We start from the raw sequence: 119,896 nt of genomic DNA, 5'->3' as shown, positions 1-119,896 counted from the left end.
TCAGGCTGGGCAACACAATCCAGCATGAGGAATAGGTTCCCCCAAAGCACCAGGGACAGCTCCTGCTCCCATTGCCAGGAGTTCCACAAATAGACCAAGCTACTCAACTGTCACATACATGCCTAGGTGGGTCCCATGCAAGCTCCCTGGTTGTTGATTCAGACTCTGTGCATTCCCATGAACCAGGCTAGCCATTTCTGTCGGTTTTCTTGCGATGTCCCTAATCCCCCACTCCTTTCCTTGGCCTCCTATAATCTCTCCTCCCTCTCCTCAGCAGACTAAACCTTCCAAGTGAATTTTAGGGGCTGGAACTTTTGAAGATATACTGCTTTATATCGTGATACCAATATAGGCATGGCATCTTGTATGCAAATGAGAACGGGAAGGTTGCAGTTTAGATGTGTTTGCATGCCAAGTTGACAATGTGTGTGCCACTGACAATGTGTTTATGTGTCGAGCTGACAAGGGGTCAGTTGTACTGGCTGGTTGTGTTTGTCTCTTTGTTTTTCCAATATGGATACCAGCTGGAGTCATCCAAGAAAGGGGGATCTCAATCAAAAAATGCCTCCATAAGATGGGACTGGAGGCAAATCTGTAGGATGTCTTCTTGGTGACTGATGTGGAAAGGCCAAGCTTAGTGTGGGTGAGACCACCCCTGGGCAGGCGGTTCTGGATGCTATGAAAAAGCAGGCAGAGCAAGCCCTGAGGCGCAATCCAGTAAGCAGTGAGCCACAAAGTGTCCCTCTAAGGTCTCTCCTTCAGTTCTTGCCTGCAGGTTCCTGCCCTCAGTGACAGACTGTGACACAGATGTGTAAGATGAAATAAACCCTTTCCTCCCCAGGTTGCTTTGGGCCATCATGTTTTATCACACAATAGAAATCCTAAGAGACTCAGTTAACCAGCCAGTCTTGGTGCTGGAGGAGGCAAGGAAGATCATTTGTCTTTGTCACACTCACACCCTCAAACCAGAGGACTTAGATGACAATAGCGATCCCCAGGCAAGCAGTGTTGTAGAATTCTGCAGGAAAGAAACCATAGCTTTTCAATATATTCAGGTGACATGCTTCGTGAAAGCCACCAGAGGGCACTGTGGACTCACGCTGAGACCATCAGTCTGGGTAGACAAGGTTGATTTGGTTAAATGGATGATTACAGGGGAAGTGTCAGTCCTTAAAGTACTTGACTTCTAAGCACGGGGACCTGCGAGCCAGGTAGCCTCTCTTAATCGGTGAGTTCTAGGCCAGTGAGAGGACTGGTCAAAAAACAAATAAACAAACAAAGGTGGATAGAACTTGGGAAGCCATATGGGAGGTTGTCCTCTGGTCTCCAAATGTACACACACACACACACACACACACACACACACACACACACACTGCATACACATGCAGAGGGCTTTCCATGAAGGCCACCTCTCTAACTAGCCAGTTCTAGTTCATATTTTAAGAAACGAAAAGTCCTGAAAGTCCAGAAGACCCCTGAGAGGGGCTACAGTGTCACAGAAGCCAGCGTGTTCTAGAAATCTGTGGTACTGTAGAGCTTTGCCGTGTTGGGCTTGCCCAGGGGAGGCACACCTTGACCTATCACTGAGAAACACCAGAGATGAACAGGTGGGTAGACCCCAGGGTTGCTTCCCATTGTTCTACAATGCACAGGAAAGCTTCAGTCCCCACAGGCCTGAAACAGCAAGGGCAACCTCTCAACTCCTGGGCTGGAGGTTTTTATTCGGAATGAGTCAGGGATGGCTCATATGCAAGGAGGCTGAGGCCCGGGGAGCAGGACAATGGAAGAGGGAAGGAGAAGGAAGGTCGGATGCTGCATCAGCCGATCCCTCAGTCAGAAGTTCTGAACCTCAGGCACCACTCGCAGGCACACTGGTGTCCCTGGGCAAGAGTGTGAAGCAGTGTGTTCATATGTGCCAGTGCTCATCTCAAATGCCCCAGTGGGTGCCAGTCACAGCCTCCTGGCTGCACGTGGGTCTGGGTCTGACATGAGAGACTCCATTTTTGGCATTAACAGGTTTCACACCCAAGCAAAGAGTGATTGCACCCAAATGTTGACAGTGATGATTGGGGATACCTGATGGTGAAAGAGATTGTCCCCTGAGTGGGAAAGACCTCTGACCTGTGGGGCAAGTGGGGCTGGTTTGGAAGCTTATGGAAGTCCTTCAAATACCTCTGGAGGAGCAGGTGATCTGGGGACCTCTCCTCAGGGGAGGGACTGCTGGCTGCTGGAAGATTTCCCCTCCGCAGTGAAGCCTGAGGGTAGAGATATCCTCCTATGTCCTCCATGCCCAAGGAGCAGATCTTGTGGTACGTGACCGGCATGTGTGGTCGCCAAGCTCCAAATAGTTCAGAACAGGCCTATGGAGTTCAAAGTCCATGGCTGTGCCAAGGACACTGGCTCTGAGACTCTGACATCTTTGAGTAACCAGGTCCCAGGACTCCTGAACCAAAAGATAGAAATACCAAGAGCAAAAGTTAGCTGGTCCTGGTTGGAACTCTGGCAGGACATGACTGTGGAGCAATGGGGGTGAAACAATGACTTTGGGCTCAGACAATACCAGCGATGCTGAGACCCTGGCAGGTAGGACTCAGTGGAGAGGCTGCAAACCAGGGGCCATTGGAAAGCACCAGGACACCGTGAGGCTGGAGGGCAGGAGTAGAGGAAGCAATCAGGAAAAGTGTACCAGGGTGGAAGCCGAGGTTCTCCAAGGCCTGTCTCCACCACTTCTAGTCAGGGAAAGTGCACCAGGGCGGAAGCCGAGTCTCTCCAAGGCCTGTCTCCACCACTTCTAGTCAGGGAAAGTGCACCAGGGCGGAAGCTGAGGTTCTCCAAGGCCTGTCTCCACCACCTCCAGTCATCCCAGGCACTTGGTTGTCTTGCCATTTCCACTTTCTAAGATAGGTGGCTTCCCGTCTCTCAAGATCTGCCTACAACTCGTGGCCCAGTCTGAACCATAAGGCTGCAGCCACAGAGGAAGCGAGGCAGGCAGTAGGTCCATCTCAGCAGGGTTCCAACTACAGATTGCTTCTTCTCTGCAGCATCTTTCTCGAGCTCTCTCCATCGCCAGCGTCGCTGTCCTGCTGACCCAGCCTTCTGCTGCTGTGGACACAGATGACACATGGATGCTGCCGTGTTAATGCAGGACCAGCCAGCGGAAGAAGACAAACTTCCGGGGGGTGGACGCCATGTGCAAAAACACGGCAGAAGCCACCCAGCACCAGAGGAGAATGGAGACACCGGCCCAGTTGACTCAGCAGCCCCAGAGCTGATTCACCAGCGACAGTTCCCAGTAATACAGACTACTCCTGTTATGGTCCCTCCCTGCCCATTATTCTCAATTTTATTACCAGCATTTCCTGAGCCTCATAGGAGTACCCCAAGAAGGGTCACTCACTCCCAGACTTCAGACAATTGACAGAGGTCAGGAGAAAGGCAGTGGGCTGGGATCCTTCTCACCTGAGTGGTCCTGTGGTGTGGTCCGCCAAGGTAGGGTGATCATTGTTGGGCGGCCCCAGGTCCTCTCTCTCCCGAGGTGGGGGCTTCTTTCTTCTGGTCCTTACCGGCTTCTCTATAGAAGACAGACAGGCCCAGGATGACTCCGTGACTTTAGGTGGTGTTTCTTGCCTCCACTATTTGTAAGCAACCTCGGTGGGCAGGTGGACTTCGTACCCACTGTGCCCACATCACTGCTAAGCAAGCTGAGCATCAGGAAGCTGAACTTTTCCCCACACCCTACAGCCTCCTCTCGACAGAGCTGGGATGGAACTGGGTGCACCAGGCTCTGTTTCTGCTTCACCCGCAGCATCCAGGATCCAGGAGACAGGAATGGGAGAGGGCAGAGTGCAGGTGCTGGCCAGAACTTGTGTGTGCAACACCCATGAACCACTTCCACCACCAGATGATATCAGCTTGGGATGCTGCTGATGTATCTCTGGCAGGGGAAGAGGTGTCAGCTCTCCATTTGACAGATGTGAAAATAGAGATGAGAATAAGATGAGGCCAGAGAGGAGTAGAGCCAAGAACTGGCATGGTGGGATGCTAGAGAACCAGGGCCTCTGTGATGTCCTGATGTACAGAGAGCAGGGAAGTCCGGAGAAGCTGTGCAAGGCACTCGAGGCTACACAGTTGATTAATGGTGGCTGTGGACTGGCACCCACATCTAAGCTCGATGGCTGCAGACTGGCATCCACTCTTCTAAGCTCAGAGCCCTTCCTGCTGCAGCATCACAGTGCAGAGACTTACCTGGCAGTCCTCGCTTGCTGGAGAATGGCTTGTTTTCAGTAAGGGGCACTCGGGCCAGTGCTGCCAGCTCTGAGATAAAGGTCTGTTCAGCTTCCTGACGGACAAATGGAAGATGATCAGGTTGCCTCTCGGCCCCTCAGCCGTGAGCTGAAGCCTTACGTGGTGGGGGACGGCTGGTGACGACACCCCATGTTCCAGTGTGGAAAAGGACTTTTCAAGCGGCCACACATGAGGACAGGATCAGGACAGAGGAAGGGTGCCCCTCTAGACACCTGGGTCTCCTCTCCTAGTCTCATAGCCCTGTCCACAAATGAGGACTCTGCTCCACTCCAGGGCATGGCTGCCAGAAGCCCAGAAGCCATGGTTTCCTAACCATAGTTTCCCTCTCTGTAGCTTCACTGCAGCTACCACCTCAGTGGCTCTTAGAGGGTGTGGAGAGCTCTCAGATCAGCTACCGTTTGCAATGGACCCCTGGGAACAAAGGCTCATCATTGACAGGGTTCTTAAGACCGCTGTCATTACTGCCACTCTTGCCCAGATGGACATGGAAAAGGCCAAATCACTGTCCTATGCCTTCATTCTGAAATTCTGATTTTTTAAAAATTTTATTTATATATTTGTTTGCAATAGTAGTAGCAGTAGCAACAGCAGCAGCAGTAGTAGTAATAGTAGTGTGTGTGTGTGCCACAGTGTACACATGATGGTCACAGGACAGCTTCTAAAGCCAGTTCTCTCCCTCCACCCATGTGTTCTGGTGATGGGGCGCAGGCCCAGGTCTGAGAAGCAAGTCATTTTTACCTGCAGAACCTGTCATGCTCTGATTTTGTTTTAAGGCATCCATCCTGTCATCCCCTGATGTTTTTAAGATAGATACTATGGGGTATAGTCACATCTCATAATCTTCCAGGTTGGGACTTTTTTTGTGTGTGGACTAAATGGCCTGAGAGCTAAGCCTCCCTAAATGCTCTGCCTGGAGTGTGAGCCTTAGTTACTGTCAGTACTGCCCAAGAGGCAGAGATGGCGGCTCTTACACCCTGCAGCCATCTTGGTGGCGTTCTACACACAGGGAAATGCTCACTCCTTTACTATGTCCAAAGCCATGGGCAGATGGGTTGCTCAGCATGTATGCCCTGCATACACCAGGGCCATGTGGGACCTGATGTCTCCAAGGGGCTCATGCTCTCTTCAGAAAATCATACTGTGTTGGCCAATGGAACTCAGAGAGTCAAAGATGTCACAGACAGAGGCACAGAGGTGAAGAGGTTTAGAACAGGGCACGGGGTTTTGTTCTGCTGTTTTACAGTGTCCCATGCAGCTGGGTGTAAGCCCAGGTGTGGCCTCTCCCTTGTACCCTAGGCCACCGCCTCTAGTGATAGATCCCCCAAACTACCTGTAGTTGGGTCTCAAGCTGGGCTTCTAGCTGGTCGAGCTCGCGTGCCTTCTGCTTTTGACAGTTCAGGCGGCCTTGCTGGTGCTGTGTGAACTGGCTCAGGAATTTCTTCTGCCGTGACAGCATCCTGGTGGCACGAAGGGATCGTCAACACTGTTGGAACCCTGGGCCAAGAGGTCCCTACAAACCCCTTCCAAAAGACACGCTGCACCACGGACTTGTGACCCTTTGTTGCACGTGTGTCCTGGAGCCTGGAGAGGAGCCAGGAAAACGTGTGTGACTTCCTGCGGTCACATTTTCCAAACAGTTCGGCTCTGACCCTCAGGCTGCATGGCTGCAAAGTATGGCTATAATTTAAGATATCCTGCATGCACACGGCACTTAGATTCCTAGGAACGTTTGGGGACATCAGCAGGACAGAAGCAAAGTCAGGACATTCCTAGGTGGGGACTTACGGCTGCACACTGGCATCTTCTCAGGGGCAGAAAATCTTACCTAAGGAGAGAAGTTCCCATGAAAGGCAGAGGCCTTTCAAGACCACCAAGGAAGCTCATTTTCTGGGGACAGTGTCTGAGAAAACCTTATTATGGCAGCCCATTCCCTCTGAGAAGTAGGAATGGAGGCTGGGCAGGGGCCAGGTCCCTCACACCGAGAGCATGCCTTCTCTCTTGGGCACAGACCCCTTCCCCCTCTCCATCTACAGCAGATTGTGCTCTGGCCCTCTGTAAACAGGGACATCTATTCCTAGCCTGTAGTCTGTGGCTGCTATTTTCCTCCTTTACATCTCTGGGGCAATTTCCAGAAAGGTTGACTAGTTCTGAAGGCGGAAGTCACCTTTAGCACCAATAGGCATGTCCTGGAGTACACAAGGTGTAAGAATGTCTCACTGCCTCGCCCTGCTGCTTGCTCTCTAGGCTGCTGCAATACCTTTCCTTGCTTCCTTGCATTTGGCTTGTAAATTTCTATTCATCCTGTAAGACCAAATCATCTATCCACCCATAATCTATCTCTCTATCCATCCATCCTTCCATTTATCCATCTCCACCCATCCATGTTCCATCAATCCATCTATGGTCTATCCATTCATTCTTCCATTTATCCATCTCCACCCATGCATGTTCCATTAATCCATCTATGACCCAGTTATCCATTATCCATGATCCACATATCCATTCATCTCCATCTACCCCTCACTATGTCCATGATCCATCCATTCATATACACCCATCTATAGTTTATCTAACCAGCCACAATCCATCAACCCATAAACGATCCTTTATCCATTTATTCATAATTTATCCATCCATCCATCCATCCATCCATCCACTCATGATCTCCCCATCCATGATCTACCTACTTGTCCCCCGTTTTTCTCATCAAAGTACTTCTGGCCAGACAGTCACTGTGACCTAACACTGCCACACATGTATATCATGTACTTTTATTATTGCACTTGCTCACTTCCACTTCTTATCTCCTGGCCCTCACCCCATACTGATCCCTTCCCCTCCCGTGACAGTTCCCTTCCAATTTCATGTTTTCTTAAAAAGCTAGATTCTGCCTAAGACAGAGTGTGTGCTTGTCATTTTGAGTCTGGTTTATCTCATTTGACACAGTTACCACCTGTTCCATCCTGTAAACGACATGCCACGGTTTGTAATGGGTCAACGACACTTTATCAAGTATATTTATCTCTACCTATTTATCACATTTGTGATATCACACACCCATTTATCCACTGATGGGCCTCTGGGCACTGTGGAAAGGGCTGCAGTAAGTGTGGGTGTGTGAGTCCCTCTGCCGCATGCTGACTGAGATGCTTAGTTTATTGTCACTGGCCACTAACAAGGTGGTCCCTTGGGAAGAAGGAACCTCAACTGAGAAAACGCCCCTAAAGATTGGCCTGTAGGCAAGCTTGTGGGGGCATTTTCTTGATTAGTGATGAGTATGGGAGGGTCTAGCCAGTCCCACCCCTGGGGAAGCGGCCCTGAGTTGCAGAAGAAACAAGCTGGGAAAGCTATGAAGAACAAGCCAGAGAATAACATTCATCCACGGCTTCTGTATCAGTTCCTGCCTTAAATTCCTGTCCTGACTTCTCTTCATTATGAACACAGAAGCCAAAAAAAATCCCTTCCTCCCCATGGTCATGGTGTCCATCACAGCCTCAGAGACCCAGCTAGAATGCTGACTCTGGTGCCTTTGGGCACAAACCCTAAATAAGTTGACCTACCGCCTCTTTACTGACCCCCAAAGCTCCTTCTTTCTATCCTGGGGATCCAGTCTTTTCTTTGTCACCCTGATTCTTCTCACCCATTAAATAACAAGGAGGAAACCTCTGGTTTGTCTGTTTACTCTGCAATGGCCTAGCTCTGTCTTCATGGAGCTCTCCTTAGGAATGGGCAGTGGCACATAATGTCTGTCACACAGCAATGTCTAGCTTTCCAGCATGTTCCCCCCTGACTCTCAAGGAAGCCGAGTCTACTATGGACTCAAGGAGAGACCATGAGTATCCTCTCTGTCAGGCTGGCTCTCCCCTCTCATAAACCATGTGGAGTTTGACCAGGGAGCCACTGAGACCTGTCTTGTTCTAGGTCAAAGAAATCCTGTCTCTAAAAACTAACAAAAATATTAAGGTAGATGGTGTCTAAGGGACAACAGTTGAGGTTATGCCTGGGCTGCTACATACACTTGTACTTACACACACACAAACACACACACACACACACACACACACACACACACACACACACACACACACACCAGTCTTCACACAAATTCTCACCTTGAGGCTGGTTCCTGGGGAGCCCAAGATAGAAATGAAAGAGTTCAGAGCTGGCTGTGAGGCAGCTCTGCCAGGGAAGCCATCAACAGGCAAACCATGCAGGATCCCAAGTCCACCATGTAGACAAGAGTACCCCATGCAGAGACCCCACAGACAACCCTGAGCCCCACCTCTGTTGTACCGCCTGGGTAGCTCCATGGGTGTCTGCTGTCTGGCTCCCCGACGGTGCTGTCTGGTTCCCTGACGGTGCTGTCTGGCTCCCCGATGGTGGGTCACTGAATTCTTGCTTCTTCCACACCTTGTAAGTGTTGATTCTCTCACCTGGACCCACAGATATAAGGCAGTCAAGCTGTCCCTTTGAAAGGTAGACTCTGCTAGGCCTGGGGTGAAGCTGGGGGCCTGGGAAAGGGGCGAACATGACACACCTGCTCTCCGAGCGCGTCAGAGGCACCAGTACGGGGAAGTGCAAGAGAATGTGATGGCCGCTGTGGCACAGCAAAGCACCCATGGCTCCCCTCTAGCTCTCTGTCAGGAGCAAGGAGAAGTGACAAGCAAGCTTCCACAGTAAGAGGCTGCCACAGAAACCTTCCAGAGGCAGAGGCAGCAGGGAGAAGGGTTGGGTGAGCTGAGCTGGGGCTATGTGGTCCTTGGGACGCCAAGTGTCAGCGCTGTTAGGAGAAGGCATCTGGCCTTGATCTCACACTCACTGCCTGCAATTCTTTATTATGTGCAGAGCTACCTATTCAGAAAAACTGTGACATTACTATTATTATTATTATTATTATTATTATTATTATTATTATTATTATTATTATTACGTGTTGCCCTGGCTGAGAGCACTGCCTGTTGCATAATTACTATAGTGCCACTTTAACCTAGGAATCCATGCTTGACCACAGATGACAGACAACCCTCCCGGAGATGCCCCTCTGTCAAATAACCTAATACCCAAGGAGTATTTTGGGGTGGGGGGAGATGTAGTTCTACACTTTGCTGGTAGTGAGGTTCCCAGCAGCTGCTGACCTGGCTGGGCCACCATGCACAGAGGGGGCTTCATCAGCAGAGTTATGAACAGGCTTCCTGGGCCCTGCTCCTTAGGGAAACAGTCCCTTCAAGAGAGGGGGCTTGCTACACTCTGTTAGGGAAGTCAATGACACACACCTGCAGCAAAGCTAGGGAGCAGGAGAATGGACTGTCAGAGCTCAGAGGACAGGAGGAGGGTGAGCCCAGCCCTAGTCCCACAGATGGCAAGTAGAGGCCTAATGTGAGGGAGAGTACAGGTTCTGGTACTGACTGCTTTGCGGATGTGCAGGTGTCTCTTGCTAAGCAAGCCCAAATCTCTGAAAAACTGGGGGGGAACTTGGAGTCACTGGTGGATTCCTGAGCGCACACCAGATCTCAACCGAACCCTCCTGAATGAGGGGAGGGTGAGGCAGGTGGCAACTGAGCCCAGCTGAGAGCAGTGACAGACACAAAGGGTACTCCAGAACCTTCTTCCTGTCCCTCCACCTGGGGCTCAATCCCAGCCTATCCCGGGGGAATGCAGCAAAGGGTGTGAGCTGCAGAGTCAGTGCCACTCTGAGGACCCTCATGCAGGAAGGCAGGAAGGCTAGGAAAAGCCTGAGGGAGCTCTGGGTGTTATTTAAGTGTTGTGGAAGGGGTGGCTGTCATCCAATGCTTCACAGGTATGGTGGTGGGAGGGGATTAGCTATAAAAGGCCTGGGTAGAAGATTCTCAGGGTCTCAGGAGCTCTGCTGGGCCCACTCTTACTCCTGGTTACTGCATCTCTTTGGCTACCAGGCAGCTCAAAGATGGAACGACTTCTGTTTCTCAGCAGGACCTACAAGCATTCATCCCAGATACTTCTCAGATACCATCTAGACTTACTGTATGGTATACACACACGATCTTTCGGCCCCCTTTACTCTTTGCAAAGGCTTCTGAGTCAAAACGGGAAACACACATGCATGCACGCACACATGCATGTGCGCAAACAAACTGGATTCCCCAGGTGGGCCACACCCGACTCCACTCTTGCAAAGCCGCTACTGGCCTCTAGCTCGGGAGACACCTACCCTGCAGGGTCTTCAGGTGCTGCAGCACTTGCTCCTCGTGGACCTGCAGGAGCTTCCCCATGCGCTGGTAATATGCCTGCACGAGGTGGCTGACACTGGTGCTGGTCACATACACGCTCTCCACCACCGTCTCCACCAGCGTCCTCTGTGGTAAGCAGGAGAGACAGGGACACCTGAAAGGTCACAGGTGGAGCCACCTGCCCTACACTGAATTTTCTACCCTCTCCCTAACCCAGACTGGCCAGGACTCAGGCAGGGTAAGCATGGTCACTTTCAGCCGGCCATAATCTTACTTCCCTTTGGCAAGGATGGTCAAGATAGTGGTTTTAATCTAGTTCTGGCCAATCAGATGTAACATTGAGAAGCCTGCTGGGGGTGGGCCATTTTCTTTCTGAGCATTAGTACAAAGCCTTACTGGGTAAGAGACTCCATCAGTTCCATCACCCTGCCAGGCTGTACATATCTGTGTTTGCTAGGCCACAGACACCACGGCCTTCGGCCTCGGTCAGACCTCTCACCTCATGGATCCAGCGGGTAACTAAGGAGATATAGGGTGGGCACTGGAGAAGAGCCCAGACCTGGCTCCAGCTTCATTTCTATTGCTCACTACCTGCCATGCTTTTAGGGTGTCTTTTGTACAGTGAGAAGCCTCACTTTCCCTATCTGTAAATTTGGAATGAGGATCCAACCCGGACTGTGAGGAATCTGAGGAAGCAGGGTGGAGAAGGCACCCAGATGTTGTACCACACTCATATGACTGCTGTCACTATTCTGACCACTGTCACTTAGCCCTGGCAACCAACAGAAACAGCGAGCCACTGCCCACTCATGCAAGCTGAGCTGTGGATCACGAGGCCATCAGGCTCTGTCTGCAAAGCCTCGGGGAAAGCCACACCACTCGGCTGGGATCCGGTTTTGCTGTGCAGTAGGCAGAGGAGAGGGAAGCCAGCCAGGGGTGCCTCTGCTGATACAGAACTAGAGTGGACAGGGCACAGCTCAGGGCTGCGTGATTCTTGGCTGGCAAGCCGGGCACGTGCCACAGGCTGGAAGCTCAAAGACAGGGAAAATGCCGTTCTTCCTGCCCCTTGGTGTCAAGGGACAGGACCTGGCTCTCACCTTGAAGTCTTCCTTGTCCCTTGTTCGGCCCTTACTGGCCACATTCCTTGCATGCACCAACAATACTTGTCCAATGGCCCTCTCTGAGTGCATCTGTAGCAGCTGCCCTGCCTCTTGCACCTCTGCAAGGAGCTGCTGCTGGAGCCGCAGGCCAGTCTGCTGTGCCTCATCTTCCAGTCTAGCCGCCTCCTCCAGGATCCGTGCTTCCTACAAGGGAAGACAAGCTATTCCCCAGCCAGAATGGCTGGACCCTGTGCTGGCCTGAAGGCTGGAGAAAGGAAAGAAAGGGTGGGCAGATTCTAAACTTGCAACACTAGCCCCAAAGATGAGCCCAGGTGTCTGCTGATAGTTCCCTCCCTCACCCAAAGGCATTTATTGAGCATCGGTTGTGGGCTTGGTGTGATCTATGGACCCTCACAAAATGAGGGCCTTGTTCATCCTTCTAGAACACCGTGAAGCCTGAATACTAGGACGGACAAAGTCTCAGAGGCTCAGAAAAGCTGGGTGACTTTCTAAAAGGCAAACAGCAGAGCCAGGTTGAAACCAGGTCCAACTTTGGGGATATCATAGAAGCTGTGGCGGGGCACGTGGCACCAGGAACAAAAGATGGGAACTAGAGCTGCTTCTGCTTAGGTTGGAAAGATGGGGGAACTGGGAACCGGAGCTAGAGAAGTAACCTGTTTGCTCCCTTTCAGGAGGAGCTAGTGACTGGGGTCCTGTGTCGCCAGCAGGACAGAAGCCATCACAGCTTCTGAGGCTTAGGGCTTAGAAGATCCACGCAGGAGACCTAGGGCAGCTGGTAGGGATTCAAAGCCCAGCTTTGAGACTCGCCTATGATGTCAATTTGTTCAAATGTTCACAGAGCAGGAAGGGCCTCTTTCAGTGCCGTCTATGTGCCCACTGTCCCTGAGACTTCACTGGTGGCATTCTCTCCATGCCACCCCCACTAGAATCCCTTGACCTGTGTGTCCCCTCAGAGTCACTTCTGCCGCCCCCCCCCCCTTTATGAGCTGGACCATGTTGCCTCAAATGCACTTGTTTAAATTCCAATCATAAGATTTCAGTGTTGAATAGCATGAACACAGAACACGGGAAATTAATCCAGAAGGGTTGTGAGCTTGGGGCTCCATTCACGGTACCTGAAGTTCTCCTAAGAGGTGGTGAGGATCTCAGTATACACAGAACACAAGAGTAGGTGTGTCTGTAGACCAAGAAACAAAGTCTGGGGAGAAACCTGCCCTGCCCTACCTAGACCCCGGCCCTCAGGCACCCCCTCCTGGGAGCCAGTGAGGCCCTGTGAATCAAGTCCCAACCTGTGCCTCTTGTCACACTGCCTGCAAACTCCTGGGGTATCAGGATTCAAAGGAGACAAACAGGACTGGAACTTGGGTCTAATGGAGCACTTACGGGCAGGGTTTTGAGGGAACCACACTGTGTTCTCACCAGGGCTCTGAGCAGCTGCCACTGATGCTCCTCCAGGCAGGGGGAGGCTCCCTGCTCCAGAGCCAGCTGCTCACGCAGCTCCTGCAGGAGCCTCTTCTTCCCGGAGAGCCTCATCTGAGCCAGGGCAGTGGTGGTGGTGCCTCGGAGGGCCAGTCTACGGAGAGCGGAGCAGAGCAGCAGCTCATGGTCCTGCAGGATGCCTCGTGTGGACCTGTGTGAGAGGGCAAGGTTGGTCAGAGCTCTAGGATGTCCTGGACAAGTAGGGGCCACGCCCATAGGAGGAACGGGAGTTAACCATTCCACCACCCACCTGGGGACATCCAGCCAGATCCTTCACAAGTTCAGAGGTACATGCTGTGGCTATGGTGCCTGCTCAGTTCCATTCCATACACAAATTCTAAACACGTTTATAGCCAGAACAAGCACTTGAGTTCTCATGCCCGATAGGTCAAGACAGCACAAGGCCAGGCCAGAAGGGGCCAGTTTTGTTTGTAATGTACAGTGCTTCAGAGAGGCTGAGAAACTGGACAGAGCTTTGGAAGTCAGTGAGTGACAAAAGGCAGATATGGGATACACTCAAGGTTTTCTGCTGTGGTCCTTATCCTGGAGATGTGAAATTACCTCCTCTTACAAAGTCCTGCCATGGAACCAGTCAGCCCCCAGGGATGGGGTTCATCTGTTGTAACTTAAAATCCCTAGTAGGAGAGAGACAAGTGTTCTGGGGAACTTGACACCATAAAATCTGGACCTCCTCTCTGCAGTCATTCAACAAGTATCCAGAGGTCAGTCAATAAAAATAACACAGTCATACAAACAGAAAAAAATGACCCCCCCCCCCAAAGTGGAAAGAAAACAGAAAAGCTATAAGGTAACATATGAACCAAAAGACTGGAACAGTACAGAATTATGTGTGGAAGGTGCTGGAGAGTCTAGTAAGTACAAAATTGAATCCTAAGAGACAGAAGACTGGTTTATATTAAATATAAATGGACCAACTATTAGTACAGCTCGGGACATAGGCTCCAAGCTATCTGAACATCTGTGAGCCGACAATGTTCAATGAGTCACCCTGGTCCATTCTGCTTATCTTTCTCCCTTCTGATGTGTCACTTACCCCATCCAATAAAACAGGCACACCTGCTGCCATCCCATCCACAAGAGCCACATGCCTGTTGCCATAACACCACTACCATAGCCACCCACTTCCTGTACCAAACACTCTACTGTGCCACACAAGTGACACCAACATAAACCAGGTTCTTGGGGGGGAAAAAATGGGTCATTAAAAAAAGAATATCTGTCATTTTTCTCCTAGAAAACGAGGAAAAAATATTTTCACCAAACTGAAAAAAAACATGCACCATGAACAGCAAAAATGTGGAAAGAGAACATACAGTTGGCTGATGAATGGAGAGTGACTGGAAATGCCCACAGAGGATCTCTGTGATGACAGATGTCTCCAACATCTGGGCCATGTGTGGTAACAGAAGAAAAATGCAAATTTACCAAACATCTGGGATCGTACTCAAACCCAATGTGCATAAATGCACCTCACAAGAGCTATTCCAAAAAGTCTCTACCAAGCAGAATGCTGTGACACAGGCTTCCTTAGCACTGCTCGCTAGCGAAGAACATGGAAACGGTGCATCTTTATTAGCGGGGGAAGCCAGGGCAGCGGATGTGCCCACACTGCAGGTTAGCACACACACATCGAGGTTAGTCTGGAGTCTCACACAGACAGAGTCCATCCTTCAGGGGTCATACTCACTCTTCAGAGAGGCCACTGAATCGGCTCAGGACCCTATGAATGGTGCTCTCCTGGTGCTCCCGCAGCTGCCTCTGCAGTACCGTGGACAGCGCACACTCCTCCAGCCACACCTGTGCTCAGAGGGACAGAGCTGCCTGAAGAAGCTGCAGGGGGTCCATTAGCCCATTTCTGTTTTAAAACAAGTCCCTTTCTTTCCTGATCCTCTTAACATCTTCCCTTGTGCCCACAGGCCCACAGTTCTCCTAGGTAATTTAATATGATCAGAAGGAAGGCTTTCATCTCACCCAGCAAGACCATATTGCAACAAGACTTCCATCATTAAGTGCCGGGTGGTGGTAGCACATGCCTTTAATCCCAGCACTCGGGAGGCAGAAGCAGGTGGAGCTCTGTGAGTTCAAGGACAGCCTGGTCTACAAGAGCTAGTTCTGGGATAGGCTCCAAAGCTACAAAGAAACCCTGTCTCAATAAGAAGAGAGAGAGAGAGAGAGAGAGAGAGAGAGAGAGAGAGAGAAAGAGGAGAGTTCTTTCTCAGTCTCCTGAGTTTTAACAGGCTGTCTCTACTAGCCTGGACTCTTCAGAGCCTGGCCACTGGATGGAGCACAGGTCTTAGCAGAAGCCCTGTAGCTCAGACTTCCATTCCCTGGCCTGCAATTCTTTGCCTACACTGTCTAGCATCCTTCTTTGACTCCAACCCTTATGCTTCTCTTTCAGCCCTCCTGTTTCTGCAGCCACAGCTCTGTGCTGTCTCCTCTGTCCTCTGGTTCACTGCCTTTCACTTCATGACTTCCTGGGTGAACTTTCAGGTGTATTCACATCCTGGTCCTTCTGGGACTGCTGGGGAAGCTTGGTAACCATGACTTTGTTTTCTTGGGGCACTGAACATTACCCCAGGGCCTTGAGCATGTTCAGCATCTACTCTGGCACTGAGCACCCCAGATATCTGTAGTGTCTTTAAGAGGCCCTTGGGAATGCCCAGCATCTGAAATCCCTCATCCTAAATCTCAAATCCACAGCCCAGCCCAGGTCCCAGGTGACACACCCGCCTGTCCTGTTCCAAGAGGTCACACAGGAGTTCCCACTGCCGTCTGCGAAATCGGTCCACCTGCCCCAGCTGTCTCGCTGCTTGCTCCTGGACCTGTTGCTTCAGGGCCTCGCATTCTGCCACAGGGAGACTGCTCACTTCTGGGAGCGTCTTCAGGAAGAGAGTGTCCACAAACTTTTGGAAGGTTTCCATGGTGCCACAGTACAGCTCCTAAAATGAAGACCACACTGGGGTTATGGGTCAGGTTCCACATCCCTGTCATGCTGAAGGTCTAAGGTTCCAAACTGAAACAGAGCACATGATAATAAGCAAGACAGACAACAGGAACAAAACACACATACACAGCTGTTATCACAAGCAAATGATATGCGTCCCAGAGTGGCTATAAGAAGCAGGCCTTAAGTAGTGGTGGTTGCTCTTGCTCACGCTTACACAAGATAAGCAAAGGGCTGCGATGATAAACAGTGTTGCTTAGCTTAAAAAGAGCCAACTAGATGTTTTAGGATTCAAAAGTTCTAAGAACTCAACGTACCATTTTAATTAAAGTCATCCAGAAGCAGGTGAAGAGCTACCCGGTGCATTAGAAGGCAAATCAGAGGAAACCGGGACAAAACAAGGAGGCTACAGGATGGTCACTGTGCAGGAGATGAAGGCCCCAGAGAGACCAGGAGGTCCAACAGGGGTCACTGCTGTCCCCAAGGAAGGGACACGAGAGTTGGAGTAGAAGTGGTATTTGGAGAAATAACCAAATTTCCCAAAACTAAGAAAAGAAGTTTACAGATGAGGGCACCGAGGCCACCTATTCAATCCTGGGCAGCATCGGTCAGAACAGCCGCGCTCCCTGCCTTTCTAATGTTCTTTCTAACTCTTGAATCTGGAATGCTGGCTCCTGCTTCAATCAGGGACACCTCCTTCAGACAGACAACTGTCTTTGGGCTCGCCTTCAACCTGCACCTCCACGGGTCACTCACTCTCCTCTCTGTGCTGATAAAGGTTTGGTAATAGAGTCAATATGGATTGGGATGCCACCAGTTCCAGGTGCTGTCCCAAGGTCTCCCAGGCACTGAATTGTCATAGTACCACTGTGAAGGAAGACTGAGGTCCATAGATGGCGAAGCAGGGCTAGAAGGCCCAGGTAGTTGAGGCACAGCTTGACACAGAGCTGGGCACCTGAGCCACCTCTCCCAACAGTGCTGCCGAGCCCTGAGGTGTGTTATATCCTTCCTTACCAGCATCCTTTATCCCTCTCCCATACCTCAGCCTGGGCTCTGCCTGTCTCACCAGCGTTCCCCAGGGCCCTGCACCTGGGGGTCTTCATGCACTTCTTCCTGTCTCCTCAAAGCCAGCTTTGAGGAGAAACGGGCAGCGCTAACTTGCCCGCGCACAGATTCAAAGCCATATTAACCTCCCAGCTTCCAACATGGATTCGAAGAACACATGACAGAGATGTGGGCTTGTGACTCCTCCAAGCAGCAAATAAAATGCCACTTGATCCTATCCTTAGTGTCCCAGCCCAGAGGATAGGAGAACCAAGAGATTCTCTCACACACACAGAGCGGAAGGTTGTTCTGTTGTCTGGCTAGATCACTGGAATCTTCACTGCTAACATGACAGACTTGGAGTTACCTGGGAGACACACCTACAAGTGAGTCTGTGGGGACATTTGTAGGTACATTTAACCAAGGAGGAGAATCATTCACCCTGATTGTTAGCAGTCCCATTCCGTGAAGAGAGATTCCAGGTTGAATAAAAGGAGGCAAGCTGAGTACCAGCATGCATGTTTCTCTGTGTCTTGATGGCAGATGCAATGTAACCAGATGCCTTATGCTTCAGACGCTGTGCCTTTCCCACCATGATGGACTGAGAGCCACAACTAACCCTTTCTTAACTCTTTTTTCTCAGGCACCTTGTTACAGCAGCAAGAAGAGCAGCACAATCACATACTTGGCAGAGTGCAGCCATGGCCTCCGTGATCCTGATATCCTCTTCCTCCTCCTGGTCACTCCGGGTCAGCCACTGCCTCTCCAGGACCTCATGAAAAACCTGTAGTTAAAACAGGAACCGAGTACAAACGAAAATGGCACTCTTTGGTTCTTCTGGAAAATCTCCCCCTATCCCCAATGACTGACTGACATCTCAAGTGGGAGGAATATTCACTCCAATATTTTCTGAGGAAACTGAGGAATGGAGCTGTCAGATGGCTTCAGTGGCTGCACTCCCATGGCCAAGGACAGTTCCGAGAAAGGCTTGGGTCTTACACACTCTGTACCATGAACCATCATTCGGGTATGCTTGCTATAGATTCCCCGCCTTCTCTCAGCAGCCCGGGTTGGGGATGCTAATCATTGGCACATGAAAGGAGTCAGGGACACGGAGACTGAGCCACTTGGCTATGGGCATGTGCCTGGCACAGGGAGGCCTGAGTTGAAGTCTGGTCTGATGGACCAAGCTCAGCTTGCAAGAGCAAGGAACTGGGGATAGAGTAGAGGCAGAGTCACCTTGAGGAACTCCCCCAGGTCTGAGGTCAGCTGGGAATCAGCCAGGAAACTTCTCTGCTCTTCTTCTTGGATTTGTGTGAGCTCTGCCATCACTTCTGCCTGGTGAGCCAGAGACGCCTGGACCAGGTCTTTGCCCCGCTGAATGAATTCTGGAGTTGTAAAGAACCACAGAACAGGAGGTGACCCTCTAGCAGGGTCACGGTGACCTACCAGGCAGTACCTTCTCTGCAGGTCAGACCTATTCTCTTGTGCAGGCCTCATTGATGATGACCCCAAGGATCTTGAGGCCGAGTCTACCTCCAGCTGGCCCTGTGAGCAGGAGCAGACACAGGGAATCTGTGTAGGAATCTGTGTAGCTTTCCTTCACCCATGCTGACCTGATTACCCTCACCAGCTAGTCCTTCAGCTGGGCAGGGCTGGGGTTGCATGTGCTTAGCATGGATCACCCCTGGGCATGTCTAGGTCCATTCTGGTTGACACCCTCTCCCTTACTCTGCTCCTCTGAATTCCAGGTGGTACTGCCTTGACACTAAGTGGTGGGGAAGAATTGTCTGTATTCTGTCAATCATGTTTTAAATAAACACTGACTGGCCAGGCAGGAAGTATAGGAAGGTCAACCAGTCAGGAAGTAGAGGCAGGGCAATGAGAACAGGAGAATGCTGGGAAGGAGGCAGCCCACTCCTCACCAGTCCTACCCAGACCACTGAAGAAGCAAGATGTGACCTGCCTTGCTGAAAAAGGTACCGAACTATGTGGTTTACATAGATAAAAATAATAGGTTAATATAAGCTATAAGAGCTAATAAGAAGCCTGATCTAATGGACCAATCAGTTCATAAGTTATAGAGACCTCTGTGTGATTTTCTTTGGGGCGAAACGGCTGCGGGAAGTGGGTAGGACAGAAACCCCGACAAGCAAGGCCCTCATGTTACAGAATGGCACCCATGTGATTAACTGCATTCACAGAAAGCCTGAGAAAGCTTGGGAAAGAATAGAGTAAAGCATGTTTTCTTGGTAGCAGCAATTTGTTACAACTGGAGTCTTGTCAAGATGAGCCACTGAGAATAGACTATGGCCCTGCTCTCACACAGGCTCTGATCTTTCTGCTCTGCAGGGGGGAGGCTGAGCCTGGCAGTGACAGCCCATCCCTAGGACTGGACAGGAAGGCAGCCCTGACAGTGTCACAGGCCATACTATCCCAGGTCTCCAACTCAGGCTCACTCGCTCACCCCTGCCAAAGCACTCTGCCTCCTCCCAGAAAGCCTTGTGCTGTTGGGTCAGAAGTTCCTCCTTTTGCCTCCCAGACAGCTGTCCCTGGGCTGTCAGCAGCTCCAGGCCATGGGAGATAGCAGCCAGCCGACATTTGGTCTCCTCCTGGATCTGGGTCCTCAGGAACTCTACCATTCTTGCCATGTGGGCCCGACCCAGTGATCTCTCCAGGGCATCCTACAGGGAGACACATGACAACGGCTGGGCATGAGGGCTCTGCCTTTGTGGAAGAGGTAGTTTCATTCCAAACACAGTGACCTCCCTCCCGCCCCATTTGCATCTTAGGCCAGGATGGAAGCCTCCCCATGCATTCAGAGTTTGGGATAAGCCATTGTACTTAACACCAGTATGTCTGGATCTCTAGGGGGCTACTTCAGAGCCCCATCCTGTCCTGGCCCCAACCCTTCAACCATTGTCCTCTAGTTAAGTCCAGATTCTGGGACTCTGTCTCCCACACCTCTCTGCTCCTGGCTGTCAGCCTAAGATGGACCACTGGATGGAGATCTGCCAGAGCCCAAGCATTAGAATCTTTAAAACTCCCCTGAAAATAATTATGTGCAGCCATCACTGAGAACCCTGATCTGATCAGCACCTCCACCATGGGATAGCAGGTGATGGATGGGTGAGTGGATGTGAAAATGGGCAGATGACTGGAGAGATGGCTCAGCCATTAAGAACATGTATAGCTCTCCCAGAGGACCAGAGTTTGATTCCCAGCACCCACATCTGGTGGCTCACAATGGCCTGAAATTCTGGCTTGAGGGGGACCTGACACCTCTGGCCTCTGTAGCCACCTACACTTACATGTTCTCTCTCTATCTCTCTCTCTCTCTCTCTCTCTCTCTCACACACACACACACACACACACACACACACACACACACGAGCGTGTACATATACATATAATTAACAAGGGGCTAGAGAGATGGCTCAGTGGTTAAGAGTGCTTGTTGCTCTTGCAAAGGACCTGGCTTTGGTTCTCCAAACCCACTTGGTGGTTCACAACCATCCATAACTGATGTGGGATTCCCCTCTGCATGCTGTGAATATGTTTTATTAACATTGGTTAATAAAGAAGCTGCTTTGGTCTATGACAGGACAGAATATAGCCAGGCGGGAAATCTGAGAGAGATACATAGAGAGAGTAGGTAGAGTCAAAAAGACGCCATGTAGCTGCTGAAGGAGAAGACACACCAGAACCTTGCAGGTAGGCCTCAGCCTCATGGTGATACACAGATTAATAGAAATGGGTTAACTTAAGAAAAGAACTAGCTAGTGATGCTGGATTCCCCTCTGTATGCTATGAGTATGTTTTATTACCATTGATTATTAAAGAAGCTGTTTCAGCCAAAGGCTTAGCAGAGTAAAGCCAGGCAGGAAGTCTGAACAGAGATATAGAGAAAAAGTAGGCAGAGTCACAGAGACACCATGTAGCTGCCGAAGGAAAAAGATGCCAGCTACTAGTCAGAACCTTACTGGTAAGCCACAGCCTCATGGTGACATTAACAAAAATGTGTTAATTTAAGATGTAAGAGTTAGCTAGAAATATGACTGAGCTATTGGTCAAACAGTGTTGTAATTAATATAGTTTCTGTGATTATTCAGGTCTGGTTAGCCAGGAAACAAAAAAGCAGTCTCCATTTACACATAACTCCATCTGGAACCTTCTTCTGACCTCCTTGGGCACCAGTCATGTACCCGGTATATATACATACACTCAGGCAAAACAGTTGTGCATGTAGAATAGATCTTTTTGTAAAGGGCAGATGGTAGACAGCTGTGTGACAGATGGATGATTGACAGTGGATAGATGAGGCAGATGAGGACAGAGGATGAATGCATAGAAGATGGATGGGTGGGTGATGGACAGATTGAGGATGGACGGATAGTAGGTAGATCCACTGCACTTTTATGGGGTGCTAATCACCCACTACAACATGAAGGTGTTTGACCTCTTGATCCCTAAGGTGCTGGAGTGTCTTCCCACCCATCTCATGCCCGGTGTTACCAGGGCATGCAGGTCCTGGGCATCACGCAGCAGCCCTTCAGCGGCAATCATTCTTCCTGTCAGAGTCATCATGAGTTGCCGTGCCTTTGAGCTGGAACATTTAAACTGGTCCACGAGAGTGGGCTGGATGCTTTCCATCTGCTTCCAGAAAGCTCCCATCTGTGAAATGAGCATGAGAAGCAGGCAATGGAGAAATCTCATTCAAGAAAGAGTTCTGGCTAGTGTTTGGGAGTCACAGCTCATCCTTTACTCCTACCAGAGATTCTCAGCCCTTCTGCACTTGAAGTGGGTTTATCTGAGCAGTGATTATGCCCTATGGTAGGCTCTCCACTTGGCCCCAGCTACTGTGGGCATATTACAGAGGTGTTTCCAGCAAACGCAGGGTACCATTGCCAATAAAAAGTTATGAGCACAGTTTAAGGTCCAGATAGGTCACCATTACTCCTTGGGAACATGAGAAGTGAGACAATGAGGCTCTGGGAGTTCCAGGGTCTCTCCAAGGAATTAAATATAGTCTAAAAATAGAAACCCAGGAGACCACTATTAGTCACTGTTTCAGAAATACAAAGGGGCCAAATGGCAGAGAAGATGCTGACCGTGAAATCATTCTGCTTTTGAAATCCAGCTTCCCACGCCTCATCAGGACAAGAGCCAGGAATAGTCAATTCATGGCTTGGGATGTTTGGGGCTTCAAAGTGTGACAACATGGCCTATCTAAGCTTCAGCATCAAGGATGCCAGGAAGTCTGGTGACGGTCCTTCCTGGCAAGCAGGCTTGTGTCAGCTGTGTGCCTTGCTTGCTTACTTCTCTTCCCTGAGGCAGAGCAATGGGACTAGGAAAAACCCAGACGTCACAGACAGTGAGCATCATTGGCTGTATTTAGTTCAGATCTATTTAGGTCCACACTGATCTTGAACACAGGTGCCACTATCCTGAGGGCTGATGTCTCAGAGGAAATCAAACGGAGGAAGCGAGGGGAACCCCAACATTAACTATTGATACGATGTGACCAGCTGCTTCACGCTCCTGCAGCCATGCGTTGCCCACTATGGATGACATCCCTCTGAATTGTAAGCTGAACAAACCATTCCTCCCTTAAGAATGCTTAAGATGCTTGGCATGTAATTTGGTCATAGAGATGAGAAAAGTAACTGTGCCCCTTGAATGAATGTCCCCCATAGACTTGGGCATTTGAATGTTTGGTTCCCAGTTGATGGCACTGTTTGGGGAGGTTTTGGAGGTGTGGCCTTATACTGGAGGAGGACATTAAGAGCTTAAAGCCTTGTGCCTTTTATCGTTCTCTATCTGTGCTCCACCTTGTGGTCCAGGCTGTGAGGCCTTCAGCTTCTGCTCCTGCAGCCTGGCCTTCACTCTGGCATCAAGGACTCAGACCCTCTGAGACCAGAAGCCCAAATAAACTCTTCCTTCTTTAAGTTGCCTTCCAGCCTCCCAGCTTTCCTCGACTGTGTCTGCTCACATATAGACCACCATCTCTTCTGATTGGCCTCTCTCTGGCCCTCCAAGGGGCCTTTTCAGATCCTGATGTCCCTCTCAGCTTCCCTAGCACCTTTCCACAGCAGCACGGGAGCCAGATGTCCTCTTTGCTCACTGTAGCTACCCCAAGTCTCTTGGGCAAGGCCATGCTCAAGCAAACCTGAAGCCCACTGCCTAGCACAGGAGGTGCCAAGGACACATCTGCTTCACACAGATCCACGGCCAGGAGGCCATGGAATCAACAAGAGAAAGGTGTGCTCCAAGGAAGCCTCTTCTGTGGCATGAGGTGAGAAGCATGTTCTGTGCAGCGGAGGTTTGGAGATGCTCCTAGAATCCACTCTCCTATGGAGTGGCAGTGACATTGAGGGTTTAAAGGAATCATTGCTTTCAGTGATAAAACAGCCACTGAAAAGTGAAAATGGATGAAAAGTTCCCTCGCAAATCTCCACTCTCTCACTATACCTTCTGGTCACCGAACATCCTAAACTGGGTCTCTGCCTCGGGACAGGACACGACAGTGTCCCCTCTTTAGTCTCAGCAATGTACTGTTACAGAAATCAAGGTCCCCATGGGAAGAGACGGTAGCACCCACATTGTCTATGAGTTGCTCCGAGAGCTCTCTCTCCTTCCTCTCCACATCTGCCAGGGAGACGTAGCTGGAGTCACTGGTGCCCATTGGAGTCACTGTGTTCACCAATCTGGCTTGAAGTCCCTTTTCTAACTCTTCCAAATCCTGCAGTGAAGGAGGAGAAAAAATAAACAAAGAGAAACTCATAAAATTCCATTTCTAGAATAAATATTCTTATATTTTTGGCAAATATTTTATAAAAATATAGTTAACGACAATGGGAAGTTTTGGGCACAGTCTTATGGTATACTCTTGGTCCAGAGAACTGGCTCTGTGAGGGGAAGAAATTGTTAGATAAGCCTAGCAATCTGAGCTGGATGTTCAGAATCCATGTAAGGATGGAAAGAGAGAGCCAACTCCACAGGGCTGCCCTCTGGCCTCCATATATGGGCTGTGGCATGCTCACCCCCACTCACATCGTGCATCCATACACATAAAGTGAAAACATATTTAAGGTACGAGGGTAAAAACTCTTTTACTTCATTCAACATTGGACCTCAAGAATGAAGACTGATTTTCTTCTACATCCTCCATCCTCCTGAAACTATATTTAGTATTTAGCAAACAATCAAGTTGTATCATGTCTTTCCATCATTACAAACACATAGAAAATGTTGTGTGTTCTAGGGACTGGACGGAAATCTTCCTTCTTCACTCAAAAGTCCTTCCTTGGGGAAGGATTATACACTACACCTCAAAGAGGAAGTGGTATGGTGGGTTCAAGAGCAGGAAGTGCAGTTTAGTTTGCCAAGGTTCTTTCTCTCTGGGACACCATCTTCAGGGGAGTCATTGGTCCAGTGTGGTCTCAGCACAGTAAAAAGGCAGCACGGGCCCCACTTCTGTGGGAGTCTGACGTGGTCGAGCCCTTCTTGTGATGAGGTGGGCAACTGTGTCAGTTCTTGGATTCAGTGCTAGAAAGCAACATCCAGGTTGACAGCATTTCTAGGTCTGCAAAGGATCATGGGGTACTCTGTGTGGCTCCTTCAAAGCCCAATGTGGAGGGGAGGAACGGTTCTAGCTTCTCTGGAACTGTGTTTTCAGGTAACCGAGGAGATGTGGGCCTAACTTCTTCAGGAGATAGACCAGATGCTGAGACTGCTCACCTACAGATACTGCCTCCTGAGACTACCAATCTTCCCCTCCTCGTCTGTACCTAATAAAGATGCTGAGGTGATGCGGTATCCCCTCTGTATGCTGTGAATATATTTTATTACCATTGGTTAATAAAGAAGCGCTTTGGCCCGTGGAAAGGCAGAATAGAACTAGGCAGGAAAACTAAACTGAATGCTGGGAGAAAGAAGGTGGAGTCAGAGAGATGCCATGTAGCTGCTGGAGACAGATGCCAGACAACCTTACTGGTAAACCATGAGCCTCGTGGTGATACATAGATTAGTAGAAATGGGTTAATTCAAGATGCAAGAGTTAGCTAGAAATATACATGAGATAATTGGCCAAGCAGTGTTGTAATTAATATAGTTTCTGTGTGATTATTTTGGGTCTCAGCAGCTGGGAACAAATGAGCAGCTTCCATCTACACTGAGGTTCCAGGGTGCCAGTGATAGCAGGTGCCCTCCATCGAAGTGAGCATGCTCCCATCTGGTCCCAGCTTTCTTGTATATGTGTCTGTTCTTTCTTCATTCCCTTGCTGGCACTAGTTAGGGCTCTAGGACCCAAGCTGTAGGTCACTGCAAGTATCCTTTTTACATATACATATTCACAGGAGATCACACTGCATTGAAATGTATATTATAAAAACCATATTATGCATTAAAGGAAAATACTTTTATGCATACATTGATATGATTTATTATTTTAACAATTTATTGAGTTACCTTGAGATACAGGCTAAAGACTTACATGCTCTTGTTTTGAAAGTATCTTCTGGTATAATTCATCTTCAGGCTTCTTTTTAGGAAAAACATCCAGGAGGCATGCTTTGAGAATCTGAATGAACACCTGTTGGCAGGAGGGAAGTGACGAGAGAAACATCTGAGAAGGGCCCCTTCCTCTGACATAGTTATTGCTGAAGGATTTATATATTTATATATATATATATATATATATATATATATATATATATATATATATATATATATATATTATCATGGCAACGGTCTGACCTGGACCAGGTTTTATGAAGTTTTTAAAGAATATTTCTCTCCTTCCTTTCTTTCCTCCCTTCTCCCCACCTTCCTACCTTCCTCTCTTTCTTCTCTCTCCACGAATCCTCCCATCCTTATACTATTTACTCAGGGCCTACACTGCAGTGCCCTTCCTGACCCCATTTCCACGTGGACACTTGTTTCCTCTTAAGAGAGCTAGAGACACCTCCAAAGAATTGGGAGGTGCAGAGTTTTCCCAGACTCCTGTCTCTACAGGAGGTGATGCTCCATAAGCCAAGAAAGGCTTTCCCAGAATCGGGGATTCACGGTAATCCTAGAGGGTACCATCTCCATTGTGTCTAGCCACACTACTGCAGGAGTCTTTTAGCCAGGTATCATGATGGACCCCACTGTGGTGAACATTCATACAGAAGACTATAGATAGTCTTCCAGGGAAGGGCCATCACATGCTTGGTTTTCTAAGAAGCGGCCATACAATTTTTTACTCCCTCAGCAATGTGTGCAGTGTCTGATCCCCTCACAGCCTCAGCTTGTGTGCTGCTAATGGTAGCTACCCACTTAGTGTCTTTCCCTCACACAGTGTTCTCCCTACTCTGTGTACTCGGCAGGTGCGGCATGAGCTCATTTCTAGGCCATTCCTGCCCCAGAGAAGTGGAAGGCCATGTCCTGTCAGCAGCAATGGATGCTTCACTACACCCAGGGTCCAGACCTCACCTCATCACTCTCCTGATTCCCCATCTGTTTTCACCCAGGTCTGTGCCCTTCACACATCTGGGTTCTGTGCACACAGGAGTCTCAGATCCCCATCTGGTTCCCAGGTCAGGGAGAGAAAGTAAATGACTCCACCTACCAGGTGCTTCTCCCGTCTCAGCGCTGTGTCTACCTGAAGCAGGTCTTTCAGGAGAAGGCTGCGAACACATAGGTCGATATCCGCACTGAACCACGGGAGAGAAGCAGACAGGGGTCCAAGGGTAAGAAGCCAGGATGAGGAAAGGATATTGGTCTCTACTTGGTCTTTGGGGTGGCCCTGTCCCCTAGTTCATGTTCCTCACATACACTCAGGATTAGAGAAGTCCAGACTGTGGCTAGAAGCCTCAGCTGAGGGGACAGTGAGTGTCAAGACACAGCTTCCAGGGACAATGGAGACAAATGCCTTCAGAGAGAGAGGAAGCCAGAGGAGCAGGCTCAGTATGTTCCTTCTAAAACCTGTCCCCTTTGTCACTACGGATCACCTTTCCTCAGCACGGACAGCCTCAGGCCTGTGTGATGAACAAGGAAGTGCCTCTGAGAGCAGAGGGATGAGCTATTACTCACAGACACAGGCTGCCTTGGGGACCCTTTTCTTCCTCACAGACAAATGCGTTTGGATAAAAACACCTATCCACATTCCTCTGAACTCTGTAAGTGCCAATGCGAGAACGTGGTCTAAGCTAGTCTCCCTCAGCCCAGGGACACCTCCCATGGCAACAGGCTCCAAACCCTCCATTCTTGGGCCAAGGCTGTCCCCCGTTGTGGTGGTTTGAATAAGAATGACTTTCATGGGCTCATATGTTTGAATACTTGGTCCCCAGTTGGTGGAACTGTTTGTGAAGGATTGGAAGGTGTGGCCTTGTTGGAGGAGGAGTGTCACCAGGAGCACATTTGGAGTTTTCTAAAGTTCACACCATTCCTACTTACTTCTGTCTTTGCCTCCTACCTGCAGATAAGGATGCAAGCTCCAGTTGTCATACTTGCCTGCCTGCTGTCGTGCTCCCAACCATGGTGGTCATGGACTCTAACCCTCTAGAACTATAAGCTCCAATGAACTCTTTCTTCTATAAGTTGCCTTAATCACACATCTTTTCATAACAACAAGACATCCAGGTATTCCTGGAACTTCAGGACACAGAGGCCTGAGGACAACTGCCAATCATAACCCTGTCAGCAGCCCACAACGTGAGTCTGGTGACATGGCAACCGAACCTTAGCCCTAAGGTGTCTTATAACTCAAACCTGGCATATTACTCTTTCAGTGTGGGGAACTTGGTGAGTTACTCGGCCTCTCTGTGTCTTTTTACAAAGTAGGGGAAATATTGCCTGATGTTTAAGGATCACCAAACCTGATCCAGGCTGTTTTGCCACGCAACAAAGGATTAGCAACGAGCACAGGAATCAGGGCCTCAATTTCCTGGGACAATTTTTTCAGGTGCTGCAGGCTTTGCCCAAACCCCCGGGTGTTTCCTGCACTATAGCTAATGGGACACACCAGTGTTTAAACACCACTCCCTTGTCACCTCTCTCCAGGACTCAGGCTTGACTCTGTAACCCCAGTCTTGACAAACGCCATGTGACCAAAAATGCATGTGGTAAAAGCATCTAGGTCCCCAGCTCTGACCCTGTGCTTCTGTGGGTCCATGTCTGAGTCATTTGATTTTTCCGGACCTGCTTCCTCCTCTGCACCACCCACTGCAGCTCCACTGCCCCGCGCTTGCCCCTTACCTCTCACAGGCCAGAACCTCAGGGAAGCTGCCCACCTGGAGGAAGGCACAGTGGAGGATCCTGTCGTCACTGTAGGCCGAGTGCATGCTGGAAGAGGAGCTGCCATCTTCCTTCCCAGCCTGGCTCAGGCTGCCAAGGCTGCTGGCCGGTGAGGCCTCTGCTGGCTGGTGGGGTAGGTGGGGCAGGATGGCTGCTGCCTGTGTCAGGTTTTCATGCAGCGACGGGTGGGAGGATCCATCAGCCAGAGGCTGGGAACAGAGGAGACCTGACTGAGCTGACCATTGGGTGAGTGCACACAGACCAAGCTTCTGCCCCAGGACCATGGTCGAGTCCACACCTGAGGGACGGAAGCATGGTTCCTCTGTTTCTGCACTTGTCTCCGTGGAACCAACCCTCTGTAATGGCGAATCAATCCCACACCAGTTAGGTTTTAAAGGGGATATTTATTTTGGGGGGTAAAACTTACATATACACAAACCGTCAGGAAAGGAGCCTAGTCACTGGAGCAGGAGCCGGAACCAAGCGCTGGTACCAAGAGGTCGAGCCGAGGCTTGCTGCTCTTCTTTTAAAGAGAAATATACCACACCCCAGTGGGCTGGTATTTCTGCGGCTATTGGCTGACGGAGCAGAAGGCCCTCCCGCAGCACTGTGGGCTTGTGCTTCAGCGACTATTGGCTGAAGCAGCAGAAGGTACTCCCGCAGCACCTCTGTACCAGGCTACTACTCCTGAGCCACTAGGATCTGTCCCTAAACATCTCTGTACTCAGCGCTCCCATCTGCCAAGCCCATGATGATCTCTGGAAAGCAGTCTACCCTGCCTTGTCTCTGCTGTGGCTGGCTCAGCCCCAGGAGCCCCTTTGACTATGTATGCTAAGTACCTGTCCTGATGATGGTCATGCTTGCCACAAGCTTCGATGGCTCCCACTGCCCACTGACAAACCCGTGTCTCCTAACTAAGCCCAGTGTGACACTAGTCACAATCTGGTCCCTGGAACAATTGGAAGTGCTCAGCTCTCTGTCTAGCCCTGTTGCATGCGGCTGAGCCTGCCTACACAGGCTGAGCTGGCCTCTGTTCCAGACCTCTGCATGTCCTGCTCCTGGGCCCTTCTAGACTGAGCTGCCCTGCTGGAATCTGCCTTTCCTGGGGCTTCCCTTCCTTGGGGTCTGCTGGGTTCCTGAGGTCCCTGTCCATTTTTCTATGTCCAGTTGCTGCACTGTGGGGGCAGGGGTCCAGAGAATCTATGATTACCCCAGGGTGAGGATAGGGTGTGTGAGTGTGTGTGTGCGTGTGTGTGCACGTGCGTGCATGCGTGCATGTGTGATTAGACTTCTTTATTTCTCTTCCCAGTGTGACCACATTAATTACATCTCCTTTCTGTTTTTCACTACTGTCGTCTCTTTAACTGGCTTCCTGGGGATGGGTAAGCTCAGTTGTCCAGGCTCTGACCCTAACAACTCCAGCATCACAGCCAGATGCTGTTCATCCCAAGGCTTCCACAGGGAGTAAAGCCTGGGAATACCCTCTGGTGCAGAAAGCCGCTGACTGAGCAAACCATGGTTCTGAGTCTTTCCACACAGTCTTGCCTGGAGTCCAAACAGCTGGTGAGGCAGAAGCACCCCAAGCCCCCATCTCATAGCACAGCAAGAAAGGGCCATGCAGGAAAGGCTGAGTCGGGAGTCAGAATGACACCCTAGAGACTCAGAGCATATCTTCCTGAGGGTCAGGATGCCAGTCCTTTCCCAAACACTCTTGGCCAGGACACTGTCCCCAGGACACCTCATGGGCTCAGCCCCTCCCTCTCTTAAGGTTGCTTTCTGCATAGAGCCTCCAGCTGATGATCTCTGGTCACAGACATGGGTGCAAGACCTGTTGCCAAGTGTGTAGGGTGGAGCTGGCCTCCTCCTGCAGGTGACCTTGAACAGCCCATTCATCTGCTGGAAATGCCACAAAGTGGAAATGCCAGCTGTGTGACAATCCTTCAGCCGGTATAAGTGTTTAGGAAGTATAGTGTCTGGCATTAGCCCTGAGCCATATGGATGAGAGAGAGCTGGGGCCTGAGGCACACAGAGGGAGGATAGCATCCCACTGTGGGGGTAGTTGCCTTGCAGATCAAGCAGCTGTAATTCCTGACCTTTTTGTGGCCCCTGTGTGCCCACATAGAATGGGTCAGATTTCATGATCTGATCCATTACATACCAAACTTGCAGATAGGATGGAAACCCATATCTGATCCCTGTCCTCCCATGGAGCCCGGCACATTATGGAGTAAATGTCACTGCTAAGATGGGACTAGGAATGCTCACCCGGAACTTCTGGTTGATGGGATAGACAACCCTGGCTTTCAGTGCAAACGCTGTGATGTTGCTGCTCAAGGGTGGGTCACATTCCTGCAAATGAGAAATAGAGAGTGAGTGGCAAAGTTAGCTTTCTGCCACCTTAAGGACAGATGGTCACAAGTCTCCAAAATGTCACATTCCACATGTATCAGTGAACACAGGAAAGAACCATGACAGGCCATTTTGAATCTTTGCAAGAAGGATGGATGAGTAGATGGGTGGATTGGTAAATGGTGGATGCAAGAATGAACAGGATTGAGGAATGTATGGGTGCATGAATGGATGAAGAAAACGGTGGATCTGCCAATGGGCAGAAAGAGAATAGGTGAGTGGACAGATGGGTGGAGGGATAGATAGGTGGGTGGATGAAGAATGGAAGTATGAATGTGTGTTTGTACATATATATGAATGTATTGATGAAGGGAGACATGAATATATATGTATGTGTTCTTTTACTGAGATAAATGCCATCACCAAAGCAACTTGGGGAGGAAAAGGTCAATTTCACCTCAAATATTATAGCACATCAGGGCAAGAACCTGGAGGCAAGAACTGATGCATAGGCTATGAAGGAACACTACTTACTGACTTACTTTACAAGGCTTGCTCATTCTATTTCTTATACACTAGGACCACCTGCCCTGGATTATCACCACCTACAATGGGTTTGGCCCTCCTGCATCAATTACCAATTAAAAACAAGTCCCACAGGCTTGCCCACTGGCCAATCTGGCAGGGGTGTTTTCTCAACAGAGCTTCCTGCTTCCCAAATAGCTCGAGTTTAGTGTTAGGCTGACATAAAACTAGCCAGCACAGAATGTATAGGTAGGTAGATAATTGGAGCATGGACTTATGCATAGATATGTGGAGTATGGATGGATGAATAGATGGAATAATTTAATGAATAGATGAGTGAGCAGATTTGTAGATGGGTAGATTCATGAAGAGATGAATGAATAGATGGGGTAGGTAGGTAATGGATGTCTGTATAGAGATGTATGGATGGGTGGGCGGATGGACAGATGGATAGATGTGTGGATGTATATATGTATGTATATATGTATGATGGGTGGATAGATGGACAAATAGATGGGTACATATTGTGAACTATTAGTGTAAGATGTGTCACATTCATTTATGCTGTGGAATATTTGTTTAATGGTGCAAAGATGTGTTTCATTCTTTTATGTTGCATTTGTTTAACTCTGTAAAGCTGTGTTACTTTGCCTGCCTAAAACACCTAATTGGTCCAAAAAAGAGCTGAACAGCCAATAGTGAGGCAGGAGAGAGAAACAGGCAGGGCTAGCAGGCAGAGAGAATAAACAGGAGGAGAAATCCAGGCTTAAAAAGAGAAGAGCAAGGAGCAAGAAAAGGAGAAGAGAGAGGACGACGCCACGGACCAGTCACCCAGCTACACTGCCAGTCACAGAATAAGAAGCAAATAAAGATACATAGAATAAAGATAGGTAAAAAGCCCAGAGGCAAAATGTAGTTAAAGAGAAGCAGGATAATTTAAGTTAGAAAAGCAGGCTAGAAACAAGCCAAGCTAAAGTCGGGCATTCCTAAGTAAGAATAAGTCTTCATGCACTTATTTGGGAGCTGGATGGCAGGTTCCCAAAGAACTAAAAAAAATTACAGGTACATAGAGAAAATCTGGACAGACAGACACAATCATTTAATTTTGATTCTTCAGTTTTGAAGTAATTAGGCTTTTAATACCTCGAGATGGATTAACAAGCATCTCCTGAAGGACTATGTACCATCTTCAAATGGGAGAAACAACCACATAAAGTAATGGACCTTGGAGGCATTAGTCCTTACATTCCACAGTGCCGCAGGGCCAGTGGAGATGATAACAATTCATATATTTCAACTGGATGAGTTGGAACTTTCCCGACTCATAGGTGACAGGATAGTACCCAAGTCACATGTTACATGTATATGATCACACTGCACTCCACTGATCAGATGATTATATGTGCCAATTGAAATGTAATAGTGGGACACTGTGGGTATAGACACACAGGCAACATTCACACGGGGTTCTGGAATAGAACCTTAAACAAGAAAGGTATGGCTGGGTCAGCCTCAGTCTGCCCATCTAATAAACAGAGAGAGGATCTAATATGCAAAGATAACAGGCGTGACGCTTCCAGCTGACTTCCTGGGGCTGAGAAGACACTAGGCCCTGGGCAGCTGTAACACTGATGCTCACCAGCCACAGACCTAGTGGGCATTGACTCCTGAGAAACCACCTCTGACAGTGGGAGGGATTAAAACATTGCTCACCCTGTTCCCTGGCATGCTCTGCACTTCTTCTGAGGACTTTACTAAGTTGTGCAGGCTCGCCTTGAACTTACGACCCACCTCAGCCTCCAAGCAGCTGGGATTACAGAGCGTACCAGATCTAGTGGTCCTCTGCCATTTAAAGCTTCATTTAACAGACATGGAAGGAAAGGAGAGGAAAGGGGTGAAATGGGAGGAAGGCATGTTTTCTCCACTCACCCAATAGGGGACAGTCACACACTGCAGAGATGTGAAAGGCAATGGAAGGGAGAGGCATTGACTGTGCAGGAGGCAGGTAGAGTTGGGGTGCCTGTGGAGGCAGGCACGATTGGAAAGTCTGGGTGGGACCCCTGGGAACAGTTCTGCTATGGGAAGCTCTACCTGTGAGGATGCCCGTGTGGCTACCTGTATCCTCCAGGACTGGAAGGGAGGCCTGGCCTGCTCTGCCTGCTTTGGCTGGGAGATGGAGGACACGAGAGCCTTAGGCATGCGGAGGCAAGGACAGGCAGCTCCTGCCACCCGGAGACCCCAGCTTTTCACAGTTCTCCTCATTGAATCTAAAAGCTCCAAATCGGATGGTTCACCCCAGGAGATACAGTGATCTAGGAAATGGGTTGCTGTGCAAATTTACAAGGTAGAACCTTAGCCAAAACCAGGCAGTTGTTCAGAAAATTGGTGGTGGTGTCACTGTGGAGAGAAAAGCTGTTTCCCCCGTCAGCCCTAAGGTGTTCTTTTTAGTCCTGCACAGCTGCCTCTAGAGGCCACACCCCTCCTCTTCATTAGCTAGGGCGAAAACAGAAGATGCTGGCTGTGGGGAAGCAGCCCTCAGAAACCTTCCGGAAGTTTCTGTGTGTTTTAATCAACAGGAGCTATTCATTAAACAGAGTTCATCTAAGTAGCAGCAGGACCTACCACAAGGCTGAGGTTCTCTGTGCACAGGAGAGGTGGCTGGCTGAGGTTCTCTGTGCACAGGAGAGGTGGCTGGACTCGCCAGGCAGAAACACAGCAGATATTTAACTCAGCTCTGGGCAATCATTAGCCTGGTAATGGGCACCTGCCAGGCACTGAGGGAGGCAGCAGACTAAACCTCACTAGGCTGAAGAGAAATGAGGTAATCTCCCACAGCTGCACTGATGGAGTATGTTCTGAGCCGGGGATGCTGGCAGGACCCTGGGGACCATGGGAGGGACTTCTGTGACTCTTGCAGTGAGGCACCTGAGGCTCAGACAGGTATATTTTCTGTCCAGTAGCACACAGCAAATGTATAGTGGAGCTGGGATTGGTCCACACTGTTTCAGTGGAATCCAAAGCTACCTTACATGTGAGTGAGGGTTTTTGTTTGTTGGTTTTTATTCTTTTTTTGTTTTTTTAGCAGTTTTATCAATACAGAATTCATGTCCTATACAAATCATGTAATATGTGACCAACCCTCTTCAATGTTTCCCTAACACAGGAAGCCCACAGGTGATTTCAGAATGGCTCATTGCAGTAGAGAAGCACTGTGCTCTCTATGGTTGCCCATCTGTCCCTTTCCTGGCAACCACTCAGCTACCTCATATCCACATAAATTCCCCATGCATGGATCCTTCTTGGTTCTGTGCATGGCTGGCTTCCGTCACTCTGGGTAACAATGTCCAAGTTTACAAGGCATATCAGTACTGCACTCGTTTTTATGGCCGATGTCACTTAGAGGGGATAGGTCACAATTCTCTGCTTTTGTTTAGTTTGAGTCTCGGTTTCAATAGGTAGCCCAGGCCAGGCTCACATTCACTATCCTCCTGCCTCAGCACTAGTGCTGAGATTATAGGTGCAGCCCGCTGTGCCTGGCTATCAAACAACATTCTGTCCATGTATTTCTTGGGTGATGGTCATTTGTGTTGTTTCCAATCTGGCTGTTGTGGACCAAGCTGGACATCTGTGTACAAGCATTTATGTGGACATAGCTTTCCTGTCTGTGAGTGGAATTTTAATGGTATGTAGGGAGGGGGCAAGGCAGTCAAGAGAGGTGAAGGAAAAGAGAAAGACAGAGAGATACCACACACCCACAGACTCTCACACACTTTGTCCCAGGGACCCAGAGTCTCCCAGGCAGACAAGGACGAAAAGCTCTCAATAGAGACACAAACCCGTATGCAGAGACAGAGAGACAGAAACATGAGAGCAAGGTTTAGAGATACCCAGTGTTGTGGAGGGAGTGCAGCTCCTGGGGCCACAGGTCCTTCAGGATCCTGGAATCCCAGCAAGGCTCTCTCTTCGCCTCCACAGCCTCCTTGAAGCTCAGGAGGTCCAGGCTAGGCCCTCCCCCAGAAGTATGGTCACTGGAATATTTGGGAGGCACAGGCCTCAAGCAATGTGAGACAGCAAGCTGATTCCTAACCTTCGGAGAAGCAAACTACCACTCTCTCTACATGGCCCGCAGAGGATCCCAAACAGGGAAAAAGCCAAACAGGGCAAGTAGAGTGGGGGAGGGCAGCAGGGCTTGCTCTACAGGTATCAGACAGACCTCGGAACATATCTGAACTTGGCCACTCTCTAGTGTTAGGACCCAGAAAGTGACCTGTCCTTGAGCCCCAGTTTTCTCATCAGACGTGAGAACAAAAAGGAAAGCTGAAGAGTTAGGAGGACACAAACCCACCAGCTCGATGACCCTGCCTCGACTTAAAGTATGCAGTATTTCCTGGGGCACCAGGGAATGTCAAGTGATGTCCTTCTGTCCCTACTGAGGGAGCTCACCCTGCTCATGCTCCATGGGTCAACTGAAGCTGGATGGAGAAGACCCTGGAAGGGGAGAATCCATCTTCTAGGATTGATGCCAGGTGCCCAGCTTTCCCTCGGCTGCCTGTTTACTTAGAGTAGTAAAATTCAGTAAGAGACTAGAACTGGACTGATAACAGCTGGACTCTGATAGCAGCCAGTCCATCAGCCAGACTCTCAGGAGCTGCTGAGTGGCTAGCAGTGCTGTGTGCATGATGACTCCCCCACTGCTAGGAAAGGGGGCTGGGTGTGGCTGTGCAAAAAAATGGGCAGATAATTGTTTTGGGGATTTTGTCTGTGTTGTCATTTGATGTCCAGTGGAGTGGAGCATTGGCTCAAGAGGAGGGGTTCACAGTCAGTCGGACAGAATGGATCATGGGGTTCCCTGGTGGGTTCAGGAGAAGGGAAAGAAAGGCCCTTGGAAGAGGAAGAGGCAGGGCGAAGAAGCCGCACAGTTTTCTGAACCTGGAGGTGGATGGCAGTGTGTGTCACTGTCGCCTGTGGTTCTCTCGGGGTTTTATCCTTGACATATATCCTTCAGTTTTATTTTTTAATAAATGATAAAAGAAATCTCAATAAATGTTGGTAGCACGGTGTTTTGGGAGCTGAAACAAAACGGGAACAGGGCACACTCCACACTAAACTCTAGTTATGCCATGGTCATGCGAACCCGACCTGGGGTGGCCAGAGACAAGCACTAGAGAACTTTCTGGGGGTATCAGGGCTTTAATGATGAGGGAGCATACCTTTATTAAAACTCATTCAGCTGTGGACTTACAATCTGTGCCTTTGACTATTCATACATGGAAATTTCTAGGGAAATAAATCAGCCAGTATCTTGGAGCATGACACCTTGGTTCCAGGAAGACAGTCCCACACCCAGCATGTGTCCATGGAAGCTCAGAGAGACCCAGACTAACCTCAGGAGCATCCTCATCCCGAGAAGTCATCATTTCTCTCTGGCGTCTCCTGACCCGGGAGCCAGTATCTGGCAGGCTCTGTGCAGTGGGCTCTGAACTCCTGAGCAGGCGTTGGGTGTCATCTTTCTGAAAACCCAAATGTGGTGGAGAGAAACCAGATAATGAAGTCAATCAGCCTTGCTAACCCCCTGAACTTTAGCCTCCGGATCCTCACTAAGCAGTCACCTCTGTTCACCATGTGCCCTTTCTGCCCCCTCACCCACCAGGCATCGACTAGAGTCCTTTAAAATGACCCTGGCCACTCTGGTCATCTTTCTAAGAAATCCCCTAAGGTGCATATCTCAGGTGTCCCCAAGGGGAGTCTTGTCCCAGCAGTGGCCACACTGGGAGTAAAGCTTGCAGTGTTTCTCAGTTTCTGTTCTGCATTTATTTCTGCAGTCATGATAAAATACTCCAACAGATGGAATGGCGCCGCGTGCACTCATTCCTCTCTGCTCTAGGCTGGGATATGACTCGCTGCTTCAAGTTCCTGCCTCGACTCCTGCACGGCGACGGACTGATCTGGAGTTGCAAGCTAAAATAAGCCCTCTTCTCCCTAAGCTGTTTGCTCTCAGGTTCATTTCATCACAGAAAGAGGCATGGAATCAGAACAGAAACTGTGTCCCCGAGGGCCACCCCTTTGGGGGAGACGTACAGGTAATACTTCCCCTGCTGTTCTCAGCAAAGGCACTGGGTGATTTTTTTTTTTTAAATAATGATCTTGGTTACCTTTAACAGAGAAGTGATTTCTACTGTGGACAACAATCAGTAGAAGTGGGATTTGCCACCACTTAGCAGGTGTCATCACTGACATTCACGGGTTTCATAGCTATTCGTGGACACGCGAGCAGTGGAGGGCAGCCAAGTGCTTATCTGAGTGGCTGTGAGAGCAGCAAGGCCCCCTTTACCTTTTCCATTCACTCTCCTTGTCAAGCAGACTTCCCTGTTGCAGCTGTGTGTCCAGCCTTCTGCCGTTGTGCTACCTGTCCCCTGAGGGGCGGTGGTCCTGAAGCCCTGTCTAACATTCTGAAGTACCTTAGGGCTATGGTGCACCCAACAGAGAAGAGCCTGTGAGAGAGCACCTGCCCCGGGCTGGAATTCTGCAGCTCTTTGCTGTGGGGTCCACAGAGAGAATTAACAAGACACAGTCAACAAGACTTCTTTAAACAAACACAAGTCATTCTTGAAGGTGAACTGATAGAAAAAAAAGAGGGACCCCAGGCAGTATCTTCCAGGCAAAGATTTAGTGTTTACTTGCTCAGAGAAGGCATGAGGCCTCAGCTGAACTCCCAGAACCATGCGAAAAAAGCCAGGTATGGGGGTGGACACTCTCAACCCCAGTGCAGGGAGGGAAGACGCAGGTGGCCACTCAGCCTAGCCTACTTGCTAGGTTCTAGGCCAGTGAAAGATTCTGTCTCCAAAAACCAACTGAATAGTGCCTTAGGAATGATATCAAGGTCCTCTGGCCTTGACATAGCACACACATGTGCACAGACACCTGCATACATACATATGCCTGCACACACATGAACATGTACACACGTCAACACAGGGGGCAGCAGGATGATTTGGTGGGCAAAGGCAGTTGCCACCAAGCTTGAAGACCTGAGCACTGTCTTCTGAACCCACATGGTGGAAGGGGAGAACTGATTTGGACAAACTGATCTCTACAGGCATGCTGTGGTATGCATGCATGCTCGAGAACCCCCTCCCCCCCCCACACACACAAATAATTGCATTTAGGCACTGGTGATCTGATTGTTACTGAATTAGTCAGGGCTATGATTCAGCATCACTGGGTACCCAGCCTTGTTCCAGACCCTGGAGGGAAGCCTCTTAGACAAAGTAGGAGAAAAAACATAAAAGGGGGAGCAAGCCTCTGAGGCCCCAGGACTCAAACACTGCAAAGGGCCTCATACAGACACAGGCCTGGCGACGTCGAGATGTCAGGGTGGGTCTCTGGGCAGAGAGGACGGACAATATAGCCCAAAATTTCAGGATGCTTTTGGTTTTGTTTTTTTTTTTTTTTTTTCAATTTGCTGACTGTGCGAGAGAGACACTACCCAGTCAGATGAGACTCACTAAAGATCTCGGGAGAAAACTCACCAACCCAGCAGAGGGAGAAGCAGCTGTGACCCAGGAGGCCAAGGGTCACAAGAGATCTGAGGACAAACTATAACAAGAAGTGCAAAACCCAAAACAAACAGAAGGAACAACTGGGGGTGGGGATGAGGAGACACAAGACAGACAACGGATGAGTATAGTGACCTCGGAGAGTGGAGAGGCAGTCCACTCACCAATGGGAGTTTAGGACACGCCCAGAGGACTCAGGGAGCAGAAAAGACCTCCTGAAAATCAAAATATAGACACTAAATCACACGAATAAAATGGAGCAAAGCCTCCCAGCTTCATATGTGTTATATATGCATGTGTCTGTATATGTATGAATCATGTGCGCGCGCCTCCCCCACGATATCCATCCAACAGCTCAGGACGACTCACAATCATAGCTGACTAGCACAAAGGGTTATCCGAAAAGAGACTTGACAACAGAGAGAAAGAAGATAACGAGAGGTCGAAATCAATCCAGACGTGTGAGTTCTTGAGAGAAATGAGGGACTGAGAAAAATAATCCTCAACCAAACGTGTTTCTAGATAGAGCCAAATGCTCAGCACGACAGAGGAGATCTGAAAGAAGTCAAAGCTGCCAGAACCCAGAGTGCCCAATGGGTCTCATTACAACTGATTGGGCTCCTCTATGCCAAGAGTCTCCCCAGATATCCTATGCTATTGAAATAGTTGTTCAGGCACGGTGTACCCTAGCCATTGCTGGGCACTAGACCATACACTTGTTGAACTGCCAGGCTGTTTAAACCCTCTCCCCCTTCTTTTGCCTCACTTTCCTCATCTGCAAAATGAGGCCAGTCGCGGGGTTGATTCAAAGTTGGAGAGTTTAGAGCCTAGGTCAGAGGGCCCTGCTCAGTGCCTGGAACAGACACCTCTCAAGAAATGCTAGCCTGTTTCTACACCACTACAGCACCCATCCGGTTGTGTTATGATCAAACACTGACTGGAAATGTGTCTTTCCTGGGTCAGTGTGACCCCTGGCAGAAAGAAGGTCCTCGGTCCACACTCCCAGGGGAAGTCCTGCAGCTTCACGTCAAGGAAGCAGGAGCGGGCATCCCAGGGCAGACGCTAGCCCTCCTCTTCCCTACACCAAGCTGGGTGCATCTGCTGGGATTCGGTCCAAATTTCTAACTACATCTGAAAGCACTCAGGCCCAGAAGGGCTTGGGGGCGACAGTCTTTCTGAGGACCCCAGGCCAGTATTCTTAGGAAACTCAGTCCTTGCCCTTCCTCAGAAAGCCCTAACCCTGATTTTCCTGGAGCAGGACGCTGCGCGCAATAGCACTCAGGGGATGCAGAGATGGGATCCAGAAAATGTAGCCCAGGACCCTAACAGTGGAGGAGAGCGCTCGATCCTCCTGCTGGGACCCACCTGGAGTCGCGTGCGCAGTCGACTGGCGCGGCAGCCTAGCCACAGGCCGAGGCCCAGGCCGAGTGCGGCGCCCAGCAGCACCGCGAGAACCAGCAACGTGGGTGCCGCCTGCAGCGCTTCCCGACCCAGCTGCAGCCGGGCATCGCTTGTGCAGGCCATGGGGGCTCGGGCGGGTGACCTGCCACAGCCCGCCGCCCGCCAGCTCTGCCCCTCCGCGCCCTTCCAGCAGCGCCCAAGTCGGGGGAGGAGCCTGGATCTGCGGTCCCAAACTTTCAGCCATTCCGGGCCGTCGCTACCGTGCACTGAGCATGCGCAGCTGAGGCGCGCCGGTCGGCCCGAGGACCCAAAATCAGGAGCAAGGGAGCATCCCTCCTCCCAGTTCTCGGAGCAGCTACTCCTCTGCGGTCACTGAGCAGCCAGGCTGCCCCGAGTCCTCGCCTGGCAACCCCATTAAGCCCAGCAGCACTTCCTGATTGCTGTTGACCTGTCGCATCTGACTCCAGCGCTGCTCCTGTAGCTGATCGATCTTCTCTAAGGGGCATGAAACCACTATCTCTGCACTTGATCACTTGATTCCTTTTTATCCTGTAACTCCCCGAAAAAGATTTCTTCTCCAGGAGCGAAAGTCACATTCGTGCCCCTCTAGAATCCAGACATCTCTTCATTTTTTTTTTTTTTTTATTTACCGTTCTACGTGGGAAGGATGGGAGCCAGCACTTCGGACTCTTCAAAGACGGAAACTGACAGAGGAGGTGCCTTATTCAAGATCTAACAACTCACAACAAGTTGGTGGTGGCTGTTCACATCTATAGCTTCAGGTCACACACCTTCTATGAAGACCTTCCTGTTTCCTCAGGGCATCTCCGGGAACATCTTCCTGGTAATAGCCTCCTGCTGCAACTTTGTGTTTATTTGGATGCTCAGGCCTGAGCTTTTAACTTACAAGGCCAGGCAGCAGCATATAGCTGTGATCCATGGAGCCCTCAAACTGTATAAGAGACAAAGAGACCATTTTAAAATAATAAATCTATTTAAAATGAATGCTGCTGCCGGGTGGTAGTGGCTCATGCCTTTAATCCCAGCACTCGGGAAGCAGAGACAGGTGGATCTCTGTGAGTACGAGGCCAGCCTGGTCTACAGAGCAAATCCCAGGACAGGCTCCAAAGTTACACAGAGAAACCCTGTCTCAAAAAAGAAAGAAAGAAAGAAAGAAAGAAAGAAAGAAAGAAAGAAAGGAGGGAGGGAGGGAGGGAGGGAGGGAGGGAGGGAGGGGGGGAGGGGGGGAGGGAGGAAGGAAGAAGTACTGCTTGTGTTTTGCCCTCTGAAGTCAGTTGTTAACAGCGCCCCCAGGATGCCTGGCGGTTTTCAAGGGTGCAGTACTTGGTATGAGAGGCACAGCTAGGATACTCTAGGACCTGCAAAACTCAGGATACATTCAGATCTGCAAACTCATGGTCTTGTCCAGGTCAGTTTAAGAATGGTATGTGTGTCTCACTGGAGGTGTAGAGAAGCTGGTGCAGGGGGCTCCCTAGCAGCTGTCCAGCAGGACAGCTCACAGAAGACCTAGTACCTGTGATGGCGAAAGGGAGGTCACCAGAGCCCAGAAGACAGACTACCCTCCCAGCTCTTCCCTCTTGGGATACATTGGCCAAGTGATGGCTTCACTGTTGAAGGGGAGGCTGGGTAAGTCCAGGGAGATTCCCCAAGCCCCGATTAGAAAGTGAGTGCTCTGCTCAGGCTGGATTGAGTTGGACCCCATTGAAGGTGAGAGCCGCCTTTTCTTCTTTGCCCCTACCTCTGCTCGGCTGTTCCCTGTAGCCGCCAGCCATGACAAGCTAAGTAGAAACAAAAGGAAATTCTTTACTTCCAAATATTATCACCGGCCAGAGTAGGACTCAGCCATCAACAAGTTTAATGGAGGCTGGAGTCTCAGTAGTTTAACCTGAAGCAATACCTGGTTGCAGGAAGACCCACAAGCTGAGATTACCTGAGCACCACCGAAGAACAGACCATCCAAAGGAAATGCCTAATGTTCCAACCGCTGTAGATAGGATCACCTGCACACTCACCAGGACACCCCTAGACAAAAGTCGGCCAATCAGGGGCTCTGAACCATAGAAATCCCTCACCCTCTCCTTTAGAATCAGAAAAACCCAACTCTAACTGAGCTCGGGGCCCTCTGATTATTCCAATACGATGGAGTTTGCAAACTTGCATGAAATAAAGACTCTTTGCTTTTACATACGGGACTAAGTCTCCTTGTTGGTTTTGGGGGGGACTTCGCGGAATTGGGCATAACACTCTCTGCGCTGTCTATTAAGTAACCTTGGCTTTCTAATGCCTCTCAGGTTTCTAAACCCGCTGCGGAAAAGACTGAGAAGTCAGCCAGTGTCTCTAGAGAGTCAGTTGGCGTTAATGGGGACCCTTTGTCACCCTCAAGGAAAGAGAATGGCGGGTGATTTGGGGTGGGGCGCTAAGGCGCTGCGCGGCTCCCTCCCACGCGGCTCCAAACTCCAGATGCCAGTGTTCCAGAAAACTTTCCAGGCGGCTCTCACTGAGCATGCTCCGTGGCGGGGCGGGCCTGGGGTCCGGAAGCTCCGGGACTCCGCGGGGCCTATGTGGGGTCTGCAGCCACCAGATGGGGGCGACGGGTTCCACGGTCGCCCGGGGACGAGCCACGTGGGTTCTGGCTGGGGGCGTCCTGGCCGCAGCCCTGGTTCTGGGCGCAGGTCCCCGTGCCTTCCCACCCGCCTTCCCGGCACTGGGCCCAGAGTCGCCGTCCAGAACCGGCCCCGCAGGACCCCAACCAAGCGCGCAGGTAAGGGGGCCGGGCTCCTGAGTATGTAAACACTCACTGGAAAAGTCCCGCCCTGTTGATCATGTGGAGGGAGAGGCTGAACCTCTGCCTGGTGGTGCCTCAAGGAGCATTCTGTATGTACCATGGAATTGAAACTCCAGGACTGGTGGAGCCTCAGGATTGGTAGCTACGGGCTTATAGGGGATGGAATCCAGATTTGCATCCGAGGAGTTACATGTCTGAGGGCAAATTACTTCGTATGTCTCCCATTCTCTGGTCATTTGGAGCCAGGTCATAGGAAGTCGCCCTGCATTAGGTTCGTTCATGTATACAAAGTTAGCACTGTGGTGAGGAAGCTGGGAAGATGGCCTGGGTTTTTATCTGCCTCAACACTCCTGGGTGGAGTAGACCGCTGGCCCTGTTCATGGTTCAGAATTGGAAAAGCCTCTCTCCCCAAACTGGTCCAAAACCCTCCTGCTTTGTGCTTGGACCAACTTACACACCTCCTCCCTGCCCTTTGCTACCCCCTTAACTCACCCTATCCCCTCTGGTTCTTGGCTGCCTTTCCCCTGGGTGTCCACCCATCCCTCTTAATTTACATTCTATCTTCTGCTAGTCAGCCCTGCTTGTCAACCTGACACAACCTAGAATGACTTGGGAAGGCTGTTTAAATGAGGGATTGCTTGGATTAGGTTGAACTGTGGATCTGGCCTGTAGTGGGAGTGGAGGGTTATCTTGATGTGGTAAGACCCAGCCCACTGTGGGCAATGCCATTCCCTGGGCAAGAGGCCTTAACCTCTGTAAGATTAGAGAAAGCAAGCTGACTACTTAGCCTGCATGCATTTATTCCCCTCTGCCTTTATCTGTGGCTGTGATGTGACCAGTTGCTTCAAACTCTTAGCTTTCAGGCAAGAATATCTTCTAACTTAGAATGGTAAGCAGAAATAAACCCCTTTCTCCTGTAAGCTGCTTTTTGTCAGGGTGTCTATCACTGCAGCAGAAATGGAGCTAGAGCATCTCTCATCTACTCCCTGAAGATCCCTGGGGGATTGTCCACATCTTTGCTTACCACTTCCCCGCATCCCTCCTCTCAACATGGCCCCGGGAGCAAATCCAGCTTCTGTTCCCAGGAGGGCCCTGGCCAGTGGTATGGTCTATTGACACCAGCTCTAGCATCACCTGCCCGCTCTCCACTTGCCAACCCGAGGATTCTCACAAGGCTACTCTTGCTGCAGAGACTTAGCGCTCTAAGGGCCATTCTGTTCGCTTTCTATCACTTACAGTCTTAGGTTGTCACTGTATAGTCCCTGGATTGGACTTTAAGCCCAGTGACTGACATTTTCATTGAGTCCTTTTCCTCACTCCTCCTGAGGAGGGGAGGTGCAAGTGGCCCATTTTCAGAGGACAAACAAGGCCTGTGAAAGCTGCTGTGACCCTGGCCTTTGCTCTCACCGTGGCCCCCACATCCAGAGCCCAAGTCCCAGGTTTATAGTCTTTGTATATCTTCCCTCTGGGAAGCAGAATGTTCTGGTAGACACTTGACCCTGTCAGAGTCAGGTGTGGAGTCTGCAGGAGGGCGATTGTTTCAGAGGGGGAACCATACCCTTTGGGAAGCCCCCAAGGCCACCCAGAGCCAGGACATTTCACTGTCACAGGCCACTCTGTCTTTGTTGGAGCCTGGAATGAGCATCTGTGTCTAGGTGGCCCTGGTGCTTCAAGTGATTGGGTTGCTTGAGTCCTGTCTATACAGTCAGCATTTCTTCACCACTCTGGGCCGTTACAGACAGTCCTTCTGTGAGCTGGCTCCTGGCTATTCCTGCCTTGGCCTCTTATCCCTATGAGGCCTGGGTCTAGTCACAGTCCCCGGAACCTCGGTTCTGAACAGAGCTGTAATGTCACTCTCTGAACATCCTACAGAGGGTGCTTATCAGATGTTCCCTCTGTGGTTGTCAGAAGCTTTCTCTAGTCCATCTCTCTGCTTCCTCCCTCTCAATACGTGCATCTCAGAGTCATATCTGTACAAGGGGCTGGAGAGATAAACTCCCAATTGCCTGCTGGTTAAGCAAGCACTTTGAGGGGGAGGTAGGTACTCTGGGAGCTGCTAGGGGAGGAGAGATATTCAGATGGAGAGGCCACAGAGTGCAAGCTTTTGGGAGGATAAGTAGAAAGAGCCCCAAGGGAAGGATCCTGGTGGGTGTGGCCCAGTCCTCTTTGACTTGTCTTTGGCTCAATAGCAGCCAGGCATCCTTGGTCAGACCTTCACTTCCTGGTGTGTGGTACTTGGCTGCTTCCTGGGTGGATGTGAGCTGGGGGGCAGCTGTCCTCTTTCATCTCTTCAGGAGAGATGCTCACCAAGGTTAGGTTGCCAGTGGTTCTAAGAGTGGGCTCCAGGAACCCTGGGTTCCTGAACCTTTCCAGGGGTCCACAGAGTCAGGGCTATTTTTATGGTGTTACCAAAACTAAACGTGGGACATTGGGGGGAGAATTCACACAGAGGCAGATATGAAAATTCAGATGTATCTATTAGTTCAGACACAGGTGACTCCAAAAGTTAAAAATTTTTTCTTTTAATTTGGAGAAGCTAGCAATTATAAAATCTCCTAGTTATGTGACTATAGGATTCTTGGTCATATTTTAAAAATGGATACTTGACTATTCTGTTCTCTTTTAAATGCAGCCTTTCTGTAGTGCAGGAGAAATAAAGTAAATGCTGGCGACTGGAATCCAGTCAAACCTAAGTTCTTCAGTTCTTTCTCACTGTGTGTAAAGAATCTCAAAGCCAACAGGAAAGAGTTTTGAGGGGCTGCTAGGTGGGCAGAGGGCAGAGACCCACGTGGAATGCAGAGGGGAGAGGAGCTTCCTGGTGAGGCCTTGCTGTTCTGAGTAAGTGGGCAGCATGGATGGATTTGGTTTCGAGTTGTCCCCAAGTATTATGTCCTGGTGTAGAAATGACTTTATGCTGTTACTGTAGTTAACAGAACAAAAGAAAGTTCTAAATCAAGGCAGTTTTCAAATACATTTCTGGGAACCTGTGACTGGTGGGTTATAGCACAGAGGGAGACCCACGGGCTATCTGAGGACATTCTTAGTGTTTGGGTTGGTGAAAGCTAGAGACTCTAGGTTAATATATTCCAGAAGGTTTTATCAGCCTGACAGTGGTGGCGCACGCCTTTAATCCCAGCACTTGGGAGGCAGAGGCAGGCGGATCTGTGAGTTTGAGGCCAGCCTGGTTTACAAGAGCTAGTTCTAGGACAGGCTCCAAAGCTACAGAGAAACCCTATTTCCAAAAAACAAAAAAACAAAAAACAAAACAGAAGGTTTTATCTGGTAGTCAGAGGATGCTAGGTCAGGTAGAGGTGGGAGAATGAATGGTTATTAAGGGGGCTGGTGATGGCCCCAGATCATTTGGATATGGACCTGCACTATTCTAACTCTTCACAAACAGGGACCTGCAGGTGGATCAGTCAGCTTTGTAGAACCCTTGGCAGAGGCTGGCCTTTTTTCCTGGGAACTTGAGTGTCATGTGGCATGGAGAATGAATGACACATGGGTGGGGAAGTCTGTCCTGATCAAGGCCTAGACAGAAGAAAGAAGGTAATGTGAACTGGAGGGAAGGCCCTCCATAGTCTAAAGTGGTGAAGAGTTGTATCCCAACTTTTGATTGTGGCTACTTGAGTCATCGCCAAGAAGTCTCCATCCCAGCATTCCCTGCACCTCATCTTTGAGTTCATGACAGCCCAGTCAATACCTGTCACCCAGTCCAAATCTACACTGAAGCTATCAGGGAGTCACTGCAGCATCTTGTACTGGCTCCTTCTTGATAAGTCACCTAGACCCAGGCATTTTGTTACAGTAGCATATAAGGACTCAGACACTCACCTTCTGGCAGCTACCAGAACAAGAACTAGACCCTGCCTTGGGTGTGCCCAGCTCTGGTATGTGCTCTCCCGCTCCAGTGCATAGCCACCAATAAGCAGAGAGTGTGGCACAAGTCAGGCTCACTAGCAGGCACAAAGGACCTATAAAGTCTGAGGTCTAGGAGCCCAATGTGTATAGAAGAGAGGGTCAGTGTGAGGTCTGCTCACATCATCACTTGGTATGTGTAGCACAGGACCTGGCACACTGAGGGGTCCATTCAGTATTGCTGTATGTCATCACCACCTCCACCATCATCATCATCACCACTGCCATCACTAGCACCACCGTCACCACTACCAGCACAACCAGCAGCACCACCACCACCACCACCATCACCAGCACCATTACCACATGGTGGGAAGAGCTGGAATCTTCTAGGGCCCAGTGGAGTACATGGGTTCAACTGGACTCAGCTGATACCAGATTTCTCTGCTCATTTCTCCTAAGCAAGTTTCCAGGAAGTTTTGAGATGGTCTGTTTTTAGAGAGGGATTTGAGACGTGGAGAGACTGAATGACTTGTCCAAGGATACACAGTGAATAAATGGTCATACCTAGAACACAGCTCCCCAGAATCCATAGCCTGGAATTTATCTTCCAGTCGGAGAACTGGCTGGATCTGGCGCAGACCAGGAATGAGCTGTGATTTACCTTGTGGTGTCTCCTTTCTTAGAGGCGTGGATTCACACTCCTTTAACACTCTTTAAATGAAATATTCAAGTTCCTGAAAACTGGGGTCAGCAGAAATGATCCCCATGGTGTCTCTTAGAGAGCTTTCATCTTACATTTGCTTCAGACACCCGGAACATGAAGTTTTTCCTCACTTTCTAATGAGTTTTGTGTTTTATTGTAGTACAGAGATATTTCAAGAGAAGCTCAAGGTCCCTCTGAGAATGGAGTGATATTTCAGAAATGCTCGCTGGTAAGTTTCCAGGGGTGAAGATAACTGGATTCTGCCCAAATCTCTGAAGTTTAGGAACTAGCCAAGAGTGGGTCTGTGTGTTCACTCTGAGACCCGGTCGATGAAGAGAACAAGAGATCTGAGCTCTTTGGCCTCACTGGGTTTGCTGGGGCTGTTTCATTATAGGTCATTGTTAGTAAAAACCTAGTGGTCATTTACAGAAGAGATGAAAGTGTGGTATGTTTATTCCACATGAACACTGATATGGTACGTAATGGTTTTAAAAATCTGCGTTCTGGCCAGCCAGATGACTGGCTCAGCAGGCAAGGGTGCTCACTGCCTAGCATGATCACCTAAATTTGACATCTGGGGCCTATAAACAGACCGCTCATTCATTTCCCATCCACCCAGACCCAAGTAATCACACAAAAACTATATTAATTACAACACCGTGGCCGATGGCTCAGGCATATTTCTAGCTAGCTCTTATGTCTTTAATTAACCCATTTCTATTAATCTATGTATCACCACGAGGTTGTGACCTACCAGTAAGGTTCCAGCATCTTCCTCTTTTGGCAGCCACATGGTGTCTCCTTGACTCCACCTACTCTCTCTATATCGCTGTTCAAATTTCCCACCTGTCTTTATTCCTCCCTGCCATAGGCCAAAGCAGCTTCTTTATTAACCCATGTTTATAAAATATATTCACAGTATACAGAGAGGAATCCCACATCAGGGACCCCCAAGGAGAAAGGAGAGAACCAACTCCTGTAAGTTGTCCTCTGACATCCATGTGTACACAGAGAAATGTGTGTGCTCCTCTCCTCAATTAAACAAAAAAAGTTTTGTTTTTCTTTTTTAAATGTGTCTACTGCTCTATAACTGGTCTTCTCAACAGCATGGGGTGGTGACCATTATCATCCTTGTGTTGGGCTCCCAGCTTCACACTTAGCTTCAGTGGACATTATAAGGGCTCACAGGACCCAGAAGGACAGTGCTCACATTTGCAGGTCATTACTGTGGAAGGTGGAGAGCAGAGATGGGGGACAATGAGGTGAATGTGGCAGAGGCAGGGAGGGAGCCAACCACAGTGGAGCAGGAGTGAGCTCCCGGGTGTGTGCACATCTCACCCAGCAGAGCCTGCAGAGACAGCCAGTTCCAGCAGCTGGGCAGGGACATCCTGGTGCAGCTGCGGCATCAGGGCTGTCCTCAGGGCTCTCGTCTAGACGCGAAACTTCTGTAACAGAATACTTGAGACTATCATCTTATAAAGGGAAAATGCATTTTTCTCCCCACAACTCTGAATAGTCCAGTCTGCGACTAGTTGGTTCTGTTGCTTTGGCTTATCCTTGTGTCACAGCTGGAGCCTTGTAGGGAGAGGCCTGGTCACCTCATGGTGGCCAGAACGTGAACAAAGGGGGAAGAGAAAGACACTCTGGTCCCGAAATCCCCGCTACCCGGCCTTGTCCCCTAGTGATCTGAAATCTCCCATCAGGCTGTGCAGCTTAAAGTTGATAGTGCTCCCCACCTATCCTCCTTTTTCTTGGTGAATTTGTGTGCCTGTGTACGGTGTGTGTGGGTTGGGGTTGCACACGCATGTAGAAGCCAGAGGCAGATGTCATGACCCATCATTAATCACGCTCCACCTTGTCTGTTGAGAGAGCCTCTCATTTGAAGCAGAGCTCACCAGGGTAGCTAGTCTAGCTAACCTGTTTGTACCAGGGATCTGTTCTCTTCTTGGCATCTTACATGGGTTCTGAGGATTCGAAATCTGGTCTTCACGCTTCCACATCTAATGTTTGACCCACTAAGCCATCTCCCCAGTCCAGGTGATGCTACTGTGTCACAATGCTATGAACTGGGGCGGGGGTGGGGGGTGGGATGGGGTGGGGATGGTGGCAGGCCTTTAAAGGTCCAGGCCTGCAGGGGGCGGGCTCCAGATTCAAACATACCAAGCTGCACATACAGAGATGTAGAATCTGGGTGGAGAAGACCAGCCAGGAAGAGGGGACCCACTGGAAGGCAAATGCCCCTCAGAGATCTGACTGTGGAGTCAGGGCTGCATCTTCAGTGGCTCAGGCAGAGCCGTCATTCTCTCTTTTCTAGAACACTGAGTGTCACAGTGACCCTGTCCTGACTAGGTTCTGTACTCAGGAGATTTTTCTGTGGGAATGAGTTCGCTGCATCTTATGGCCCTGCTTTCTCTGAAATGGTCCCTAAGCCATAGCTTGACAAGTGAGGGTCAACCCCTCGCCCCAACTCTCACTACAGGTGGAGCCTGATAGAGTTAGGAGCCCTGAAGCTTGGGCATCGCAGGAAGCCAGGCCGACAAACCCTGCCCCCACTCACTTTCCTTCTGTCCTAGGTGTCTGGGCAGAACGAACCACAGACCATACACGTGCAGCTGTCAGTGAACAACACCAGGACACCCGTGTCTGCCAACCTTTCAGATCTGCTTGTGCTGGACCAGATCACCAGCCTCACTGTGAAGGAGTCACCTGGAAATAAGACTCAGGGAGGAGTCCAGACGTTCAGAAAGCAGTTTCTTCAAGGTAACCACAGATGCTTCAGGCCACCATGGGACAAGTGTTAGAATGCTTTCCTGTGTTCCTTTCAGGAGGGTCACAGCAGAACTGACCTCTCATGACAAGCCAGGAGTCTCTGAAACCCCCAATGTCTGCCACTAAATCCATGGGTTTCCTGCTTGCTTTTGACAGAGGTGGGGTTGGGGAAGGTGCTGGTATTTTTAAAATACAGTCCCAGTTTTATTTTAATCAGCATTAGTTGGATACAATGGTAGATTTGTGAATTACAGTGAGTCAATGACACATGTGTAGTTTATAGTGAGTCAGTGACGCAGATGTAGTTTATAGTGAGTTAGTGACACATGTGTAGTCTCTAGTGAGTCAATGACACATATGTAGTCTATAGTGAGTCAGTGACACATATGTAGTCTATAGTGAGTCAATGACATATGTAGTCTATAGTGAGTCAGTGACACACATGTAGTCTATAGTGAGTCAATGACACATGTAGTCTATAGTGAGTCAGTGACACACATGTAGTCTATAGTGAGTCAATGACACACTTGTAGTCTCTAGTGAGTCAATGACACACATGTAGTCTATAGTGAGTCAGTGACACATATGTAGTTTATAATGAGTCAGTGACACACATGTAGTTTATAGTGAACCAGTGACACACATGTAGTTTGTAGTGATTCCCCACACTGTTGACCAGAATTACTGCTGGTCAGGATGATGGACAGATATCTTTGAGCTAGGCTACACAAAGGCAAAGGTGGCTTGTCATCAGTCTCAGAAGCTTGATCATGAAATACTTAGACGTGACCCTCATGTGTAAGCATGCTGTTCATCAGTGTGTTACTATATTTCCATTATTGTAACGGAATCTGAGCTAAGCATCTTAGAAAGCGGAAAGTTCACTTTGGCTCATGGTTCTGGATGTGTCAGGTCTCATTGCTTTGGGCCTGTGGTGACATAACATGACAGCAGTATGTGATCATGTAAAGCGGTTTACTTTATTATGGTGTGAAACCGTAAGAAAGAAGGCAACAAATGGAATCCCATGATTCCTTCTGAGGGTGTACCATGTGGTCTGGAAGGTTTAAACGGTTCACCTTCCCCTGCCAGTAGTGCCACAGATGTGGGAGCAGGGAGCAGGCCTTCAATTCAGAGCCAAAGTGCAACTCGTAGTGTGGACCGCTGACTTCCTCCTCAGGTGAACTATCCCCATTTAACTAAGGAAATCTTTTTTTTTTGTTTCTTTGTTGTTTTTGTTGAGCTGTATATTTTTTCCTGCTCCACTCCCTTCCCACACCCTCCCCTTCAACCGTCTCCCATGATCCCCACGCTCCCAATTTTCTCAGGAGATCTTGCCTTTTTCTACTTCCCGTGTAGATTAGATCCATGTATGTTTCTCTTAGGGTCCTCTTTGTTGTCTAAGTTCTCTGGAATTATGAATTATAGGCTGGTTTTCTTTGCTTTATGTCTAAAAGCCACTTATGAGTGATTACATAAGATATTTGTCTTTCTGGGTCTGGGTTACCATACTCAATATGATGTTTTCTAGATCCATCCATTTGCCTGCAAATTTCAAGATGTCATTATTTTTTCTGCAGTGTAATACTCCACTGTGTAATGTACCACATTTTCTTTATCTATTCTTTGTTCAAGTGGTGTTTAGGTTGTTTCCAGGTTCTGGCTATTACTAATAATTATGCTATGAACATAATTAAGCACATGTCCTTGTAGTATGATTGAGCATCCTTTGGGTATATACACAAAAGTGGTATTTCTGGGTCTTGAGGTAGGTTGTTTCCTAATTTTCTGAGAAATTGCCATACTGATTTCCAAAGTGGCTCTACCAGTTTGCACCCCCACCACCAGTGCAGAAGTGTTCCCTTTACCCCATATCCTCTCCAGCATAAGTTCTCATCAGTGTTCTTGATCTTGGCCATTCTGACAGGTGTAAGATGAAATCTCAGAGTTGTTTGATTTTTGCATTTCTCTGATGGCTAAAGATGTTGAACATTTCCTTAAGTGTCTTTCAGCCATTTTAGATTTGTCTGTTGAGAGTTCTCTGTTTAGGTTTATACCCCATTATTTATTGGATTATTGTTTCTTTTGATGGCCAGTTTCTTTAGCAGGATATAAGATTAGTTAAAAAAACAAACAAACAAACCAGTAGCCCTGGTTTTTTATACAGATGATAAATGGACTAAGAACGAAATCAGAGAAACATCAGCATTCACAATAGCCACAAATGATATAAAATACCCTGGAGTAACTCTAACCAAATAAGTGGAAGACGTGTATGATAAGAACTTTAAATCTTTGAAGAAAGAAATTGAAGAAGACACCAGAAAATGAAAAGATCTTCCATGCTCTTGTGTAGTTAGCATTAACGTAGTAAAAATGGCAGTCTTACCAAAAGCAATCTACAGATTCAATGCAATCCCCATCAAAATCCCAGCAAAATTCTTCACAGACATTGAAAGAACAGTACTCAACTTCATATAGAAAAGCAAAAAACCCAGGATAGCCAAAACAATCCTGTACAATAAAGGAACTTCTGAAGATATCACAATTCCTGAGTTCCATCTCTACTATAGAGTTACAGTAATGAAAACAGCCTGATATTGGCATAAGAACAGACAGGAAGAATCGAATTGAAGACCCAGATATCAATCCACACATCTACAAATAACTGATTTTTGAGAGAAACAATAAATGGGACCTCCTGAAACTGAGAAGCTTCTGTAAAGCAAAGAACATGGTCAACAAGGCAAAACAACAGCCTACAGAATGGAGGTTTGGGACACCTTTCTTGTTAGTAAACACCTGAGGCACAAATGAAGAAAGCTGGAATTTGTGTGTGTGTGTGTGTGGGGGGGGTGTTTGCCCAATTCCATGGGCAGCAGCTATGCTGAGATGGAATCTTTCTTAACACAGCACCGTTGACTGAAACCAGTGGCATAGCCCACAGCTAGTGACTTACTGTTTGGTGACTCTGGTTTCAACGAGGTTCTAAATGTTTTATATCTCAGTGAAGCCACATCCAGATACTTCCTTTCAGTGATCTAGAAACAAATCTCCCAATTGATTCTTAGGCTGATGTGCAGAAGCTCTCACGTGGGTGAGAACTCGGATGAGTGTGCTACAGAGGGATAAAGAGGCCAAGAGACCAGCCCTGTTTCCAGCAGGGTGTGCCTGCTTGTGACTGGGAGACTTAGAGAAATTCTAACTTACTCTCACCCCCTGAATCACTCCCAGAATCCCCTGTGATGAATGAAATCCAGATGCTTCTTGCTGAGGGCCTGAACTGGTGAACAGCTGTGGCAGGTTCAGGATTTCAGGGGCCAGGGGTGTGGCCAGGCCGGGGGGAGGGGGGCTTATCTAGAGGTGTGGCCTGGTGTGAGGAGGCCTGCCATTTCTTGATCTACATTTCTCTCCGAGCAGTGGGAGAGTGTTACTCCGTGAGCTACATGGCCTCGCTGGACCCCACAGTTCTTGGAACTGGAGAGAACCTGGACCTTCCAGCCCTGCTCATCTTTCAGAGCCCCTCACAGGTAACCCCGTCGCTCTCACTGGGGACCAGCCATTGTCCTGCATGGGTGCTTGGAAGTCCTGACCCCAAGGGCACAGGCGCAACCCTTCCTTCCCTCCTCTCTCCTTCCCCTTTTCTTTTCTTTCTATTTTCTCTCCCCCTCTTCTTCCCTCCCTTCTTCCCCTACCTTTTTTCTTTCCTTTCTCCCTCTCCCTTCCTATCTTTAATCTTCCCTCCCTCCTTCCTTCCTTCCTTCTTTCCTTCCTCCCTCCCTTTCTTCCTTCTTCCGCCTCCTTTGTTTTCTCCCTTCCCTAGGTGACATCACCTGCTGACAAGGGCTGTTTCCCTGCTAAAAAGCCTCCTCCCCCTCCCTTCTCTTCCATGTTCCACATTAATTAGTCTCATTCTTCAGCCACCCTTGAGTTCAACATGGCTTCCATTTCATAGATGAGACGGCTGAAGCCCATGGAAGTGAACACCTTGCCTAAGTTTAGACAGGCAGCTCCCCTCACCCCCACGCAGTGGTGCAGTTCACCACAGAGAGTGGTGCCCCTTCTTAGCCCTCGGGACATGGGGTTTGGGTTTCCATGGTCTCCAGTAGAGAAGCTGGAGGTCTAGCTCCACTGTTTCCTGAAGAGGCTTTAGGATTTGGACAAACCCTGCCTTCCCAGCAGCTGGGGACCAGTTACTACAGAATTCAAGTGTGTGAGTTGAACATAGTGCCAAATGTTCCTGGTTCGTCAGATTCCATGTAACTAAAGCATTTCTTTCCTCTCTTTCCCAGAACAGAACCCAGCTAAAAGCCCACTTTACTATCATAGTGGAAGAAAGGATAACGGTAAGATGATGTTCAGATCCATCCTGTGCTCACGCACCCCGAGGCTTGTGCTGTGTCACCACTGTGTGGCCTGACCTCAAGAGCCAAGGAGAGGTGCCGGCCACTGGCTTTGACATCCCTGCTGGCCATTCAGCTCCCATTAAGTCAGTCAGGAGGTGCCTTAGGCAGGCGAGGGAAAGCAGAGACAGCGTTATATAGCATGATAACATTTTCTGCAACAGTCGTCATATTCTTTCCTGTCCCCTGGGTGGCCACCTGGCCCAGCTGCTGGGGACAGTTTGTCTTCCCAGACTGCACCTGGACACTGGCTCTGCAGGTGGTCTCTCTGCTTCTGATGTTCGTCAGGAATCCGTTTCCTTTTTTTGGTTGGCAGTGAGGTTCTTCCTAGAACACACACTCATTCCTCTATGTCTAACAAGTGTGTCTCACTCGGTGGGTTAGGCAAGAGAAGACCCACCGTGAATATAGCTGGGGCCTTACGCTAGATGAAAAGGAGAAAGCAAGCCAGACAGCCGTGCTCACCCTCCTCCGCTTCCTGACCGGATGTGATGAGACCAGTGCCTCTCGCTCCTGCTGTGTCTTCCCTGCCTTGATTGACTGTAACCTGGAGGAAACCTTTCCTCCTTAGGTTGCTTTTGTTAGGTGTTTTGTCATAGCAAGGAGAGTGGCTTATTCAGCCACACAGCAAAGTTAGCAAAGGAGACTCACAAAAAAGGAAGTCTGGAGAAAGTCCTTCATGACCTTCAGGTCCTTTTGCAGGGGACTCCTAGCAGTGAGTCGTAGGAACATCTGTGCACGCTCCATAGAGGCTGAATGTCACACAGGTTCCCTCTGGCTGCCTCACACCAATTTCTGACCCCAAGAGGAGGCAGATGTTCAACAGAGACCACACTGAACAACATGTTACGAGAGTGATGGACTCCCTCCCAGACGTCGGTTCCCCCGATGCTGGCTGAGGCCCAAACTCACTATCTGGCCTTTAGAGAACAGTAGGAAACAAAGCCAGGCATGTTAACTCTTGCTCGCAGGTCTAGTAGATGGCCGTATAGCCGTTGATTCCACCCCACAGCTATGCATCGAGACTCAGCACATCTCAGGGACCAAGGCCCTCAGCAGAAGAAATGGAAAGAAAGCTGAGTCCAGCTTTTAGCAAGCCTGCAGCCCAGTTAAATGGACAAAGATGTAGATGATCATTTTCTTGGTTGGTCTGAGCATTCCCAAAGGGAGTAGCCTGATCTGGTTCATTCTGTGTTCCTTGTCCTCCCTCACCCAGTTGGTGACAATCAGTCAGTAAGTATCCCTTGATTGAGCTGATTGTCACCCGTGATGATTGCCAGTCAGCTGAGGAGGTGGCAGGTGGCCTCATGATTGTGATGGAGAACATTGTCTTAATGGATATGCCACTCCTCCAAGGCCCAGTCCTTCCCCAAGGATGGAAAGGGGGCTCCTCCAGGTCTCGGGCTGTCTCTCACCCACACACTGTCTTTGGGAAGAAGGGAGAGGTGCCTGGGCAGGATGCAGGCTTCCTCACCAGGGACCCTCTGGGACCCTTTCGAGGAGCTCTGTGCAGTGGAGAGATACCAGGCATATGAATGTGAGACTCCACAGTATTGGGGGTGTGGCAGGCTCTGAGACCACTTTGAATCCTGCCTGGGTGTGACCATCCATGTTCTAGCCTGCCTGGGGCTCACCTTCCCTAGACATTAAATAAGAACCCCGTCATGGGTGCCTATCCAGGGGAAGTCTGCACAGAGCTCTGTGTTTCTTTAAGTCTCTCTGGACATCAGCACCTGTTGCTGGTGTTGTTTCTATGTAGCAAGAGAGTAGCATCAACCTACCAGTGTTCTGGGATCAGTGAGAATGACCATTGCTACAGTATCTGGCTCAGCTGTCCAGAGGAGCAGCTATGGTATTAGACACATTTGGGAGACCCAGGGCAGCATTCTTGGGGGCTGGAGTTCGCTGTGCACAGATTGCTTCAGGCTTAAACTGATGCTGACTGTAGGCTGGACATAACCCCAGGTGTCCTGAGGGGCAATCCGTGCCAGTGAGGCTGGACCCTTAACAGTAGGTGTGTTCAGCAGGTCTAACTGGGCACGTGGAGAGGTGACGGACGTATTGGTGGGAGAGTGGTGTCTGAAATCTGTCAGACAGAACAACGGTGTGTGTTAGCTTGCTGTGTGGCTGGCATCCCTGGGCGTGTGGAAACTATCCTGCTACCTCTTTAATTTTCCGCCCCAAGCTATCAAGCCAGTTAAGGAAAACAGGACCTTAAGAACTTTCTTTTTAGTTTACTGCCCATATGCCTGTCATTGTTTGCCCCCTGGTGAGGAGCGTCTCTGAGTGTCCCATAGTGCCAGACATGAACTGCAGGTCTTGGATTCCTCTGCACCCACCTGCTGCCCGTGGATGGGGCACTGATGACTGGCAGACACCAGGATGGCAGGTGGCACTCTCTGGGAAGGTACCCAGGCCCATGAAGAGAGAGAGAGAGAGAGAGAGAGAGAGAGAGAGAGAGAGAGAGAGAGATCGATCACACATGGTCACAGTCATTCAAAATCATTCAGAGGCCATTGCCAGCAGTCCTTCCAGGGAGATAGAGAACTTATGTGTGTGTCTGTGTAGCAAAGTGGTGTTTTCTGAAATGGGAGGAAGAGGCTGTCCTGCGTGGATGTAGGGCCAAATGACTGGATCTCTTGAAAGAACAGCAGGAGTGGATGTTCTAATGAGATAAAATCTGAATAAAGTGATGTATAAAATGTTACTATGAATCATAGTCTGGGGAATTCGACTATAAACAGTTGGAAATTTTACTTTTAAAAACAACAGCAGGAAAGCCAAGTGAGAAACTTGAAGATTTTATGGTGTATATAAAAGACAAGTGGCCTACTATGTAAAGAGCTTGTGTTAACTAACAAGAGGAGGAATGCCGTAACAGATGGCCAGCCATGAAGTGAGAATTCTCGGACACGTGGTTCTACAGAGTCTGTGAAGCCTGCTAGATGTAACATTGTTAGCAAGACCACGAGGCCTTGAGTTGAGCTGGCGGCTGATAGTGTGCCCTCGCTATCGCTTTCCAGCCCACTGATCATTGTCCTGACCTCAGCTCCTGAGTGTCCTCCCTGCCTCCAGTGCTCTTCAGCAGCTCCACACGGGACTTTGGTTGTCTTCCTTAGAGCACAGACTTTCCCACACTCTCTCCTTAGGGGTTTCTTATTGATGGTTCATCAGAAAAGTTAACCCCCTTGACTCCTCCAGGGCATCACTGACTCTGCTTACCCCTACTCCCCAGGCAGGTTGTTGGCGACCCATAGGTTGAGAATCACTTGTCTAGCTAGTCCAACTACAGCCATTTTCACACAGGAGAGGCAGAGAAACCAGTGGATCCCCCACCCACAAGGTAGAACTACTGGATGCCTCAGTAGCTCCAAAGTGGCTCTAAAGACCTGGAGGATTCCTGGAGAGCCCCTGGTGCTCAGCTCACCTTAGAAGGCAGAAGAAGCCGGGCTTCCGTGTCAGCGGAGTGCGAAGGTGGCTGCAGCAGCAGGATGGGCGAGCTTTCAAGCATAGCAGATGAACTCACCAACGAGAAGGCAGAGAGTGAAGCTTCCCCCATCCGATCTCTTTTTATCTGGGCTGCCACTGGAAGTTACCAGCCACACTAAGTGTGGGTCTTCCCATAAAATGACCTGATCAAGAAAATTCCTCAGGGTTGCTCCCAGTGTCTGTCTCCTGGTTGATTCCAGATCTAGTCAAGTTAACAACTAAGGCGAGCCATCACCGGCAGGCTTTGTTAGGGCCTGTGATGTTTGATTGATGCCTCCTGCCGCCAATCTGAACACTCACTCAGCAACTGGAGGCCAAGAGTCTCCCTACTGTCACTGCCACCTCTCCAGGTCACTGGGACAAGGGGCAGCAAGCCACTATCCTGCCTGCTCCTTGGATATGGAGTGCCAAGCGAAAAAATTCAACAGAACTTGTTGAAGCCTCTTCTGGAAAAGTCATGTGTGTCCCCCTTTCCCATGTATGGAGGAGTGGGTGAGCAAGGACAGTCATCGTGTGTATTCCCCTTTTCCTGGGTTGGGGGGGGCAGTGGGCAGGATTACGGTGTGGCTGCTGGGCATCCTGAGCTTTCCTCGGCACCCAGCCTCTTACCACACAGGAAAGCTGAACAATGACAGCAGCCCCAGTATCAGGGAGAGCTACTGCTGGTGTGTTAGCTTCCTGCCTTCCGAGCCTATACATGTATTTATCGCATAATCGAAGCCAAACTTTCTAAACAAGCCTTCATTGTGTCTTTGTAACACGGTATTGAATTCCCATCTTTTCAAGTCTTCTTGAAAGGCCCTTTTGTGCAGTATCACTCCTCATAACTGCTATGAAGAATCTATCAAAGGCGAGGCTGCGGAGAATGTGTGATTAAAGGGGTGGGCACGATGGGCGAGGATTCTTTGCGAGAGGCAGGGAAGAAAGTTAGCATGCTCTGGGGGTGGCAGCCACTGCAGCCACCGTTTTTGCTTTCTGCCTAGACATTAACAGCGAAGGCCTGCTTGTGTCCCGGCTCCACTGAGTGGTGGAATTTGGCTGTGCTGTTTGTGGGGACATTTGTGGATCATGACTTGAGGCTGGATCTAATACTTTGGTTCCTGTCTTCCCTGGAGAGGGGGTCACTGGTACCAGGTCATCCAAGGCCACTGTCAGGTTTTGTCTCCTCACATCCATTCTGCCATTCAGTCCTACATCCACTTACTGTCGCCCAGCTGTTCCTCTACCCCGAGCTCTTCTCTGCTCGCAGTAGTAATGGCTGCTCAGATGTCCTGAGATGGCTCAGCCTGCCCTTCCAGAGGACCCAGGTTCAATTCCTAACACCTACATGGTAGCTCACAACTGTCTATAATTCCAATTCCAGGGTACTTGACACCCTCACACAGACATACATGCAATGTACATGTTGCAAAAATAGATGAAGTTTTTTTTAAAAAAAGAGAACAAAAGCCCAAAATAGATGTTCTAACCCATGGCACAGTGCTTCAGCTTTTGTAATGTGGGTGCTGTGTGTGTGTGTGTGTGTGTGTGTGTGTGTGTGCGCGCGCGCACGCGCGCGTGCGCGCGCGCGCATGCGCACATGCATGTGTATGCGCTTATTCATGTATGTGTACACATAATAGCCAAGTAGGAGATTTATTGACCTTGCTATTGTGTGAATCAAGTATCATACATCCATTAATACTATATTGTTCCAGAACATTCACCTCCATTCCCAGGGGAAATTCAGTACCCGTTAGTCATTGCTCCCATCACTTCCCTCCCAGCCCCTGGCAGTCACTCCCCTGCCTTCGATCTCTGTGGTTTGTGTGGACTCTGGGTGTTTCTCTGCACCTGTATTTTGTCTATGTTTTATGCCTCCTGGGGTCACCTACCCACCTGGGCATCAGGCAGTGGTAGCATGAGGAACCCTCAGCCTCCCTTTTCTCCCTGCAGGTCCTACCTAACCATGGCCTCCACGCAGCAGGCTTCATTGCAGCCTTCCTCATCTCCCTCGTGCTGACCTTGGTGACTCTGCTCTTCCTGGCGAAGGGTTGGTGCCTGCAGGGAAGTGTGCTGGCCAGATGCCGGGTGAGTCTCCCTCCCAGGGATGCTTTAGTAGGCAGTGGTGTAAGCTGGACATTCATCCTTCATCCTGACGTGTCTCAACTCTGGACCATGTCAGACCCCCTGGGGATCTAAGGACAGATGCTCAGGTTTGCTTCTTCTGAGACACAAGCCCATCCTTAACTCTGGGGTTGGGGATGCATCTCAATGGTAGAACAGTTGCCTAGCCTTTACCAGGCCAGTCCACAGCGTTATCGATAAATAGGGAGATTAATTAATCCATGAATTAATTAAACAAAAGCTCCTAGAATGATTCCTTAAAAACTGTGTTCTTAATTAACACACAGTTGTGTGAATTTTATCAGGTAACATGTGATAGGTTGACACGTTCACACAGTGTGTTACAATCACTTGAGCACGGCACACCCGTCACCTCAGGCATTTGTCATTTCTCCATGTGAGGAAGTCTTCAAACTCTCTTCCAGATAGTATGAAATATGTGGCCCCTTCTTGGTGACTATGTACTACCCTGTGCCATGGAACTGCCCAGCATTTCCCTCCTGCCTGCCCTGGACAGCCTCTTCCGGTCTCCTCCCCTGCACCCTCTCCTACCCTGCTAACTATCGCTAGGCTCAACCTCCAAGGGATCATCTTTGTGAGATTCTGCATGTGATGGAGAGCAGTGCTTGGCTTATTTCAGAGGTCACATCCCCCAGGCCCACCTATGTTTTGACAGTGCAGTGGTTTGGATGGGTATGGCCCCATTAGGCTCACATGCTTGAATTCATGATCTCCAGTTAATGGGACTGTGGAGGTGTTTCACTGGGGATGCGCTTTGATGTTTAAAAAGCCCACACCAGGCACTGTCTCTGCATCTCTCTCCACCTGTGGATCAGGATGTAGAGCTCTCAGCTACTACTCCAGCATCATGCCTGTCTGTTTCCCACCATAATGATTATGGACTACCTTCCCAAACTGTAAGCAAGCCCCCAATTAAATACTTTAAGGGTTGCCTTGGTCATGATGTCTCTCCACAACAATAGCACAGTAACTAAGACAGACAGGATGGTGCCTTTTTATGGCTAAATAATATTCCATCGTGTTTATGTGTGATGAACACTTAGGCTAATTTCATATTTGACTGATGGATGATTTAAACATTGTCAGGTGTAAGAACCTTACATTTTGGGGGCTGGAGAGATGGCTCAGAGGTTAAGAGCATAAGGCTGCTCTTCCAGAGGTCCTGTGTTCAATTCCCAGCAACCACATGGTGCCTCACAACCACCTATAATGAGATCTTGTGCCCTCTTCTGGACTGCAGGCAAAAATGCAGACAGAATACTGTATACATAATAAATAAATAAATATTAAAAAAATAAAAAAGTTTAATTTAAAAAAAAACTTACATTTTGGCTCTCCACCTGTAGGGTAGTAGTAGTCTTGCTATTCCCAATTCAGGCCCTATTCTATGTCACCTACTGAGGTGCTTTGGAAGGTTCGCTGTTCTGGGGTGGAGCCAGACTCCTCGGTCTGGTTTGTGAGTCCCCCATGACCTAACTTGTGCCTGATTTCCTCCCACCCCTCACCTCACCCTCTGGATGTACCCAATGCCTGACTTTCCTTAGGGAGCTGAGCTCTATTGTTCCCGCTAATGGGCTTTTCCAGTCCTTCCTCCATCTTCCCCGCTTCCTCTTCTTTATATATAAACCAAGCAGCTACTTGTCCGGGAATCATTGTGGGTACTTTCTGGTAGATTGGGGTCTCTCTGGGTCCCCTGATTGCTTTGGGAGACTCCACACAGGACCTTTTAGACCTGAGCTCTTTCAGCTCTTGGTCTGCATTTCCTCAGGAGTACACCCTGAAGCCAGACTCAGAGTCACTCCAGTCCAGGAAATAATGCCTCCAGGGCATGGCAGGAGGAGAGGGTTGTCAGCAATGCCAGGTGTGTCCTTGAGTGCCATCAGAGACACCTGGAGCCAGCCTGTCTGAGGCACTGGAGACCAGGCAAAACCGGCCTCCGAGCCAACGCCCCTGCAGGCGGTCGCTGTGTTGCTGTCATCCCCCACGCCCGGGTGCTCATCGGGGAGCAGCCAGAGACATCGTGTCCAGGTCGAGGGGCCTCGTAGTGCTTTCTCTCTGATGGGGAGTGTGATGATGAAGGACTTGAAGAATTATTTCTCTGCCATTTAAAATATATAGTCCATTTATTCTCTGGGGATTTTCACACAATGCATTTCGATCATATTCATCCTCCAGCTCTCCCCCAACTCTTCCCAAGTCTATCCCTGACTTGAAAAAAATCTGCTGAGTCAGGGTTGTACTTCTGTTCATTCCCTGGAGCAGAGTCAGCCTACCAGGGTCATACCCCTAAAGAAAACTGTCTCTGTCTCCCAAGTAGCCATTGACTGTCAATAGTGCCTTAGTTAGGGTGGGGGCTCATGAACATATGTCCTCAGGTGCCTCCCACCTTGTTTTTTTGGGGGGTGGGGTGGGGTGGGGTGGTGGTTTCCCCGTGTAGCCCTAACAGTCTTAGAACTCACTCTGTAGACCAGGCTGGCCTCGAACTCACAGTGATCCACCTGCCTCTGCCTCTGCCTCCCGAGTGCTGGGATTAAAGGTGTGCGCCACCACTACCCCGATCATCTTGCTTTGTGAGGCAAGGTCTCTCATTAACCTAGAACTCACCAGTTAGGCTATGCTGGCTGACCATGAGCCCGGGGATCTACCTGTCTCTGTCTCTGTGCCAACCTTTCTAAAAATGTGGGTTTTAGGGCTCAAACTCAGGTCGTCACGTTTGTGTGGTAAGCACTGTCCTGACTGAACTATCCTCCAGTCTCAGTAGCAGGGTGTTTGTGGTTATGTCTTTGCATATCTCTATTTATCATCTCAGCACACTTGTGTGAGGCTGTTGAAATCAGCATCCTTTCCATTGGGACTGGTCTCAGAGGGGAGGAGGCCAGCCCTGCCTTCCCTCCCAGCATGCAGTGTTCCCCAGAAGGCCAACTCTACTGTCTCTCCACTTCTACAGGTTCAGCACCCTGAGAACAAGCTGGAGCCCTCACCCTTCACCTCTGCTAATGGTGTGAGCCAGGATCTTTCCCTCAATGACCAAGTGATTGACATCTTGACTTCTGAGGACCTTGGGAGCATGCTTCAAGCCTTAGAAGAGTAAGAGTCCTCTGCTCTCAGGAGGTGATGGGTTGGGACAGCATTCATTGTGTCCCTGTGTTCACTTGGCCATCCATTCGTTACTTGGTGGTCAGATTGCAAGTGCAGCTGGGCGCTGAGTATTATTGGGCTGGCTGAATGCAGAAGGAGGAGCCCTGGAAGTGCTCTCCTGGAGGAGGTGACATCATCGCTCCTGTTTGGGGCTGGAGTAGAAGTGTCACAAGTGGGGTGAAAGGGAGTATTTCAGGCAGGAGGAAGAAGGGGAGACCCAGGATGAGAAGGAGCAAGGGCATTTGTGAAATCATTCTGTGTGTGCTGGGTCTTTGATTACTGAGTACAGAAAGCATGGAAGAAGCATCTGTTAGAAAAGGAGACAAGGGCAGTGCTGGCTGTGGTTTGCCGGGTGGAACTCTGTTCTGTTGATAAAGACCCACAGTGCTGTGTGCACAGCAGAACATCCTGCCAGACGGTGGCTGGAAAAGATGCAAGCTAACCCAGGTCTTCAGAAAGACCTCGGGGGTGGGGTAGGGTAAGGTGGGGTAGGGTGAGGTGGGTGGGGTAGGGTGAGGTAGGGGGGTGAGGCGGGGTGAGGTAGGGATGGGTAAGGTGGGGTGGGGGGAGGTGGAGTGGGGGGAGGTGGGGTGGAGTGAGGTGGGGTAGGGTGAGGTAGGGGGGTGAGGCAGGGTGAGGTAGGGATGGGTAAGGTGGGATGGAGGGAGGTGGGGTGGGGAAGTGTTGTTTTCCCCTCACATGCGGATTTGGAGGCTGAAAGCCTTTCCAGGGCCACAGCTTGTAGTCAACAGGGTTCCCAGCTGTTATAACCCCAGAGCCTGGGAGGTGGGGACAGACAGATCCCTAAGACTCAGTGACCAGACAGCACAACCGACCCAACCAGTGAGCGTCAGGCCAGCCAGAGACCCTGTCTCTTAAAGCAGGGTAGAAGGCGCCTGTAAAACATACTCGAGGTTGTTCTCTGATATACATGCACCCTCTCTAGTCTACACCTCCCCCCCACACACATGTGTGTGCGTACACACACACACACACACGAAATTGCACTGAGCAGGGAAGGGCCTAGAAGCACAGCCAACCAAGCAGTGCCAGGCCTGTGTTCCAGGGTTTAGGAACCTACGTCCCATGGCACATAGAGTGGGTCCAAGGTTGGACCATTTCAGTTGTAACTCCTCCTAGGACAGGAGCTATACTGAGTCTGACGCATGGTATTTTGTGAGCTACTTGTCCTTGGCAGTGGGGACTCTGCCCTACTTCCAGATGTCCTTCTCTTGTTCAGTAGCTCTGTGAGTAGCCAGACAAGGAGCCTTGGATGCCCAGGACCGACCTCACACACGCTGGGGCTCAGGACTCTGTCTATTTCTGGCTCCTAGGGTTGTGTGCATGGCTTGGGTAATTAGGCTGTGTACGGCTCTTCACAAGCCCTTCTTCAGTTTTGCTCGATTCTCTAATTGGAATGCCAAGGATGGCAATTAAAATTTGCCACCCTGTCTTAGGAAGGCAGAGATGGGTGGGCAGCAGGGAGGCAAGCTCCCAGCAGGAACTCAAAAATACCACCTCATATATTGTGATATGAACACAAGCAATTATCAAAGCATTTCCTAGCCAAAAGTCAGGTGTTACCCACTGCCTATGAGAATGGAGAGTTGGGCGGGATGATTTGATCTGAGTAATCGACAGCTGGGTGTTTAATTTGCACATATGCAGACTCTGTGTGCTTCTGACCCAGTGAAGTAGTCCTCTAAGCAGGAGCGTGTTCCCCTCTGTTTCTGCAGTTGACTCCAGATGTGAAGGGTGTAAGGAGACCAGCCCTCCTCCATCCCCATCACTGGAAACTCTCCATGGTGTGGCAGCTCGCTAATTCTGCTGTGAGAGTGGCGACATTTTTAGTGATACTCAGGCTCTGGAACCTTCTCTTTGTCTCTCCTTGGTTGCCGATCTTACTTTGTCTGAAGAGTGTTTCACATCGATTAGCAAGCATGGGCTGTGAGAGCTCAGCCTCAGAATGAAACTCATCCCTCCTTTTGGTGCTTCACCCTCCTCCCTCACCCTCCTCCCTCAGCCTCCTCCCTCACCCTCCTCCCTCAACCTCCTTCTCCAGCTCAGTCATAAAAATTATTTGATTATTATGGGTGTTTTTCCTGCATGTGTGTCTGAGCAGCATGCAAGTGTCTGGTGCCCCCAGAGGCCAGAAGAAGATGTTGAATTCCACGGGTCTGGAGTTTCGGGTGTTTGTGAGCTGCTATGTGGATGTTGGGAAATGAACACAAGTCCTCTAGAAGATCAGGCAGTGGGTTTTTTTTAAAACTTTTTTTTATTAATTAAATTATTTATTTTACATACCAACCACAGTTTCCCCTCCCTCCTCCCTTCCTGTTCCCTACCCTCACAACCTCTCTACCCTCCTCTCCATCCGCTCCTCTGTTCAGAAAGGGGCAGACCTTCCATGTGGGTCAACAAAGCATGACATATGAAGTTTAGGCAGAACCAAGCTCCTCCCCCTGTATCAAGACTGGACGAGGCATCCCAACATGGGGAATAGTTTCCAAAAAGTCAGCTCAAGTACCAGGGACAGGTCCTGATCCCACTGCTAGAGGCCCCCAAAACAGATCAAGCCACACAACTGTCACTCACATGCAAGGGCCTCTGTCATTCTCATACAGTCTTCCTAGCTGTCAGTCCAGAGTTCATGCGCTCCCACTAGCTCAGGTTAGCTGTCTCGGTGGGTTTTCCTGTCATGATCTTGATCCCGACCCCTTGCTTATACAATCCCGCTTTCCTCTCTTCAACTGGACTGCCCTCCCAGAGCTCAGTCCAGTGCTTGCCTGTGGATCTCTGCACCTGCTTCCTTCACTCCCCTGATGACAAGTAAGGTAGTCACCAATCTGCTTACAGGAGAAGGCCAGTCCAGGCACCCTCTCCACCATTGCTAGGAGTCTTAGCTGGGGTCATCCATGTAGATTCCTGGGAGTTTCACAGGCAGTGGTTCTTAACCTCTGAGTCATCTCTCCTCCCCCACCCCCCAGCTCAGTCTTAAAATGTATTGACTCAACTGTGTTGTAGCCTCAGTGGTTGGACACTGGTTTGTCTGTCTGTCTGTCTGTCTGTCTGCCTGCCTATCTGCCTTCCTTCCTCCTGGAATTGTCAGTTACCTCGCGTCTTTCTGTGTTGACCTCTCATAAGGTTTAGGAGCTCCCACAGAGGAACTGTCAGGGGCTGAGTTTGCAGGGAACTCAGGGAACTCAGTCTCTCAAGGGCTCCTGTTCTCTAGTAAGTCATTTATCTTCTTGTAATTCCTACTGGAGGTTTAGCTGGGCTTCTCACCCAGCAAGCGGGCAGCTTGATTGTTGCTGCATTTCCAATACCAGGTGGTACTGTTCCCTTTTCTCTGTGCCAGCTTAACTCCTGAAAGGCTCGCCTGCATGTTCAGCTTGGCGTCACAGGCGCCTCTCACAAAGAGGATTGGCGAGGGGTTTGTGTCTTTTGGTTTTTATCAGGTTCCCTGACCGTGGTCACAGTGGGAGTGGGCTTGGTCCCAAGGCATGCTGGGACCTGTTATGAGGAAGGAGAAACTGGGTAGGATTGACACATCGCAGAAGGTTCTAGAAGCATGCTGTGCTTCCAGTAATTTAGTTCTATCCTAGCCAGAAACCGGGTCACACCAAGCATCTGGCGTCAAATGAAAGTTTCATGGGTGCTCAATTTTCAGCCCAGGGAGCTGCCATTCAGAGAGGCTCACTGGCTTGCCTGAGGTCATGTGCATGCTGAGGACTTGCGCCCAGGCCAGCGCACTTTCAAATCCACTGTGCTACTGAAGAATGGTCTTTTACAAATCCTGAGTGTAGATGCTTCAGAGACAGAGAGCATAAGGGAAGACATCCAGAGCTGTGCTTCTTTCTCTGCTAGCTCTGAGCTGTCGCCGCTGCCCCTATGCTGTCTGCAGACTGTTTTGTACACAGTAGGGGTGTAGGGAGCATTTGTTGTGCTGAAGTTGTAAACACACAACTTTGAGTAGGTTTTCGTGCTAACCATACAGTATGTTTGTTTTTGCAACTCCTATTTTTTTTATTCTTTCCAAACATTCTGCAAAGTAGCAAAGTGGTCGTCCTCTGTCAAAGCCCTCGGTGCAGGAAGATGGATCTGTTTGCTGGCTTTTTTGGGTCATGTATCCTTGGGGATTGCTTCTTTAGTTGCGGAATACCATCTCATTTTTTATTATAAGTAGCCTACAAAAGTGTAAATTGTAATTTGGTTCTTGGGAATTCTAAACAGTGGTTTCTTAGGCGTTACCCTGCAAGCACCAGTTCAGGGAACAGTACAGGAGTTCCAACATCAGAACCCCATCCCTTGTGACCCCAAATGTCTGTCTTCTTGATGTCATGATGTCCTGGGGGTAGTGCAGAAACGTGTGTATTTCATTGTGCTGTGAATGATTACAAGTGCATGAAGGGGGTGGAAATGTGCCCCTTCCCCAGAGCATTCCCTCTAATGCTATGTACGAGCGAGGAATTTGTTCTGCTTATCTTTTCTTTTTTTTTTTTAAGCCATTGGGCAATTAACAATGAGAGTCAATGCCATTAATAGCTTGGAAATTTAATCGATTTGGAGAGACTCTTTTTCTGTATCTTGTGGCCTTGGGACATTGGCAGTTTCTCTTGTTGCCACTTCTGACAGTCTATGCAAAGCGCTGGGCAGTGACATGGCTGCAACCAGCGTCTCTGAGCTGAGTGCCTGTCAAGCTATCTGCTCTGACCCCTCAGCAGACAGTTTCCCTGGGGAAGGAGGAGCTACGGAGGGAAGTACGAGTATATAGGCCAACAAGATGCTGGAAAATTGTGCTGTGAAATTATTATTTATTTGATACAAATTTGAACAACAATCTGAGGCCATCCCCCAATGCAGGTGGGAAAACCAAGTCCTTTATTGAGCTCCTCTAGTTAGTAAGTAACTCACTAGGCAGCCATGAGAAAGAACGGGCAATATGCCTAGTCCAGAGTGCCCTATTTTCTGAATTAAAGAATGAGTGATAGATACAGCCGCCCAGCATGGTGTTTTTGAGCTTGCTATTCGCTTGTAACAGATTACTACAGGCTTGGCAGCTCATGGTAGAGATGTTTTGTCTTAGGATCCTGGGGATAAGAGTCTGAGGGGTTCACCAGGCGTAAGTCAAGTTTTGCAGCTTCCAGTGGCAGCCACACTCAGTGCTCAGCCCTTCCTAGGTCTTCGGACCTGTCAATCTTTCTTGCATTCTTTGCTTTCTCAGATGGCCTCCTCTGACCCTGACTCCTCCACCTCTCTCTTCTAAGTTGAAAGTCCTCCTTATTGATGCCTGGATGTTAGAATCAGCTGCTGAGCAATGGCTCCATCTGCAGCCTCAGCTTCTTTGCCTTGTGACTTGGAGTCACGTATTCAGGACTGAAGAAAGACATGGTGGGGGAGCCATTCTTCCTTCTGCCCCACCAGGCTTCATTAAAGGTGTGAAGTCTGTTTTGTCTGCCTCAGAGTAGAACACAGCTTTTCTTTCAGAAGTTGTGAGGTTCTGTCTGGCTCATTTAGCATTTAACCGTGCACACACCTCTTTAAGGCATCTTCTGTGATTCTTCCTGGATCCAACAGAGTTTTCCTTGCAGTAAAGTACTTGCTGAGACAATGAAGGAAGCAAATACATGGGTTGTCTTTTAAAATGAGACTGATGGGGGCTGGAGTGATGGTTCAGGGTTAAAAGCCCTGATGGGTCTTCTAGAGAAATATCCTTTAATGAAGTGCCTTTAACACAAGGTAGTGCTTTGCTACAGCTCTTCAGATATATGTATACACATACACACATATGAATAGCCATATACCCATTTCTCTGTCTGTATGTGTATCTGTTTATCTTCTTGACACTTACAGGTGCATGTTGAGGGGTTTCCAGATAAGATGGCATATCTAAGATTTGCTTTCAGTGCTCAAACACATGTGGCAAGGAATAGAACTAATGGAATTGGTGAATAATGACAAAATTCAAGCAAACTGATACTGGTCACAGTGTGTTCTCCACTTTCAAATGCTTGAGATTTTCTGTGATAGCGTCCTTAATATTTTTATATTGTCAGATCCGCATCAAATGACAGATGGTGTCTACCATTGCAAAGCATGGGTAGAGAAAGAGTCTCTACACATTGCTGGCTTGGACCTCTGGAAGCCAGTTAGGCAGATGAGGCTTAAACATGCTGTGGCATTCCACAATTTAAAGGAAGAGATCTTGACTTTGGTTTATGGGTTAAGGGAATGGTCATCCATCATAATGGAGGTGTGGCCGCAGGAGCAGCGCAAGGCTGGTAGCAAGAATATGAGGCTGCTTCCTCACATCTGGGGGGATCAGGAAACAGAGACCAGACAGGAAGCATGGTGGGACTAAAACCCTCAAGGCCTGAATTTAGCATTCTACTTCTTCCAGTTAAGCCTTACCTCCCGTGGTTCCATAACCTCCCCAAGTAATGCCTACCAACTGATGACCAAGTGTTAAACAAGTAAGCCTGTGGGAGACATTTTGCATTCAAATTATGGAAGAGTAGAAGGGAGGGAATAATGAGAAGAAAGGGAGGGGAAAGAAAGAGAAAAGGTCTTACCCACAAATACCTTAAAGCTTGACAATTTTGAGGAGCCCCTGGTTCTGTTGTGTAATGGAGCCCATTTGACTTCTATTTCTAAGGCTGGAGATCGCAACCCTGAATCAGGCAGATGCGGACCTGGAGGCTTGCCGGAACCAAATTAGTAAGGACATCATTGCCCTTCTGATGAAGAATCTGACCAGTGGTGGCCACCTCTCTCCACAAACAGAGAGGAAGGTGACAGCTGCTTTCAAAGAGCAGTTTCTGCTGCTGGAGAAGGAAGTACAAGAGGAGTATGAGCGGAAGATGTTGGCACTGACGGCGGAGTGTGACCTAGAAACAAGGAAGAAGACAGAAAGCCAGTACCAGAGGGAGATGGTGGCCATGGAGGAAGTAGAAGAGGTGTTGAAGCGAGTTAGTGAGAGGGTAAGGCAACCCTGAAGGCTTGCATATTGCTCATTCCTCCTCAAGTTCTCATTAGTTATCAGTGCTTCAACCAACCCATTGGCTGCTCATTCATTCATCCACATATCAAAGTTACCTATCCACCCACCCATCTACCTGTCAATCATCTATACACTTATTGATCCATCCATCCACCTACACGTCTATCCATTTATCCATACATCCATTCATTCATCCATCCAACCATCATCCTATCAATTTACATATTCATCTACCTATCTACCCATTTATTCACCTATCTGTCCGTCTTTTCACCTATCTACCTATTGATCCATTGATCCATCCATCTAACCATCAACATATCAATTTACAAATTCACTTATCCACCTACCTATCCACCTACCCATCTATCAATCCATTTATCAGTTCATTCACCTATCTATCCACCTATCTATCCATCCAACCATCCATTTACCTATCCATCCATAACCTTCCTGCCTTCCTTCCTTCCTTCCATCCATTCATGCATGTATTCATCCATCTGTACATCTACCCATTCATCCACCCATCAATTCATAATACATACATATATACATACATCTACCCATACCTTTACCTATCCTCCTAGCCATTCATGCATGCTTCCATCCTCCAACCCATGCATATTTTCATTTACTCACCCACTTTTTCATGCATCCATCCACCCATCCTCTATTCCAGCCACCCATCTATTCCTGCAACCATGCATCCACCCATTCACTCATCTATCCACACACTATGGTGTCCATCCTTTGATACACCACCCACCTATCTATTTGTACACCCAACCACACATAGTCCTGTCATCTACATCTGTCTATTTGCCCTACCTGTCTGTTCATTTACACTTCCACTCATTCACCCATCCATCCACATAGCCCTGTACCACACATCTTTCCATCCTTGAAATTTTGCTAGGATTTATGGGTACCTTATTGTCTCTTTCTATTAGGCTAGGGACTACAGATACCAAATTGAATCCAACCTCTTGCATTCAAGAAGCTCATGTTCTAATGAAATATGCTCATATTTGAAAAACTACGACACAAGTCAGCCATGTTATAATACAGTTCTGTCCATGGTGGTCATGGGAAGAGTAGAAAGGCTTCATTAGCAGAGGGTGCGGCCAATTCATGGTTGGTTGTGATGTCAGAGTATGTGTGTTCCTTTGGGAATGCCATTTGCTAAACGACAGCTCCATCCCACACAATTCTGGAGCCAGGCAAGCATGGACTTAGAGTTGTTGTGACTTTTCCTTTGGAGACCTGAACAAATGACTACTCCCCCCATGTACTGATGACAGACCTAAAAACTGATACCGCCCGAGCCTAGCTTAGTGAAGCAATGAGTTTGCTGAAGTTGTTATGGGGGCATGGGAGACTCAGAAGCAGCTGCATCCCTATTAAAGCCCACAGCAGCATGAGTGACAACTCACAAAAGCTGCCTCCCTTGAGCTCCCTGCTCAACTTACAGGCAGTTCCCTGGGTCTCCCAAACAATTGTTATTGCTTACAGAGCCTTGGGGAGGAGACTTCTGAGTTTCCTTTACTTTCTGAACTTAGCTGGTTTTGTTTACTTCTTGAGCCTCTCTCCTCCCTGTAGGAGGGAGTGTTAATTTGGAAGACATTGTTACACAAATTATCCTGGCCTACATCTGGTGCCCTATATCCTAAGTCCTCTGAGCCCCCTCAGTATGGATGAGATAAGTAATGAACGGAAAATGGCAGTTGCCAACCTGAGAGAAGCTGTCTTCCAGGCACAGCTGAGTAAGTCTGAATTGTCTTCCCAACAAGAGAGGTGTCCAGACCATGTGACCTATGCCTGCACAGGTCTGAACACCTGTGTCCTCTGAGGCCCAGCAGGTAGGGAAACTGCCTGACAGTTGCTTTTAGGCCCAACCTGCCAGGTAAACACAGTACAGCCCCAGAAGAGAATAAAAGATCTCAGTTGGTGTCTCAGGGTCACTGAGTCTTCAACACAGACAGGGCTGCAGTGAAGGACGGGTGGGGTTCACTGTGCACCACTTGTTCCCTTGCTTCACGGGCCTGTCTTGCCTCGATGCTATCTTATTTGGGGTGGGGCTTCTGGCCTGTGTAGATGCTATACTGGCTTCCTATGGCTGCTAGAACAAGGTGCCACACATCTGATGGAGAGAGAGAGAGAGAGAGAGAGAGAGAGAGAGAGAGAGAGAGAGAGAAAGAGAAAGAATGAGAATATGAATTTGTTCTTTTGTGGTTCTGAAGTTCAGAAATACAATTCAGGATATATGCAGAGCCCAGATTCCTCTGAGGTCTTTAGGGAGGGCCTTCCTGGTTTGACAGATTTGCTGGTGGTTACATGTGTTCCTGGGGTTGTAGCTAAGTTACTTTTAACCTTGCTCTATCCTCTCATGGCCTCTTCCTGGAACTCTGTCATCTCTTTCTGTCTTCTATAAGGACTCTTGTCTTTTGATTCAGGGCCCTGGATGCACACATGAGATTCTTAACTTGGTTCAACCTGCAAAGACCCTTAGGAGTTCAGATTTACAGGTTCCCAAGTTACGAGGTCAGGACCTAGACATGTGCATGTATTTGGGGGTAGATGTTATTCTGCCCACTTTAGCTTCTCTGATGACATGCCCCCCCACCCCCGACTTCTAATGTTCTGTCTATCTCTGTGGTTCAGCCCACACTTCCCCAAGCCAGGCTTCCTACATGGCCTGCAAAGTGTGAGTTTTTTTTTCTGGTTCTCCACAGAAACTTTTGCCCATTCTATTAGAAAAGCCAAAAACAAACAAAACCGAAAGCTCTGTAAAACCCACAGTGGAACAGAGAGCCATTTGATCTCACTGATTGCCTACTTTGTGCGTTCATTGAATGCCTGCTGTATGCCTCCCCTGGAAACACAGTGGTGGCTCAGCTCCTCTATACTAGACTCCGACATACAGACCAGCCTCCTGCTGCAGTCTGTGTTTTATAAGATGTTTACAGCCTGTGGAACTGCATATCCTGCTTGTTTTCACTATGTATTGCTGCCTTTAAATTTTTTAATTTAAATACTAGGGAAGAATGCAATATGTTACAAAGCACAGACTTCTTAGAGCTGGGAATTCTAGGCACACTACAGAAGCCTCCTTTTGAAACTGTGCCCTGCTCTGCTCAGTGAGGCAGGGAGTGAGAAGAGCCCACTTTTGACGGATGGAAACCAAAACATAATCACTGATCCAGAGGGCCTCAAGTGGCACCATGTTGATGCCCCTAGCCATTGGACTGCTCTGCCACCCCCCTCCCCTGCTGTGTGGCCTCATTCCCACCCTGTTGCTGTCTGTAGTGCCTTCTGTGCTTCACTGTCAAGGCTGTGGTCCTGCATTCACGGTGGAGCATGGAGGATGGATTCTAGATCTGCCTATGTTTCTGTTTCTTTGTGAAGCCCAGCCCTTCATCCCTGACTATAGAAACCTGCCTTCCCTAGTCCTCAGCCTATATCCTGCTCTCACTCCTACCCTGCTAGCCTACAGCCAGTGTATACCACTGGTCTGCGTCACTGCTCACGTGTCTAGAAACAAGCGACCTCATGTGAGTCAAGCTGCTTCCCCCATAACCCCTGAGCGACACAGCTCCTAGGACAAGTTCCCTTCCTGCGGTACATGCAGCCGCAGAACCTGCCAATGCTCTGCCGTGTGCAGCAGTCATCATCAGACAAAGTACAGAAAGAGTATTGGGATGGATTATGTTTCTCCTCCTAGAGTTAGTCTAAGAAAAAAGAAATGTGAAACAAGAAATCGTGTGTCTTTGTAGTAAAGTTTAGGAACTTCTGACATGACTGTGGGGATAAAATCTGTTTGTACGTAAATGCCCAAGTGATTCCTTATGGCTTTCACAGCATGTGCCCTGCAGGGAAGAGGTTCCAACTCCCTAGGAGCTTAGACTTGGGGGAGGCTTCCTTGAACTTGACTTTTACCCTGCCCTTCCAGAAGGCTGGGTTCCTCTGGGTCCCCTTTCCACCTTTTGAACAATAGACACAGTGCTTTCTCTTCCGTTCGCCTCAGAAGGCTGTGTGAGAAGTTAGTGTGAAGTAAGTCAGAACAGGCATGGTAAGGCCTGCAGCCCGAATGAAGGAGGTTGGGCCCTGGACTCTGAGGCACAGTTAGAGCAGAGGAGACACTCTAGTGACCTTTGCATAGCCAGGTGGTGCTGGGACACCAAGGCACATGAAGGAAATGGTCTGGTGGCCATTTGCACAGCCAAGTAGCTGCAGCCCACCCTGACAAGCTTTGACTCTGAAAGCCAAGGAGGATTCTTGTGCTTTCACCTCAAAGAGATGATTCATGTTGGAGGAGGTAGCGGTGTGGACCTGGCTCAACATTATACAATGTATACTCACATTGACACTTCACGGGCAGCCCATCAATACGTCACATTTCCTGTTTTTATGAGTCTTTTATGAGTTGGCTAAAAAGCCCAGAATAAATTAGAAGGTAAACAAGGGCTTCCGTCAGTGCTTGGTCCTGTCAGCCCTGTGTGGGTGCTGTCATGGTTTCCCTCTGTGTTAGTTGCTTTTCTGTTGCCATGGCAAAAAGCAAACTAAGGAAGGAACCATTTGTTTTTGCTGACAGTTTCAGAGGGATACAGTCCATCATAGCAGGGAAGGCAGGTAGGGCAACCTGAGAGTGAGGGTGGGGTGGCAGAGAGGAGGCAGAGCAATCACACTTCATCCACACGCAGGAAGCACAGAGGAAGAACAGGAAGTGGGGCCAGGCTCTAGACCCTAAAAGCCTCACCCCAGTGATGTACTTCCTCCAGCAAGGTTCCACCTCCTAAAAGTTCTATGACCTCTCCAGAAAGCACCACCAGGTGGGAACCAAATCAGCCTCTGGAGGGCAGGGTGGACATTTTGTATTCAGACCCCAGACCTCTTCTGCTGCTATGATAAAGTGTTCTGGCAAAGTTACTTAGGGGAAAGGGTTTATCTTAGTTCACAGTTCCAGGTTATTTATAGTCCAACAAGACTGGGAAATGGAGGCAGCAGACCCTTGAAGCAGCTTGTCATATCACGTCCAGTCAAGAGCAGAGGGAAACGAGCACAGGCATTCTCTCTCTCTCTCTCTCTCTCTCTCTCTCTCTCTCTCTCTCTCTCTCTCTCTCTCTGCTTTTGCATAGTTTAAGATTCAAGCCTAGGGAATGGTGCTGCCCACTCTTAGCATGGACATTTCCACATTAATTAATGTAATCAAGACAGGTCCCCATAGACTTGCCAACAGACCATCCCGGTCCAGGCATTTCCTCACTGAGACTCTTCCCGCGTGATTCTAGATGGTGTCAAGTTGAGGGTCATGGTTTAATATCATCTTTAAGGAAACCTCAGACATAAACCATATGAAATATTTACATCTGAGGGTGGGGAAACCAAGGCCCAGGAAATCAGGGTCTCATAGCTCTGCTCCCTAAGGCCACTTAGTCCTCACCTGCCTTTTCCTCCTCCACACTTGGTATAAATGGCACCCCGAATAGTGAGTGATAGCAGAACCCTAGAAGTGCTACAGATACCCACAAAATGGGTGTGTGGTGTAACACAGCAAGAGTGCTCCCTCTTCTGTCCCTAGGCACCTTCAGCTATTTGAGGACCTGTATTCTGCCTGGGTTCAGGGAGGCTTCCTAAATCTTCTTAAGCTTCTGAAAGAGAGATTTTTTTTTTTCCTGTGTGAGAACTTGACATTGCATCACGGATAGACATGTTTTTATAAAACAGTTTTCCAGTCTGCCAGTCTCGATGAGTGGAGTACAAGGAGCGTAACTGTGGAAACCATAATTTCACATTTTGGATGGTGTATAGTGAACTGGTACAGGAGCAGCCCTGGGGAAGCTCAAAGTCAGCCTGCCATTGGCTGAAACAGCTTACTGGCCACGCCTTCGCTTGGTGAAAAGCCTTTTATTGAAGAAGTTCAGGAGGGATAGTGCACATTTATTTAAATGGCAGCATCTAAAACAGAAAAGCGTATATTAAAAATGTGTGTTTCTCCAAGCATGGTAGCTCATGCCTATAATCCCAGCATTTGGGAGATAGAGGCAGGAGGATCAGGAGTTCAGAGTCATGCTCAGCTATCTGGTAAGTTTGCAGCCAGCCCAGCCTATGTAAGACCCTCTCTCTCTAAACAAAACAAGGACCTAGAGAAATAGCTCAGTAGTTAAGAACACAGCCTACTTTTCTAGAGGACCTGGGTTCTATCCCCAGCGCCCACATGGCAGCTCACAACCAGGGTGTATATTCTAGGTGCTGGGCTTGCATGTGGTAGGACCACGCCCACATGTGCTACACATCCATACATGCAGGCAAAACACTCATGACATAGAAAATAACTATGTATGAAAAACTTTAAAACTATGGAAGCAAAATAGCAAGAACTCTGGTGGGTTTAGCCTTTCTCTGAAGGAGTGGGCAGGTCAAACCATACCCGTCTCCATGCACATGCTCAGTTGCCCCTGCCTTCCTGCTGGTGTAGTGTTCTGTCTTCTCTCTGTGTGGTTTCAGAACCCAGACCTTAAAGGTTTTCTTATGGGGAACTTAGGGAAAGGGCCTGGATGTCTCTGAGCCCATGGCTCTGACCCTGCGGATGGGAAGATGTCCATTTTGGTGCCTGTGTAATGAGCCACTCACCGTCAGGCACTGAAAACAGCAGGATCTCCCAGCTTCCATGACTAAAGTCCTGGCATAGCCAGCTGGGTCCTGTGCTCAAGATGCCTGAAGCTTGCACACAGGTCTCCTTTGGTTCCTGGGCCAAGCTCTTCTTGCTGTGAACAGAATTCACTTTGGTATGTGGAGGACTGAATCCCAGCTTATGGAGGTTTTCCTTGACCATGGATACTCCACAGTTACTGTTGGGTTCATTCACGGCCAACAGGAGAGAAGCTGTCTCTCTTTTCAGTGAGCACTCCCTCCTTAAGGGCTCTCGTGTGATGTCGTCATATCCACCCACGATGGAGCCTTCCCTCAACCCCAGCTTACCCATAGGCAATGAAAGAGGGACCTAATTACATCAAGACACTGGGGTGGAGTAAGGGCATCAGTGGGTAAAGAGCCTTCTATGCAAATGTGAGGGCCCAAGTTTGGATCCCTAGCACCTATGTAAAGCAGGCATGGTCACACATCTGTAGCCCCCACCTCTGGAGGGCAGAGACAGTTCCCTGGGGCTCACTGGTGAGCCAGCCTTTCCTAAACAATGAGCTCCAGGTTCAGTGAGAGACCTTGTCTCAGTATGTAAGTTGGACAATGAAAGAGGAAGACACAGGATGCTAACCTCTGGCCTCCATACAGACATGTGCACTTACACGCACACACACATACACACGCGCACACACACACACACACACACACACACACACACACACACACGGTAATCTCAGAAGTGGTCACCCATTGTGTCCCAGTTTACACCCTCACACATGGAACTGTCACTGTCACCTGGCACACACACTGGGGTCCTATAGTCCCACCTACCCATGGGGGTAAAGAGCCCCTTCCTCTAGGTGGGAGTCCTATGGGGTGTGGCCGCCCTGGATCTCAGCCCAGGAAGCCAAGTGCCATGGCTCAGCAGCTCAATAGCTCTTTTCCTTTTCACCGAGGAGCCAAGCTCAGGCCTGATTGCTGGCATTTTTCTCCTCATCGACGATGGGAGGCATCCTGTGCGTCTCACTGTGCGATCAGTTGACACTTCGGAGATTTCCATTTCTTGCAGACGCTTTTCAAGCAATCTGATTTGCAAATTGGCACATGCCCACCCACTGTGAACTTTCTGTTTTGCAGCTGTTCTGGCAGAAAATTCAGATAACAGGGAAGGATGGGTTGGGACAGCACCTTTCCAGGACTCAGCAGCCTCAACACTGTCAGCTTGGGGCTATTTGTATGTGTATGTGCGTGCGGGGGTGTGTGTGTGTGTATGTGTGTACTATGTGTATAATCCTGGGTTCAAGGTGTTCATGCATGAGTGCATTTGTGTGGCTTTGTGAGTACCATGTATACACACACACTTGTCTGCCTTTGGATGTACTATGTATGTACCCATGCATGTACACAGTAAAAATGTGTTTATCTCCTATGTACATATGCTCCTATATACATTGCACATGGTTCTTATGTGGTTACATGTTCACATGCCCTGTGCCTGTGCTTGACATGTGCATGCAATACAATGTGCACGTGCATTGTTTGTTGTTTGAGTGTGCTGGTGTGTCCATTGCTTGTGTGTATTATCAGTGTGCATATCTGCATGTTCACATACGTTTGTCTCCCCACAGTCTGCTGCAGAGTGCAGCAGCCTTCTGCGGACCCTCCATGGCCTGGAGCAGGAGGACATGCACAAGTCCCTCGCCCTGCAGCAAGCAGAGGATTTTGCCCAAGCACACAGGCAGCTAGTTGTTTTCCAGAGAAACGAATTACACAGCATCGTCTATACCCAGATACAGAGCGCTGTGGCCAAAGGGGAACTGAGGCCTGAGGTGGCTAAAATACTGCTGCAAGACTATTCTAAAACACAGGTAATGTCTGCACTCAAGCTTGCCCCTTAGAGAGGTGTTTGCTCAACCCTTGGTGACTTTCTCTCCTATAGCTGAGTCCTTCTGTGCAGGGCACTGGTGAGCTTTCTGTTCCTTCATCCTCCTGATAAAGGAGGAGTTTCAGGCACACAGGTGGTTCATCGTGCAAGCCACGGGCTCACACTTACGTGGCCTGGATTCTGGCTCTACCTCTATCAGCTGTGGGTCCTGATGCAGTGAAGGTTTAATGAGCTGATCCTTGGCAGGTCATTTTAAGCTTTACATAATATGTCACATGCATGCACACACAGACAGCAACACTAGATAGTAGATAATGCACGCACACATGCATGTATGGACCAGTTGATGGATATATAGGTTATAGGCTCTATGTCTAGATGGGCTCATAAACACGAGTGTAAAGATTGTCCGTGTTGGCTGAATCAGCTCCTAGTTGGCAGTGAAGGTAGTTTTCTGAGCACGTCAGTACTGCAGGTGATTTGCCCACTTTGAGATGATGAAGAACAACCGAGGAGCAGCCAGGAGGCCGTCTATGGGGCAGCAGAGGAGAAGTCATCATTTCAAGCCTATTAGGAAGCACACTCGGAAGACTGCCAGAGCACACACCTCCTCTCCATGTAGAACCGGTTTTCCCCCACTAACATGCTGTGAGGGTAGCTGTCCATGTAGATATCTGGACCCCAGAACATCACAGATCTTGAGTTTATTTCACTCCCTTGATGCACAGCACTGATGCTTAGTAGCAGCATCAGGAAAAAACACGTGTCATTGTAAAAAAGAAAAAAGAGGTGCCCCCTCTCCATCTACTAGCATTAGTACTGTGTTCACACTGCACTGTTCAGGTGTTGGAGCTGGCTGTGAACTTCCTGATGACTCATGGATCTGGCTTTATGGAAACCACAGCTGTCCTGGCTTGAGATTTTTAGAACACAGAAGGCCCAGGGGAAGACCAGCTTTCACACTCCTGACCATGCAGTGTCTCCCTGGAGAGTGCCGATCCTCACATGTTGGAACATGGACAGGCCACAGCTTAGGTGGAAGGGGGACTGTCCAGGCATCACAAGTCTCAGTGGGTAGCTTGTAAGAAGCCATTGTGTTTGCAGAGAGAAGTAGTACTGGCTGATGGGATTGCCACTGGTGCAGCTACTCTGAACGGACCACTATTGTCACTAGGATGCTGGTGACAGCTAGGTTTGGAGGACAACCACTCTACCACCACAGAGTCTGGAACCCAGACCCAGATTGCTGACTTCAGAACTGCTGCCTAGGAACTTGCAGCCATTTCCAGCAGTGTGGTGTGGACTTGATTTCCTTATCTGTAAATTGGGAATAATAGTTCTCTCCTCCAGTTAAAGTGGGGAAGTTCAGAGCACTCTTGCCCAGAGATATCCCAGAGGACGCAGACTTGAGACAGCGATTGTTACTGTGACTCCCCACTGCCCTTTTCACTGCCCTGTCTGTCCATCTCCTCAGACACCATGGGGCTGGCTAAGTGGCTGATTCACCCCAGAATGTCAACACGTGTCCCAAGGTGCAAGACTGTGGGACGTCCCCAGCTGGACTGTGCTTCAGGGGCACAGAGTGAACAATGGCATAGGTAACACGTGTGTCCTGTTTTGGGGTGCAGGCATGTTGCTGAGGGGGATGTGGCATACATCTGGTCACCAGGGCGCTTCTCTGAGCCCTCATATTCACACCCCACTTCCTCATAGCCTTTGTACAGCAGGGAGGTTCAAGGAATTCACCCCATTGCCAGCCTGTGCCCTATCTTCCAAAAGGAAAGGTCCTGTTTTAAATGTTCTCAAAGATTTCCCAGCCTTCTAAGGAGGCATACATCTCATTGTGTAAACAGGAGAGTGTAGAAGAGCTGATGGACTTCTTCCAGGCCACCAAGAGATACCATCTCAGCAAGAGGTTTGGCCATAGGGAGTACCTGGTCCAGAGCCTGCAGGCCGTGGAGACCCGTGTGCAAGGGCTGCTGAGCACCGCGGCTGCTCAGCTGACAAGCCTCATCCATAAGCACGAGAGGTAAGAGCGTGTAGCCTCATGGGAGCGGGGGTGGGGGGATGGGACAGAGAAGCTGCTCCAGCCTTCCCATCCAACAGCAGAGCAAGGCGGACACTCCCAAGACCAGGCCTGGCTGTCCACTTTGCTATGCCTGGATGCTGTTGCCTGGTTTGTCAAAGGGATTCCTTTGTGGTAAAATTCCCTCACAGTAGACACTTGAAAAGCGCATGTGGTTGTCAAGGCCATTCTATGACGACAGCACCCCCAGCATCATGTACCTATACTCAACCTCTGCCAGCTCTGACTCCTGGCTTTATGTTCCTGTCACGGACTGTTTGGAGGAGCAATTTCCGAGCCACATTTTCTGGATAAACGCGTGAAGAAGGCTGACGTTGACTGCGATGGGACAGTCCACTTCTCTTCAGGCTTCACCACCTGCAGGAATGACATTGACTCTTGCCTTTGAGTGTGATAGATGTGGAGGCTTGGCTTCGGGCAGGGTTAGCATTGGCCCTCACCACTGAGTATAAGAGGCATGGAGGCTTGGCTTGGGCTCACGTGGTTTTTCTCAGCAGCACTGGGGACCACTGGGAGGGGTCTCAGGTGAGCGGGTCAGACAGGGCTCTCAGAAGCTCCACGCATTGCCTCTTGTCACAGTTTCTGCCCAGCCATGCTGCGAGGCTGGTAAACAGTGAGATGTGCTGTGGAGGTCTGAACAACAGGGGCATATTGGTGAGCTTGGCCCTGCTCCTAACCATGCATGGTTTTGTGAATTGGTTCTACACCTCAGGTCATATTATGGGGCCTTTGCAGCTTCCTGCTGTGGTTAATAGAGATTCAATAAGATGCAGATTATGTAGGCACTGCCTAGCTTAAGATGGTAATGGATTCATCACCGTAGCCTGCTTGGCATTCCTAATTAATGTTCACTGAAGTGAAAGAGGAAACGGCAGCTGCATGGCTGCCCTGAGCAGTTTCCAGGGAAGGCCGTCTTCCCTCTTGTTTTGAATAGTGGGCACAGACTTACATTTCCATCCATCCTTGCTTTCCTCTCTCTCTCTTTCTCTCAGTGTGTGTGTGCGTGTGTGTGTGTGCATGTGCATGTGTGCTTGTCCATGTATACACATGTGGAGGCCAGGGGTTGACACTCAGTCTTTTACTTTCTGGCTTTCCACTTTACTAATTAAGACAGGATTTCTTCACTGAATCTGGAGCTCCGAGATTGACTGTCCTGGGTGAACCCCAAGCTCCTGGGATCTGCCAGTCCCTACCTCCCTCATCACCATCACTGCTACTCCACCCCCTCTCCTGCCTGGAGTAACAGATGTGTGCCACCATGCCCAGCTTTTCACATCGACACTGAGATCTGAGTTTAAGTCCTGGTATTTCCACAGTGACCGCTTTTGCCATGTAACTGTCTCCCCAGCCAGACTTACATCTACACAGCACCCCTTTCCTTCCGTCCTGCTGCGCTCCACCAGGATTATCTGGTCTGTGCTGAGCTGGGGACACAGCCAAGGGATTCAGACAAGCTAAGGACAGTGATAGCAGGAGAAGCACACACTCATCACGGCTCTAGGACAAATAGAAACAGCAGGCCAGACCGTAGGAGAGCTCGTGGAGGGACTGGCTCATGTGGTCATGGAGGCTGGGAAGTTCCTCCACCAGTCTAAATGGTTGTTGTAAGTCAGTTCCAGTTAGAAGGGCACACGACCCGGGTGCTGGCATGTGAATCCCAGTCTGAGGGCAGAGATGGTGTGGCTGACACACAGTAAACTGTGAGGCTCAAAGTGGGGGGTCTATCCTTTATACTGTAAGTTTTCCCTGCTTGGAACCTCACAAGTTAGGGGTGATACCCATAGATTGGAGCTGTCTCTCTTTTGTTTCTGCCACAGAATACCACAGGCAGGACACAATGCCAGTTTGTTTGATGCATGGTCTGTCTGGAGCCTGGAACGGCTAAGACTGCATCTGCCGAGGGCCTCTGGTTGTGTCACACCATGCATAAGGCACTGCATGGTGACAGTACTTAAGAGAGAAGGGGACAAGGGGATGAGACTCCCACAGTTAACCCATTCCTGTGGTGATAGCGCTGATCATCTCTCTCTTTCTCTCTCTCTCTCTTTTGTTTTTTTGAGACGGTTTCTCTGTAGCTTTGGAGGTGCTGATCATCACTTTAAATTAAAATTTAACTTGGTATAATAAAGTAATGGGTTTTGTATGGAATTTTCACGAATACATACCATTACATTTTGTTCCCACACATACATACACACATAATATACACATGCACACACACACACACACAAACACACACACTTTCCCTGTCCCTTCTCTTCCCCTCTTGCTGGCCTCCTTCTTTCTCACAAATTATCCCCCTTTTCTGACTTAGCTCACTGGTTAAAACTCAGGCATTTTGAGGGGAACATTCAGACCACAGCATGCGTCCCTGGTTCATATACTAGTATCATCTGAATGTCATCCAGATGTCCCCAGAAGTCTCCACAGCCTCTCTCTAGGATTTCCTTCCTCTTGACTCTGGATTCTTGCCCCTCCCCCCCTTCTTGGGAAGGTGCTCTTCGTACCCATTGGTCTCAGCAAACATCTTCTTCCCAAACCTCTGCCTGTTTCTGAGCCATCCGATCTCTGGGCTCAGCTTTCTCTTTCCATCTCCACGTACCCTGACCCCACTCTGTTGGTATGATGTTTATGTCTCAGTGGTAACTTCTCCTGGAGGTTTTCCAGCTTCAGAATGGGCTAATAAGAACTACACACCCATCCATGCAGCAACAGTTCAGCCTGCAGAGGGAGGGAGCCTGCATTTCCTGACTTTTCATCTTCTCCATGTAGGGCTGGGTACTTGGACGAAGATCAGATGGAAACGCTGTTGGAGCGTGCACAGACAGAAACTTTTTCTATAAAGCAGAAGCTGGACAATGACTTAAAGCAAGAAAAGAAAAGGCTTCACCAAAAATTAATAGCTAAGAGAAGGCGAGAACTTCTGCAAAAGGTATGTGAGGTATTGTGCTGTTTTCTGCAGAACCCTTCCCATGGGGTAACAGGCATTGATGTCAGCACAGGGTGGTCAGAGCTGGTGACATGAGGTGCTGTCTGTGGTTGATTAGCAGTGACTTCTAAGAATGCTATAGGAAGGGGGATTCTGTGTTTCTATGCCATCTCAGCACAGCAGAGATTTGTGGTGGATTAGTAATGTCTGCACTGGAAGGGAATTGGAGGATGGTCATGATAGGTGCTGACCTTTATGTTTAATTAATCATGTGGTGTGTTAGATAAGACAGCATCTTTAATTCTTATGAGGTGCAAAAGTGACAATCACTCTTGCTCTGGGGAAGGCTTTCCAGAGCATGTACAGCAGAGATGAGACCTGAGGACAAATGGGCATTTGAGGCAGGCAGTGCGAAGTTGCAGAAAGGGGGGCAGCACTGTGTGCCAGGTTTCAGTGCTAAGACCAGAGCGTACGACTGCATTTAGCAAGCTTAGAGAGCAGAATGGGGCTGCAGAGGGGCGAGACCAAGGCTGGAGGAGAGCTGGCCAGAAGTAGGGTCAAGTCATGGAGGCATGGTTTGCTAGCCTGAGGGCTGATCCTCTAGTTCAGGCAGAGGAGAAGGTTAAAAAGCCTTTAGGAAGGGACAGTGACGCTGAGTTTGTGGTTTAGAAAGCTTGTTGGAAGAGCTTGGGAAGACAGAACCATAGAAGGCTCCAGTAGATGGCCAGATGAAAACTTGTCACCACCTGAACTGGCATAGCACCCTGACCTTTGTGAGAAGTTAGAACAGATTTGGAAGTCACATGGGTGGGACCCCAGGGACCACAGGGTGACATGAAGTAACTGTCAGCCCAGCTGAATGAAGAGGCAAGAAGGAGGAGGAGGACTGGGGGGCTTTCAGCTAAAACACTAGGAAGTAGGGTTTTTTTTTCATTCTTTGATAATCTCATACATGAATTCTATGCATTTTGATCTCTACCCCTTGCTTTTCCCTCCAGCCCCCTACCAGATCTCTTCCTCGACATTCCTCTTTCAACTTCATGTCCTTTTCTTCTATTTTTACTTTTTAAAATGTGTGTATGGTCATTTTGCCTGAATGTATGTGTGCACATATCTACTGGCTGTCCAGAGGCCAGAAAAGGGTTATCAGAGTCTCTGGAACTGGGATTAGGGATGCTTTTGAGCCACCATATTGGTGTTGGGAATTTTGAACCCAGGTCCTCTGGAAGAGCAGCCCATTCTCTTAACCACTGAGCAATCTCTCCGGCCCTTCTCTGTATATAGATATTTTAATATTTAACCTACCAAGTCTAATTAATGTTGCCCATATTCACATAGGAGTAAGGCTGATCACTGGAGCATGGGCAACAACCAGGGGTCACATCTCTGAATAAAACTCTCCGCTTCAGCTGTTGACTGCTTGTAGCTCCTTAGGCAGGAGGGGGACATTGTGAGCCTTCCCTCCTCATGCCCGAATGCTCACTGGTTTGATTTAGTGAAGGCCTGTGCATGTTGCCACAGTTGGTGAGAGTTCATCCTTGTCGTGTCTGGGTAGCACTCTCTTAGAGCACCGCTCCAAGCCCTCCAGCTCCTCCAGTCTCTCTGCCCTTCATCCTCGGTGTTCCCTGAGCCCCTGGGGGAGGAGGTGTTACGTTCATGTCCCACCTGAGGATGAGCACGATGCAGTCCCTTGTTCTCTGCACTTTGAGCAGTTATGAGTCCCTGCATTAACCACCATCGGCTGCAAGTAGAAGCTTCTCTGGCCAAGGCGGAGAGCGCACTGACCAAAGCCTAGAAACTGCTTTTTATTATCAAGTTGTGTCTGGCAGAAAGCCTTGCACCTGATTCCGCTCACTACAGAGCGTCCCATGGCTAACCACCCCTTCCGGTTCTGAGGGACTAAAGTGGGCAAAGCATGGGAGTCCAGAGCCACATTTCCGAGATGGTCCGACCCTATACGAGATGAATTCTGGAAGGAGGGCTGGGCTTCAGGCCTTGCTACAGATTCTGGCAGAGTGCTACAAGCATTATTTCTAACTGTTGCTTTTGATAAATATCGCGAGTGACTCACAAAGTAGTAGTAGCTCCATGAAGGCTTTATGTTGTATCCCCAATGCCAAGGACATGGCTTGACACATGCAGTCAATAAATAATTCACTAAAAAAAAAAAAAAAAGAATTGAATGAGTGGCTACGCTGGTCACAGCATGAACAGATGGAAGAACACAACGCTTTGTGTTCTTCAATAGAATCGGAGACTGTGGCCCTGCCCGTATAGGTGATGCCACTGAGCTAGATCCCCAGCCCTCTTTTAACTTCTACTCTTTGCTTTGATACAGGATTCACTATGTTGCCCAGGCTGGCCTTGAGTTTACAGTCTTCCTGCTTCAATCTCCCAGGCCACAGGGGCGACAGGTCTATGCCACCAGAGCCTAGGGTTTGGTTATGCCAAGGACAGTTTTCCAAATGTGAGCTTGTTGGGGACAAGCCTGTATATACCTTCTGTTCCCCCTTAAGTGTCTAAAGAAAGCACTGTCCCTTGTCACTCCTGACTCTGTGGTCTTGCACCCATGGGCCCTGCCCATCCGATTGCCCTTTCTCACATTCCTGCCAGCACAAGGAGCAGCAGAAGGAGCAGGTGTCCCTCGGTGAGGCCTCCAGCACTGCGGAGGATGCAGTCCAGTACCTGGACCAGTGGAGGAATGTGATGGCTGAGCACACTGCTGCCCTGGAGGAGCTGCAGGAGCGTCTGGACCAGGCTGCCCTGGATGACCTCCGGGTCCTGACGGTGTCATTGTCTGAGAAAGCCACCGAGGAGCTGAGGCGCCTGCAGAGTACAGCCATGACACAGGAGCTGCTGAAACGCAGTGCGCCCTGGCTCTTCCTGCAGCAGATCTTAGAGGAGCACAGCCGGGAGTCTGCAGCCCGCACCGCGCAGCTGGAGGCCGAGGAGAGAGAACATGGCCAGGAGCTGGTGCAAGGCGTGAGGCAGCGGCTACAGCAGGATGCACCAGAGGCCAGCACTGAGGAGCAGGCAGAGCTGAGGCATTGGGAGCATTTGGTGTTCACGTGAGTGATGAAGATGGGTGCTCTCAGCATCCTTGCCCACCACACTGGGAAGGGAGTGGTCCGTGCAGGAGGGAGAGGCAGGGTGGCTGAGCATGCGATGCCATCCTCAGACAAATAAGATCTGCAGTGTTTATTAGTCACACACACTGGGCCTACAAGTCACACATGATTATACATGACCTGCAGGACCATCATGGGATGAGGCACTGTAGGCTGGGAAGGTGGGTAACCCAGCTTCTGTGGGGCACAGAGACTTATGTGGATCATCCAGTGTGTTGTCTGGGAGTGAAGTGTGCCTGATCCTTCCCTAGGAAGCGTGATATGAGTTGGGTGTGGTAGTCAGGCCAGGAATTCCAGCACTTGGGAAGTGCAGGCAGGGAGATCAACCACTTTGAGGCCAGCCTGGGCTATTGATGCCATGCCTCCAAATAAAATAAGTGCTGGGGAGATGGCTCCGTTGGGTAAGTGCTTCCTGCACAAGCATGAGGACCTGAACTGGGATCCCCAGAACCCAATCAAAGAGCTGAATGCAGAGCCTGTAATCCCAGCACTGAGGAGGCAGAGACAGGAGGGCCCCTAACCAAACTCACACTCCAGGCTCAGTAAGAGACTCTCTCAAAAGAATAAAGTACACACACATGTACATGCACACATGTTCGTGCCCACACAAACATGTGTCTGTACATACACACACACAACAGCAAACAGCAAATAAATAAATAAAAAAGAAATGCTACCTTGCCAAGTATGGTGGCACATGCCTGTAACCAGGCATTCAGAGGCAGAAAAAGATCACGTGCTTGGGGCTGAGACACTACATCACTGAACAAAAACAAAAGAGATGTGCTGTCCACTTCAGGAACTTGGAGAGTGTTTGTGGCTTGCATGAGGTTGCCCAGGCCCTCTCAACCTATCCTGTGTCACCAGGAATCTAGGCAACACATGATGTAGCCACAAACTAGACCCCCCCCCAGACTAGTACCGAACTCTTTGGGGGTGCTTTCTTCAGTGCAGTGCGGTGTGGTGCGGTGCATGATGCCATCTGAGGTGTGTGATGCAAGAGCCTGGGTTGTACTTGGGAACCTGTGCGTGGACCCTTATTGATACAGGTCTGTCTGTAACTGTTCTTCCTGGAGGAAATTGCTGGAGTGTGCTGGTGCTAATGGTTTAATGCCTCTTTCTGCACAGCGCTCTTCCCAGAAACCAAGCTTGCTGCCAGGAGAACAGGCCAGGCATGTTCAGAGAGTGATATTGGCTTTTTTGTGTGTATGGTATGTGTGGTGTATATGTGTGTGCTGCTTATGTGATATGTATAATATCTGTGTGGTGTGTGCGTATGTGTGTGTGGTGTGTTTGTGTGATGTATATATGTGTACTTGTGTGTATGTGTATATGTATGCATTGCGTGTGTACATGTGTGTGTGTGTGGCTATAACCATGTGACATCGGAAGTGGCTGGATGTCCTCCTCCATCACTCCCTACCTAATTAACTTAAAACAAGGTCTCTCACTGAACTGGAAGCATCTCCATTTGTGGCGGGCTGACTGGGAGGCAACCTCTCAGGATTTGCCTGTGTCTGCCCTTCAATGCCATCATTTCAGGCACACATAGCCTTGCCTGACTTTTTATGAGTGCTGGGGATTTGAACTCAGGTCCTCATAACTGCACAGCAAATGCTCTTACCCACTGAACCACCTCTCTAGTCGCTAATGATATTATCTTGCTTGCATTCAAAGGTCTCCTGGTAGGTCCCACCCCTGTGTTAGTTTGGCTTCCTTTGTCTTCCAGCGTCTGGTTATTTGTTGCTTTCTCACCAAGGAGCACAGGATGCTCGCTCCTCTGCACAGTAAGAACCAGATCCTCAAATGCCACTTCTTATAACTACCATAGATCTTTAGTCAACTCAGGTGATGCTCAGCCTGCACCTTCCCACAATCCCTTTGGTGCAGGACTCTTTGATGTGCTTGAATTCCTTCTGACATTCCCATTATCTACTGATCATTTTTTTCTGCTTCATCAGGACCCTTATTGCAAGGAGCGTTTCCAAAGCCAGTATCGAGTTAGCCATTCATGGAATAATGGGATATCTCGCTTGGCCATTAGCAAGCTCTTAGGACTTCTCCAGGGGTTAAGGAGGGTTAACTCATAGGCTCACACTGCCAGCTGCTTCCTTGCTTTGCTGTTTTGAGACCCTGAGGGTATGACCTCTATTTCTGAGGCATTAAGCAGAAATAGCTCTTCACTATGGTTCTGAAACACACATTTGTAAGTTGTGTGGCCTGCAGCGAACCCACTGAGCAAAGGGGGAAACTGGTGCAGAGAAATAATAGTGCCTTTGAGCCCCATCCACAGACTCCAAACCGAGTGTCTGGCCCAATGCTGAACTCCACCAGGGCAGGATCCTGGCTCACACACATTTGTTTTCTGCTGGCCTCCAAGTGATTGAGACTGGGACCAGGCCATAGGGCCAATATATTAGAAGGCCTGTGGGACTAGTTACTATTCACATCAGAGTCCCTTCTAGCCCAGGAGTCCTTGCTACCAGAGGGTAACAGGCAGAGGCTGTTCCGGAAAGAGGGATTAGGAAGAGGTTTTCAGAATCTGGGACCCTGGATGTCAGCTGAGGACCCTGGGCATCCCTGAAAGTCAGACTCTATTTCCATCAGAAAATGTTCTAGAGCTTTTCAGCCCCACATTCTACACTCAGATCTGCACACACGGAGCCCCACCTCTGACTCCCCACAGCTGGTATTTTGCAAATATTTCCCAGTTTCAAAGCATTTACAGAGCATCTTTCCTGCAGCTAATGTCAATAGAACCCTTCCAGGAAAGTCAGACAAACCTTGCTTGTCTGCACAGAAAAATGTTTGAAGAACATGGATGTAGGCACACTGGCCAAAGCGGGAGCGAGGAAGTACCTCTCCCAGCATCGCTCAGCTCATCCCCTAAGGTTCAAGATTGGGGGAAGAATTCTCAGTGTCTGAGCTGAGGGCTGCCACAGCCAAGCAGCACCAGCCTTGCATTAAGGCCACAGACAGGTTCTCTCCCGGAATCTAAATGAGAATGTGAACAGGGCTGTGTCCCCTTTCGGGACTCAGGGGATGCTCTGCTCCTTGTTTTTCTGTTAGTTTTGGTCATTGTCGCCAATCTTTGGCTCTTGTTGACTCATAGACATATCACTTCTGTTTTTTATTTTTTAATTGATTTTACTGAGCTATACATTTTCTCTGCTCCCCTCCCTGCCTCTCTCCTCCCCTTCAACCCTCTCCCATGATCCCCAAGCTCCCAATTTACTCAGGAGATTTTATCTTTTTCTACTTTCCAAGTAGATTAGATCCATGTATGTCTCTTAGGGTCCTCATTGTTGTCTAGGGTCTCTGGGATTTTGATTTGTAGGCTGGTTTTCTTTGCTTTATGTTTAAAAGCCACCTATGAGTGGGTACATGTAATAATTGTCTTTCTGTGTCTGGGTTACCTCACTCAAAACAATGTTTTCTAGCTCCATCCATTCTCCTGCAAGATTCAAGATGTTGTTATTTTTTTCTGCTGTGTAGTACTCCATTGTGTAAATGTACCACATTTTCCTTATCATTCTTCAGTCAAGGGGCATTTAGGTTGTTTTCAGGTTCTGGCTATGACAAACAATGCTGCTATGAATATAGTTGAGCACATGTCCTTGTGGCATGATTGAACATCCTTTGGATGTATACCCAAAAGTGGTATTGTTGGGTTTTGAGGTAGGTTGTTTCCTAATTTTCTGAGAAATCGCCATACTGATATCCAAAGGGCTGTACCAGCTTGCATTCCCACCAGCAATGTAGGAGTGATCCCTTTACCCCACAACCTCTCCAGCATAAGTTGTCATCAGTGTTTTTGATCTTGGCCATTCTTATAGGTGTAAGATGGAACATTAGACTTGTTTTGATCTGCATTTCTCTGATGACTAAGGATGTTGAGCATTTCCTTAGGTGTCTTTCAGCCATTTTAGATTCTTCTGTTGAGAGTTTTAATAAAAAAGAGTACTCCACTTTTTTATTGAATTATTTGTTCTTTTGATGACCAATTTTTTGAGTTCTTTGTATATTTTGGAGCATGACATATCACTTCTTTTCTCTGCCTTTAATCCTCTTGGTAGGAACTCACCCTGTGCCTGTTTCTCCAATTCCGATAAGGACGGCACTCGTATTCTGAGCCAACTCTTCTCCAGTGTCATCTAGTCTTAGCTTGTCTTATTTGTAGCGACTCCATTTCTAAACATACCCCATCCCCAGTGTGGCATGAGGTTGACCTTGGACAGATAATCTGGGGGCCCAGATCAGTTCCCAACACTCCGTCACCCAGCGTGGTGCCCAGCATGGGTCGTGTTGGTAGATGAGTCATTGCTCACCATCCTTTAAGCAGAACTCAGGGCTGTGCCCTGTGGGGAAGTGAGCATCCTTCTTCTGCACGTATGACACACTGCTTGGCTGGGTGGACAGTGCCTCGCTTGTCTGATAAAGTGTTGTACACTGCGCTGTACATACTAAGTACTCAAGAAATATATACGAAGGCATGGATGTGCATCTTAAGCTCTTTGCTCCCATCTGGGATTTAGCTCCCTTGCCTTGTTGTCTCTGACCCAGTCCATGGCCATTGCCCCCTCCCAGGAAGCTTTGCTGTGCGGCCATCTCACTGTCTGAAGAAGACCTGCTCAGGGTGAAGCAGGAGGCCCAGGGCTGCTTCACGCAGCTGGACCGGAGCCTGGCCCTCCCCAGAGTCCGGGCGCGCGTGCTACGGCAGCAGTTGCAGACGGCCTGGCGGGAAGCAGAGTTCCGGAAACTGGACCAGGCCCTGGCTGCCCCTGAGCTGCAGGTAGGGGTCATGTCTGCACTGCCCATTGCAGACATGACTGGGAACCCATGGAGTCCTGTGCCTCTATCCTCTCTGAGTTTATCGTCTTCCTGTCCCCATTCACTCCCTCTAGCCATGGTGGCCTCTGAACACTCCCTCAACCTCTCAGTTTGCCCTGGTCTGAAGGTCTGCAGTAGGCCATGATGGTGCCAAGCCCAGCAAGAACAGTTTCCCTCAGCAGCCATGAGTGTCAGCCTTCTTCGAGCTCCTAGCCACCCTCTTCTGCTTCCCTGCACATTGCACAGGGTGTCTGGGAGTCACCTAGTTACCCCTGCCTCAAGCTCACACCACTTTCTGATTCCGGGGTCCAAAAACCCTTTGTATGTGGCACAGAGTTGGGTGCTCATCTCAGCTCAATTGAGTCATGAAACGGGGCTCTCTCACCTGGTCCTAGAGACTGAGAACTGACAGCCACCTTTAGCGACACCTCTTATGTGCATTCATCCTCCAGGGCCCCGTGGACCAACACCCAAGGCTCTACTTGGCCTTTTTACATCTTGTCATGGTGTCCTTGTTCCTCCTAGGCCATTCCTTAGACACCCTCAGGACCTTTGCTCAGCCTCTGCTTCTAGGGAGCTCAACGTAAGATTAAGCCCTTGAACTTGCTGCTTCCTCTGCCTGCCATCTGCTTCGTAGTCTAGTCAAGTGTCAGCTCAGTGTGGCCTCTGCAGAGATGCCTGCCCTGAATGCCTACCTCCTGCAGCAGGTGTCACCAAGCTGTCTCCCCACCACCGTAGCCTGAGGTGGAAGCTTGCAGTTTTAGCCATGCACACACCTTTCGGCTTGGGAAGAAGCCAGTGCCTCCTCTGACCCGTCCTTTCCCACAGTCCAAGGCGAGAAAGCTGCGTTCCAAGGGCAGAGGCAAGGCGGATCTTCTGAAGAAGAGCCTGGAGGATAAGATCCGTCTCTTCGAGGAGCGGGCCCCGGAAGACCTGGCCGACAAGGTAGGGCTGAGCTCGGCTGTCTACAGCACACAGAGCTTACGGGGCAGAGACCACCCATTACCACCCAAGCCGCAGGCCACGGAGTGTCCAGTCCTCCAGATGGGGCCCATTCCTCGAAAGTGCTCTGATTCCCTCCTCAGGAAACCCCCTTCTTCCTCTTCTCTGCACAGAGATCTCCATCACCCCTCAGCTTCTTCCTTGGTGAATGTACCTTGATAACATGGTAGCTGCCATATTGGAGCTCTGTTCTAAGGCATTAGTGTATATAATTGTCTGTACATCCTTAGGAGTGTGTGTGTGTGTGTGTGTGTGTGTGTGTGTGTGTGTGTGTGTCCGTGTGTGTACATGTGTGTGGAAGACTAGAAGTTAACCTAAAATACCATTCCTCAGGAGCCATCCACCTGGTTCTTTGAGACTCAGTGTCTCACCGGGACCTGGGGTTCACCAGTTAGGTTAGGTTGACTGGACAGTGGACCCCAGGGATGCCCATTCCTCCTCTCCAGATTCTGTGTGAAACACCATACACAGCGTTTCTCATGGGTTCTGCAGACCAAACTCAGAACCTCAAGCTTTTGAGGCAATTACCTTACAATTGAACCACCCTCCCCCCACCATGGATCTGCACAGCCTCTCCTCGCTTATGCCTTCCTGTTTGTCCTGTGTATGCAGCACAGTACATAGCACACAGTCTGCGGTCTACGGTGCACCCAGCCTGTATTCCTCTTTACCCGGTCCAGTAGCTCTGTCCTCTTCTCTCCTCAGGTGCTGTCTCCATTTTCACACACCCTCCCTTCCAAGAAGCCCCCACAAGCACTGTACTGCTTCCCCCTCAGCCCTCGGCCACCTCTTTCTCAACACCCAGCACACTGTCCATCCGCTCCTCAAATATCATGAGCAGGCAGCCGTGGCCAGGCATCATCTGTCCGAGCATTGACAGAGCATGTCCTATCCCTGCGCCCACAGGGCACACGTGCTAGTTGGCAGGGATGGATGGACCATGCATTGTTAGCAGCGAAGGCCACAGGCTATGGTTGGTGCCACTGAGGGAGTGTAGAAACATGCTGGTGTGATCCCAGTTGGGGGGGTCGACTCACTAAGGGATGTGTGTATGCAATTCAGGTTGCTCCTGTGTGCGCATGTCTGTCTATGAGGTGGAGGACGTGATGACCTGTGTCTTCCTCATGTGCTTTCCACTTTTTTTTTTTTTAACAAGCTCTTTCTGAACCTGGAGTTTACCACCTGGTAGGTCAGCCTTGGGATTCATCCTGTGTCTCCCTCCCCAGCACTAGGGTTCTAGACACACACTGCCATGCCCAGATTTTATGTGGGTCCTGGGGATATGGATTCAGGTCTCCGGCTTGCCGAGCAAGCACTTTGGCCTCTGAGCCATCTCCCCAGCCCTCTGCCTTCTCATTATCCATCTATTACCAACCTATCTGTCAATCTGTCAAGCATCTCTTGCTACATTTCCCCCTAACACTGACACTTGAAGGGCACCCGTGCCAAAACGTAAAAGTCATCATTGCCATTCACCCCAGTGTAATGTCTCACCATACGTGGGAGTGCTAAACCCATTTAACCTCCTCAGTGATCGGACACACAGGTTCTGAACTCCTCTATGTTTCAAGCACCCTGGAATCTGCATGAACTGCTCACCTATTGTGGCAAGTGCAGAGCGGCCGCCACTGGGCATCTCACAGATGAGACGATGGGGGGACCGAGTGATCTTATGGCTCCTGTCACAGAGCTGTGAGCAGCAGAGCCGGGCATGAAGCTCTGCACTGTGCGTCCTTGCTCATTAGTGGGTCCATTTGATGGACACCTCGGCCTACCCTTGGCAGCTTCTCCTGCTGCTTTTGATCAGCAGACGTGAGAATGCTCATAAACTTTCCTCAGGAGTGTGTAAAGCTAAATGAAGACGACAAGACCCTGGCTCTGTCCACCTGTTGTTTCTCAGTATGTTTTAATGACACACACCTCCCCCATCTTCACTCACCCATTCATTATTCATTGACTGTTTCCAGAGTTCCTGATGTGTCACACATGCACACTTCCCCAGGAGTATCACACCTGGGGAATAACTTTGTTCCTGCTCATCAGCAGTGTGCTCCATTGTGCTTCTGCAGCTGCCTGGCCGTTGTGCAGAGGTGGCTGGTATTTGCTGGGACACCTCTTCAAGGTCCTCTTGACTTCACAGGCCACTGTTGTTCAAGCTTGAGAGTATTGTGCTCTTCTTCAGATGGCCTGGCGAAAGAGAGCAGGTGGCATGAGTCCTTACAAATGTCTAGCTGAGGGAGCAATTCTCACACAGTCACAAGGCCCAGGAAGACTCCTGCTAGTTCTTTAGTCTGTCCTTATGCCTACTTTATCCCTTGAGGCAGCTGATGCATCTGCATTTCCCTGAAGCACCGAGAGAGCAGTGTCTTAACTTCCCACAACCCCCAAACAAAATCCAGACTCTATCATTTATGTTCATGGGGCTGGAGGTGGAATCCAGGTCTTTGCTTGTTTGTGGCAAGTGCTATACCACTTAGTTACCCCCAGCCCATCAGCTGATGTTTCTATGCTTGTATTTTACTTCTGCCATAGATCAGATTACCATGACTGTGTGTGTGTGTGTGTGTGTGTGTGCGTGCACATGAGTGTGTGTGTATGTGCACGCACATATGGGTGTGTGTGTCTCTGTGTGTGTGTGTGTGTACGCACGTGTGGGTGTGTGTGTCTCTCTCTCTCTCTATGTGTGTGTGTGTGTGTGTGTGTGTGTGTGTGTGTGTGTGTGTGTTGAGAGGCCAAGAGTCAAGCATAGATGTTCTTCCTCAGTCACTGGCCACCTAACTTTTTGAGACAACAAGGTCTCCCCTGAAACTTGTCAAGTAAGCCTGACTGGCCGGAGCCTAGGGATCTCCCTGTCTCCCCTGCTTCCCAACTCTGGGCTGACAAGCCTGTGCTTTTTTACATGAGTTCTAGGTAGTGGACTCATGTCCTTTTGATTATGCAGGCAGAACTTAAGGGCCGAGCCATCCCCCAGCTGCACAGTAGATCTGGATGCTTTGGAAAACAAAACAAAACAAAAAAAGACCTCTTCTCCTTTTCTACACTGTTATTTTGAAATTTTATCTTCTTAATTTTGTCTAACTTATACATACATTTTTAAGAGTCAAGTAATTATAGAAAGCTTATACTATAAATAAATAAGTAAATGAATAAATAAATAGCTGACAAAGGCTAGCACAGGCTTCCCAGTCTTCCTCTCTCTCTCTCTCTCTCTCTCTCACACACACACACACACACACACACACACACACACACGCACTAACTTTACATCATTTGAGTTTCGGTCATATATCTCTAAACTGCATGCTCACCTTACTTCTTGATTTCTCTGCATCAGTGCCGCACACGAGCCCCTCCTTTACCCCCAACATAGTTAAATGGATGTTTACGAGTTCTCGCATCACCACTGCAGAGTTATCCACAAATGGGCCGTGGAGTAAACCAAGGTTGTTTTTCATCCTATATAGCCTTTTGTTTTTATTGGAGTTAATATTGTCCATTTATTTATTTTATTTTATTTTATTATTTTATTTTATTGTTTTACTTTTCCCTGTTTTCATAACTAACCTATTCTGCTTCTTGCCAGTTGACCAAATGTTTTATCAGAACCATCTTCTCAAAGTAATTTCCCTGTGTGCCCCTGCCCATCCTGCCAGGGTCCTACTAGACATGGGATTCTGAGCCTCTTATATGGCTCATTTCGTGGCCTTCTTTTGGGTCTTTGTTTTATTTCCTTCCTTCCTTCCTTCCTTGCTTCCTTCCTTCCTTCCTTCCATCCATCCTTTCTTCTTTCTTTTTCTATTTTCCTTTCTTCTATCTTTTTGTCCTGTTTGTGAATGACAGCCTAGGTTTCATCATGCAAGACACATTGGGTTTTCATTTACATTTTCTGTAAGTGAAACTCTTCTGCCCTGTGCTCTCGTCCTAGAGTAAGAGTAAATTATTGTTGATGGCTGCTATGGCCTCCTATCTTTCTCTAAGAATGCACATAATCTTTTAAAGGTTTATTTATTCTATTTTAGGGGCATGTGTGTTTATGCCTATTTGTCCGTATGTACACCACATAAATGCAGATACCTGAGGAAGCTAGAAAGTGACCTTGGATCCTCTGGAACTGGAGATAGAGATAGTTGTGAGATTTCTGATGTGGACGCTGGGAACCAAACCCAGGTCCTCTACTAGAACAACAAGTGCCGTTAGTCACTGACCATCTCTGCAGCCGCTAAAACAGACTTTTTTACTCCCTCCCTCCCGTGTGCTTGCTAGGAGCTCTCCCAGGGTTGTGGCTCTCCTTGGTGGTCTGCTAATATTTACTAGTGGGCTCATGGCTGCTTGGAAGCTCTTGGCTCAGCGAGGCTTGTAGACCATGGCCTTTGCTTTTTGAAGACTCCCCAGTGTAGTCCTTCAAAACTAGCTGAATTGCTAAGAGAAGACCACTATAGTCTTCTAACTAGAGCAGAAGGGCCTGGATGTTCACAATGTGCCCCATAGGAAGAGTTGGTATGCAACTTTGCATCCAAGCTTTCTGTGTTCAGTGCAGGGCTCTTAGGTACAGCTGGCTTCCTTCACCATGCTGAGATGTTCCCACAGAATAACCTTGAGTCATCTGCTGATAGAGGGGGGAGTGACCTGCCGTGCAGAGGACGGGCAGGGGCATCTGTGGAGCTTTCTTCTGAGATGCTCAGCCTTTCCTTCAGTCTCACCATGTGTCCTCATGTTGCCGATGCTCTTTTTCTGGGCTTTGGCTCATCCTACAGAATACAGTGTCTTGTTTCTGGTGTACTCTATTCTGGCTGGCTGAGATTTCAGCTTAGAGAATCTATCATTTCCTGTTCAGTTCCTGTTCTTGCTTCAACTCATATCCTCTGCAAATGGGGATATTTTGACTTTCTTCCTTTCCTGTTTGTGCCATTTTGTTTGCTTCCCTTCTCTTACTGTTCTAATAAGACCTCGAGTCTTATACTGAACGAGAGTGGAGAAAGTAGGCACCTTTGTCCTGATACTGATCTTAGTGGAAATGCTTCAAGATTTCCCCCCTCTGAATATAATGTTGACTATAGATTCATCATATTTAGCATGTTTTATTTTGAAATATGTTTCTTCTACTCTGAGTCTCTTCAGGACTTTTAGCAAAGAGGGAGATTAGATTTTGTCAAATGCCTCTTCTGTTTCTGTTGAAATGGCCATGTGACTTCTATCCTTGGAACCATTTATATGAGTTAGAACAGTTATTGATTTACATATTTTGAACCATCCCTTTGTCCCTGGCATAAAGCCAACATATTCACGATGAATGATTTTTAGTGCGTTCTTGAATTCAGTTAGCGAGTGTTTTGTTGAGAAATTTTGTATCTAAGTTCATTGGGGAGATTGTTCTGGACTTTTCTTTTTGTTGTTGTTGTATCTTTGGTCTTGGTATCAGGGCAGCACTAACTTCATAGAGACTTCTGTCATGTTCCCTCCTCTCCTATCATTGGTAATATTTCTTTGAAGCCCTGGTGAAACTCACCAGCAAATTCATTGGGACCTGGACTTATTTTAGTTCATAGACTTTTAATTTCTGCTTCAGCTTCACTGCTTGTTGTAGATCAGCTTGAATAGTTTATTTCATCTTGGTATAATTTTGTTACATCATTTATGACTAGAAATTTGTTGAATCCTTTTAGTTTTTTTTCCAATATAGTAGAATCATGTTTTCAAGGTTAGCTCTAGTGATTTTCAGACTTTCTCACTGGTGTCTGTTGTAATGGCTCCCTTTTCATCTCTAATTTTATACCTGAATCTTCTCTTCCTTTTGATTCACTTGGCTAAGGGTTTGTCTATTTTGTTTATTTTTTTTAAGAATCAGGTCTTTGTTTTATTGTTTTTCATTTCATGTTTGTTTATTTCCATCTCATTGTTTTCTGCTGCAACAGAATGACCTCTTTCATTGTATCCCATGGATTTTTTAAATTTTAATTTGAGTTTAGAAATGCTTTTACTTCCATCTTGATTTCTTCAGGGGCCTATCCACATCCGGTGGTGTGTCTTAAATCCCTGTGAGTTTGTGTATGTTCTTGGGTTTCTTGTGCTGTTGATTTGTTCTATTCATATTCTGTTATACTCAGATAGAACACAAGGAATTATTTTGAATTTTCTATTATTTGTTGAGACTTGATTTGCATCCTAAATACATATCTATTTTGGAGGAAGTTACATGGACTGCTGAGAAAAATACATATTCTGCAGTATTTAGATGGGTATTCTGGAGATGTCCATTGTGTCCATTTAACCTATGATGTCATTTAATTCACATATTTCTCTATTTTTGTTGGGCTAACTTGTTAATTGGTAATACTGAGTTAGCAAAATCACCATTGCTATTGTGCTGGGGTTATTCTGTGGCATTACATCTGGTAGTATTGGTTTTATGGAGTTGAATGAACCTGTGTTCATGGCTAGTATGTTTAGAATCTTAATGTCCTCCTGAAGGACCATTTTCTTTATCAGTGTGAAGTTACCACCTTTATCTTTTCTTATTAGTTTTGGTTTGAGTCTGTCTTGTCAGATATTAGAACAATGAAAGGTGTTTGCTTCCAAGGTCCATTTGCTTGGACCACCCGTCCCCATCCTTTCACTTTAAGGTAGGGTCTGACTTTTGTGTTTAGGTGTGTCTCTTAGAGGCAGCAAATAGATGGTTCCTCCTTTTTGATGCAGTCCACTAGTCTGTGCCTTTTTTATTAGCAAATTTAGGCCATTAATATTTAGAGTTATTATTGAAAGGTGTGCATTGGTTCTTGCCATTTTGTTGCTTTTGTGGTGTTTGGCTTTGTTCTCTTGCATACAGTTATTCTAATGTGATTTATTCTTTTCTGTAGCCTCATGGATAGGATTGTTTTCTCTTCAGCCCAAAGGAAGTCCTTCAAGTATCTTCTGTAGAGTAAACTTAGTGACCATGAATTCCTTTAGGCTATTTTTATCAGATGAAGTTTTTGTTTTTCATTTAGCTATGACTTTGCTGGGTAGAGTTCTCTCAGCTAATAGTTATTACCTTTCAGAAACTGAAATAATCCTTCTAGGCCTCCTGGATTTCAAGGTTTTAGTTGAGTAATTCCCTCTTGTTCTGATGGGCCTGCCGTGTATGCAGACTGCTGCTTTTGTCCTGCTGCTTCCACTATACTCTCTGTCTGCGTGCTGAGTGTTTTCATTATAACAAGATGAGGGGAGCTTTTTCTGGTCTGGTGTGTTTGGAGTCCTAACTGCCTACTCTCTCTGGGCTGGTATCTCTTTTCCCAACTCTGGGAAACTTTTTGTTAAGATTCTTTTGAAAATGTTTTCCAAGCCTTTAGAATGAGACTTTTCTCCTTCTCCTCCCATTATCTGTTGGTTTGATCTCTTCAGAGGGTTCTGTGCATCTTGAAATCCCCATTGTTAGAGTCTTAGCTGGCTCTGTGATGTTGAATGGTTCCAGCTCCCCCAGCTTGTCTTCAGGCTTGATGTTCTACCCTGTGACCCATTGTGTTGCTGAGATTCCCTAGAGTTTTAAATCTGACTAATGATATTTTTTATTTCTGCCTTCGGAGATTGCTTTTTCCTCAGATCTTGGTCTCTGATGAAGTCATGCTTCTTGTCACCAACACCTTCTTAATTCTGTTCACCAATTTGATTTTTTTCTTCATTAGCTGTTCATCTTCCTCTCTGATTTCTCTGAACATACTTATTGTCATTATTTTGATTTCTCTGCTTTGGATTTCCTCTAACTAATTCTCCCTAGAGACCATCACGGTAGGGTTAGTACTTTCTGGAGGAGTTATGCTGTCTTAATTTTGTGTGGTTTGGAGGTCACTGTTGGGGTTTACACAACTGCCGTTGCTTTTCTTCGTCAGCTGTTTTCTTTCGCGGGAAGCGTCTACAGCGTTCAAGTGTGGGGCCTAGTAGAGTTAAGTGTGCAGGTCACAAAATAACTGCTCAGTCTTGGGCACTAGGGGCCTTTTGTAAGCTGTCATTGCCCATGCAGAGTGTTAGCTGCTGGACATGGTCAGCATGCAGATGTGTCAGCCAGCTGTCAGCAGTGGCAGCATGGAGCATGCTACAGTTTTAGTTAATTAGATTAGGAGTGAAAGGAAAGTAGGAGGGTAAGGATTAAGTATTAGATGGACTTTGAAAAGAAATAAAAAAAAATGAGGTGGGTGAAGAAGCTGGAAGGCAAAAGTTGGGACCCTGTGAGGACACACTGACTTTAAAGCTCTAGATGGTTATGGTTACAAAGTTAAAAAAAAAAAAAAAGAGCTAGAGATGAGAGAAAGGAGGAAGGAAGGCGAGGCACAGGAATAAGAGAATGCTGGATGTTGGAGGTGTGACTGGAAAGTAGAGAACAATGCCGTGCAGTGGGCTGGATGAAGAAACATGAACCATCCTGTAGCCTAACTGAGCAGCATACTAGCAAGAGCGAAAGCATTCTGAGACACGCAGTTAAGGAGGTAAGCCACAGAAAGCGAGGGCTAACACGGGTGCTCACGGAGCGAACGGCTGTTGCAGCGGGCTGAAATAAAAGCTGAAGTCCTGATATCCCTCTGACTCTAGCACGTTTCACCCAGCACTAGGGGAGCATGGTGGCAGGGGCTTTGGTCTCTGCAGCCTCTGTGTAGGTTCCTTCTGGTAGGTCTCTGGGCCTCTGCACTCACTGTGCCCTCTTCTGGTGCTGGAGATCTGTGTACTTGAGGAAAGCCCTGCGCGGACCTCACCCTTGCATCTCCCCGTGTGTTTCCAAAGCTGGTGAAAAGGGCTGATGTGACTTAGAATCCCATAAAGACCCCATGGCAGGGGCCGGCTCCATGGAATCTTAGAGGACATCTTAGGACACAGAAGGGACTTCCTTGAGCTTCTAGTACTGTCAGCTAAAACTAGGAAGGAAGTTGTTTGAACTTCCTCTTTAAAACAAGAACATTTAGCAGGGCTTTGTTCTCAAATGAGCTGTTATTATTTGAGATGCGTGAATTTGTAAGAAAGCCAGCCATTAATACCGCATAGATATGTAAATCTGTCCTTACCCAGGATTTGAATCCTCACTGGAGGATTCAAACCTGATACAGAGATATAATCTCACCAGGTGCTGGAATTAACAAGTAAGCTTTCCAAAGAAAAAAGAAGGGGAATTGCGGAAAACCTTTTTCTACATTCCCTGTCCGAGATGTTCCTAAGGGATGTACGAAAGGCTTTGTGCTTTCCTTGCATTGAAGGTGTTCACTTAGTGTCACCTGGAGCTGTCACCTCAGTTCATCCTCCCTCTGTGCCTTCAGCATCCACCCAGGGGGGGGAAGGCTGAGGCTCATGGGGCTTGCCATGCCTGCAGAGGAACCAGAGATTCAGTGACAGCACAGGCTTTGTTCCTGAAGAGACTTTTTGGGGCGAGCTCTCTAGTGTAAGGAACCAGAGGCTGCTGCCCCCTTACAGGCTGGAGACCGTGGAAAGGAAACGGGTGTTTTTCCTCTTAGGCTCATGGTCACTCTTTGTTAGGGACGCTAGGGAAATAAGGGGAGTGACTTAAAGGTAGGTGGACATCTCTCCTGATCAGGCATTAGTGGAGGCTGGTTGAGCTGGGAGATGAGAAATCTTGAATAAAAATTGCTCTCATTTCAGGAATTGTCATCATTTTAAATGGGAATGGAGGAGCTTTACGAATGGCAGGACCACAGCTAAACTTCCTGCTGATGTTCGTATAGCTGGGGAAGGGCATGGAGCACTCTTTTCCGTAGTCACCTTTTGCTGGTCAGGGCAGTACCCCAGCATGTGGGTCTTACTCAGATCCGAGTCCCACGAGCTCTTCATCTTTGCCTTCTGCATTCTGGAAACATCCAACCATCTTCTTCTAGGACCAGGTCTTACATCTTTCCTCTAAGAATGTAATTATTCCCCCGCCCTTCGCTGTCTCCTCTGCCCACGTTCTGGCCTCCTTCTCTTTTTCATTGTTATGGATCTTCTCTTTCTTTTTCTTTTTGTCATTACTGGGTCTTTTTCATACAATTTGATCATATGTCCCATCCCCCAACTCCTCCTAGATCCTTCCCACTCCTTACTCAACTCATTTCAGGGCCGCCCACTTCTCAAGGAGAAGAGAGAATCAAAACAAACAGAAACCCAATAAGACAAAAAAAAAAATCGGGGCTGGAGAGATGGCTCAGAGGTTAAGAGCATTGCCTGCTCTTCCAAAGGTCCTGAGTTCAATTCCCAGCAACCACATGGTGGCTCACAACCATCTGTAATGGGGTCTGGTGCCCTCTTCTGGCCTGCAGGCATACACACAGACAGAATATTGTATACATAATAAATAAATATTTTTAAAAAATCAAACAAAATCAAAAAGCTCACACACACAGAAAAGCATGGAGTCCCTTTTGTGTTGGCAGTAGCATGAGCGTATTTCCCAGCTTGTGTGGACTCTCACTGTTGAGGCTAAGGACATCTGTCTAGACCCAGAACGCATGCCCTTTATAACCTGCATGGGTTTGTCCAGATGAATCTTTTCTGTCAGGTGGTGCTTTGGGAACAGAGATTAGTGAGAGATGACGGAAGGTTAGTCTTTCTCCCCTCAGCACGCAGGAGAGGGGTCACCTTCTGATATTTTCCATGGCCGTGGGGACACCTGACAGCTCATGCAACCTGATTACATGGGGAGGTTTTTGAATCTTCAATATGCAATTTCTTAAGTCAATCTTTAGAGGAATTTATTTGGGAGACAGAGGAGATAGTTATAGAGCAGAAGAGAGGTTTTGCCCGCAGTTGCCATTCCTAGAGATGCTAAGGAATTAAGGTGATGTCAGGATTAAATTAAAGATGTCAGGAGATGGAAAATCATCTCTCATGACTGGCCATTACTGACAGGGAGCAATCTAGAAAAGCAAGCTGCTTTAGTTTCAGGAATTCTCATTGTTTAGCAAAGGTGTGGAACCGTTGCAAGATGGTGTGACCGTGGCTAGCATTTCTGACTTTAGTTTCTGTTAGATAAGTGGAAGTGGGCATGGCTGTCATTCTTGTGACTACTTCCTGCTGGTCAGGGACAGGGACACCAGGTCAGTGACCGTCTTTTGTATTGGAAACTTCGGAGGAGGAACTTACGGTCAGTGTGTCTTTGGTAATTTCCTGGATAAAGGACTTCACTCTATGGTACAAAGCATGCTTGGCAATGACAAAGACAGGGTACAAAGCTGTGCCCTTTGAAGTAGGGTCCAAGAAAGCAGGCAGGTTCAGCAGTGGAGGTCAGCAAACAGCCACGTGATGATAGGTGGGAAGGGGTTCAGAGATGGAGACGCCCAGAGTTTCAGGGAAAGCTTCCCAGACTCTGGCAGAGCAGTCCAGTCTTCGGCTGGCTCTTGGCTTCTACCTACTAAGTTTAAGTTACCTTGGAAACCCATCCACCTGGGTACCAGGTTCTCCAGATTGGACAGAGATTGAGTCTAGTGTACTGTCCCGAGAGCTTGGCCTCTCTCTAGCAAGCCTGAATGTCTGGGGAGTGTTGTGTTTGCCCTGTACTCTCTGCTGTGCTGACCCCTGCTGTTGTGTGTGGGGGAGGGGGCACCGCATGTATCTGTGCATGAATGTAATTCCTTGCAGCCTTTCTCTCTGTATGTAAGCCATGGCCAAAATCCACTAAATATCCTTCCAGGCAGCAGTACCCTCCCTCTCTTATTCCTGTCTTGGCTCACCCCATCCCACCCTGTTTCAAAGCCTCCATGCTGCTAGAAGGGCAGGTCTGAGCCTTTCAAACAGGGCTGTGTTCTTCCTGAGGACATGCAGGGAGGACTGGGCAGTCATGGGAGCGACCTGGGCCATGGTTTCCTGGCGGCCGGCAGCCTCAGCTTCAGCTCAGTGTCCTTGTCCTGTCATTGCTACAGAAGCATCAGGTACAAACAGGTTACATAGCAGGACAAAGCCCATGAGCTTTGTTTTCATTTTTATTTATTGTGTCCAATTATAGCACGGAATATTTACCAATATAATCATATTGTAGGGCTCAGCCCACGGGTGTTAAAGTGCATGCACATTGTCCTGAGCCAGCTTTCAGCTCTAGAAATTCCCATCTTGCAGAAAATAGAAGCTCCACACCAGTTCAACAGCAGCACCCCATGTGCTTCCATCTCAGCCCCTGGGAACCACAGTTCTCCACAGTGTTTGTCCCTTTGTGACTGACAGCTCTTACGAAGTCTAACTCCCTCAAGGTTCACCCCAGTGTGGTTTCCTTCCTGCCTCGTAAATCCTGTCTTGCGCTGTGGATGTATTTCCACTCATCCAATTCTGACAATGGGCATGCTTCTGTCTTTTGGTTGTCATGGATGGAATTCTAGAAAGTTTAAAGGTCAAATGAAAAGCTTGGAAGAGATGTGGATTGTCCACCTTTCTTTTTGGTTGGTGCTTTATTCTCCCGGCAGAGTCCCAGGCTGCTGTCTTCTGGACAGGGCCTGTGGGATCCTCAGCTGTGTTCTCTGGAAGGCGGTGGGCTCTCCTCCCCGACAGCGCCTCAGGTTTTTTGGTTCTGTCCCCTTCTCCAGGTTCGAGGGGAATTGCTCCACGAGAGGGTACAGAGGCTAGAAGCCCAGGAGGCCCACTTTGCGGAGTCACTTGTGGCCCTGCAGTTCCAGAAAGTGGCCCGGGCTGCCGAGACCCTCTCTGTCTACACGGCCTTACTTAGCATTCAAGACCTGCTGCTGGGGGAGCTGAGTGAGTCCGAGACACTGACCAAGTCAGCCTGTGTGCAGATCCTGGAGTCCCACAGCCCGGTGAGTGGGGTTAGGGGTGGAGAAGGGTACCTACACCATCGTCTCCGTGAGTCCCATAGCCTGGTGAGTGGGCCTAGGGGTAGAAAAGGACCCGAAACTGGCAGGGAAACAATATGGGGCACTGAGGGGAACTGAAGGGAATGTGAATGGATATGATCAAAATACATATACATAAATAAATGCATAAAATTTTGAGGTAACTTTTTTTAATTTAGAGCAGAAAGAAATGAACCTGTAGAGAGAAGTGAAGATAAATAAGACGTAAATCAAAACTAACATGAGGAGAATTAATAAAATAAAAAATGGGGTACTTTGGAAAAATTAAAAGCCTACTAAAATATGTACCTCTTTGGTCAGTGTAACTGGAGGTTTCTCTACCACCTGCCAGTTCCCAAATAACCACTTTGAGGCTTAATATTAGTTACAAACTCTTTGACCTTTTACTCAAGCCTATTATTAACTAGCTCTTACAACTTAGATTAACACATTTCTATTAGTCTGTATTTTACCACGAGACTCGTAGTTCATTATCTCACATTTTGCTTCCCCAGCTTTTGGCGTCTCCCTGACTCTGCCCTTTTTCTCATTGTATCTCTGTTTGGATTTCCCGCCTTGCTCTATTCTGCCTGGCTCTTGGCCAAATTAGCATGTTTATTAACCAATGGTAATAGAACATATTCACATCATGCAGAGAGACATCCCACATCAGGTAAAGTTTGCAATTAAAATAGGCTAATGGATAAATAGTATCAAGATTTTAAAGAATAAAAACCATAGATGCAGTAGAGTTTTTAAAATTGGAATACTGCAGTGAAGAATATTATGTATATGAGTTTAAGCTGAGAGAAAAATCAGACCACATATTCTGAGTTGTCGGCGAGATGGTGGATGGGCTGCACCTTCCCGGTTTGCACAGGGAGAGAAGGTGGCCTGCTCTGTGCTCTGTGAGACTCTTCCGTTTGCGGCGTGTTCGCTCATGTGCCAAGCATTTTCCTGTTGATAATGAGCTTCTAAGCTGGTGAGCATTTGGAGAATTTAAAAAGCATGAAATGAGAAGCTTTGGAAGGAACCGTTCCTAAGGAGAGTCCGTGGTTTGCATCTCATCCAGTGAACAATTTAGACTACTTTTGTGAAATTGGATTATCAGAAGGTGCAGTGGGGACCGTGTGGCGAAGATGGGGGAATTTAGACAGGACAGGCCTGCTCAGAAGAGGAGTAACCCCAAATAACGGCCCCTGCTGTCTTCCCAGCTCGGTGTCATTTGCCGAGCTTCTACTTCCAAGCCCAAGAGGAGTCTTCCTGCGCCCCAGTGTCTAGGTGTCCCAGTCACTCTGTTGGATGATTATGCCTGAGTTTTCACCCTTCCAGCTCTGCCGTCCAGCATCACTGCGCTAAGGCACCGCGAGATCAAAGGCGAAAGTGGTGGTGCTGTTAGCCAACATTCACTGAGCTGACACTATGTGCAGTGTGTGAAACTTAGAGCTACCCCGTGACGTTTCTATGCCCAGGGGAGAGGCCCAGGAGCAGCCACTTGTAAAGTACTGTTCTTGAGACCTCTGGGCCTTACCTTCCTGAAAGAATTCAATCCAGAGGCTCACAAGGTTAAGCAGAAATGTATTTAGCAAAGCAAAGCACAGGCTCGAAAGAGAGATTGGAGTAGGCTGTCCCAAAGCAGAGAGTAGCAGCCCGGAGGGCTCTAAGTTGAGTTTAAAAGATACTTTGATGAACTTTTATGGGGTGGGTGGTGTAGTCATAACGTGAGATGTCTCAAAATATAGTTAATTAGGACATCTACGATGCTTTTCTAGAAAAGTCTATGGGATGATATGGAGGTAAAGACCCACAATGCAAGTGATACTGTGTATATCATAATCTTTTTAGAATGCAGACCCTTCATAAGTACACGTGGGCGACCATTGGGAACGTAGCCTGTGCTTTCCTTTTTGACTTGACCAGAACCCATCTTCAGCTTCAGAGATGCCCAACCCCAGAGGGACATCCTGACGCCCCTGGAGACACAGCTACTAAGATACTTAAAATGTTGCCTCAGTGACCCCTGTAGCTCCTGCCCTCCTGGCATCAGTGGGACTGAGCCCTGCTCCTTCATCTGCAGGAGTTGCAGGAACTGGAGAGGAAGCTGGAGGAGCGGCTGGTGCAGCGGGAAGCAGCCGAGCAGCAGCAGGTCCTGGAGAGCTGGCAGCGGTGGGCAGCTGATGGGCCCGGACTGGGTGAACCCGGGGAGATGGATCCTGAAAGGCAGGTCTCTGCCATGCTGCTGCAGGCCCTGAACAAGGGCCAGAAGCTCCTGGAACAGCAACAGCAGAGGTAGGTGGGCGGTTTACACTCTGAGTGGGGTGGGTGGGGTCTTCTGCCCTGAGGGACCTGGCCTCTCACCTTCCTGCCTTAGATGCCATCCCCATGCTCCGCTCAAACTGCTGTTGTTGAAGGATGCCAGCTTTCTTCTCTCATCTATGGTTTTTTAATACCATTGAGGTTTGCTAACAATATTTTTTAACTTGGTGAAAACATTTTTAAAATTGTGAGTGTATGTGCATGTATGTGCTATACTGTACATGTGTGGAGGTCAGAGGACAGCTTTCAGGAGTCGCGTCTCTGCTTCTGTCATGTGGGTCCTGGGGATTGAACTCGGGTCTTCAAGCTTGGTGGCAAGTGCCTTTACCTGCCAAGCCACCATCTCAATAGGCCCTTTTTAACTTCTTATTTTCAAATAATTATAAGCTTACAAGGAGTTGTAAGCTTATGTTGTGATATTATATTAGAGAGAGGTCCCACGTGTTCCTACGCAGCTTCCCCACCTGGTAACATCTCACACTGTCGTGGCACAGTGTCAAAGCCAGGGGACAGCGGCGGCATAGGAAGGGCTCTGTTCAGATTCCACTGCGCTGCAGAATTTCAGACCCTGCTTCTGTAGAGCTACAAAACAGACTCCAGCCTTGTTTGTTCTTTACTCCATCACAATTCACGACAGAAAATTCGCTTTGCCTGCAGCGTTCAGTGCTGCTGCAGAAACACAGCCTCCTGCAGCTCTCTAAGTCCCCAGTGCGGCCACAGTATCTGTGTGTAAAGTAACAGGTGTAAACTGTGTACAGCACACATCGACTGGATTTTAGAAGCACACAAACTACCTGGAGGAAGCATTCCACTTGGTTTCTGGGTGGGGAGATTACAGTGATTCTGAGTCTGTTTCCTGGGTAAACTCAACATCACAGTGCAGATAGACAGATTGCATGGAATTAACTGGCAAAGGGGCTGAGTGTCCATCCGGGAGGCAGGGACACAGAGGTGTTGACTTATCTAGGAGCTTTTCATTTTTTTCTATTATTTTTGTCACGTTCTCCTGCTCCCTGCAGTAATCTGCAGGAGTCTGGGGTTGGGCTGAGTTGTGCCTGCACAAGCCTTGGGTTGTGATAGCCACAGGGACTGTGAGGCTGACCAGTGGCCTCACCTTTGACACCGAGTTCATAGCAAGTCTCTTGTAGCAGGTGGCAGCTGGCCTTGCCACCAAAGTACTGCTGTCTGTGGCCATCTGTGGACGGTGACTTTGGCTCTGCTTCAGCGCAGGATGGATGCAGGTGTGGACCTCAGGTGCTGGTCTCTGTGGTCCTAGTCAGGAGGACCAAGGTCAGAGCAGGGTCACAGAGCACCCCAGAGCCACAGAACGGTCTTCGTTGATCCACTCCTCTATCAGCCCCCTGTGCTCTGTAGGAAGTGGTCCAGCTGAGGACGGGAAGGGCAGCTCTTTCTTCTTTCCTTCCTGAAGCTCTCACCTCTGAGTCCTTGTCACTTAAACAAACAGAGACCCTCCCGTCAGCTCCCTCTGGCTGGGCTGGACCTCTGAATTTTCTCTTCTCTCTAGGGTGAGGGAAGAACGGCAGAACAGTGCGGTGTTGGAAGACTCTCTGGAAAGCCTGGAGGCTGACACCATGGCCAGTCTGTGCAGCCAGGTGAGAGAACCTGCCCCTATCCGTGGACATTTTCCCATTCTCAGAACCATCATCTTCCCTATGTCAGATGGGGATGGTCTGGTCTCAAGTTCATGATCAGCGCAGGTCCATCGGGCATGTTAATGATGGCAGCAATGGTGATAAACCTCTCTGTCCCCAGGACAAGACAAGGTCCCCTTACTGCCAGCATGTCCCGTTTATAGAGGGGCCTGAGATGGCTGTGTCTGGCTGGTGTCTGCAGACATCTTTCTTGCCCGCATTCCCTACAGTGTAACAGTGATTCTCCAACAGCCGCAGTCGTCCCCGCCCCCCCCACAGCAGAGCAGGTAGTGTGGACTCTTCACTCTGCCCACTCATGAACTTTTCCTCACACAGATCGGGTGCTGGCAGGCCTGACCTCAGACTCTCCACACCCCTGCCTGGCTTTGCTGGACACTGAAATCCCCACTTCACCTCACCCCACCCCCTAGGTGTTGCCATGTAAAACCCCAGGGAAGGGCTCTGATTGGCCAGAGACCAACAATGGCCACCCTGCAACTGAGAAAAGAGGCTTTTATTTGGGTCTTGGTAGCACTTGGAGAAGCTTTCACTCCATTGTTGTTGTGGTTGGTTTTGGTTGAGGTCAGGGCATCACTCAAACTTAAACTCATGGCAATCCCCTGCCTCACCCCTGAGTGCTGGGATTATAGTGATGAGTCCCCCGCACTCGGCAAAGCCCAGCTTACTGTGTTCTCAGCAAACCCCTTTCACCGGTATTGGTATTCTTTACAGATGAGGAGTTTGAGGCATTAAGAGAAATAAAGGCATCACCTAAGAACTTAGCATTTGGCTCAGTGGGGCAGGGACATAGCCAAAGGTTTGAGGGGTATGTAGTTGGTCCATTACTAAGCTTTTTACTGTGAAATCATTTTGGCATGTTAGGCTATAGGAAGTTACACCACCCACTTTTTGTTTCTTGTTTCCTTGGGCTTGCCTGGGACCACATCAAATCTGGTATGAAATGCTCTTGCGGCTCTGCCCTGTGATCGCCGCAGATTTCCTGTGGCCACAACAAGGATGCAGAATTGTTCAACGCAGCTGAGACGTCCCTGAGTGTCATTTCACAGCCACTGCTGCACCCGCCATCCCCAACCCTAGCAGCCATGGGTCGTTCTCCCTCTTTCTTCCATGTTCAGCTGAGGTGCTACATTGTATGGGATTGCACAGCCTGCTTCCGGTGGGGACAGTCATTTCCAACCATAATTCTTGAGCTCAGCAGCCCTTCCTGTTTGTTCAGTGGAGCAGTGACTCTAATCACCCACGGGTGTAGGGACACTCAGCTACTCCCAGAGCTTGGGTTGTCCCCAGGGCCTCCCAGAAGTGGAGCAGAAGATGGAGAAATATTCCTGACTGCCATAATGCAGGCTGAGGCTCCTGTGCTGTGATTGCTGACTTGGAAGGGTGGGTGAGCTGTTAGAGACATTGTGGGTGCCACAGCTGCTGACCACAGATATTTTCTTGACACTTTTGTGAATTCAGAATGTTTTCCAGGCTGAGCCACTGAAATATTTATTATCCCAGGACAAAAAATCCTTGAGAATGTCATGAATTAGATATTGCTGCCCGGCAGGTCTAGAGAGAGCCAAGGCTTTTTAGTTCTTCCCTTTTGTGTCCCCGTAGGGACTGAGGCTGGTGTCATACCTCTCCAAGATGACAATGGTGCCAGGGAGCACGCTACTCCGACTCCTGAGTGTGGTGCTTCCAGCGGCTTCTCAGCCTCAGCTACTGGCCCTGCTGGACACAGTCAGCGAAAAGCACTCAGAGAAGGAGAGCAGCGGGGAGCAGGCTGAGCAGAGCAAGAGGAGGTGAGCTCCACGTGGGAGGTTGTCTGTGAGAGCCGGGTGTCACCAGGTCAGGAGCAGGGGGAGGAGAATGGCATAGCCCTTCCCCACAGGCCCTCGCTGCTCAAAGCTCAAGTGTTAGTAGACATGAGTAGATGGTCCACCACTTTCTACTTTAGCATCAACTTCAAGAGAGTCTTCAGAACATAGATTTCTCCAGGGCCATCAGAATATTTATTATACATACCAGTAAGAAGACACCATAGAGAAGAAAAAAAGCATTTGGTTACATTTCTTCCTTTGCAGCATGTTTCTCTGCTATGTTTTGTGAATGTATGTATGTATATATATATATATATATATAAATGTATGTTTTGGTGTGTATTGAGGTATGTTTGTGTGTGTGTGTGTGTGTGTGTGTGCGTGCGTGCATGTATACATGTACATTTTGCCTAGATTAGTGTCAACAGGCTGTTCTTCATCAGTTTATAATGGGGTTATGTCCTGATCAACAGGTTATAAGTTGAAGTTATCATAAGTGGAGAATGTGGTTAACTTGTCTCAAGTGTCCAGTGTCTGGGCCCGGCTGCAGGGCTCACTGCAGAGAGTCTCCCATGGTTCATAGGAAAGGCTGTCCTTCCTGCAGCCTGCACCCCAGAGGTGCGTGAAGAAGACCCAAGTTCAAATTTCAAAGAACCATTTCTGCTGAAGGCCTGTTGCTATCCCACCAGAGTGACTATGAGTGCAGCCATCTGAGGTCAGGATAGACAGGTTGGTGCCAGGCTTCAGGGAGTGTGCCGTGTGCACACCCTCACTGCCTGCTCTCCTGACCTTGGCGCAGAGCAGGTTTCTTTATTCCTGCCCAGTTCTAGTGCCACTAAAGCTGCATTTCCTGCTGTTCTTATGAGGTTAAACACTATGTCTCTCACTGACATTCTCCAAGATGGAATGTTTGGTGACTGGGCAGTGTGTCACCAACAGTGTGGCATATTGTGTGTACTTTCCCCTGCTCTGGAATGTGCAGTTGGGGCCTATTTCCTTCGCGCCACAGACCGACCCACAAGGGCTTTCCTTTCCAGTTATGGTCCAGCTCTGAATTGAGTCAGGAAAAGCTCCCCAAAAGACAAGCCTTGCAACCTTGTCTTTTTCACCAAGTCTAAAATCCCTGTGTTCCATCCCTGGGGAGAGCCAGCTCCTCTGACCTCCACATGCACCCCATAGCGCACATGCACCCCATAGCGCACATGCACCCCATAGCACAATGCTCCCCATAGTGCAATGCACACCATAGCGCGCACGCACACACGCACACGCACACGCACGCGCACACACTAAGTAAGAAAAAGCAGGAAGCATGGAGTAAGGCAGGAGGTATGAGGAGCTCTCAGCAGTGACGTTGGAGACAAGCGTCTATGGGGACCACATGGTAAGTGAGTAAACAGGTTGAAAATTGTGGGCCATTCAGCCCCAACCAGAATCCTTAGGCAGCCAGGATGGGCCCCTGGCAGCTAGGAAGCTACTGACATGGCCCAAGTGTGCCCGAGCAGGGCCCTGAGGAACATTTCTTTCCCCATAGAAGGAGCAGTCTCTTTTCATCAGTCATGGACTTTGATTCAAGGCTTAAGCTTGCAGAAGACAAAAAACATAGGCTATAGTGAGAGGGGTCGAAGTGAGGAAGGTGGGGCCAGGGTGGAGTCTCGGGGGCTAGAGAGCTGTCTTAGTGCCTGTGGGTTCTGCACAGTCATCCAAGGCAGATTTGAGAGACACCAGCAGAGTGGGTGTGAGCATGGCAAGAAGGCTGGGTATGGATATAGCTGGAGCACTGGGTGTGGCCAGAGGTCTGCTCTTGTTCTGATGACTGGGCGTGGGTGTGGCCTTGGCTCCTGATTCCTCCTTAGCTCTCGTCTCTAACACTCTATTCTGAGGCATTTTATCTCCATGACTGTGAGTGGTTGACAGACTGGTCTGGGCCCTGAAAAACTCAGAGAGCTTTCAGGAGAAGAACATGTACTTCTCTCTCTTTGCCCCAGCTCCTGGTCAGGCCCTGGGGATGGAGCAGTCTTGGGGACCTGGTGCCTGGCCATTGTGTCAGCTCAGAGCCTTGGTCTTTAAGTAACAGAAGCTGGCACCTAGGAGAGAGCAGGTGTTCTGAGGGACACGTGGGATCCAGAGAAGCCCCAGTGTCCATTGCAGGAAGGGCAGCCATCAGAGCGCCCTTGTCTGCCCATGAGGTAATGGATTCCTAAGAGCAACTATCCCCATCCTGAGTATTTGAGAGCCACAGTGACAGGCCTCTTCAGCTCTGTGCTATACTGTGCTGTCTTGAACCCAAGGCTCACAACAACTCTGCCTCAGTCTGTCTCCTTCACACTGGAGTTGCATAGCCAGGTGGCCTCTGACCCTCTTCCTGGCTACCTTCCAAGCTTCCATGTTTGCATTCCTGCATCCACAGCATACCTCCAAGCTCTGTGTGTGTCCCCGTGTCTATAGCACTAGGATTCTGTGGAACACAAGAGAAAATCTCACCTGCATTGAGTGTGAACCCCATGGACAGGAGACATGGGAGTCAGTGCATACCTTTAAACACCCCCACAAGACTCCCTTCTTTACACAGGTAGCCTACCTGATTGATGTTGCCTGTCAGCACCTGTGGTCCCCTCCAGGCAGGCATGACGTATGGACCAGGCTTGAGATCGAGACTCAGTGACTCAGGGCTCTGAGAAGGGTTTGGGGAGTCAGATTTAACTCATTTTAAACTCTAACACCTTCTTCCTGTATCAGGAAGCACCAGGGCTGGTGGCAAGCTTTGGACAGTAGACTGAGAGCCGATCTGGTGAGTCAAGGGTTGGAGAGGATGCTCTGGGCCCGTCAGAGGAAGGAGAGGTGAGTCTGGGCAGGGGAGGGCTGGGGGGGTGTTGCTGGGGCATGGCCAAATTGCCAGGGAGGGCATGGGAAGGTGGGAAAGTTCTTTCCCAGAAGACAACTCACCTTTGTTCTTGGTCTCAGTTTAAAAACTGAAGACAAGTCTGTAGCTCTCAGTAGGAGAATGTTCTCCTAACATTTATTAGCGTTTTAATTACTGTATTTATTTTAGCTAATAGCAGGTTTTTAATGAGATATAATTAGAAAAAGAATAAATTCCTTAGAGTTCCTCAAACTTTACTGTTCCCAGAGCCCTTTTAATTCTTGTTATCCTGAGCCTTCCAGAAAGTGGAGATGCTAAAACAAAAGTTTAAGGAGGCCCAAGGCTGCAACTGGGGTGGGGGTGGGGAGTGGTGGCATGGGCTTGGGGCTGTCAGACTCACCCTCGACTTACGTGAACTTCCAGGCTTGCCTCTTCCCACCTAGTGCTTGTCTTTCTTAACTGTGATCGTTACATACTTAGATCTCAGAGGAAAAGGAGGGGCAGGCCATTTCTTATGGCTACAGAACAAGGGTCTCCCGCGGTTCCAAATAGAGAAGATCAGAAAAATAGCACATTAGGTGACTTTAAAAAGTGACGGTCTCAGACTGGGTCCTGAACTCATTTAGTAAGGTGCCTGCATGCAGGCATGAGGACCTGAGTTCAGATCCCCACCTCCCTAGTAAAATGCCAGGCAAGTATAGTCCCAATACTGGGGAGGCAGGGACAAGAGGATTGCTGGAGCTCCCTGGCCAGCCATCCTAGCCAGATGGTGAGTTCCATGTTCAATGAGGGACCCTATCTCAAAAAACAAGGCCGAGAAGTGATTGAAGACACCAGAGGTCAGCCTCTGGCCTCTGCATGCATGTACACATGTGCACAAACCCAGAGGAACATGCAGGTATACCACATACATGCACACACAAAATAACTTCAATTGAACACATAATGAATTAAAAAGTATTACTCTGTTTACACTAAAATTGGTGACTGTCCAAGCCCTGCCCTTCTATAGTTCTCAGAGGTGAAGGATCTGCAATTCATCATGGAGTGTCTATTATGGAAAGCATGGAACCATTGGTAATAGATTGGTGTCTTAGTTAGGGTTTTTATTGCTGTGAAGAGATGCCATGACCACGACAACTCTTACAAAGAAATAATTGGGGCTGGCTTACAGTTTCAAAGTTTCAGTCCATTATCATCATGGTGGGGAGCATGGCAGCATGTAGGCAGACATGATGCTGGGAGAGCTACATCGGCAGGCAACAGGAAGTCAACTGACAGTCACTCTGAGGGAAATGAGCAAAAGAGACCTCAAAGCCCGCCGCCACAGTGATACACGTCCCCCAACAGTGCCACACACACACCTCCTAAGAGTGCCACTCCCTTTGGGAGCCACTTTCTTTCAAACTACAACAATTGGATATCAGAATGCAGTACCCAGGAAATGAGATCAGGATATTGGGCAGGAGAAATCAATCCATGTCCAGACCAGAAACAGCATTGGATTTGCTTAATTGTAAGGTGTCCTCCCTGCACTCATCCTGCACCGTGTTGATGGTATAGAACGGGTACCAGTCATGAGAGACCTTGGTCTAGTCTCCAGCAACAGACAGTGTCAGAGAGAACTGATTCCCAGGCTCCAGGAAAGGTGATGTCAGTGGAGCTGAGCCTGCACAGTGTCTCAGGTAGGGCCAGGAGCCTCCCAGGTGTACCCTATTGGCACAGCCTTACACTGAACTGCTTGGAGCCAGGGGAGAGTTCTGTAGCTTTAAGGTCACATGTGATTCCCAGGAGCGGTTATAACGATGTCAGTGGCATCCAAGGCTCCAGGGACAGAATTCCAGCAGACCTGTCATGGGGAATTCCTAAGCCTGATGCCTTCTGTCTCAGATGCATTCTACCCAACCCCTCGCAGTTGTTTGGAGAGCTGTGGGGTGGGTTTTTAAGTGTTTAACAGGGAGCTGGTAGGTGAATAGTGGAGACAGAGGGAATGCTGCCTGTTTCCATGATGTAAATATTCTTGGGCAACAAGCTAACAGTGTGCGATGGGTTCACAAGACTTTAGAACCTTTCCCACTATGAGCCAGTGAGAGTGGCCAGCAGTATACCTCACTATTGATTTCATCTGATTTTAGAGACAACCAGTGACCAGAGGGGAGAAAAAAACTTTTAAATGGTACTTCGGGTTGGAGAAATGGCTCAGTAGGAAAACTGCTTGATGCTTGTGATGGATTGAATGACAGTAGCCCCATAGGATCATAGGTTTGAATATGTTTCATCACCAGGGAGTGGCATTATTAAATGCTTTCTTTTATAACGATTGTCTTGGTCATGGTGTCTCCTCACAGCAATGGAATAATGACTAAAATTATTGCCCTTGACAGGGCTGCAATTTGGTTCCTAGCACCCACGTTGAACGGTTCACAACAGATGGTTACTCTAGCTCCAGGAGATTCTTCACCCTTTTCTGACCTCTGGGGGCAGTACACAGACATGGTATATAGAGACACACAAACAGAACCTAATCCTTAAAAAATAAAATAAAATAAAATGACATTTATTTGGGGTGTCAGGACTGGAGAGGTGTCAGAACGCTAAGGAGGGCCAGAATGGGCCCAAAATACAGAATCTAACTCTCTCTTTCCTCGGCAGCATATTGAAGAAGGTGTATGCTCCTGTCCAGGAGAGGGTGACGTTCCCTGGGAAAGGAAGCTGGCCTCACCTGTCCCTAGAGCCCATTGGGGAACTGGCGCCCATGCCCATCACAGGGGTGGACACCATGGACATATTAAACACGGGAGAGAAGATCTTTGTATTCAGGAGCCCAAAGGAGCCTGAGATTGCTTTGCGTGTTCCTCCCAGGAGGAAGAAGAACTTCCTGAATGCCAAGAAGGCCAGTAGGGCCTTGGGCCTGGACTGATTTAAGGGGAAGCACCAGGGAGCGTCTCAGGCCAGGTGCATCTTTTCTCCAGTCCTACTTTGGTTGGTCTGTTCATACCATGCAGCTTGCAATCTACACACGCTTGCAGCATAAACACAGTGCCACGCACGTTGACTCTCCGGTGCTCAGTGACTCTTGTCCCCTGAGTTTCTGTTTGGCCCACTCTCTTTTGTTCCACAGGACACAAGCACACCTTTATTGCAGGTCCACATGACCAAGATCTAGAGGGGACCCACCTGACCCCACCTTCCTCACACAGAATGCTGCCTATTGCTGGGATGGATCCCCACCAGTTTATGTGAGGAAGGTGCAGTTCTCTGTTATTGCAATGTGTATTATATATATATTCTGTTTTTCATAAAGGGAACTTTTTAAATGAATGTAATAGTGGGCCTTGTTTGTGATTTGTGTGGGGGATGATTTGTAGTTGGTTTCGTCAATATTTTGGCTCCCCGTAGTGGGCTCCAACAGAAAAACCCACTGTCCTACAGAGGCCCAAATGTGTCAGCCCTTTCATTGCCAGTTCAAGATAGAGTTGTTTTCTCATTTTATAGTGAGAACATTCAGGAGAAGTAGGGCCCTAAAGCTGATAAGTTGTAGAACCAGGCTTCGTGGTCTGTGATCTGAGCCTTAGTCCATTCTCTGGGCCTTGGTCAATGGACATGTTCAGGGCTTGTCTTAGATACGGTTTTTTTTTTTTTTGTTGTTGTTGTTGTTGTGAAGAGACACCGTGACCACAGCAACTCTTATGAAGGAAAACATTTCATTGGGGTGGAAGCTTGCCAGAGGTTCAGTCCATTGTCATCATGGTGGGACACAGCGGCGTGCAGGCAGATGTGGTGCAGCAGCAACAGGAAGTGAACTGAGGGTCACACTGAGGGAAGCTTGAGCAAAGGAGACCTCAAAGCCCACCCCCACAGTAACACACTTCCTCCAACAAAGCCACACTTCCTAATAGTACCATTCCCTAGGAGCTTATCGGGACCAATTACATTCAAATGCCACAGAACTCCATCTCTGCAGATATCGAAAGGCCACCTCCAGCCCTCACAGCTCACATGGGACCTTTGTGTTACACGATCCCCCCAGGCTCGCAACAGTTGTCAGACCTGTGATGTCTCCTTGGGGCAGGAAGTGAATAGGAAGGGAATCCCATAACCAGCAAGGGGGAAGAACAGGCCACTGCTGGAGCTTCTAAACTGCAGCCATGGCCCTCCCCTCTCCAGCTTCCTTTTAGGGACCTCTTATTCAATACTGATATCCCAGTAGCAGGGTACCATCCTCAGGAGCCAGCCGGCTGCATCACTTGGTTGAGACACAAAGGGAGCATTTTGTATCCCAGAGAGGGTTGGAGAGGGCTGACTTTTTCATGGGAGATCCAGTGGGTAGAGCATAGACAGGAAGGATGATCTGACACTTGGTGGCACTGAGGTTCAGGCGTAATCGTGATCTCCTCACCAACTACCCTGTGTCGGCAGGTGTCCCGTGCTGTGAGCCACTACGCATCTATGAGACTGCACCCAGTGATGGTGGCGTTAGGGGAAGCTGAGGTCCTTTCTGCAGCCTCTGAGGGTCAGAATCCCTTTCCCGAGCCACAACGGTTCAAAGCAAATCCAAGACTTTCTACAGTTCCACCGTCAGTATTTCATTCTGTTCCTTTAAGATAAAGGGGCCTTATTTTTATTCTTAAACCTTCAGCATAGTGCACATCAATGATTAACCCTTGGGAAAACAAAATTTTACCGAGAAGAAAATTCAATTCAAATGCCCTAATGGCTGAGCTTTAAATGATACTTTATTAGCCATAATAAAGTAGATGTCAAATATCTACTTAAAATGGTACTTAGTTCCCTGAGGTAGCTAGACAAAGAGCATCTGATAGGTGTGTATGTATGTGTGTATGGGGGGGGGAGGGAGAATAAGAGAGAGAGAGAGAGAGAGAGAGACTGTGTGTGAGGGGGAGACTATGTGTGCACACATTTTTCTCTCAGAGCAGAAAAATGGTATATGGATAATTGTAACATGATTATAAATACCAAGAAGCACAGCATTTTCTAGATACAGACATGCTAATACTGCTAATAGAAGTAGATAAGCAAATTCAATTGTGGGGCCCTAGCTCAAGGGCCAAGAACAATCCCCAAAGCCATGGAACTCAGCCCCTTCCATAAAGTGGAATTAAGTCTGCACACACTTGAACTCATGTCTAGATGACTTATGATGTCTGACTCAATGAGGCATGCTGAACATCACCCTGAGACTGCTATTTAGGAAACAGTGACAAGAAAAAACCTCACACATTCAATACAAACTCAATTAAAATTAATTTAAAATCCACGCTTGATCAAATTCCTAGATACAGAAGCTCAGGCTATCAAGGGTGAACTGTAGGTACTTCTTGGGAAAAGACACGAGGCATGGGGACAGCTCGGGTGGGAGGTGTCTTTTGTCATAGTCTCTCAAGACTGGGACACAGTGCAATCAATGGTT

The 119,896-nt window shown here is 48.7% G+C and overlaps 2 protein-coding genes across 5 annotated transcripts; one reads left to right on the top strand and one right to left on the bottom strand.

Annotated features, from left to right (window-relative positions):
- Window positions 1-1,704: 1,704 nt before the first annotated feature.
- On the bottom strand, window positions 1,705-40,441 carry Evc (EvC ciliary complex subunit 1). Of its 3 annotated transcripts, none has more exons than XM_048415211.3 (21): window positions 40,196-40,441; window positions 36,659-36,784; window positions 30,666-30,749; window positions 28,362-28,609; window positions 26,734-26,818; window positions 25,618-25,716; window positions 23,725-23,865; window positions 21,639-21,797; window positions 19,591-19,807; window positions 18,363-18,511; window positions 17,809-17,907; window positions 15,862-16,074; window positions 14,823-14,932; window positions 13,055-13,265; window positions 11,612-11,818; window positions 10,496-10,640; window positions 8,591-8,741; window positions 5,639-5,765; window positions 4,249-4,342; window positions 3,463-3,574; window positions 1,705-3,102 (listed from the first exon to the last, which is right to left on the bottom strand). In XM_048415211.3, exons 1-21 carry the CDS (start codon window positions 40,352-40,354, stop codon window positions 3,021-3,023), a joined length of 3,018 nt encoding a protein of 1,005 aa, XP_048271168.3. In that variant the 5' UTR covers window positions 40,355-40,441; the 3' UTR covers window positions 1,705-3,020. The 3 variants fall into 3 exon arrangements, with proteins under 3 accessions (XP_048271168.3, XP_048271167.3, XP_087765202.1); XM_048415210.3 differs by having other exon boundaries at window positions 1,705-3,105; window positions 40,196-40,440; XM_087909076.1 differs by lacking the exons at window positions 30,666-30,749; window positions 36,659-36,784; window positions 40,196-40,441 and having other exon boundaries at window positions 1,705-3,105; window positions 28,397-28,603.
- Window positions 40,442-42,755: 2,314 nt separating this feature from the next.
- Evc2 (EvC ciliary complex subunit 2) lies at window positions 42,756-117,791 on the top strand. Of its 2 annotated transcripts, XM_087909075.1 has the most exons (21): window positions 42,943-43,013; window positions 47,762-47,830; window positions 48,521-48,579; window positions 50,175-50,361; window positions 53,791-53,900; window positions 54,663-54,716; window positions 60,198-60,332; window positions 63,337-63,476; window positions 70,183-70,507; window positions 78,795-79,034; window positions 80,905-81,080; window positions 83,910-84,069; window positions 86,680-87,134; window positions 91,782-91,986; window positions 92,853-92,969; window positions 105,548-105,775; window positions 107,889-108,100; window positions 109,653-109,740; window positions 111,400-111,584; window positions 114,342-114,443; window positions 117,118-117,791. In XM_087909075.1, the coding sequence occupies exons 2-21, from the start codon at window positions 47,821-47,823 to the stop codon at window positions 117,383-117,385; spliced, it is 3,456 nt and encodes a 1,151-aa protein (XP_087765201.1). In that variant the 5' UTR covers window positions 42,943-43,013; window positions 47,762-47,820; the 3' UTR covers window positions 117,386-117,791. The 2 variants fall into 2 exon arrangements, with proteins under 2 accessions (XP_087765200.1, XP_087765201.1); XM_087909074.1 differs by lacking the exon at window positions 48,521-48,579 and having other exon boundaries at window positions 42,756-43,013.
- Window positions 117,792-119,896: the final 2,105 nt, after the last annotated feature.

Source organism: Myodes glareolus, chromosome 8 (genome assembly GCF_982192425.1).
Source record: "Myodes glareolus chromosome 8, mMyoGla1.1, whole genome shotgun sequence".
In the NCBI taxonomy this organism is placed as follows: domain Eukaryota; kingdom Metazoa; phylum Chordata; class Mammalia; order Rodentia; family Cricetidae; genus Myodes; species Myodes glareolus.
This window is presented reverse-complemented; position numbering and strand designations above follow the sequence as displayed.

What these genes read in the sequence shown, in the direction of transcription:
- Evc (XM_048415210.3), bottom strand. Translation starts at nt 40,354, where the DNA reads ATGGCCTGCACAAGCGATGCCCGGCTGCAGCTGGGTCGGGAAGCGCTG. An exon ending in CGGAGCAACTCATAGACAAT is followed by an intron (nt 21,798 to 23,724) that starts GTGGGTGCTACC and finishes CTCATTTCACAG; the next exon opens with ATGGGAGCTTTCTGGAAGCA. An exon ending in AGCTTGAGACCCAACTACAG is followed by an intron (nt 4,343 to 5,638) that starts GTAGTTTGGGGG and finishes TTTGTCCGTCAG; the next exon opens with GAAGCTGAACAGACCTTTAT.
- Evc2 (XM_087909074.1), top strand. Translation starts at nt 42,756, where the DNA reads ATGCTCCGTGGCGGGGCGGGCCTGGGGTCCGGAAGCTCCGGGACTCCG. An exon ending in CGGAAGACCTGGCCGACAAG is followed by an intron (nt 92,970 to 105,547) that starts GTAGGGCTGAGC and finishes CCCCTTCTCCAG; the next exon opens with GTTCGAGGGGAATTGCTCCA. An exon ending in GCTGAGCAGAGCAAGAGGAG is followed by an intron (nt 111,585 to 114,341) that starts GTGAGCTCCACG and finishes TTCCTGTATCAG; the next exon opens with GAAGCACCAGGGCTGGTGGC.